The 144,179-nt window shown below is 35.0% G+C and overlaps 3 protein-coding genes across 4 annotated transcripts; 2 read left to right on the top strand and 1 right to left on the bottom strand.

Annotated features, from left to right (window-relative positions):
* Positions 1 to 86,824: 86,824 nt before the first annotated feature.
* LOC149424836 (major facilitator superfamily domain-containing protein 12-like) lies at positions 86,825 to 103,976 on the top strand. The gene is made up of 10 exons (XM_089650823.1): positions 86,825 to 87,084; positions 89,474 to 89,622; positions 91,221 to 91,304; positions 91,393 to 91,615; positions 91,963 to 92,077; positions 92,307 to 92,566; positions 92,898 to 93,087; positions 93,999 to 94,110; positions 100,264 to 100,414; positions 101,505 to 103,976. The coding sequence occupies exons 1-10, from the start codon at positions 86,960 to 86,962 to the stop codon at positions 101,656 to 101,658; spliced, it is 1,563 nt and encodes a 520-aa protein (XP_089506949.1). The 5' UTR covers positions 86,825 to 86,959; the 3' UTR covers positions 101,659 to 103,976.
* A 2,720-nt stretch (positions 103,977 to 106,696) lies between these two features.
* Positions 106,697 to 132,138, top strand: Chd1 (chromodomain-helicase-DNA-binding protein 1). Of its 2 annotated transcripts, none has more exons than XM_089647309.1 (21): positions 106,697 to 107,106; positions 108,821 to 108,909; positions 108,997 to 109,416; positions 109,529 to 109,717; positions 109,953 to 110,134; positions 110,463 to 110,792; positions 111,007 to 111,251; positions 111,645 to 111,923; positions 112,018 to 112,160; positions 112,244 to 112,381; positions 112,471 to 112,822; positions 112,938 to 113,312; positions 113,479 to 113,727; positions 113,953 to 114,114; positions 114,234 to 114,360; positions 121,152 to 121,345; positions 121,979 to 122,698; positions 122,815 to 123,351; positions 123,568 to 123,920; positions 124,227 to 124,562; positions 130,525 to 132,138. In XM_089647309.1, the coding sequence occupies exons 1-21, from the start codon at positions 107,098 to 107,100 to the stop codon at positions 130,751 to 130,753; spliced, it is 5,658 nt and encodes a 1,885-aa protein (XP_089503435.1). In that variant the 5' UTR covers positions 106,697 to 107,097; the 3' UTR covers positions 130,754 to 132,138. The 2 variants fall into 2 exon arrangements, with proteins under 2 accessions (XP_089503435.1, XP_089503427.1); XM_089647301.1 differs by having other exon boundaries at positions 123,547 to 123,920.
* Positions 128,555 to 129,838, bottom strand: LOC149424835 (uncharacterized). The gene has a single exon (XM_089646606.1). It carries the CDS (start codon positions 129,680 to 129,682, stop codon positions 128,555 to 128,557), a length of 1,128 nt encoding a protein of 375 aa, XP_089502732.1. The 5' UTR covers positions 129,683 to 129,838.
* Positions 132,139 to 144,179: the final 12,041 nt, after the last annotated feature.

The raw sequence follows: 144,179 nt of genomic DNA, 5'->3' as shown, positions 1-144,179 counted from the left end.
CTTGTCTTTCCGTGACAGTGCTCTACAACTGAGCTAATGGGACCCTATTCCTCTCGGTCACTTTAACTGTATCATACTTCGAATAAGAACTACTAACATTGTCTTCATTTTTTCACCGCACATTTTTATTATAGTTGCCAATATTATTTTTCTGTTTCAGATTTTCGTTTAGAAATCACTAATATTGTCTTCAATATTTAAATAAATATCATTTTCAACATAATATTCAGCCTCTCTGGTAAATTTTAATGTACACAAAATGGTACGTGTTCGTATTGTAGGAACAAAACGCTAAGAACCATTTTTAAATTCTGATGCATATACAAAGATCACTAAAGACCTAAAAACTCTCAAAGCTCTTTCTACTTGCAAAGCTTTAAAGAAATACAGGAAATTTCATCTTATTTTTGTATTTAAATCTCTCAAAGGGGATCTCTTGTTCTTTGTAAACACTTGTTTTATTTAATTTTTTCATCGCATCCTTTCATACGCAAATAAGAAGCCGTTTGCAGAACATCGTAGTTTCAGCGCGGACAGTGCTATGGACAATAATTAGCATAGGGTCTAATCGCGCTGCTACAACAAAAAACAAGATTCCTGGAGGCTTTTGTATGCAGATTCCTCAACTGTCCCTGTGTTCCAAGAGAGAGATAACACGGAACTAGCGGCACATCAAGACAAACACAATCAGCTTCAAAGCACAAGACGCAAACTAACAAAATACAGCCTCGGAGTAAACACCATCAGTGCATTAAATGCTGCATTTTGCAAGCAGATGAGAATGCATTGCATGTTTTTAAGGTAAACATTAAACTTGGGTAGTTTTTTGCATTGTAAGGTTTAAACTTAACGGCTTGCGATTACGCTATTTATTGTTAAGGAAGACTTTGACTTAATATGTTAATTTGAGATGAAGTGCATTCACACGAGGCTTAACGTAGCTGAAAGCGGCGCTTTTTCTTAATGCACGAATCAGTACTTTGTGAAATGAAGACTTAATCTGATTCGCAAGATGCAAAATGGGCATCTCTACAAGCTACAAGGCTCAACCGGCCTTTAAATCGCCATTTAAAGCGTCGTATTAATGCATTCATGCTGCATTTGTATCTTTAGTAAGTGCTTTTGCAAAGCTGCTTGGAATTAGCCATAAGTTTTACATAAGGTTTATGTTACCGTAGACTCTGTGGTGTAAGCTTGTGATAAATTAGTAACGTACGTACAAAATATTTTGTATACTGGGGAAATATGTACTCCTGATACCTAATCAAATCATATTTGCGATTCTATATTCATGGTAAGTATCACATTGATTTCTACAATTAGAGAGTTCTTACGTTTTTATTAAATAATCAAGATACCTATCAAGAATTTTTCGTGGTGAAAGCTTAGATTTTGCAAGAACATGCACAGATTATTAAATAAAATGCGATTATTACGGTATCCATCTATTCTCACCTACGGCATTAATAATAATAACATATCGTTTATATAGAGCGCGCTATAGCTATTTAAAGAAATTAGAAGGGCGTGATGATTATTTAGAAAATTAAAAGTAGGTATGACACGATTTTCCTTTAAAACGAAAATATGTTGAGTCTAAAAAGAGCAGACACCACAAAAAATAACTAAGTATGGATGATTCTGACGACGTTAAAATATAGTAAAATAAATTAAAACCACAATACAATTCCTTCACTTCCCTTGATTGTGGTTCTCCATTCCTATATTATCTCTAGGCATCAATGTATAAACTACCACGTTTTAGATTATTGTGCAATGTTTATAATAAGTAGAAATATATATATTGTATTCATAGAAAATGTAAAGTATCTGCCCCGCCATAATAATTGTTTTCAAAATCAATTCGACCATTATAAAATAAACAAGCCTGTAAAGATTAACGAAACATTAGAATAGGGCGAGATAACCTTTCCGAGCCCGTAGAGGTGACTCCATGGGTTACCCTCCCGAGCTTTTGCAGGTTGCAATGGCAAGTGGGCATTTGAGATAAGCATCTTCCTAACTGCACTAATCTAACTCTATTCCAAGTTACTGGAAACCTAATCAAAAGTGCAATCCTATCCGCTGATTACGAGATTGATAAAGCTATTAAATCGCAATATTCTACCTTTTGAAATAAACTTCATTGCCTACATACCAACAAGGCAAAATCAAATGCACATGTTTTTTAATGACAGCAGTAAAATACAATAAAATACAGTACAATAAAAAGTACGCGTTAAAAATAATTTGATTAAAATTTTATCATATTTATTTTATCATAACCAAAATTTCCTCTAAAATAATAAGATTTTCAAGTACATCCTTAAATAGCCACCTATTTAATTATAAACCATGTAATTTTTTTAAATTGTTTTTCAAATTCTTTCTTCAAAAAAGCGAATAAGAAATTTCAAAAAACACAACAATGTCACATTTGAAAAAATAATCTTTACTGAACTATTAAAATGGCCACCATCTTGAACTGGAAACGGAAAGTACAAATAAATTTACAGACAGATGAAATGCAAAACGGTCGTTTTGTTCGAATTTCATGCCATAAAGCGAATTTTGAAATAGCTTTTATATTACACGAGTTACGGTTCAACAATTCCAAAAATCGTTAAATGACCGTGAAAATACTTCTGCTGACTTCAAACATTAAAACTGTTCTGTGCACAAGAAATATTATCTAGCCTTTCTAATCGATAATCATTCCGTACAGATACATAAAACCTGTTTATGTATGAAATCATATGAAAAAGGCAATAATTTATCTGCGAAGCTCTTTCAGGATCAAAGGTGGTGTGTTGTAGATAAACAATAGACATCGGTGTTGCTTGTACATAAACAATACAGATAATGTAAGCATTGCATAATCCCCATGTACAAATTACCCCGTCACCATTATCAGTATTTCTATGAATTTCGGTTTTTGCACACTTTTTATTGTTTATTGTTTTTTGATGTCAAACCAGGATTGTTCATAAATTAAGTTTTTTAATCCTAATACTTACTTGGAAAATGATCGAAGTATGTGGAAAGATTGTTAAGTCAAAAATGAAAACGAACAATGTTATTTTGAAGACTGGATACAGGGTAAATGTTGTAATCAAAAAGTGTGATCAAATTCCCACTATAAAAGTCGAAACCTGGGAAAAATCTGCAGTGAGATCAGGAAGCATCAATATCAAAAACATACACCTCCACATTAATCGCTCACACTCTCCTTTATATCTTATAAAACAAGGGTCCCTTCTACTCCCAACCGTCTAGAGCCAGTGAGACTCCAGAGGCGAGGCCATCATCCCCTATTGGAGTATGTTGTGAGACTGAAGGTAGTAGGAAGGGGAAAGAGATGGGAAATATGAAGGTGGTGAAGTACCTGGCTAGTTAAATCTGTTCACCAAACACGGCCAAGGCTTTTTCAAGCAACATTTCGATTCTGAATGGTAGTCATTCACCGGGGCGATACTAAATCTACCACTCGGTAATATCTACACAAAGATTATAATAAGATCTACATAAAAGTAAAAAACAACAACTTTTCAGAAGAGCAATTTCAAATTGATAAACAATGAATACTTCTATTGGGTGATTGGGTAACATATATCAGGTTTTTTTTATTATTTTGATACGACGCGAAGATATTGTCCCCTAATTTTATTTTATTTTACTTTTATTCTTTATACCTAGCAAGATAAATATATTACGAGTATTTTAAACTAGTAAAAAAATCTATACGTTAGTAATTTCTGATTACTTCAAGTTCAGATCTAATAATCGAACCCTTTTAACTCAATGGTAGGTCGCTTTTGAATATCGTGCATAAATATTCGAAAATCGTTCATATCTCATTTAAAAAGCAGCACCATTCTGGTACCTGCTTATGAATTCGATATAACAAAAGCAAGATTAAGCTGCACATTGCAGCTTACGTTTGCCATAAGTTATAATGAGCTCTTCAGAGTCCATAGTACATACTGAGCACTGTGCATTGTGCACTGTGATCTGGAGGAGGCCCTCCACTTCCCCGCCCTGTTTTAGGTACTGATGGTACCCCTTCAGAGCTCTCGCAAGGACGCTAATTTTTTTTGATATAGCGAGTCTACATTTAAAATTTCAAAACAAGACCTCCAAAATGTCCATGCATACAATGTTATTCGCAGTATGCAAGTGCTGCGTATTAGTAACTTGTTAGTAAGATCTATTCTATTTTGTTAGTTTAAACAAATCATATGTACAAAGTATCAACAAATCAAATAATAATTCACAGCCACCTGCAACATTGGTAAAGTGTGCGCCTATTTGTGTGGTGGGGGGTGTCGTCGCCCGCTCACAGGCAGACCTAGGGAGAGAAAACAGGGCATTGGATAGGTTTCACGGGGACCAGGTTCCGCGCCCTTGAGCCAGGAAACCGGTTGTGCCTCGACGAAAAGTGTGAGTTGGGGTTGGGAAAAATCCCGAAGACCATGAGGAGAAAGCGTCGGAATACCTGGAAGCAGGGCGGAAGGTCACCAATCGACGTTCAGCCCATCCTCAGTCCAGTTCCTGTCCCCAGGGGAGGCGCAGCGAGCAGACGACGACACTAGTCCCTCATCGTGATTTGGTCATCCAAGATGTGTATACACGGACGAGGTCTTATGCCACCCCAGAGTTGGGGTAAACCGGGACAGAACAAAAAGAAAACAGTTCAGTACTGCTACCAGCAAGCACGTCACTCTGTGAAACATAGAAACAGAAAAAGAAAAGAAAGAAAATTGCAAAGAAATTTATAATAATCCGGTTTTGTACATGTCGACCTAGAAGAGAGATGGATCAATAAAGCATAGGAACAATAACTATATACATGAGAAAATTTACAACATCCAATAAAATACTACGCAAATATATACAGGAAGATTAAAACAATAACTATATACATGAAAAAGAAAGAAAAAAAATTACAGCCAGCGACATATAAAATGAGGTAATCTCGTCGTCCGTTAAGACCAGGAGCAACACCTGGCATTATAAAGCTATTGAGTTTAATCTAATTCTCGACTCTAAGATCAGACCATCTCTCAACCCAGATCTTTGTGTACTTCCTCAGACACTCGAAATTCACCTTATTCGAAACGAGATCCGAATTACAAACCGGTCTCGTTGGTACATTTAAACCAGCCAATAATTCATCTCTTGCATCCGTCATTATCTCACAGTGCCACAGAATGTGCTCGGCTGTTTGGTCAGAATTGCCACAAGCGCAGTTTGGATGTGGTGACAAGGAGAGTCTATGTAATCTCCCTCTGAACTCTCCGTGTCCTGAGAGTAGTTGTGTCATATGGTGATCCAAATTGATGTGAGCCCCTTCCATTCTGATCTTAACTGATGGGAAGAAGGAGAAAGTCCATCTTCCCATATTCGATCTATCCCACCGAGTTTGCCACTCCTTGAGTGATAACTCACGCATTTGTTTAAGTAGACCAGGTAGAGTCCCGGCTCCACCCGGCGTAAGAGTTACACCAAGATGGGTGGCAGGAAGTCCCCTGGTCATCTTCTTTTTAGTTAAAACCTCCCTGATCTCTAGATCGATTGGCAATATGCCGGCCAAAACAGGCAAAGCGTCCGAAGCTACGGTTCTATAAGCGCCGGAGAGCGCCAACAAGGGGGTTCGCTGACCCCTCTTGAGTGCCGAGAGTATGAGTGAATTCCCCAGACGGTGCTCCCACACAGAGGCAGCATATGAGACTTGAGCCACGTATACTCCCTTGTAAAGTAGTCGCAGCGCAGGGGAACGCAAACCCCACTCGACTGTTGAGATTCTTCTCAACTTCAAGAAAAGGGCCTGGGCCTTGTTGGAGACCTCTTTAACATGTGTTAAAAAAACTGGACGATCGATCTAGTGTTACACCAAGATATTTAACGGATTCAGCAAATCGAATGGTGGAGACTCCCATTTTGATGGATGGGTTTCTTGCTCTACTGAGGTAACCCTTCATTAAGAGTCCCACGGTCTTTTGGGGGGCGAAGTTCATCTTATTTCTCTCTCCCCAGCTGAGTATTACTCGTAAACCTTCTTCAGCCTTCCTTTCCACTTCCCTTCTGCTGTCCCCCGAGACCAAATACAATTTGTCATCAGCGTAGTCCACCGATGTGCATCCTTCAGGCAAGGGCAACCTGGAGGAAGTTAATGTTCCAATATTTAGGTGCCAAAATGGAGCCTTGTGGGCATCCCTTGTCCACCTTACGGATTATTTTTTGATCTCCAAAAGAGATTTCAATTGTCCTTTCATTTATCATTTATCATTCATCAAAAACTAATATTCGGGTGTACAAATATGTCTGAAAAAGTTTTTATTTTGATTACTTTGATAAATATATATGTATATAGACTACATTACAAGCGTAACTATTAATGTAAAGTATGGAAATATAATTCATAACAGCAGCGTGTACAAATGTTAACTAAACCAGGCAATTTGGCTGTCCTAAAACGGGAAAATTTCCTAGTTGGACAGCCAAAGCTTCCTTAATATGTATGTAATTATTTGTATCTAATAAATAAATAAATAAATAAATAAATTTAGATAGTCACAGTTAATTTTGAAAAGATTAGCTGGACATCCTCTATTTTTAACTTTGGTGAGCAACATCGGCCACCACGCATGATCGAAGGCACCAGTGATATCTAAAAAGATTCCAATGACATACCTCTTGGGACAGACCTTCACCCACTCAAGCGCATACATGATGGCGTGCTCCGTAGATTTCCCAGGGACGAAGCCAAATTGCCGCTCAGACGCCGGAGATAGAGTTTGCTGCAGTCTATTACTAATCAAAGCCTCTAAAATTTTGCTGAAAACAGGTAACAATGTTATTGGACGAAAAGCCTTTACATCCGTCTTTGGTTTGTCGTTTCCCTTTGGGATTATCTTGAGCACGCCTCTCTTCCATTCTGTGGGGAAAATTCCTCTACGCAAGCATGTCTCCATAACCTGGAACAACTCTTCCTTGGCATGGATCCAGACATTCTTCGCTATTATTCCATTAAGCCGATCGTGCCCTGGTGCCTTCTTTGGATCTAAACCCTTAATTATAACATCAATTTCAGCTTTGGTTACAGTTAATATGATATCCTCCTGGGCAAGAATTCTAGGTGGGAGCCGTGACAGAGCTCTTATCTGTTTATGGTGGTCGTTTTCCCCGGTGACTGAATCTAGCGGAACTAATTTACCCAGAAAAGTGTTAAGAGTGGTAGTCACATCAGTACTCTCAGAGTTCCCATTGGGATTATCCGATATAATACTAGTCAAATACCGGTCAGATCCTTTCCCCGTTTTTTCAATAGCGCTGTGGATTTCCCACGGGTTGGCGTTACCCACTTGGTTTACCCAATTATGCCATGCAGTTCGTTTTGCTGAGAGGATAGCATGCTTGAAGGCTCTCCTGGCTCCAGAGACACGACCCTTAAGAAGAGTGATCATATCTTGCGTACCACCACTCCTCTTAAGGGAGCCAAGTGCCCTGAAAGCCCTCTTATATTCACCCTTCAGCAAAGTCAACTCACTCGACCACCACGGCGTCCTAATAACAGTTTTCGGGTTTGTTCTTCCCAAAGACCGTTCAGCAGCTGACACAACGGCCGCGTTAAAGTAATTCCCCAAATTATCTGGATCATTTGCTGCTACGTTATAAAATCCCCTTAAGGTGTCACGTAGAGCCTCCCCAAAATTATCCCAATTCGCCCCTTTAGTTTTGAAGTTCCAGGAGGTTCTTGGAGCTTGGGTCTTCTGGACCCCTACAGTAAAGGTAATTAATCTATGATCCGATATTATAGCACTTTCATGGACCATCCAGTTCGACATCCTGGCTACAACAGATCCAGAGCAAAGAGTTAGATCAATGTTGCTCTCACCCATTGTGTTTGAAAAAGTAGTTAGACTACTTTGTTCATTTAATAGTAGTAGACCTTGCGCTGCAATAAGATCTTCAACGGCGTCTGAGCGTTCCGTTCTATGATTACTGTTATCAAACCACATAGGGGAGCGAGCGTTAAAGTCACCTCCTATAACTATGTTACGGCCTTTAAGCGCGTTGAGGGCGCGCGTCAAGCTCAGGATGTGTGGTCCAACAGGATTACTGTATTTAAAGTAGACTGATATTAAGATAATTTCAATCTTGCCAAAGTTAATAGAAACGCAGGTTTGGTGTTCGTTCGATAGTCCAACCAGGAGGAGGGGGCTGATCAACGAAGTGTTGATCAGGACACCCGCCTCCGGTGAACTACCTACTTCAAGCACCGCCCCTGGATGACTTACAGGTGTTTTTCCTCGCCAGGTGTATTGCTCCTGGATGAGCATGAGGTCAATTTTCCGGTCGGACATGACCTTCAGCGCCTCAAGAGTGGCTGCTCGAGATCTCTGGAGGTTTATTTGTCCTATGGAGAAAAGGGTATGATTAGTTACCATAGTCCGTCATTCGCACTTGTGCGTTTACAGCTGCTAACTGGGCCGGGCATTGTCTGTCAATTCAATTTCAGTGCCGGCAACCCGGGCGTTTATTTATTATTAGTTATGTACATACATGATTTTTCTCCTTACCCTCCTCACTAGACAAAGTCTGTTCTGAGGCTGGTAACTAACAATTTCTAATTACATAAAAACAAATAAGTGGTAAAGAAAAAAAAAAAAAAATATCTATATTATAGTAAAAATAATAATAATAAAATAAGAGGAAAATCAGAATTTAAAAACAGAGTACAAAAAAGAAAATATATAATTTTAGATATTAAGATTGTCGCCAGTCGCGTGGTTTGATGGCTTCTTGAAGCGGCTGCATGTAGCACAGACAGGTGCCTTAGCCTTGTTAGGGCAGGCGTCATACTCGTGTCCGGTAGCGGCACAGTGTCTGCAAATAATTATTTCTTGGGTGCATACCTTGGAAATATGTCCATATAAGTGGCATTTAAAACATCTGGTAGCACCTATGAAGTCTCTTACTCTACAGGCATTCCAGCCCAGGAAGCAGTGACCGTTGTCGATCAAGATTTTCCTAGCTTGCGGATGGCACGTGATTATCATGTTCATCGAGGAGCCTTCCCTCTTTCCGAAGAGCGATACCCTTCTCATGGTGCGCAGATGATCTTCTTTAGTAAGGATTTCCTTGTCTGCTAAGTTGTTCGTGTAAATCTCTTCAAATAGGGCTGCGTCCGAATTTGCATCTCCTCTAGGGACATCGTACAGAACTATTTTAGGTAATCTGCCTAATGGGGCAATCATTTTTATCCCCTGTGCTGTGAGTTTTTCCTCCGCCTTTTTAATGTTGTCTAGGCCTCCAGATGTTGTTGTCTGTAGAGCAAGGCCTGCTCCTTTAATTTTTCTGGTGCGGACCACCTGAAAACCATCCTTTTTTGGGTCAAGAATTTCAACCAGAGTCTTTTGTATCTGTTCAGATGTCTTTCCTTCGGCATTGGTTGGATAAAATAACACAGTTGGTTGTTTGAGGGGCGTGGGCCGTTCAAAACCGTTGAGTATGATATTATTGGACGCAGGAGCTCCCGCGGCTACGCTGACGTAGCTTCTCCTCTCTGGCGGAATGACTGTGTTATGAAAATAACATACGATTTTCACTCTAAGTAAGAACCTGTCAAATCTGTGATTTATCTTGTCTATTGTTTATGCTCTGGCAACTTAGAACTTGAACAGGAAGTGAAAAGAAATTCAAGATGGCTTCACTTCCCGGCCGGAGACAGGAGAGACAGGCTGTCCGGTCGGGGGGTCAATTATTTTTCTGTAGGTCGGAGGATCTAATCGAAAGTTATTTCATGGATTTGTGATTAATACCGAAATGTTCAGTTTGTGCTTCAAGCTTAGAAGTCTAGTAATATTTCCCGCGAGTGGAATTCGCCCCGAATGGCGTGAATAATGATAACGTTTTTCACCATGTGTGGCCTTGGGGGTAATCAGAGTTTATCCAAGCGATCGGTGATTATTTCTGCCGATAAACTGTTTTCGCCGAGTGCATTTTGATTCGGAGCATTTTTAAACCGGACCTCACATCTGATGCCGTCGTCTACTACCTACATGGCTGAACCTCACATCTGATGCCGTCGTCTACTACCTACATGGCTGAACCTCACATCTGATGCCGTCGTCTACTACCTACATGGCCGGACCTCACGAGGCCGTTGGCCAGCCACATCTTGATGCTGCCGTCTACTCCTCTTGGCTGGACCTCACTGGGCCGTTGGCCAGCCACATCTTGAAGCTGTCGTCCACTCCTCTTGGCTGGTACTCACTGGGCCGATACCAGTCACATCTGAAGCCGTCGTCCTCTAGCTACATGGCTGATTCATCTACTCCGCCATTCGCGGCACTCAGTGTTCGTTCCTCATAACTAAATACGTTCTTATTATTTTAGACAGGGTAGATAGATTCTACGTTCTGGTCGATGGGGGTAAGTTTTCACCTTTTTTTGTATTTCTCTGTGAAATTTATCAAATATAATTTGTTACGGCCAGTCCAAAGTTTATCCAGATTACTTTCATTCTACAACCTTGCAACTTCCTTTCAAACATCATGTAGATGGGATATATTTTTCCCCGCCCTGAATGGAGAATTATGCTCTACCGTCGGTAGGTCGGTTTGGCGAGCTCTTTTCCAGTTCAACCACTGGAAGGGACTCTGGCGCGTTGGCCTTCAAAGACCAACAAAGTCAAACTTGGCCACCCACTATTCAATCATATTAACAGTCAATAATGTACTTAGAAAAACCACACACAATAACAGCCTATTAACACATCTATGGGCTAAGTAAGTATCGTAACATAGTGTCAAATACATATTCATAACATGGCGCATCAACGTGGTTGGTTCGTATTTATTCTTATTATTTGGTTTTGAATCGAAGTTGCATGCGTTTTAATAATCATTTGTATTTGTTTTTGTTGTTTCGACGTATCTCATATAAAACATAACCTATAAATGTCATTAGGTGCCTAAATGTTAACAATGCGAGCTTATCAAAGTGCCATCAGTGCAACCAACATAAATAACGATTTGTACGCATTATTATAATTTATTTTTATTTTACGGGCAATATTATTTTATTTTACGGGCAACACAATACTATGTGTCAACTTGACAGCTAGGAATGTCAAGCGTAAACAAACATCGCGATTTTGACAACAACTGTCAAAATAATAATACACTTTGAAAGTTTCGATAATTATGTTATGCAACCAATACTATACAGTGCTTATAAGTGCATTTAATTATATATTTGCCTCGCGGGAGTACAATATATTCATAGCTATCGTCATTAGCTAATTTATAATCATTTTGTATTCAATACTTGCGGTTTTATAATTAAACTTTTCAAGATGTCGACCTTAATAGATAACATCAATGGTAAAACGAAGGAGGAATTGTCTTCGGACCTTTTATCCAGAAATATTACACCGGACAGTACATTAGAGGAAATGCGAACTCAGGCCAGAAGGCATAACAAAAATATTAAGATTTCAAGAGTTTTAGAGCATCACGAGGGGAATGTTAACCCAGACAATGACAACGAATTTGGGACAAATTACATAAAATATACTAAAGTAATATATAACGAATCACATCCTTCCTCTTCTTCATCCTTAAGTACTATTAATGATTGGAAGATTAAATTTGATGGAAATAGTTGCGTAAGGGACTTTATAATTCAAATAGAAGAAAAATGTAGAACTAGGAACGTCAGTCATGTTGACTTAGTAAGATGTTTTCCTGATATTTTAGAGGGTTTGGCCTTATTATGGTTTAGGTCCATCTATACTCCCGAATTAACTTGGATTGAATTATCTACATTACTTATAAAACAATTCGAAACAAATATTAAACAAATAGAATTAAAGTCACAACTTTTCTCTATGAAACAACCTGCCGGTATGTCTGCTTTCGAATTTACGTTGAGAATGCAGAAGCATAACAACATGCTTGATGCCAAATTACCTACCTCTGAACTATTACAATTATGTATGACGGCATTATTACCTACTTATATCAACCTTCTTGCGTCTCGGGACTTCAATTCTTTTTCAGAATTAACCGAAGCTACAAATAAGTTGGAGTCTTATTCAACGTCTAATTCAAGGGAAAATAAATCTTCTTCTTCTTTTTACAATACTCAACTTAAAGATAATACAAAAAATTATTATACCAATTCACGGGGTAATAATAATTTCAATTTTAATCATAACCCTTCTTATCGTGGTACCCACACTAATCGTTCAACGGATTATAATTATAAACAAAATAATAATAATAATAATAATAAACAACATAATGCCAATTATTCTAAAAACAATAATAATTCTCGGGTTTTTTATAACCATCATTCGAAAAAACCAACTTCCAATGACAATAGAGAAAAGGAGATGTGTCATACTGAATCAAATTCCTCAGGGAACAATATTTATTGTTCTTTTTGTAAATTAAGGGGGCATCTACTATCGGAATGTAGGAAGAAGAGTCACAACAACTCTAAACCTAGGGTTGCTTCTTTAAAATATAGAGAATCAAAAAACTAAATGTGAGTCGCTCTGTTCACGCGCCTTCCTTTGCGCAGAGGAAATGCGAGTGGCAGAGTTGGCTCCGTTTGGTTAGACAGTTTCTTTCGGGCTCGAGTTCTGAGGTGGAGGTACCGCCGCCGAAGGATTCCGAGCTTGAAAGAGATAATCGACCTTTTGCGGATATCTTTATTGGAAATAATTTTTATAAAGCACTACTTGACAGTGGTTCTTCAATCTCCTGTTTAGGAGGAGATATTCATTTAGTTTTCTTAAAATTAGGTTATAAATTAGTTAATATTGATTTCAATATTTCTACAGCTGATGGAACAAATCAGCGTGTTTTAGGTACAATGACATTGCCAGTTACGTACAAGTCTATAACACATAATGTACTTTTCTACGTCGTCCCTTCTTTATCTCCTAATTTTATTTTAGGAGTAAATTTTTGGAAAGTGTTTCAAGTCGCGCCGGAACTCTTTCCGAAAGAACCCAATCCTCAACGAACGGGTCATATCAATGAGTTGAGAGCTATTCAGCCAGCCTCTTCCTTATCCAAGGAGGAAAATAAAACTCTTACCAAAATTATTAAGAAATTTGAATCCATTTCTTTTGAAAAGAAAGGTTTAGGGTTAACACACTTAGTCAAACATAAAATTATTACTACGGGTCCTCCGGTTAAACAACGATATTACCCTCTTTCTCCTGCTAGACAGAAACAATTAGATAATGAAGTAGATGAAATGCTCAAATTAGGAGTCATCCGTCCTTCACGCTCACCTTGGTCTAGCCCAGTATTAATAGTCACAAAGAAAGATGGAACGGGTCGTTTTTGCCTCGATTCCAGAAGGATCAATAATCTTACAATTAGGGACAGTTATCCATTACCGTATATCTCTCGCATACTGGACAAGCTTGGTGGAGCCAGATATATCAGCTCAATAGATTTGTCAAAGGCTTTTTGGCAGATCGCCCTAGACAAAGATTCGTGTGAAAAGACAGCTTTTGTCGTGCCCGGTCGCGGTTTGTTCGAATTCACTCGGATGCCTTTCGGGTTAAAAAACGCTCCGAGTGAACTCCAAAGACTAGCAGACGCTCTGTTTGGACCAGAGTTCGATGAGAACGCATTTTGTTATTTGGATGACCTAATCTTAGTGTCTGAAGATTTAGAATCTCATTTTAAACTGTTAATTAAAGTTTTTGAACGGTTAAGAGATGCGGGTCTCACGATTAATTTAAAAAAATGTGAATTCTGTAAGTCAGAACTTAAATACTTGGGATATATGGTGGATTCCAAAGGTCTTCGCACCGACCCAATTAAGATAGAAAGTATAAAAAATTTTCCAATTCCTAAAAATGCTTAAGGAATAAGAGCTTTTCTCGGGCTATGTGGTTATTTTAGACGTTTCATAAAAGGATTCTCTAGTATAGCTGCTCCCCTGTCAAAACTTACTGGATCAAAAAAAGGAATAAGTTTATTTAAATGGTCGAAAGAAGCTGAAACAGCGTTTAATAAATTAAAGGAAGCACTTACGACTGCTCCTGTCCTTAGTTGTCCAGACTTTACTAAGCCTTTTGCTATTCATTGTGACGCAAGCTCTGTGGGTATAGGTGGCGTCCTTATACAATCAATTGAAGGGATAGAACACCCTATCGCTTATTATTCTAGGTGCCTTAATACACATGAACGTAATTACGGTATCACAGAGCGTGAACTGTTAGCAGTATTAGACTCGGTCACACATTTTAGACCATATATAGAAGGGGCACATTTTTCTGTTATCACTGACCACTCTAGTTTAAAATGGTTAGGATCTTTATCGAACCCTAGTGGACGTCTTGCACGTTGGAGTTCTCGCTTATCTCAATTCTCCTTCGATGTTATACATCGTAAAGGCACACAACACATCGTCCCGGACGTACTTTCGAGAATGGACCAAGCTACAATAGCAGTCATTGAATCTAATTTGTCCACCGATAAGTGGTACACAGATATCTGGAGAGGCTGCAAAGAATGTCCTCAGCGTTTTCAAAACTTTCAGATACGTGAAAATGAATTGTTTCGTCACACAAAAACCCGTTTACCTCTGTGTGAAGATACTTCTTGGAAAAAAGTAGTCCCTCTAGAAAACAGAAGGGAAATTTTGTCAGACTCACATGAATCCTCTCGTGCTTGTCACCCAGGAGTCTTTAAGACTTATAAAAAATTACAACTCCGTTATTTCTGGCCAAATATGTACAAAGAGGTGAAACAATTCGTAAATCAATGTGCCGTCTGTAAAGCACACAAAATTAGTACAGCCCCGCCTAATGGAATTTCTTCAAATTATAAAAAAGTTACGAGACCTATGCAGATGTTATCAGTGGATCTAGTAGGCCCTCTGCCTAGAAGTTATTCAGGTTTTACAGTTATATTATCATGCGTGGATGTTTTCTCTAAATATACCTGGTTATTCCCGCTACGCCAAGGAACCGCGAGAAGTATTATTAAAAATTTAGAGGAAAATATTTTCCTTGTACACGGAGTACCGCGTACCATTGTATGTGACAATGGGAGACAGTTCATTTCTAAAGAATTTAAAGAACTATTACAAAGTTACAATATAAGCCCTCCATTTTACAAATCACTGTACACACCTCAGAACAATGTTGTTGAAAGGTATAATCAAACTTTAGGCACGGCACTATCAATATTAGTGGAATCAGATCATCGAAATTGGTCCAAATTTCTCCCACAAATTCAATCGGCAATGAATAATACCGTAAATTGTACTACAGGATTTACTCCTTTCTTTGTTATGCACGGTAGAGAACAAATATTAGATGGGGATCTCCACCGTAATCCATTAGTAGATGAAGTATCCAGTCCGCAAGATTCCTCTCATCTCAAAATTTACACTGACAGATTAAATGGATTGTCCACAATTTATGAACAAGTCTCAAACGCTCTTTTTGCAGCATTTAAAAAAGGCGCTAATCACTACAATTTACGAAGAAGAAACGTTACCTTTCAGGTCGGAGACGTAGTCTGGAGAAGAAACTTTGTATTATCCAATGCTTTGAACTATTTTTCACAAAAATTGGCACCTCGTTTTGTTCAAAATATTGTTGTTAAAAAAAAATCAGACCTAGTCTATACACTGGCTGATTTAAATGGTAAGGAAACTGGTGACTTTCATGTCAAAGATATAGTAAAATCAGATAACATACCAGTTTAGTCTTCTACCATAAAGTATCGTGTGGAGACTGGCCATCTTTACAGGTGCTATCTTTAAATAAATCTTCTGAATACTGCTCATTTCAGTTCGGCCTGATCATCCGGATTGCTATGACCAGTATTTGTTAATAAATATACATATTTTTAAGTTCGTCCTTTACGGAAAATTAATTTTACTCCAGTTGATTACTCGAGTATAATTTCTCATTAAAATAATAAGTTAAAATTTGGTAGATTATAAAATATATAAACAAATGTGAGATGCTTCGAAACACAAATACATACATATTTCTGGTCACGATCAGTTCAACTTAGCTCATATTTATTTTTAAGTTTATTTTTATGTCAACTTGGATTATACGACGATATGAACCCGCATATCCTCTTGTATTCTAAGCTTAATATCATATGAACTGTGTTCATATACCTTTATATTGTATTACTTTAAGTAAAAACATATGGAGTTATTCGCCCAGTATTTCAAGATGTTCCGAGTTTAAATATATTGTGCTTACATAGGTCTCATTGCCCATTTGTCTATGTAAGTATCTTTACTATTACAAAAAATTCTTGTTAAGTTTCTATAAACAAGTTACTACTGAACTAATATTAATAAATTTATATAATATTAAAACTTCATCATTTGAAAAATGTAAATCAATCCTAAAAATAAATTAGTGATTGATTGGTTCCTGTGAGAACCTCGGTAATTAGTTACACTAATACTACAATTTACAAATTGAACCCTCGGGGACAAAAGACGAATACTTAATTGATTGGCACCATTTTTAACGATGGTTGTAGACTATTTATAGCACCATTTATTTACGATGGTCGCTAACAATTCTATTGGCACCATTTTTAACGATGGTTGTTTACTAAATAATGTGGCATCATTTTTGCGATGATTGTAAGACTATTCATAACACCATTCATTTACAATGGTTGGTTATATCCTGTATTTCATATACCAATGGTAAAATAAACTTATATGTTGTTTTCTATTGTATAACTGTCAGAAAAACTAAACCCACGAGACCAGTTTAGGGAGTTAGATAGGAATACTCTTCTATAGAGGAACTCTTCTTTTCCAAAATGGATTTAGAATCAGTGATAAAGTGCAGATGGTACACCATCTACGAGTGTAGCCTACTTTGGCTTATTTAAAAAAGTGAATCTGAACAGTGATGCTTTGTGCATATTTAATGTTTTGATGTATATTGATGTCATGCTTTAGTGATAATATTTGTATACTAATTTTAAGTTCTATTCTGTTATAGATGCTACGTCTACGGTAGTCCCAGACGAGAGTCAGAATACATCACCCAGCGTCGTACATGCTGCGGGTGATTACGGGCCCCGTCCACGTATCTTCTTACTGCTAATTGTGTACAATTTAAGGTCTTTATTTCTAAGTTCTGATTTTGTTATATCTAATACTCTGAACTTCAATTGGATGCGCCGCAGACTCATCCATCATGTCTTACGCATGATGGGCGCGACTGATTTTGTGACGCACCCATTTGCAAGCCTACTATTACTTTTAGTACATTTCTGCAAAATAACTCATTTTTTTAATGTTATTATATCATGTATGTTTTAGGAACCCATCAGACCAAGTTAGGGTATCTCTTAGCTCAGGCTTTTATTTTGTTCTCCTTGTGTTTGAGGGCAAACACGTTGGGGGCGACCGGGGTAATGTTATGAAAATAACATACGATTTTCACTCTAAGTAAGAACCTGTCAAATCTGTGATTTATCTTGTCTATTGTTTATGCTCTGGCAACTTAGAACTTGAACAGGAAGTGAAAAGAAATTCAAGATGGCTTCACTTCCCGGCCGGAGACAGGAGAGACAGGCTGTCCGGTCGGGGGGTCAATTATTTTTCTGTAGGTCGGAGGATCTAATCGAAAGTTATTTCATGGATTTGTGATTAATACCGAAATGTTCAGTTTGTGCTTCAAGCTTAGAAGTCTAGTAATATTTCCCGCGAGTGGAATTCGCCCCGAATGGCGTGAATAATGATAACGTTTTTCACCATGTGTGGCCTTGGGGGTAATCAGAGTTTATCCAAGCGATCGGTGATTATTTCTGCCGATAAACTGTTTTCGCCGAGTGCATTTTGATTCGGAGCATTTTTAAACCGGACCTCACATCTGATGCCGTCGTCTACTACCTACATGGCTGAACCTCACATCTGATGCCGTCGTCTACTACCTACATGGCTGAACCTCACATCTGATGCCGTCGTCTACTACCTACATGGCCGGACCTCACGAGGCCGTTGGCCAGCCACATCTTGATGCTGCCGTCTACTCCTCTTGGCTGGACCTCACTGGGCCGTTGGCCAGCCACATCTTGAAGCTGTCGTCCACTCCTCTTGGCTGGTACTCACTGGGCCGATACCAGTCACATCTGAAGCCGTCGTCCTCTAGCTACATGGCTGATTCATCTACTCCGCCATTCGCGGCACTCAGTGTTCGTTCCTCATAACTAAATACGTTCTTATTATTTTAGACAGGGTAGATAGATTCTACGTTCTGGTCGATGGGGGTAAGTTTTCACCTTTTTTTGTATTTCTCTGTGAAATTTATCAAATATAATTTGTTACGGCCAGTCCAAAGTTTATCCAGATTACTTTCATTCTACAACCTTGCAACTTCCTTTCAAACATCATGTAGATGGGATATATTTTTCCCCGCCCTGAATGGAGAATTATGCTCTACCGTCGGTAGGTCGGTTTGGCGAGCTCTTTTCCAGTTCAACCACTGGAAGGGACTCTGGCGCGTTGGCCTTCAAAGACCAACAAAGTCAAACTTGGCCACCCACTATTCAATCATATTAACAGTCAATAATGTACTTAGAAAAACCACACACAATAACAGCCTATTAACACATCTATGGGCTAAGTAAGTATCGTAACATAGTGTCAAATACTTATTCATAACAACTGTTGGCTGTGCTACGAGTTTATCCATTTTCTCACTCATTTGTTGTTGAGCTGCTAGAAGTTCTTCGATCGTCGCGCCTCTTGTTTTTACTTTTGTTAGCTCAATAGTCATGGTCGTGAGATCAGTCATAAGAGTGTCTACTAGGGTGGTTATTTCATTCTTTTCAGTTTTTTTCAGCTTGTTGTTGCCATCATTGATTATTTTCAAGATCCTCATTAGCCTTTCCATGGAAGGAATTATCCTTTCTTGATCACTATTAGGTGAATCATTTATGCGTGGTCTTTTTCGGTTCTCTTGATTAGGCGAGTGATCACTGCACTGTGATCTGTGCAGCTGCCGTTTGAAGGAAGGTTATAAATCTGATGGTCCTGGTCTCGAGACGGTGGATACGCACCGGACACGGACTCGGAGGGCCGAAGGAAGAAACGAAGAATGAGAAGAAGCTTTGAAGAGTGACCAGCACACGAGCTTTGCATAGTATTCATTTAGTACTAAGCAGTTCTATAAAATAACTAGCAGTTACCACTTACTGTCCAAACAGTTTGACGTACAAGTAGTTGTGAACATTAGACCTCGCGTACAAAAAAGTATGTTTTTAATTTTCTCTTATTTGATAAATAAAAACCAAAAGTTCATCTAAAATCATAAGTTTTGCAAGCTCAGTCAAAGTTAGCCATCTAGTCAAAAGTATTGCTTGAATAATAAAGCGGATGAAGCAGATTTTATAATCCGGAAACGGAACGTACAAACAAATTTATAGACTGATGAAATGCCAAACGGTCGAATCAAAACAGGATTTCGCTTAACTATGTCAACTATAAAATAATGGACAATGGATAAATAAATTAAACAAAATTTTGGGGAGATCACCTAAACACCCCCCTTCCCCACCCTCGCCGACCCAATTATGCTTGTATTGTAAGTAAACTTTGTAGGCAAGCTTAAATAAACAGGCGAAAAAAAATATTGTATCGCAGTTGTGCTTCAATATTTCTTCTGCCTTACATGGAGATTATTGTGCTTGGAATGTAACGATGTTTATGAAATAAGTTAAACGTACGTCTTTCTATTAACAAAAATACAAGAAGGCAAATAACAAACCTACAGAACCTTCTACGCCTCTTTCACTTAATCACCTGCGTTTTTTGATTGCCGGCAGAATCTGAAACACTTTACTTTTTAATAAACCTGATCAAACTAAAAATTGTATCAAAAGCTCAAAGGCTTTCATAAATACCTGAGTTGGGTTCATATTTCGTTTGCGAGCTTTCTCTAATGTTCCCTTACTTAAGATTAATATAAATTAGTAAGGGTTATTTTGTACTACATAGGCCCGAGGCTTCAGTTCACAACAGTGGTTATATTTGAGGTGGGTTGTTGGTTCTTAGCACAAACTGTATCTTTAGAACAAAGCCTTCAAAGCACGTGTAATATTAAAAAGTAATAACTTAGATCTGTGTGTAATATTTGATATAGACAAATGAGGCGAGAGAAGATACATTTTGATTTAAAAGGTATGACATTGGAATATAACATTATTACTTTTCAAGTAAAAAAAAAGTAACTATAAATGATTAAGTGCCTCCTAAATAACTCAATTTTGCTCTTTTAATTTTATAAATTTAATTTATATTGTAAATTTTACGAATAACTCACCTTTTTAACGTCATTTTGTGGGGAAAATTGAAAGGAAACTTACACGTTTCCATGGGCCGAAGTCCAAATTTCCTTTGAAATACATTTTAAAATTGACGCCTTTTGGTTCCGACAACGTTTATTGTACAATTAAATAGAAAAATCACTAAAGTAGTATTTACCAAAAATATTATAAAACAGTCATATTTTTTTTAAATTTTATTTTCGTGGTGTAAGCTTTGATTTTAAAGATTGTTGGTTCATTCCCCGCCAAAGCGCAAAATCACATTTCATAGAATATTATGTACTAGACTATACTGGGTTTTGCAGTTTCGATCGTAACGGTATTTTATACATTAGGTACAAAATATAAAATAATTCACCAAAAATCACTGAAAGTTACTAAAGTCCATGATAACATTAAATTCAGAAAATTGTCAAGATTTTCGTATAAAGGTACATAGTAAAACCTCATAAATAAGATATCCTTAACACAGCTTCCAATCGACATCTTCGGAGATATCCACACTGTTAAAGCGTCGGTACATCTCAGAATCGTGATTGGTTGCTTTCATATAGGTCGCACAACCCACGTGAGCCGCTCCCAACTAGAAAATATATAATTAAGCAGTCAAAAGGGCAAAATAAAGTGTATGAAATGAGTTCTGACTATAATTGAGTATTCGGGCCTTTTCATCAATGTTTAAGTATTTATTATCTTACTTGCTAGTTGGGAGCGGCTCACGTGCGTTGTGCGACTCTTCTGGAGGAAACTATTGACATTCAAGATCTCCCGCGTAATTCGTTTTTTGTATTATATATTAGTAACCCTTCGGGAACTGCCATGTCGGATAATGTTTTGTGGGATGCTTCGGAGATTTCATTTATTATTTGTAAAAAATGATGTGAAGTTAATGGAAAACAGATTACGCCATCAATGGAGACTAGCCCTTGAAGGGCAGTTCTAAATAATGGAGTAAAAACTAACCTAATTTAGGAAATATTCGCAGGGCAATTTGGGCCTGGTGTATTGTGATTTGTGATAATTATATATTATAATTACAAATTATATAATCTGCCAATATCCTTCAAATCAACGATGAAAATTAATAAAATGGTTGTTAACAAACATTTTTACTAGGTAGAAATAGTTTGCACATACGGCGTTTGAAGTTTGCCAAGTTTAAATTTGTTGGATAAGAATAATGGTTACTCTGGTAATACTGAAAATACAGTATATAATGAAGTAGTTCAGTCTCTCTCACTTACCAACTGTCTACTTGTAAAGACTCTGTATTTATTAAAATATATGTAAGCATTTATAACGGAGCATAATTGAAGCTACATAATCATCCATACTAAACATATTTATCAACATTATTGTCAAATACATCAATTTTATCATTTAAATATTTTTTACCAAACTTTGTATTGTGGAATGCAAACTAAATTTGCAATGGGATGTTCATATATAAAATGTTTGCCTCGTTGTTCGAATAGAGTATGGTTGCTAAATAAAGATAGAGTGATATAAACACAATAGTTCCTATTGAAAAATATCACTGGGACAAGTTTTTAGAAGTTAAATGTTAGAAACATCAAATTGACTGAGTAAAATTATGTTCATTAAAAGCAATTGTTTTTTCAAGAAAAATCACTCTTTGTCATGAAAAGGTTGCAATTTAATTCACTTATAATATCTGGCAATTAGTTTAATGATCTTCGTGCAATACTTTTATTTGTGCGACACGATTAGATCGACTATTTCTGATTAAATCGTTGTAGAACCATATATAACTTGATAATATTTGACTCAAGGTAAAGAGAACAATGGATTTATTTGTAGAGATTACGTCCTCATTTGCATGATATGCAATACCTAAGGCAAGACGAATGGGTAGCTAATAATTGTCTTCTAGGCGTAATCTTCATTAGCAGCGCCGCTAAATCATGAACGCGGTAAATATTAATTTGCCTTAATATGCACGTGACAGCCCGAGGATTGGTCATATTAGCTGCACACGTAGTGTAGGTATTTGCTACCTGCATATTGCAGTATGTCGGGAGATGTGCAAGGCATTTAGCGATTCAACACCAGCGATAATCCGCGGATCTTATCGCTATTAAGTTACGCAAAAGAATGTGCGGGGAATTTTGGTAATTTGTAATGCAAGTGAGAAGCAAAAGACACTTTATGAATGAAAGATAAATACGTGAAGAAATCGGAAGACAATATGTATTTAGTCATTCTCTATACTGGTCATAAAGGCATTTGATTTTTTAAATATATTTTACGTAGTATTTTTGAAATCATGATATCAGTAAATGTAAATAAGTTTTAAAAATGAATAAATTCATTACTTCACCTAACTGTCTAAGCATAAATGAGCAAACTTTAAAATTTCGGTTCAAATATATAACTGAAATTTCTCAAATTCAAAAGTTGAAAACTTCCGTGCGTCCCTGTATAACTTTATTTAACATTAGCTCCAAACGGGAGGGTCCGAGGAAAATAATTTTCCTCGTGGCCTATATCATCTTTGTAAATACTGTGCGAAGGGTCTTTTTAAGGAAATAAATGAAAGGACGTTCAGGTATGGTATGGGGTGTAGGTAGGAATCGGGGGTCAGTGTGTCCAAGAGTGACGGACGTGCGATTCCATTTCTCCCTCTGCGGTGCAGGGTGATGGGTAAATAGAGTATTGGAGAAGTCAAAGGGTTTACCTCAACCAGTGTCTCCCGATCAGGACTGACGGAAAGTGGGCAGACGCATCAGCCAAGACCTAGACAACTTCATCCCATGAACCCGGGAAACTCTGCTAAGTCACCAATCTTAGCGAACCACATGGAGTGATATATGGCAGAGGTGTTGGTTATCCTATAAATGGTTAGCCTGGGTACCTATACCTACCTCCCAAATTGCTACTGCACACAACTAAACTAGGTATGTTTAAATTATTGTAATGAATAAAATTTTACGCTTATCATATAAGATCATTGTTATATAAACGTCCTCACGATATAAAATGTCTTCCTTACGTGTCTCATCGTCTAGGTAGTGGCAGTCCCGCAGAATACACTTTACGAATGTTTTCTAATCAAAAATACTAATTTCGATTGTCTGTGAGTCCCACGTTACTCTGGTTCAGAGAACTCGAATTTGGTTTGAATTTTAGTGTCATCTTGTAAACTTTCAAGGGTCTGCGCTATTTCCATTTTCACATAGGAAACTAACTAAACTGAATATATATGTTCATTCGAAACGTAAATTTCTGATTGTCTCTTTAATTTTTTAACAAAAATTATAACTGTAACATAAAGAAAATATTTTTGAAATTGACCCCGAGACAAATACGGCGGTATTTAAGCTCGCTTCCTAGATTTTAAAATTGTGTAAATGCTAACGCTTGGCTAAACCTATGACAATTTTTTTATTTTTTACTATAGCTGCTATTAAAACATTGTACATACAAAATGTGATATTAAATATATAATATTAGTTTTATTTCTTAGTTCTCCACACTTGGGTGACTTGTGTCGAGGCGGACTAAAGTTATTCATTTATGTTTTATTAGTTTTATATGTCGTATATACATCAAAATAATGTATTACAGAATTGTATATCTTAAAAAGGCATACGAAAAGGCCATTCTGATATGTGTCTATCACCTAAGGATAACCCTTAATAATATTTTATAAAGTCTTTCATTTTCAAGAATCCTATAACAATTATAATTTCCCGTGATTTCAATGGTTAAATATGAAATCTGAGAGCTCTCCCGACACTTAAGAACAACTGTACATTTATATTTAATTATTGTAAAATCATTCATTTTCCCTTTCTCGTTTCCTGTAAATTTTGTGGAAACTGTGTAACAAGGACCTTTGTTATCAACTCCTTGAGTTTGTACATATAATCATATGATATTCATAAAGCTTGATGTGCTTGATTTGTTTACAAATAAAGAGGTTCAAACCTTCTTCAACCACCAGCAGCCTCAAGATAATCCTACAACTCCTCCCACCACTTCATCATTAATAAAATTATGGCAGAATTTAAATATTTTATGTGTTATTCATCCAACCTATATCTTTATTAAGAGAAGAAGATAATATTAAAAAAACTAAACGAAACATTAAAAACAACACGAGATCGACAAATAATAAATAATAATTATATATTTATAATAATTTTGTCCCACGGAGAAAAATGAATACGGATTTTTTTATCGAGATGCTGTTAAAGTGTAACGGCACGATTATTTACCAATAAAATATTAGTCGAGACGAGATACGAAACCATTATTATTTTGAAGAACAGGTCTTCCGAATTCCTCATAAAATATTTGGGTATTACTGATAGTTTGTCTGAAAATGTCAAACCATTCGTTAGAGGCCTCCAGTCCCATTTTTAATAGGAAAACAAATAATTTGAACAGTTTTTTAATAAATTTACAATATCAGTAAGTTTTCTCCGTCTAAAGCTCGAATGGTTAAAGACAAAAATCTTCTCAAAAGACTGGGTTCGATTCCCAGTTGACACAGTTATCTTTTTATTTCTCTGTGTCCTTTTCTTTGTTATGTTTCGTTCACATTTAGTTGTAGTATCTTCTCCTTCAATGATATATTACATTGGTATATATAACCTTTAAAAGTTATTAAAGAAAAGTTGTTCCAGTAAAAATTATATATCTTTAGATCGTTTATGCATAATGAAGTTATAAGAGAAAAGTGAATTGAAGTATCGACACATGTAAATGGTCAATAAAATATATCTCGGTATTCGTATTTAATCCTATTGTGATTGGAATATTCTATAAGCTGATGTTTTTATAATGATGTCATCGTATAAAACGGTTTCTCTATCCTACAAATTAACATGAATAATCTGATTGACAATTCAATCATTATTATTTATTGAAACGGAAAAATCGCTCCGATTGATTTCACATGAGATTGACAAGATCATAAAAAAAGTTATTTTGATTTCGGGTCGGTTACAAATTTCTCCTATGATTGATGAAGAACTTGTCAAAACCATTAATTTATTACATTTAAATTGACTATTTACAGAACACATATTACACAAAAGGTCAGCTCTGAACACATGTTATGAAATTTGAAAAAAATCACATTAACGAGAAATTTCACTGGGGAACCATTGATTAATGTTCCTGGCATATCGTCATTATGAAACCTATTCTCATTACATACTTTGACAGGTTGCATTATACGGAAGAATACATTCGTACTGTTTTTATATAACAGTGAAAAATATAAAAATTATAAATCGAATCATTCATTAGATGACGTAACCAAAAGAGAAAACTTTGCAAATTTTATTTGAATTTCTCGTATTTCAAAAAATGCCACAATAATTCATACGATCGATTTGTTGGGGACGTGTGGTAAGCATTGAAATAAACCTATTCGTTTTAACGTTCGGAATATTTTGAACAATGTTTGACCAATTTACAGATCCCAAAAGAATTGATATATTACTATGTTGAATGTGACAGTGTCAGACAATAATCAGCTGTTTGAAAAATAAGAATTAAAAAATACTAATTTCGGTTGTAACTCTGTCTGTAACTCCGGTTCAACTAACTTTATAACTTTCGCTTTGAATTTTAGATTAGTTTGAAGTGTTTGTTTGGGGAATTGAGGCAAGCGATAATGTACCTACCAATAATATATTTAGCGAACAAAAATTTAATTGCTATTTTCAAAATTGGAACTCATTTGCTAAATGTCATTTTCAATCCCGGACAACGCCGGAGACAACAGCTTGCATAAATATAAAATCGACAATATTCTTGAATGAACTATTAGTTTATTGTTATTAAGTTTAATTTGTAGAACTCCATTTTATTTTTTTATTTTTTATATATACAATAATTGACAGTTTGATAATGCCTTCAGAGGGCGAAACAGCTGTCACGCGTAATAATAATTACACAGCAGAACTTGTTTAAAAATAAACTGTTTTTATGAACTATTAGTATTTCAATTAATACAGACACATTATGCGTTTTGTATCGAGGAAATCTCATATAGGAAGGAAACAAGTAAAGATCTTATTTTTAAAGAATCTAAAGCGAACTAAATAAATAGTACTATAAATCGTCGCGATTCATCATAGAAATTGAGTGAATATTTTTTCGGTATTTTAACTTCAGATAATCTAAATATCAGTTCAATATTCAGGTATTCCGTAAAGAAAAGGATCTTAAAAAAACATCAATTTAAAAGATATCGAGATAATCGCATAATCTTTATATTTCGTCTCCATGGAATCCTTCAATTCTATGGTCACATCGCACAGTGGTCCCAAATCCCGATCTAGCTAGACAAAAATATTTTTTCTTGGCATTTGATACAAAAGGGTCACAATGTAATAAAAAAAATACTTAAAAAAATATACATTTATTTTACCTATTGTTGCAGATTTTTTAAAACAAAATTAATTACTAATAAAATGTCTATAGTATAATGGTTCGGTTAAGTCATAACGAAGCACTTATTTTAAGTTATTAGTTAAAAATATTTTTTTAACATAATATAAGAACAAAACCGAATGACATTTTTTGTTTATGAATTACTAGCCGAGTCGCTATCGTCACTATTATTAAATGCTAATGTTCCAACATTGGCTTTGTTAACAGACTTCTGTATTTTCTTCGCTAGAACTTCTGGAATCCATAATAATTTTAAGACACCAGTAGGTAAGACATTGCAATGTATTGTTGATATTTTGGCAGCATCCCGTTTTCCATGTGACCTCAAGTTGATTTGAGTAGTATGAGAGAGTTCTTGTGGACTTCGAGATTTTCTTGTTTTGCTTTTTGACGAGCATAAACCAATTTTTTTTTCTGGTCTACCATGTATTCTCTCATCACGCGTCTCTACAGGAAGAATAAATACTGTGTTAAGCCATTTTGCGTGTTTAAACTTCAATTTTTAAGTACTTCTTCCGACTTCAAACCATTTTCAAAATATTAATATAAACGAAGGGATTTTTTTCTTAAGTAAACTATCCTCGAGACTTTAAAAACTATTTTTCTTCAATAAATATTTTAAATGTTCATAAACACACTGCCGTATTGCAGCACAATTCAACTTTGACGTGCCCTTTACTTCTAGAATGTCCAAAATATCTAAACGATAGATTGTAGGTAGAGGCTCTGTAAAAGACAAAAGAGCAAGTTTGATCAAACAAATTTTATAAGATATTATACATAAAGAATGGTTTTATATGAAACTAGTTTTGTTTGGTGGTACAAATCGGTACACGATTTTGAAAGTTTAATTAAACTTTGGCAAATAATTTTAAATATTGATACTTTTTTCACGATTTTTAATTAATAATTAAGTAATGTTGAATAGGCAAATTATAAAATAATTAAATTAAGTTGAAAGAACATATCATAGACTTCAATTTTTGGATTTACATAATTTCTCTCCGATTTCAAATAACAACACTAACGATCGAACAGCGTGCACACCCGAAAGCGTCCGACCGCTGGGCGAACGATTGGCACATCCGAAGTGTCGTGTTTACAACGTCGCCACGTATCGCGCGTATTGTTTTAATTTTTTTATCGATGTGAACATAATACTATGGACATTTTTCAATGTTGTGACAACATTTTTGTACATAAATAAAAACATCGTTGAAATCTTTTTGTCTAGCTAGTTTCCTCAAATGGGACCATAGTGCATCGCAAGGAGAGCACAAAAAAATTCTGCTGCAGCTCGTCGTAGAAGGAAGGGTTGTGACAGAAATTGTAGAGACGCGGGGACCATCGGACCCATCCTGCAGGAGGCTGTATCCATTTTATCCAGACCGAGAGAGGCCAGCTCTGGTTTGAGAGATTTACGAATCGCCTAATTGTTTCAGACGCGCAGAACGAATGACAGAGAAATAATATATAATAATAAATAATAATAAGCAGAACGAAACGACAGAGAAATAATAATGTAAAGGGAGATAATTGATACGAAAGGTTCAAAAGCAGCAACAAGTACACCTGATATTACAGGTTGTCCAGATTAAGAACCTTTCCACCCGACAAAGGTGTATGGGCAAAGTGGTACCATGATTTCATAAATACATAATTTGAAAAGCTCCGTGATAAAACAACAATTAATTTTACCCATAAATTACAAGATCAAAACCCGAACGAATTGCATCTATTTATTTCAATAAAAGCGCGTAGATATTAAAAATAAAATATCAATTGAATATTTGCACTTTATGCAACTGAATAAATGTCCGTCAATCAGAGTTGATTTGTTGCTAGAAATCGCATAAAATTTAATTGTTCAGAAAAATAAATCTGATGATTTTTTTAAAACTCGATTTTTTTCTCTTTAAATTTCTTTACCGTTTTCGTCAGCATCACAATATTTTCCAATCAAGGTCTCCTTATCTCCATAAGCTACGGGGAGTGGAATTATGGTGTCTAGTAAAAAGCTAATTAAAATATATCAATGACAATACCAAGTTAAAAAAAATGTATCAAGTCTGAATAATTTTTGTTTTTTGCACGATCTGACAATCGCGAAGTATGGAAAATGAAAATGCCACGAGTGGTGCATTCTGAACATTCAATTTAATAACAACAATAAAAAAATACATTGCCGCACATGAAAGGTAGTTATGAAATAATTTTATAATGGTATATAGGTACTTTTGCTTAAGTCACATTGGAAAACTTCCTTGATCATGCGACTTGGTTAGATACCGAAGCATTAAGACTTGCATAAGATGACAATAATAATAATTCCATGTAATTTACAGTCATATGTACACTGTACAAAGAAGTGAAACTATGGAGGAAATTGGCCATGGAAGATGAGCCGTACAATGAGCAAGTCAATTATAATTCAATTTGTAACAAGACTTGAATTGAGCAAGTCCAATATATCATACCATAATCACACATCAAAAGACTCAAACGTCTTATGTAAGTATTAAGAAACAATCATTCTAGTTCAGAGTCGGGTTGGTCCGGTATTTATTTGAAAGGTATCGTCGCGTCAGGGAGAAAAGATATTTATATTTACTGTGTCATCGCACAACATATTTTTTTTAGAATATCGTCTTCTACGGAAAATATTTATAAACCAATTAAAACATCGGACAAATAAAAAATAGGGTAGGGGTTGATAAAATCATTTAGATAAGTCGTCTCAAAGTGCAATACACCCGGTTTGATCATGGTCTTGAAAGACGAAACAGCTTTAACAATAATAAACACTAAAATACTTGTAAAATTTTACATACTTCATTTTTTTTTGTAAAGTACTGGATTGTTTATGATAGTAAATGAATAATAATAAATATTTTTATGATAAACATTAAGACAATGTTTTTTTATGCATTGCACAAAGGATAACAAATTATTATAAGCAATAATTAGTCGCCTGAAATATCCATACAAATTGAAAATATCTCCAGAGTAAAAATTTAAAATATATATACAGTGGGTTGCCATATTAATAGGGACAGTTTCAATATTTCCTGATTTTTATGTTTACGTTGTCTCTACTTCTAAATAACTTGGATATGATGGCCATTCCTTCGTTATTTTGGTTGCTGGTATCACCACTGACATTTTTAAGAAGTGGCAACACTTGCAAAGTGCCACATCCCTCGAAAATTTAAGGTTTTTTCTACGTGGCCAGCATTTTTGTGAAAATGCGTGATTGAAGTTCTGGTAAATAAATATGCATAATAATTATATTTACGAGTTTTAACAGTTTAGCTGTACAAAAATGTAAGTAATTATTAATTATCTATTAATTTTGTAATTTTTTTTTTCATATCTTATTTCAGTGAATAGTTTTTCCATATTGAGTCCAATGTTTTGTTTTTTCAGTATGGCTAGGTCTTCAGACACGTCCCTAGAAAATTTCCGGAAGTGAAGACACTATTGTTAAACACTCAACATTCCAAAAGGGAAATAGCAGCTATTACATGTATTTTAAAGTCTGTGGTTAACAGGATAAATTAGAAAATCAATCAAAACCTGCCCCTTGAATTGGATTACATTGGGAAATGTGGCAGAAAACGAATCACTACACCTCTTACTGGCCGCGAAATCAAAGACGTCTGTCTCCAAAACCACAAAAAGAGTGGGGCTCGTCTGACCTTGATGATCAACGAAGAAGATATCGAAGTCTCCCAAAGGAGAGTCCAGAGGATATTGGCTGAGGAGAACCTCATTGGTCATCGGCCAGCTAAAATACCTCGCCTCACAGTAGATATGAGGAAAAAACTACTGGAATGGGCCAACGCGCACCAAAACATGACTATAGAGAACTGGAATATGGTAATTAACATTTTTGTAGTTTTCAAGCTTTCGAAAAATTCCATTAGTTTGATTATGGCCCTTTTGTTAGGTGTGCTTCTCTGACGAGTCCATATTCCAAATTTTGTTGAATTAATCATCGTTCGTCCGACGACGCCCAGGAGAGAAATTTCATCCGGACTGCCTTGTAGAGACTATCAAACACCCTACCAGTATCATGATGTGGTCAGTCATCTCTTCCAAAGGGATGGGGCGCCTCCACATCGTGCAAGGGACTATGAGGCAGGATCAGTACAGACAAATACTGGAAAATCGATTACTGCCTCAAGTCTGAGAATGGTTCCCTGGTGGCCAGGAATACGTCTTTATGCACAACTCCGCACCCTGTCATAAAAGCAGGACTGTCACTGCATTCCTGGCTGAAAAAATGTGCAGGTTTTACCTTGGCCGGGGACTTCCCCTAACATGAACCCTATTAAAAACCTGTAGGAGCTCACCAAGAGGGAGATTGCCAAGGAGGTGATCACAACGAAGCAGCAGCTCATCGAAACCCTCATCCGGGTGTGGCATCATTCTCCTGACCTAAAGATTACTGCAAAATTGTACATTGAGAGTATACCACGGCGTGTACAAGCTGTTATTGCGGCTAAAGGCGAAATTACGAAATATTGATTTTTTGTTCGATATTGTTTAAAAATAATAAAAAAATAAAATAATGGTATATTAAGGACAAATACGGTGTTTAATTTTTCAAAATTAAATGTCCTTGTAAATAAATAATAATAACCGCACCTAAAATCATAAACATCTGTGTTTTATGAACACAAAGTGTAAAAAACACATTTTCCATAGGTGTCCCTATTAATATGGCAACCCACTGTATACATAATAAGCAGTAATTTTTGATTGAAGTACTAGTACAAATTGAAATATTTGGCGAGTTGGAAATAAGCCTACATAGCTCAGTGGTTCAGAGCACCTGACCGGACATCAGGAGGTGCGGGTTCAATTCCCGTAATAAATCAGTCGCCAATGATGGTCCAAAATTTGTCAGCGAAATAACGTATTATTTTTCCCGTCCTATATTTTGCTAGTCAGTCCGCCGCTGTTCTATTTTCCATGTAGATTACTGTAGATGATTTCAGTGCTTAAGTCTGCAGAGTCACCGCCTGTGAATGGAAAAGTGAACGAGAACAGACACGGACAAGATAATTCGTCGTTTGTTGGTCAATTATATAACAAGAAGTGGGTCATTTAGGTGTCACTTCTAACGTTTCTTACTCTTACCCAACCGCATGCGCCACAATCTACAATGGTGGCCGGCAATTGTTCATATTTTGCAATACTTAAAATACAATACAATTATACGTAATCATAAAATGTATACTTTGATGAATAAATGTGTGTGTACACGCGAATACGCTTCAGATAGGTCAGAAGTTGTTTTGTGATTCCTTAATGACTTGTTCAATTATCTCCCATTCATCTCTGCTCGATTGCAAATAAGTTATACCTATTTAATCAGACACTAAAAATTGATTTTACTTGTAATAGAGTTTTTTTTTAAATTTAATTATTTGCTATGTCTGCGTCTGAATCTGAAGATTTAATAGCGTATTTTCACTCATTTATGTAAATCCTGATACTTTACAAGTATTTATTATGAGTAAAACTCAGTTATTGTACAAAATACAATTAATATGATTCGTAATAGGCATTAATAATATTGGGTTTTTGATTTACTTATTTGATTTTGCACGGTACCTTTACTTAACTTCCAACTTCGAAATCAAAGATAACATTTTTAAAATAACAAAAATAAGTGAGAAAAGTAGGTCGAGTAGTAAAACACGAAAAACATATTCGTATGGTACAAATAAATACTTATATTACTAAAAAACAAACAAGAAATATCTCGAAAAACCAGCTTATGCCTTGACTTGATAGCCCATTACATCGAAACCAATTTCATTAAGTATTGTTGTGACAAAAGCGGACAAGAATTTACGGAGAATCGTGCGATTGGTGGATGATAATAAAATTTGTAAATTAAATAATAAATGCAAAACAACAGTAGATCACCATCCTTAGAAGATAACGATTTTTTATGGAGGCAAATTTTCCAAGTTGAGCATGAAAGAAAGTATCCTGAATATTAAATAAAGTTTTATTTTATATTAAATAATTCATTTTGTCAAAACATAAGCTTTGATTTTTTTAAATTAATATTTACATACATATGCATAAGGCATTTATGTTATTAAAAAACATTATTTTCATGGAAGTTTTATTAAATGCACTCGGTAAAAGTCATTTAAAAGATATTGTGTTGTAAATACCCTTTTTTCCGGTATCATGAAACTATGTTCTCAATGAGACATTGTCAATTTATTAATCTGACGAAAAATAACACAAATAAGAGTAATACATATTGAATTATATTAATATATTCTAGAATTGGTCATTAGAATAAAATTTATTAAGGAAAACATGTTTTAAAGTACACATTACAAATCAGAAATAAAAGCTGTTAATTTCATTTCGTGAAAAACATGCTCATGGCGGATTTGTCTCATGCGTGAGTATGCTGAAGGTCTATGTTGTCAGATCTTACGCAGATGGTTATAGACATTTTTATTAGTAATAATTTGAATTAGAAATTTTACAGGATTTGTATAGTATCTAAAAAACCGTTGAACGGTTGTGAAGTGATTTTTATTAGTTAGGTTGTAAAAGTTAAAGGCCCGCTGTCCCGTTTTTTTAACAGGATTAAGAATACTTATAACAGATTTTTAATAAATTAAAAATATTATCAGCAAGTTTTCTCCGTGTGAAATTTGTCTAGGTCCAAATGATTTTCCTCGGGGCTTCCTGTGTGGAGTTAATGTTAAAAAATGTAACAAAAAATATCTTTGGCATATCTTCGTCAGTAGACTTAGAAAGGGTATGTTTTAAATGTTTCGAAGAAAGTAAGAAACTGAATTTTTATCAGTGAAAGATACTAACTAATCTGTTGAATGGTAATTAGTAATTACTAATCCGAATTCCGAAAATTTATCAACGCGATTAGCGACCTCAAATAAAAATGGATGAATGTACGTTCTAATGTAAAACAAGAATTTAAGACGCGCCTTGCGGGTGGGTATGATATATGACTGCGGGGTCCTAACCAAATGATAACCGCATTCGCCAATAATATTGACTTTTCTTTATTGAATATTCATATCAATATATTACATTCAACATCCCTACTTCATTATATCACGTGATCTCCTATCCGCCAAACCATGAGGTAGATTTGCTGCTAACCAAAATGTTGCCCTTGAACTTTAGCAGCCATTCATTGTTAACACGTTACCATTCAAATGAAGCAGAGGAATACAACACAATGGCGGAGATAAAACATCACGATTAGATGGGACACAGGACGGAGCATCCACAATCAACAGTCGACAATCGAGAGAATCGCGGTAATGAACAATAGGATCGCTTTTGTACTTGGCGAGCGGTAGTTAGTATTAGTAGGTAGGCACTGAGTACTAAACTGCCGTGGAGTGTTCGACTTCGTATAGTTTGTGGAGAGGAGAGTGGGATAGATAGTTAGATGACTCAAAACACTTCCAACTCCCGAGGCAATGCATCGCTACGGCTAATACTATTGGAGGCACTTAGAACTGTGCCACTGCATGAGAAATCCACGGCGCTATCATCCTTCAATATTAGACTGCCAGGTGTTTTTCAGTTTTTTTATTTTTATATATTCGATATTACATATTAATTATGCAGACCCGTGAATTCTGTCTGAATTCTTTTCAAATCAGTTCTAAATTCTAAAATCACAGTTGAAATACTTTTTCGTTTAAATATTATAGGTATTAAGGGATGGGAACATAATCGCTTATCTGAATTCTTCAACATATTCTGATCCAATTTTGAAATTACACTTAAACTCAAAACAAACCCGAGTTCCAGAGATCATTGAACAAGAGTTATGCAAAACTTAATTTAGTATTTTTTAATGATAATTTTGAACTATTAATAATTTTGAAAGTATCTTTAACTTTGTGGTTATCCATTAAATTTAAATGAAAGAATATTACTTTGTTAGAACCACTAATATATTTTATTAACGCTGACCAGTTTCGGAACAACCGTTCTTTACTCAAGGCAAACATATATTGAAATCGGAAAAAAATTATTATTATTTAAGACACCTTAAGTGTTCTTTGATTCTAATTTAGAAATCATGGGTTGTTTTCCTGATAAATTTTTTTTAACTTAGATAATGAAGTCACTTTTTTTTCAATCTCACAGTTAAAAACATTGCAAAATATATTATTTATTATGAAACAGACACTATTTAACCGACTTTCTTTGCAATTAAATATAAAAATAAAAAAAATTATTTTATCTTTCTAGACGAAAACAAACACGTTAGGTCAGGGCCACCATCCTCTTTGTTTTCCATGGACCACGGAAAACGAAAACATTGTGGCCCTACCCCAAAGTTTCATTTTTGCACAGACATTTGAGAAGCGGCCTTGTAAAGGCACGTTTGTTCCCCATCTCCCCACCAATAAGTAGATAGTAGGTACCAACCCACCATCTTACGCGATCAAGTCTCGTGTCACTGAACCTGACTAAATAAATATAGGTAGTCAAGCAACAGAATTATCTATCCGAGACGCACATGGCGTGGAGATAGTTTTTTGTGATGAACATATCACTTATGGGTACCTACGTAGATAAATAAAAAATATATACCTGCTATTACGGCACGAATAACGATAGGTAGGTTATTAAAATACGACTTACACCTACCATCTATTCAAATAAATCATAAAATTACGTAAGTAGGTACCTACATACTAGGTACGCACCAACACATACATATATTAAAAATAGCGTGTGCATATTATAACGCGTATTCAAAATGTAAATGTACATTACACAAACTTACTTACTTTACTTTAGTAAAACTCACAGTAACAGCTTCACACAGCATCCCCAAAGATGATCTTCCTGTGGTGCGTAAATGAAAAAAGGAGATATTTGCGAAGTTGAACTTATTTATTAAATATTTGTTTCACGATCATTTCCTTTCAAAAAGAAATATATTCCATTTCTTTATAAAATAATTACAATATTTTGTAAAGAAATAAGAGAGAGTAAATCCAGTTAATTAGATTAGTTACCTAATAAATGACGCTTTCTTGAAAATGTAAAAAGCAAAGACCCTTGAAAAATCGCAAAATTTGACATTACGGCGATGCCAAACGTAGTAATGCAAAATCATGTGTTTTTGGTTTGAAAATTTGGTCGTCTAGATATGTTTAGATGCTTTAATTAAATACTGCGAGTAGAATACATCTTGACCTTTAAAACAATCGAGTATTTTTTAGATAAATCTTTTTATAAGCCCAGAAAAAAATAATGTATAAGGCCTATGAAAACTGCTTTAATGTTCAAAATCTCCTACTTACGAACGCATTTTCGGTTATGATTTTATTATTGGCGGATGGTGTTAAGCGGGAATTTAAACCTTATCGCCATCTACGTAAGGGTTGTTATTGATAGCGGCTCAATTTAAAATATTACACGACGTAGTGCATCGCCTTAAACAAAATAAATACACATTTCAATTACAGAATAGAAAATTTAATTAATTTTCTTCTAATAAAATTGTACAATAAGTGTAGGTATAATATATTGTGTGAAATTAATTCAACAAAATCAATCAACAACAATTCAAAGCAAATTTGAGTTCGTTGAACCAGATTCAAGCAGGACCAGATTTTTCAATTTGGAAGGCGGGTTTTGGGTACCGCTGCCCCGGAAACCATTTATTGGATAGTCAACACCTCTGCCATAAGTCACCCCAAGTGGTTCGCTAAATTTGGTTAATTTGCAGGGGTGTCTGGGTTTATCGGGTGAGGTGTGTTAAGAATACGCTTGCCCACCAGCTGTATGGCGTGCTAGATCGAGAGAGCATGGTTTGAAGGGTCTCTTTGACCTCTACAACTGATATCTTGACCTATATTGTAAACACTGATCCCTTGATTCCTACCTAACCGTATTACCTTTTACCTTCCCAGAACTTCCTCTCTTTCATTTCCTTAAAAAAAAACTCCACACAGCATCTCAAAAGATTACATCTTTTACAACTTATTTACAACACAATGTTTTTTTTTTTTTTGTAATTATTTTTTATTTTTAATAATATGTTTACATGGTACATAATTCATTTTACATCTTGGGTCTTTTTACTACTCTTCCATTGAAAGCATTTGCTTGTGTATGGAAGGGGAGTGTACATAAATGTTGTTGTTAGTTAGTACTTAAATAATTCATTGTACATAAATGTATGTTTGCTGTAGTATTTTTTTTTTGATAGTAGTGAAGGATAATATATTAATATAATAAATTTTTAAAAAGAAAGGAAGTTATGGAAAACTAAGGATATTTGTGAGATTAATTAAGTGACAGTAGTTAATAATAACCAATAATAAGTTAATAATAATGTGTTTAATAATAACCTTTCTTTCGATGAATAAAGTGTTATACTTATACTAGTGGTTTTCAAGGGTTGTAAATATTTAACTTAAGGTAAGGCATAAGGTTACATTCTTAGGTATGCTAGGTTTTACGAAGTTGAACTCTGATATTTGAAACCGGTCTCGGGGGACACGGGTACAAAGCTAACGCATCTTACGTAGATTTCTCAGTCGGATAAGCGGGACTTGTTTATAATATCATCTTTATATTAAAGATGGTAGACAATAGACACTAAAGCCGTCCTTTGATTGCGTTCAAGCCAATGAAATAGAAGACACAAGATTGTTTTGTAAAATGAGCCCAGATGAATAAAACGTCGGTTAACTGGAACAGTTTTAAATCATAAAATGAAAATGAAAAATAAATAATTCCAATTTTGAAAATTACAATACTTAAACTAATTTTCTGTTAAAGTATTACATTATAGGTAGGTACCTACTTTACTGCCGGTCTGTATTCTTCACACTGATTTCAATTATGAAAATAGTATTCAAATTCAAAGCAAATTTGAGTTCATTGAGCGCGAATAATTTCACGCACGAATATTTCACGCTATCTTATATCATCATCACAGACAACCGAAATTAGGATGTTTGATAGGTAGGAACTTAAATTTAAAGCAAATTTATAATAATTTCACGCACAAATATTTCACGCTGACGTACATCATCACAGACAACCAAAAATTCGTATGTTTAATATATACCTATGAACAGGGTTAAAAAAATGCCGCTCCTGAATATAAATGGTAATATGGTTCTGCTACTGAAAGCTCCGTTTTAACCATTCTTTCCGATGCGTCTTTCATGAGAAAGAGTTAAGAATTACAATGGAGCTATTAGCGGTTTTATAATATGACTGAATTAGAAGTGTCGTAACAGTAAAGAGTTTATTATCACTCGGTTACTGCAAAAAAGTAAAAGTTTCTAAAAAGTATCTAAATCTTTTAATTCTACAACATGGACGACCGACTATATTCTGTTGTGCAAATAGTTGCATAATGTTTAGTTTGAATAAATTGCAGACACAGTGGCGAGTGTAGGTCAAATAGTTTATCTAAAATCAATTTCACCACTTGGACCGAAGATTGATAGATTGGCCTCCGATCGGCTCAATTTTTTTACTGGTTTTATTTGAGAGACCGACAGTTTACAAATTATATTACTATTATTATTTTTGCGGTGGTTCAGTCCTAGACTCCAATAATATTGTAGGGTATCTTCCCTGTGCTAATAAGCTTTTCTATCATGAGAAATAAGAAAAACCCATGACCTATTTACATAATTGTAAGCAATCAAGTATGTTAATATTAATCGTTGAGAATTATTTTTTAAATAAATAACTCCTTCACAACAAAACACAGTCTTTTTAAATATTTCTATTGAATTTCGAATTTGTTTCCTTGATTGAATGAAAAGAATATTGATAGTGAAAATTAACCCACTTCCCGAAATCCCATCAAGCTAACCCAAACTCGGCAGTTAGACTCGTTGACAATTATTATTATTATTTATTGGATACTTTGTATAGCGCCGCTTTTGTGAGATATCACCTCAGGGATGCTTTACAGTTGATGCAGGTATTACGAAAAATATAAATATTACAAAAATAAAGTGAAGTTAAGTTAAGTAAAATGAAGTATAGGAACAGGTGACACGAAGATCGAATATGGAGACTCGGCAGCAAGAATCCTAGGTGGGAAAGAAACTGGACCAGCTGCTGCAGCGAAAGAGTCCACCGTGCCCACCAACAGTGCCAGCACGAGTTTCGTCATCCGTCCTCTCAAAGATACCAGACCTTGACAGCACCGCTGTGACGTTCGACTAAGATAGAAGATGCGGACTCTGCAGCAAGAATCCTAGGTGGTGAAGAAACTGGACCAGCTGCTGCAGCGAGAGAGTCCACCGCGTCCACTAACAGCCCCAGGTATGTGTCTGCTGCTAATAAAGCGCTGACACCTCACATAGATAAGAGACCCTGACAGCACTGCTGTGACGTTCGGCAAGTCCGTCATACATCTCCTTGTATTCCTGTTCCTGGTGATTGTTGAAGTGGTGCATTCTGCCCGCAATAAAAAGCGACGGTCGGGATAATAAATTACCCTGGGCTTAGCAAAAATTTAAGTTGAAATGTTGATTGATTATGAAAATACAAAAAAAACACAAAGCGGTTGGAGGACGCGTTAGGACGCGTCCTGCTGCCACGAAGGGCGGTATACAACTCATTCGCAGACATTGCATTCAATCAACTTTTTGTAGCCCTCATGCACACACGCATTTTTCTGAAATAGGATGACATTATATTTAAAAATTTACATCAATTTACAAACGAAATAGGTGTTGGTACTATCCAATTAGGATTTGGCTTAGGTGTTAGCGGTGTTGATTCCAGGCCCTGGAAGTTTCAATCATGAGTCAAACAAACAAAAATCTTTGAATTTGGCCACTAGCACAAGGGATGGTGTAACTAAGTCGAAAATTGCAAATAGATGTATTATGGTAAAAAAAAATTGTTTTTAACAAGTTAATTTTTACAAGACTTAAATATCTAATATTGGGGAAGGAGCGTGTAGGACAGTCAAAAGACTAATATCGGTTCTTGCTTTAACCTAACTGCTAGCTTTCTTCGCTTATGAATTGGAGGGGCGATCCTATATACTAGAGACATCTGTTGAATGACTCCTTAACTTCATGGGCTACTAGCACTAGAGCCATCTATGCTTCGTAGCTCGAACGATCACACACTGGGACTTTGTTGAAAATGTTTTATTTGTTTATTTGGTATATTACGTAAATATAGTCACAGTAAATTAAATTTCATCGGTTGTGGATAACACTCCAATTGTGTTGTTTCTACATTATGCATCTGAGATCTCTGCATATTATTTCAATGATAGCTAACTGAGGGATCATCTAGCGTCTTTTAAATGAGCATGAACTTGAAGTGCACACCTTCCTACGGATTTGAACCCGGAACCAATGAGTCCAAGCGGCGTTGTACCATTGCCCTCGAAAGCTGACACGCTCTGCCATTGTTAGGGACCAAATGTTATATTCAAATGATATTATTTAATCCATAACCAAGGGCTAGCGCAGATCGCGCGATAAAGGACAAAGGTAAACCATTAAAGCCATCTTTGGCGCTAATATCACCATTTTATAAATACCGCCAAAGATGGGGCGCCGTTTTAAATAGTTCTTGCTTAAGGTGTGTTTTGAATACACGGAGAGATAAAACGGTGCTTCTTAGAGGTCAGAAATAGTATAATAATGCAATTGAATCTAATGGGCTATAAATAACTTGTCCGTACTTACACTCGAATGCAAAATAGAAACAAAAAATCTTTTTTTTCTTAGAAGATAAAAATCGTGGTTTGAATAAACCAATAATTTATTGATATCTCACCTGTCGATAGTGCTTAAACTCAAGATTTACTATCGTCCATCACAAAAAATATGATGTATTCAAGGCGATAATTATGTAAAAGCCTTCGTCGACAAACTTATTTATACGGTAGAGCGAATACCAGTAGGCATATTTGTATATGTATTGTTTAGTAGTTTCTAGTAAGGACTAAGGATGAGTTGTTTGAACAATTCATTAAATTTAAAAGTTCATTTGCTAGTTCTGTGAATGTCATATTCAAGTTCTGTTATTGTATCATTATAGGCCAGTTACTTGACAGGGCTGAAATGATAACTGAACTTGAATAAAACGTTTACAAAAATTAAAAATAAACATTGAAATTTGAAAAATTATTCTAATTCTCTGAAACAACCCGTCCTAAGTCCTTTTTTTTATATAAAACTAATCATTAAGGTAAACCAAACTTTAAAATGAGAGATCGGTACCTACCGCAAATATTGAAAATCCTCGTTTATGCGTATACTATTTCATATTATTGGGAGGTGATTGCTGAATTGAAAGAGACCTTTTCGATTAAAATAATAACTTAAATTAAGACTGATATTCACCGTGTGTGTAACTCTTTCTTTCTAACCCCCTGTTTCTCCCCTCTCCCCCCTACCGTTGGCAACAACTGTTAAAAAACATCTTATAATGTTTTTAATGAACAAAAACTATGTATTTTTATCAATTTCGTAGTAACATCAAAAATGTACGTTTTCCCATTTACATAGAATTTTCTTAGAAATAAAAGAACGAACCTTTTATAATTATTTTTTTTTAATGTGAATAATAGAGATATTATTTAAAGAGTAACAACTCCCACGGTACGTGCGACCATGGCAAAACCTATTGTCGACTTAATTAATATAACACTTACTGGGGTGGCAGAATTTTGGACATATTTAACGATAATCCCCAGAACTACAAAATTTATCGTATGTATTTATAATCTATTTTTTTCACTTTATGTCAATTGACCCAATCTTTATTTTCTCTGGTTTTTTAACGTAACTACGTGTGTACAATGATAATTTTAGATAATGTTATTGTATACACCATTATCGGACGGTGGGTATTTATTATTTGTTTTTTTTTCATATACATCTCTTTGAATATGGATTTTGGTTTCCTGAATGAATGCAAATCTTGGAAGAAAAAATTAACCCATTGCCCGACTTCCGATGGAGCTGAAACTCGACTGTCGGCAACAATGTATTCTATTTTTGGTGGCAATCACGCACACACACGTGGACTCATAAACATTTCTCTGAAATCGGTTGACATTATGGCAGTTAATGTACGAAATAAATATCGGTCATACCCAATCGGGATTTGGGGCAAAAGGTTCAATCCTCAGTCAAAAAAAAGTATTTTTAAATCATAACTTTAAATATCTACTTTCTTCCTAACCTTTAACATTAAAAAGATGGTAAATAGAACTTAACTGGTTGATTTTATACTCAACATCTTAAATGCTAAATTAATTCTCATGTACGAGTATAACTGCATGTTTCCTGAATATACTCGAATAAAAAATAGTTTTTCTGCTTCTGCTTTTTTTAACGTTAAAATGACGTTTGTAACTATGTATTTTAAATTCTTACATTTATTCTTTTGACATTTCTGACATTGAAAAAGGGCACAAGGATAGTCGCTTGATGTGACAGATTGCTATATTCATGGTCATTTTTATGGAGCAATGCAACAAGCGAAGCATTCGAAACACCTGTATCATAGTGTAACATGTATGCGCCGGCAAGTAACCGAAATCGGCGAAACGTCGCCTAGAGGCAAGTAGTTCCGAATACAAAAGTTAGTAAATATATACCTAACAATGGTTCATGTTTTTTATTAAAATACTTGGCATGTAGACTTGCACTACAGATCATGAAAGCACCAACAACCATTCATTCTTGCATGGCATAACACTGAGTATTATTGTTTTAAAAAAATACGTTCAAGGAAGTACAGCGTTTTGTCTTCTTAGGTGCGCAATGGCGTTCTGCAAAGTACCTGTGTATGTCCACCGCGATAACAATAAGTCGTGATTTGAATACGCTAAACAATGGCCGGATATTAAATAGAACAAAGGTACCAGGGGTGGAGGAATCAGAATCGGTTGTTGGTCGGGTTTTAGAGTGTCAAGGGGCGGTTCTGGCCTCAAGCTACAAGTAACAAAGTGACCTTAACTTTGACTTCTATTGGCGATTTAATTGGGTGAGTAGGTTTTGCCTGAGGTATGGACCCTGTAGACCACCAGTCTTGAAGGTTATTGCTCTAAACAAGGACTGACAGTAATAGACTTCTGGGTTAAGCAATGCAAGACGTACCAAACAAGCGTTAATGAGTGAGATAATTTGATTTAATACACCATTATTTCATATGACACCGCACAAGAATTTTCCCAATCTTAATCTACTAATAGAACCATAGCACCCACATTTTAAAGAATGTAGTGAGATGGAAAAATATAGAATAATGGATGATGATGAGGAAAATCCAGGGTTTCAGATCAGTGAGTGAACGATGTCCATTTAGAAAGTGTCTTCCACTCTGACGGTAACCGGATAACTCATCAAAATGACAGTTCAACACACCCATTAAGAGTGTTATAAAGTCATTAAAAGTGATGAAACAGTTTTTGTTTCATCACTTTTCACACTTTTTATGGGTGTGTTGAATTGTCATTTTAATGAGTTATCATGGAACCCACTCTGACACCTAGCAAAATTAATAAAACACACTAATTTCGGTTGTCGGTGGATGACAACGTGCGTTTCACTAAACTAGGTCCAGTGGGCATACTTTAGCGGGCCGCTCATATAGCTGTTTCATTCGTACACACATCATTTTGGCTATCATTTTCATAAGCGGTGCAATAAGTGTTATGAAAATAACGTGTCATTAGATAGAAGTCGTAATTTTTCTAAATTAGGCTTGTTTCACAGAATTTTAACAATTCATCAAAATTCTAAGTTCTGTTATGGTTCAATTCAAGTACTGTTGTTAAATCGTGATTGGCCAGTTGATTCACAGATCTGAAATAATAACAGAACGTGAAACTTAACTGAGAAATTTGATGAGTTGTTCAAATTCTGAAAAAAACTACCCGTCCTGGAAAAGTAGATTTCTTCCTTTGAAAGGCAAATACTTTTTTTATAAATAATTTTAAATCACAGATATATTTTGACTAAAATTGACGCATTATTTCTAATATTATTCTGGAAAAATCCTAACTATAAAGTAGAAATCTATTTTCTGACTCGGAAAACAAACCCAACGGTAAAATCGCACTCTTTAAATTTGCACATAGCTTTTATTGTCTTGAATTTACACAATACAATAATTTTCCAGTAATTTTTGCAGAGAAAAATAGAAATTTGAAACTAGTGGACAATAAAAAATGAGACTTGTCAAATTATTTGTCCTACTTAAAAAAACATCTATGAGATTATATGATTCGAGGTTGAAAAGTATTACATTCTGCCTGATTGAAATAATTTTTACCTACCTCTTGTTGGGCTAGTCGTAAAGCGTTAGTAATAAAATGCCAGCCACGGGTGCAAGTGGATACTATTGAATGTGCAGTGTGATAATTATGGTAATGTGATCGACGTACACAGACAATAATTGTTTACAGATGGAGTCACCGAATATTATTCACTAATGCATACCGCATCATCGTAATATTAAACGTGCATCATCGTGGCTTACGGTGACGTGGAAAATGTATCCTTGACATATTCATATTATATATGTATAAATTATTTCCCTCGTGAATTTCATTTCGGGGGATGCTGTGTGGAGGGTCTTTTTGAGGAGAGGAAAGAGTGTTGAAGACACCAATGTTGAATGAGAGCAGCCGAGCTGTTGAACTCGATAAAAAGTGTTTCCCGATTATGTACCGGCGGCGAAGGGATCAATGACACTCGACTACCATAATACGGACATGTGTCTAGTGTGGTATTCAAAAAGCGTGTAAAAAAACTGTACACAAATATATTTTACGAATAAAGGAAAGAAAAAAAAAGAATAAAAGTTCCTCGGAGAATTTTCCGAGGAACCGCGTTTTGTAATCCGCTTGTTGTGAATGGAATCTATCAAACGGACCGCACGATTCTGCACAGAGTCAAGGGTTTTTTCAGGTATTTTGGGGATCTGGACCAGAGGTGGCTGCCAAATTAAACAGTGGGGCGTACTTGCTATTTATACAGGGTCAGCAGTTGTATACTAATAAAGTATATACGGGCCCTGTACAGTACATCTATCATCTGTAAAGCTAACTTGACTCTGGCTTCGATAAAGCATGAGCTGGTCACTTTGAGTTACACCATGCATATCGATGGAACACATGTTATGTAGATTGCTTCCATTAAAGGAGGCTATTTTGCCATTTCGATCCCTTTTAGACATAATCGAATACGAGTGGGTCTTTGAAACATTCGACTAGGTTATTCTTACCCCAAGAAGAAACTTTCTCGAGTTAACCGTCCAATCTCTGCTTCAAAGTCCTCTGAACTGTTGGAGTTTGTGTATCCTTTGGGGGTTTGTCAAACAAAAAGCTATCATTGACTGTACTGTCATCAGCGTAACAATGAATTGGTTCTCACGACAAAATATCATTGATGTGCAACAAAAATAAAGTCGGGGACATGTAAGGAAGATGTGAAACCATCGGCAACCGTTTGAATCGGCCTTTCTCTCAAAAAGTCGGCAATCCACGTTCACAAGGATGATAAGAGCTGTGTTTTCCAGACCTCAAATTAAATAATTTCTTAAATGGTCATTCTTAATTGATTTAAAATCTACGTAACTTCTACAAGAACAGATTTTTCTGATGTTTATTGTTTCTTAATGTGGTATCATTGTTTACATTTCAAGTTTTAACCTCACTAAGACTAGCCTGTGTTGAGGTTAATAATTTTATAAAATAACACAAAAACAATATACTGAAAGAACAATATTAATTCATTAATGTTTAAGAAAACTTTTAACTAAGCTGAAGGAAGATAATTCATTATAATACACGTAAGCTGACCATGTGTTGCAGATATTCGTATTTGTTTCTAGTTGCAGTCTACTGGATGAAGATTACCCGGATGATATGTAACCTCCCATAGGAGAGGCCACCAGAAGAAGAAAAACGTACATCTAATAATTTTAGCAGTAAAATATTTCTACTCTCAATTTGACACTGTATGAATCAATTTGATCATTGTTTTCCTTTTGCTAGTCTTTCGTGGAAAACTACAATAATCCTATTTATACTTTACATTCAGTACAATGTTAGTCTGTGTGTAAATGTTAAACGAAAATAACTCAATTTCAGGAGAGAAAGACCACAATTCGAGCGTTGGGTTCGGCCAAACCTCGCTATTAGCGTATAAAATCTGGAACAAGGTAAACCACGAATGATTGTTTGGAAATCATAAAAATGCAGTGATAAATAATACATGTGGTTTTTCTGGGAAAAGTGCGGTTTTCTGAAAATTGTTTTTTTTTTATATGAAAAATATTAAATATGCCCTTCTTTGGATGAATTTCATACATACTTCCGCGTAAACTGTTTGCGATATAAATAAACTGATGAAAAACAAATAATACCGATGGTCGATGCTCTTTAGGGAACCCACTTGTACAACGAGGGTGTAAACTGTGCACCCTAAAGTTTAAGTTTAGACAGCAAACATACTAAACGTATTCGTTTTCTTTTAACAGAATAAATAATACAAAAATGATGTTATAAAAATATTCATAAATATCCATAAATTTAATAACAATACATATCTATTGGTACTAACGCGTCGGAATAACATGTAATAAAGGTAAATAGTATTACCAAAAACATACAAGTTGCAAACATATTAATTTAACGCAGAATGTACACGATTTATTTGATGATGTTTTTTGTAAATACATTTTGTAAATAGGTCATGTGACTCGTATTGTACTTGATGAAAAAAAGCATGTCAGTTTTTCGCTGTATTAAGAACATAAGAAGTGAAGCTATTATAATTGTATTAAGTATCGTGTCACGGTCAAGTAACAAAAAACACAGACAACAGGTCGATTGTCCATTATTGTATTTCAGAATAATGTCTTTAGAAAATGATATTAAGTTACAAAGAAAATACTTTTCAATTTGTCCGAAATCTCCAGAAAAGTCACACGTATTGACATTTCAGTAACGATGTAAGTTATTTAAAGAAATGTAGGTCGTCGCGGATTATCATAACGTAGATAATAAGGAAATGCCTGTCATTACAGATCTTTTATAAATCCTATTAACTTTACTGATTTCTACGGAAAAAAGAAAAAACCACATTAAAATTACAAGTTCGAAGGCTGATTGTGCACGTATTTATATATATAAATAAAATTATTCAAAATCTTAAATCTCCGAAAGTTTTTCACCAATTGCTTGGAAATTTTGACACAATGTTGAATTCAAATACGCGTGTGTTTTTATATACCTATATCATATAGATGTCACCTGTGGCAGGAAAAAACTTATGTTTTTGAAAAGCAGCCCCATCTTTTGGACGTAAAAGCAACACGCGCTATTATTTCTCTATCTGCACAGATACGCTGTGCCACAGTAATGCATAGCGGGGTACAGCTAGTTATTAATGTCAATCGTAAGATTTGTCAGATTGCGTGCTACTCCCAGTAACGCCCTGGTAGAGGTTCATAAATGAAAATCGAAAAATTTGTTTGAAATGGTTTTGTACTGGTTTGTGACAATATCTGAAGAGCCAGGTGCGTGCAAACCTTACTACTTTCTTCTCTTTCTTCACCCTTACTTTCTTTCTCAAAACATTACTCAAATAAGAATGTTGTAGTTCCTCAGTTCTAAAAGTTCAGGCTCTTATGACGTTTCAAATAAAAATGAAATGCTTTATTTTCGCACATTTTAAATTTTATTGAAAAACTAGGAAACTGAAAAAATCGAGCTTAAATTGTGAATGCTTGAATTGCTTAGGTGTATTTATTACTGCGCAAAATTTCGGAATGAACACAGCGCACTGCTTTACGGGTGCTTTTAAAATATCTCAATAAGCCTCGCGCTGTCAATCAACGTCACTTCGCCAAGGCGGGGATCAAATAATAGTTAATAATCTCCCAACGCGGCCGGTAAAGCTCCAGATTAGCAGTCTGCAGTCTGCATGGCTTAACTGCGAGTTACAATCTTACTATGGGAACTGCATTCAACTCGGAACTCAATGGAGACATTTACATTGACTAGAAATGGGGCCACCACTGTGGTAAACTTAAAAAGTTATAGCAGTTTATCATGATCTCATTCTTTAAAGAACATTTTCAGCAAGAATCAAATCCCGTTGATATGCTATTAAATAGATGGCATCTACATTAGTAAGCTATGACTAAAGACTAAGGACTGATACTTTAGAACCTGGGGGTGTCGATCGCGCTCGGTAGAAGATAGATCTTGCTTCAGCAAACTCCGCCGATTGTGATTGAAATTGAAAAATTGTGGTTTTAAATGAAAAACAACATTTTAAATTGTGTCGCTCTATAGTATAAGAGGTCGCTCACACAAAAGGTTTGCAAATGCCCAGAGCCAATGGAACAGTGAAATTTTCAATTTGGGGAAACCGTGAGGTTCAAGAGATCGGAGATAGGCTTTGTTTGATTAAGATAAGTACCTTAAAATAAGTGGAGAAGAAGATAATACTAATTAATCTAAACGAAACATGAAACAGAACAAGATAACTAAGCACATCACATTCACTAAAAAAAACTACTAGACTTTCTTACGTATTGTCGTAATTTACATTATTCATCGAAGGCCAATCTTTACTTTTGTATATTATTGAAGCATTCTAATTAAACAGTATGGATATGCATTTGTCTTTAAATCGTGATTTGCACAATAAAAGGGAGATTGACATTTTCGCAAGCAAATTCAAAGACACGAATAACATCGTAAATAAGTCGTTAGTAGGTAGAAGTAGCTACTTTTCAATTGAATGGATATTTTGCAATAGTTACTACTTTCTAAAGGAGAGGTTGGGTTACCCCGAAAACTGCCACAACCAAGTAGAGTAAAGGTAGAATTTTTTTTTCGGGAGAGCTGATACGGTTGGAGCAGTTTGTAACTATGTCAGAAAATTGTACTAATTAGCTGCAAATCAGCAAAAGCTGGACCGGGTTTCAAATTGCTATGTTGTTTATAATAGCTTTTTGGAAATTTATTTAATAATAAGCAAGAAGTAAAGTTAATGATTTAAAGAGGTTAGGTTATAATAATTTAAGCAAGAAAGGATCACTACTAAGGTCAGCCTGATTAAACACAATCCAATCACAACGTAAATATCACATTCACATATTAGTGTTTTTCTTTCTTTCGTAAACCTATAAGTAAAAATTAATCAATATGAACCAAGTTTGTCAATTTGACTGTCCTGAAACTTGATTTTTCTAGATAGGTGTGCAAAATTCGTGACGTCAAAGGTTAGCGAGGGTTTTCGTTGCTTCAATTTCTAATTAATTTTGTGTTGTATTTTTAAGATGAATTCAGCTTGATATCAATAGCTTTTGCATTCCGTAGCGTCGCTAGTGAAAATTTTATAAAAATCATCTTTTTTCTTTTTTTAAAGTTCTTTCGTTAGTTCTCAATTTCGTCGCCTGTAAAGTCATCCATGTCATGTAGGATTTACAGTAGGCCCCAAATTCTCTAAAAAGGTTCCAAACCGCACACGAGGGACTTGATATTCAAGTGGCAATTTTCACATAATAATAAAATTAAAATGGATTTATTCTGTCCGTCGATGAACAGATTGAACGGTGAACAGTGAAGAGTGGTTAGTGGAAGTCCGGCCCCGGCTGATTTGCATTCGGCCGCCCAAAGCGCGATTTGATGGCAGTAATTAGATCATAGTGGATTGGTAATTATTCTGACCGTATGAGTACCTATTCCAAATTCACACAGATTGAATGATAATACGTCAAATTTTATTCAAAAGCTAGGTAAATATTAAGCGTTTCACACGCACGTTTTTGAAGAAAAAATACATTTTACGCGCCGTTGACAAAAACTGCATAATCTTTTTGATTGGAATTTAAGATCAACTGTCTTCCAATACCATTACACCAAAACATCATGAATTACCACTTAAGCTCTAGATAAAGCTGCTATAGATCTCAATATCGCAGGACACTACTGTGCAGACAAAATCCTGTTGCCGTAGTAATTGACGAATTGTTCAATCAGAACTGAAAACCATTTTTTTAGTACATACATGTTTGTTTTGTTTTCTTATCCGATCGAGCTGAAACTCGGCAGATAGATTCGTTGTCGATGAAAATATATTCCACCAACTTGTGGTGGCACTCATGAACACACACGCATTTTTCTGATATTTTTATAATTATTTTAACAAAAAAAATTACAACAGTTAACAAAACAAAATAAATGTCGGCACTATCCATTCAGGATTTGGCTTAGGTGTTAGCGGTGTTGTTGACTCCAATCCCTAGGGAGGTGGGTTCAAATTCTCAGTCAAACCAATTTTTTTAAGTTTTAATAAAATTTTAAAAGTTCACAGAATTTCCCTGGGGGGAAAGTTCAATCCTCATTCAAACCAAAAACAACTAAATTGGCTACTAGCCGGCCCAAGAGATGGCACAACTAGGTCGAAAATACAAAATAGATGCACTGTAGTTAAAAATTCCGTCCATTCTGTGTGATTATCCCTCTGACTATTGCCTTGTCCGATAGGTTTGATTTATGTCCTTTAATTATTAATTTAGGTCTTTTCTTTTTGATTTCTTTAACTCTAAGTCATAGTTAAGTTTCTTTTTTTCTTTTTCAGTAAGAATGCTCGCATATTTTTTTTTTGAGCATGATATGATATTTTGTTCTTTATAAGTTTTTCGTAAACCATTAGTTCGTTTAATATGTCTTTCTGGATCTTGTTACAAATTTTTTCAGCAATGGTTTTTTTGTTGATGAGATTGATATAGAGAACATATCTTTTTGTGAACTTTCGTTTTTGTTTCTGTTAAAACTTGCGCGTAAGATGGTTTTTATATTTTTTTACAAAAATATTATTTATATTCTTGGTGAGTTACATGCTTTCTCTTCTGCCCTACCTACCACCCATCACGCATGCCCATTTCAAAAATCTTCGTACCGAGAATGGAATTAGGTCGCAAATCGTACGACCTCAAGGAGAAGAAGACACTGATGAACCAATTTATGAATATAATCACCATTGTACCTGCTTGCTAATATTGTACCACCACTATTTGACATTTTATTTTACAATAAAACCAATCGATTCTTATTGTTACTTCTTTTAATCAATTTTGCATCTGAAATAATTCGAATCAAAGGGAAAGTTTAATTTTGTAGTGAAAAGTAATATACAAGAGGCAATTTGTTAATATGTTCCTGCTAAGAACTTTAGCTCAGTGTTATGTTTTATGGACATGATCTTAGGTTAGATTCCGAACACCCCATATAGCTGACGAGTAAAAAAACTGCAGTGTCTAGCAACACTGAACAGGCGGTTCGGAACTACTCGGGAAGGCCGAGCCCTTCCGAACCGGTCGCGTAAACGGGCGAGCGTGCGCGGCGCTCGCCAGACGGAAAACCACCCCAATAGCGAGCACACGTTATCAAACCACGATTGTACAGCTCGGTTGTAAATAGCATTTATCGTAATAAATCTGTAAAACAACCATCAGAGTTTCAATCATCTAACGAGCCTAGAGCTTCAATATAAAGTGTAGTAAACAACGGAAACACTACAAAAACATTCACATTTTCGTATTATCATACAAACTATATGTACCTTCGCGTAATTTTCTCTGTTCCATCTTGTATTCTTCCATTCCCCGAGCCTTTGTTTGTAGTTTCTTTAAGTATAAAGGAGGCGCCTTCAGTCTGTCCATTGAGTAAGCGCAGTGCTTTGAGAGTTTTATTCGCGGTTTTTAAAAAAAAATTGGCTATCGTGACTTATTGTAGAATCTTGAATATAAAGACGCTGGTTTGTAGTCATGCTAATGGACTTATTTTATATCCGTATTATCCCAGTACAAGAGCAAAGAAAAGACGAATCATTGCGAACACAACTTCTTTAAAAAAATAATGCTTAGGTTATAAACATTTTAGCAAAAACACAATTTATAATATATTCATAAAATGTTACTGCAATGCAAACATCACAGAAAACAGCTACTTCTTAGGCTACATACCTACGCATATATAATATTCATTGCAAGTGGAAATTTATTTAGAAACAAACTTGACAGAACTATCCAAACCATAGCAATGATGTTAATGTTCATAATTGTATATGGTAGAATAGACTAGACATATACGGTATATATATATTTTGTGGATATTAAATAAAAACTTCCCTTATATTCCTTATTACAACAATTTGTAATAACTCTGTATTAAGAATTACTTACGTGGCAGAACTGCAGGATCCTTGACTCTGGAATCAGCTGGTTCGAAAAATGGAGGAATACATAGTATCTAGATTAAAAAACAATAATTATCACTTGTACTGTTGTCCAACTAGAGCAATCACAACTTTTTTACAAGCTTTATAAGCCGTGATGCCATAAATCCATTTGCTGTGCAAAATTATTGACGGCAGATTTATGGCTGCGTGGCTTGTCCCGTTATTTGTGCTCACGGACCTGCGAACACGCTCCTACATTATGATGCAATATTATGTTCAGCGCGATACTGAGTACTGAGTAGTGAGTACAGTACCCCTCTCCCCGGCATTCAACATTCTAACTGCGTATCAATCAAACATCACGAGTATGATAGCCCTGCCCGGATAACTGCTTGCCGTACGCAAATCTGTTGAACGCTCTGAGAATTTCTGAGGAACGATCAATTTAATGAAAAATCAATAATAAGCGTTGAGCGTGACGGTGTATTGTGCGGCTGTACTCAAATCATTATACGTGCAATACTAAGATTGTTGATTACACGCACATAGACTGGTACCGGTGCGTACAGTATCCTTACGTTTCTTCTGCTGGAAGACAGTTTCACTATGGTCAGTAGATACGTTTTCTCCGTATGGAAGATCACCATTCTTGCGTAATGTTAAGTAAAAAAATAAATAATAACCTGGTAGGTAAGAGGGCCTCCGTTGTCGAGGGGTAAGACACTCGCTTAGAAATCCGAAGGTCGCGGGTTCATTCATTTAAAATAATATATAGGATACTTGCGGCACGTTCCAGAGTGGAATATACTCTAAGTATCGCCTTAGTGTAAGACTACATGGAGAAAACTAAGTTCGCCTTTTTTTATCAAGATACGGTTAAAAATGTGACTGCATGATCATTTCCTAGTAAAATATTAGTCATTCAGAATATACCTGAACACGTGTTAACGCGTGTGGGCTTGTCCGAATAAATATAATGGACGAGATGCGAAAATATTAATAATTTTTAGAACACGTGTTCCGACTTCCTCATAACATATTCGTGCTTTACTGATAGTTAGTTATGAATTTGCGAATTCATTCGTTATAGGCCTCCAGTCTAATTTTTAACAGGAAAACGAAAAATTTGACCAGATTTTTAATAAATTAACAGTTTTCTCCGTGCACCATTCAGAATAGACACTTTGGTAGAAATGGTTTTAACCGTGTTTGGTGACCAGATCTAAATAGCCAGGTTCTCTTTCTTCTTCCCCTTCTCCTTCTCCTCCCCACTAGCTTCAGCCTCACAACATAACCCAATTGGTTAAGCCATAGTTTGACTGACTTTAAACGTTTGGGAGCAGTTGTGACTCTTGTGAGATATTCACATTAAAAAGGGTACTTCCTAAGCACCCTCTTCCCCCTTCTCTTCCTCCCTAATTCTCTCGCATCATTCCGCATTATCGGATTACACAGGCCTGCGACCAAATTGCTTTCTTTAAAATAATGGGTGATTCTTATGTATTTTAGTGCGCTGAGTTCAGAAATGCCCCCAGTTTTTTTCCAGCACGTAAGCATTTTCCGCAAAATGCATTTTTCTTTTGCCTATCTTAAGGCCTACCTTAAGGCCTACCTTAAGGCGTATATTTATGAATATCCCGAAAAAAGTTGTTTTTCCTATTCAGCTTTTTATAGTTTTATATCAGAAACTATGAAATATGATAAAAATTAGTATATTTAACAGTATTAGTTAAGATTTGGAACTTCACTCTCTTGGTACAGAAGCAGAGAAAAACAATTTGAGCCAAATTTTTCCCAAGATGACGAACTTGTATATTGTTCTGATTTTCCCAAGTTGATGTCAATGTTTAACATTCAACATGTGTCAGATGATTAGAGGCTTTTTATTGACTCATCAAAAAGAATTTTAAAGGCAGTTTTGCTACACAACGGCAATAAATACGCTTCTGTACCAGTGGGGCACTCTGTGCATCTAAAAGAAAAGTATGACAACATGGCTTTTATACTTGATAAATTGAAATATAAGGAGTTTGGATGGCCTATCTGTGGTGATCTTAAAGTCATCTCTATGGTGCTTGGACAACAAGGTGGCTATACGAAATTCCCCTGTTTCCTATGTGAGTGGGATAGCCGGGCAAAAGCACAGCACTGGAGCCAAAAAGTGTGGCCAACGAGAACTTTGAAGGTTGGAGAAAAAAATTTTCACTTTGAGTCTTTGGTTGATCCCAAAAAAGTGCTTTTACCCCCACTTCACATCAAGCTTGGACTGATGAAGCAGTTTGTCAAGGCATTGCCAAAAGATGGCGAAACGTTCGAGTACCTTGAAAAGAAATTCCCGGGACTGTCTGAGGCAAAGTTAAAGGAGGGTGTTTTTGTTGGTCCGGACATTCGGAAACTAATGAAAGACAATCAGTTGTGATGGTGATGAAAGCTGAGAAAAAGACGTGGATATTATTTAAAGAAGTTGTGTGTGAAGTTTTTGGGGAACAATAAGGACCCGGATTATGAAGAAATTGTAAATAAAATGTTGAAATGTTTTAAAACCTTAGCGTGCTCCATGAGCTTGAAACTTCACTTTTTGAACTCCCATTTGAATTATTTCCCAGAAAACCTTAGTGCCGAAAGTGAAGAACAGGGCGAGAGGTTCTACCAAGACATCAAAGAAATGGAACGGAGGTACCAAGGACGATGGGATGTGATGTGATAGGAGACTACTGTTGGATGCTCCATAGAGAACTTCCAGACATCCCACACAAACGGAATAGCTCAAAACGGAGTTTTGAGGGAAAAAAATTTAGATATTATAAAGAATTATAAATCCTTATTGTATATACATATTATTTTTATCAAATTGTATTTAAAAAATTAAATAAACCACTAGTAATATATATTTATTTTTCATTTCAAAATGCATTTTTACCTATATGTACTGCGGGTTTTGCATAACTTTCATTTTCATTTTGCGGAAAATCCCTACGTGCTGGAAAAAAACTGAGGGCATATTTGGACTCAGCGCACCAAAATACATACGATTCACCCATTACGGTGAAAAAAACTATCAAAAAGTGTCAATTTGCAGGCCTGTGTTATTTATGATAGTTGCACTTGATTGCACTGGCTTCGGGCATTGGGACTTGTGGTGTTCTTCCAATAAACAAGCAATGTTTCTGTCAGTAATGAAGATATTGTTGTAATACAAACCACAATTGTCTTAACACCTCGTGTGCTATGTTTCAGAATAGTGCAGACAGAACTGTCCGTGTCCATTGCTTGTGAGAATATATTCCAAAGCTCTGCAATAAAGTACTAAGTACTTACTCGTATCTCACGATAATTAGCGGCTTTACAATATACCCGTTATGTCTTGGGTCAAATAAAGTGTTTGTCCGTTTCACAGTAACTTATACAAACACAATGCGTAAGGAAGAATACTAAATTGCACAACGCGTTGAATGGAATAGAGCTATACCCCGATTACCGAGAAGGAATCATTTCCAAGTGAAAACATTTAATGTAATCAGCTAACAAAATGTCGTATTCCCGCACACAATTTGTTTATAAACAGTAATATATTTCTTCAATAGTTTGGGGTATCATTGTGGTTATTATTTGAATCAAATTAATTTACACCACCTGTTAATTTTCATTATCCAGATGAAGAAGGCTTTAAAATATGTTATTTTTTATTGAAAAGTGGTGTAAACAAAGTATTTCATTTATATAAAAGTAATATATTTAATTACAATTACGAAAATGTATAAAATACAAAAGAGGTGCAACTCGATAACATTGTATTGTGCGTGCATATTAAAGGTATGTAAACAATGACGTGGTTTTAAAGGAATTTGAAGAAAAATCTACTGTCCGGCGTGCTTTATGTACCCACTTCAAATGATGTTTCCATCATCCTTCTATTCCACAAAATCCCTCTCAGTCCTTCTGGTCAATCTTTAAAGCTCTTCCTCAACTTTAACATCGGTCCATTGACTAAAATTCATGACCATCGATGGAGAGCTATGAAAATTTCTTCCATTTCACGCTTCTCGTGCGTCTACTTTATGTTCCATTATGACCAAAATGGGTCTAATATCACACTTGTTGCTACGTAGCAAGCGTCAGAGGTCGGAGGTCGTCGTTTTTCTCTTCTTTAATGTAATATCTCCTACATAATGTAAGCGCCCTTGGCACACGTCGGTTATGATTTGCTTTTTTCATTCAAAGTTCCTACTTACTATCCGGAGCCAATGGAACTATAGCATTCCCAATTGAGTGATAATGCGGGATGGAAGGAAATTAGGGAAATGAAGGAGAACGGGAAAATATAGAGGATGGTTGGGAAAGATGGGAAGTACCTTACTATACCTGTAGAGATAATAGGTCGCTAAACATATCTAAAGCCATATCAAGTAATGAAAATCATGATGTGCGTTAATTATTAATGCGTGAAATCAGGTTTAATAAACTTGTACTTTGCTTTGTGGGTACCTATCAGTAATAATAAAATTATTTTATTTTAATTAATTAATAAATCTTTTGTATAATTTATATGTAAACAGATATCGTGATTTTTTAAGTTTACTAACGGTGTTCATTCAAACGGTTAATTTCTGTTCGTTTCTCTGATTTGTTAACAATAACAATATTATAAATAAAATTGACAACACATACTTGTTTTCGACAGGCAGTTGTTCTGAGGAAAGTATTTTAAAAATAATTTTAACATTACAAATCCTACAATGTTTTATTTAATATCCTGTGACTTTATCGGGTCTGCAATAGTATAAAATAAAATTAAAATTAATTTAATTATTGATTAAATTCATAATTTTTTGGTAATGTACACTACACCTCCCTTGTCCGGCATTAGTAAATTTGCAAAACCCACGCGACGACAATTGACAAAGCCAACGCATAACATTTTCTCATGTGAAATGTAAACAGATTTTGTATCTTCATTACTATTGCTTTACCGAACCTCGTTCACAAATATTTTCCATCCAACTGCCAAAAATAACACGGCCGTTGTAAAAAATGTACAAATATCAACATTGTTATTATCACGAGTTTTGGGAGTGCCGAAATGTTTTGCTTTTCTCTCAAATGTCGGCAGGAAAAAAGTTTAAAAGCATTCCTTTTTTCTATACGAATTTACGAGCATATTATGAACCTGTTTAGTATAAGAGGAATATCATGTCAAACGAAAGACTACCTCATTTTTTAAACAGAATGTCATAAATGTATTTATACACGGAAAATACTTCCTGATAAAAAATATCGCTAATTTATTAAAAATCTCTACAAATTATTCGTATTCCAGTTAAAATAGGATTTTAGGTCATTTTCGAATGAATTGATAGGTATCCTAAAAAAACTTTCAGCAAAATATTAATGTTTTTGTCACAATGTCCAAACACGTGTTCAGTCCTCACATTTTTGCATTTCGTCCGGATATATTATTAAGAATAACGCAGGTGGATAAACACGTGTTCCGATATTGTTACGAACTTACCAATACTTTATCAGGAAGCGGCTTACAGTCCCGTTTTTAAGAGAATGATTAATAATTTGAAGAGATTTTCAATAAATCATCATTTAACATTTTTCTCCTTGTAATCTATTATAAATTGATAATTTTAGTATTTTTCTAATTTTCAACCGCGAATTGTAATTTAAACCATTTACCTCAAAAATAAGAAACAAAAACACTCGAATGGTGAACTATAGTGTCATGAAAATTCAACTTTTATTTGATGATTTTTGATTAAGAAAAAAAATGGAAGAGTATTGAAATCTCTGGTGAAGTCGGGCGGAAAGACTTAAGTCTAAATTCTGAATAAAATACTAGTTGTAAATCTGTCTGTGCAGAGAGAGAAACAAAAGCGCGTTTTACTTTTACAATAAGCATGTTTTTACCTGTCACAGGCGACACCTATATATTATAGATATGTAAAAACACACACGTATTAGAATGCAATATTGTATTAAGATTTCAAAGCAATCGGTGATGAACTTTCTGAAATTTAAGGTTTTGAACAAATGTACATTTACATTTTTATGTATATAAATACATAGAAGATTGTAGTTCAAAGAATAGCGTTTCTGATTGGTGGGCTTAGCAAAGCTCTGATAGCCTGGTATGGAAAGTATATTTATTTCTGTCTACCCGATCGATCAGCGGCCATACTAAACTTGCAGTCTGCTATAATAATTGCAGTCATCACTGCGCGCGTTCGGCTAATCGCCCGCGCTGAATTCATTCCCTTCGCTTCGGACGTGTGTCGAACCCGGGGGCCTTATTGATTGCTCCGTGGTCAATTCCCGTTTGCTCTCACTCCATTGATATTGAATTTACTCGGTGAGACCACCTAAGAAAACTATCGACTGAATTCGGGCATAACTGGTAGTTCTGTGAACAGCAGACCGGACGTCCATAGAAGTATAGAAGTATCACCAAAATTTCCACTGAAATCATAATATTTTTAAGCAGATACTAAGGATTTGTTGTTTCATAGAATTTGAACAATTCATCAAATTTCAAAGTTTTTTGTGAGTTCTGTGAACGTCCTATTCAAATTCTGTTATTATATAATTCTACTATAGGCCAGTTACTTGACAGTACTAAAATAATAACAGAACTTGAATAGGACATTCACGTTGAAATTTGAAGAATTGTTCAAATTCTCTGAATCAACCCGTCCTTAAATATCTACTTTTGAATGTAGCTATAACTTTGTAGTTATTCATTACAAATAATTGAAATAATATTACTTTGCTTGAACCACTATAGTTTTTATATCAAAGCCGACCGGTTTCGGAACAACCGCTCCTTCCACAGGGCAAAATATGTTCTAACGTAACACAACGTAATACAAAATAATATTCTCTATTTGTGTCTGTTTTGTCTCTTGCCTTTCTTTTTTTCTATTTGTCATTTGTGTGAGCTTTTAAGTAATTTTATATTTTTATTTGTTTTATTTTTCAATCTTTTACAAATATACAAATGAATGTATGTGTTCCTATTTGTATATTAACTGAGTTTTTTACCTACTTCGTTGTACATTTTACGTAAGTAACATTTTTATTTAAAACTAGCTGACGTGTACCCAGCGTTGCTCGGGGTGATGAATACTAGCTGACGTGTACCCATCGTTGCTCGGGGTGATGAATACTAGCTGACGTGTACCCATCGTTGCTCGGGGTGATGAATACTAGCTGACGTGTACCCAGCGTTGCTCGGGGTGATGGATAGTAGCTGACGTGTACCCAGCGTTGCTCGGGTGATGAATACTAGCTGACGTGTACCCAGCGTTGCTCGGGGTGATGGATAGTAGCTGACGTGTACCCAGCGTTGCTCGGGTGATGAATACTAGCTGACGTGTACCCAGCGTTGCTCGGGGTGATGGATAGTAGCTGACGTGTACCCAGCGTTGCTCGGGTGATGAATACTAGCTGACGTGTACCCAGCGTTGCTCGGGGTGATGGATAGTAGCTGACGTGTACCCAGCGTTGCTCGGGTGATGAATACTAGCTGACGTGTACCCAGCGTTGCTCGGGGTGATGGATAGTAGCTGACGTGTACCCAGCGTTGCTCGGGTGATGAATACTAGCTGACGTGTACCCAGCGTTGCTCGGGGTGATGGATAGTAGCTGACGTGTACCCAGCGTTGCTCGGGTGATGAATACTAGCTGACGTGTACCCAGCGTTGCTCGGGGTGATGGATAGTAGCTGACGTGTACCCAGCGTTGCTCGGGTGATGAATACTAGCTGACGTGTACCCAGCGTTGCTCGGGGTGATGGATAGTAGCTGACGTGTACCCATCGTTGCTCGGGGTGATGAATACTAGCTGACGTGTACCCAGCGTTGCTCGGGGTGATGGATAGTAGCTGACGTGTACCCAGCGTTGCTCGGGTGATGAATACTAGCTGACGTGTACCCAGCGTTGCTCGGGGTGATGGATAGTAGCTGACGTGTACCCAGCGTTGCTCGGGTGATGAATACTAGCTGACGTGTACCCAGCGTTGCTCGGGGTGATGGATAGTAGCTGACGTGTACCCATCGTTGCTCGGGGTGATGAATACTAGCTGACGTGTACCCAGCGTTGCTCGGGGTGATGGATAGTAGCTGACGTGTACCCAGCGTTGCTCGGGTGATGAATACTAGCTGACGTGTACCCAGCGTTGCTCGGGGTGATGGATAGTAGCTGACGTGTACCCAGCGTTGCTCGGGTGATGAATACTAGCTGACGTGTACCCAGCGTTGCTCGGGGTGATGGATAGTAGCTGACGTGTACCCATCGTTGCTCGGGGTGATGAATACTAGCTGACGTGTACCCAGCGTTGCTCGGGGTGATGAATACTAGCTGACGTGTACCCAGCGTTGCTCGGGGTGATGAATACTAGCTGACGTGTACCCATCGTTGCTCGGGGTGATGAATACTAGCTGACGTGTACCCAGCGTTGCTCGGGGTGATGGATAGTAGCTGACGTGTACCCAGCGTTGCTCGGGTGATGAATACTAGCTGACGTGTACCCAGCGTTGCTCGGGGTGATGGATACTAGCTGACGCGTACCCGGCATTGCTCGGGGTGATGAATTGACGTGTACCCAGCGTTGTTTCAATGTTAAAAGTATTTGTTTCACTTGGTCGTGCCAAGTGAAACAAATACTTAAAAAATTAACTCCGGCGTCTCCGACTTCATCTACCATTTACTTCATGTAGTATCATGAAATCCACATTGTTACTGTTAAAAAATACATTGAATTGATTTTCATTTGACTCCATTCCAGTGCAGAGATGTGTTAAGTCTTCTTCGGGCGTCTCCGACTTTTTCTTCCATATTGTTGGAAAATCTACATTATATCGACTACGTATCTCATTTCAATGCAGAGATAAGTCTTCCTCGGTCGTCCCCGACATTCGCTGTTGTGTATCATATTGTTACTATAAAAAAACTACATCATATCGAATTTAATTCGCCTTCGTATCTCATTCCAATGCAGATATAATGGGTTAATTCTTCCACGGGCGTCCCCGACTTCCTCTACCATTCAAACAATACACTCTTTCTAATCACTCCCGACACTAATAAGAACTAATTTTAAATTCTCAGGGAAATCAGTCCTGAAGTTTTTAAGTCTAGATGGGATAAACAAACATTAATTTTTATGTATATAGATGAGGTATTATACAATTTTCCAAAAGAAAAATCCCCATCTCAATGACAATAAGTTCTTTTTCAATTTTTTCTTCAGGCAGTAAGGTATTATGACATCGAAAAAAATGCCAATAAGAAAGTCCAAATTAACACAATAATGTTTGCAAAATCATTAAAACAAATTTACAGACAGCAAAACGGTTGAGTTAAAAAAGGAATTCACTACACACAGTCACATTATCGACTGAATTCAGATAAAATAGTATCTGCATGATATTCAAAGTATTAAATATAAATTTGGCTTTTAAAAAAATACGATAACAGAAATTTAATATAAATAGAATAAAGCACTGTTATCCTTAATCCTTATGCCTCAAAGTAAAAAAATGATGAAACTTGCCGATTCATACAATTCAGGCATAACTTTATTATAGCAGAAAAAAAATATGTCGCTGCGATCTTTTAAAATATTTCAAGACCACAATGACTCATAAGAAAACAAATGTAAGTTTTAAAAAGCACAGTGGCCCGAAAACATAATTTTAAATTTTTTGAAATTGTGGTATTTCCGAAAGAGATGATTCTAAATCATGTTCTAAGAAAAATTTGTATTCAACTTTTTTATTGAAGATGATTACATGGAAAGAGGTTTTTTGTGTTTCTGAAATTAATGATTCAAAATAGATGAAACAAAATCTAGTTCACGGTTCAAAATTGTAAGTTTTAAAAACGTTAAAAAATCGATTTACATGCATTGTTTTGCCTTGTTTGTTAAAACGAATTGTCGAACTCGAAAGCATGCTCAAATGTGAAGAATATAAATAAACCACTCACTTGAAGAATAAATTTCAAAACGCGGTGAGTAGTAGTATTGCCATAATAATGGGAAAAAATGTAAGTATTCAATTGTATTATGATAATGATTTTCAAAATACTCGTTAACAAAACAACCATATATCTAAATTATTGATTCGATCACATAAATTTAAATACATCGGTTTCGGTCTCTCGTCTTTCTCAAACACCATATATTTTCTTCATCATCTGGATGCCATAGTCCCAATTGCTCCAGGCTTGAGATTCTTGGGCAGTATTCAAATGAACTCACTGAAAATCGAATATAATGAATTCTCCAGACGTGATTACGTGATCAATAATAAACATTTGCAAGAGAAGCGACGGGTGTTTCGGAAAGTCTTATTTTTATTCCAATACGCCTATTTGATTTTTGGTTTCGTTTTCTTCATTGAATTAATAAATTAATTAATAAATATGTAATCTTTTTAGTGGAAATCAAGCTGAAATTCGGCAGACAGACTGGTTGTGGATGACAATGCATTCAATCAACTTTTGGTGGTACTCATGCACACACACGCGCGCAAGCTTGCATTTTTCTGAAATTGTATATTATTATATTTTATAAATAAAAAATTAAAGCAGTTAACATATGAAATATTACGAAATAAATATCAGTAATTTCCAATTAGAATTTGGCTTAGGTGTAAGCGTTGTTGAATCTAAAACATGGGGAGGAAGGTTCTATCATCAGTCAAAAAAAATTAATATATTTTCAAATACTAAATAAATACTTAATAAATTATAATAGAATATATGTAGAAGACGTATTATAGTAAAAAAAACTTTGTCTTTTACGGGTTGATTTTTATTACAATACTAATTATATTTTGCGTATATGTGCATGTCTGTACTTTGAAAATGGCAATCTTGGGTATTCTCTACCAATGGGTGGCATCTCATCATTGCGGACTCAAGTGAAATTGAGCGGAAGACCGATCTCAGGAGCCCGGAGGCTGTGCTTCGGATCTGATTGCTTTTGAAAGCGGGATGAGAAGGCGGCTCTGAATTGGACTAACTAAAAATACACCTACCACCGTACTCTATTTACATTTTCACGTTTGTAATTAACTTTACTTATGACTAAGGCTATGTATATGTATAGTTCCATTATAACGGCATGTAGCAATCTTGATTCGTATGACAATCACAACGTACCTGCAAAAAACATGTTTTTACCAACATAATCTTTATTTCAAAACAAATACGTAGGAATGTAGATGTAAGAAACAAATTGGTTGTACTCAAAAATAAAAAAAAGGCTTCACGAAGAAAAATATCATTTGAGATAACTGTCTTCGGAACAACGACAAAGATACAGGACTTACTAAGGTCTGCAAAGACTAAGTTTCCTCTGGAAACAGATGGAGTGTATAAACTCAGCTGTTACGGATGTGATAAGGTCTATGTAGGCCAGACAGAGCGGACTATCTCCAAAAGGATTTCAGAACACTTTAGAGCTTGTAAACTCGGCCACCCTGACAAATCGGCAATTGCCGAGCATTTGATTGACACCGGGCATTGCTTTGGATTTGTTCCTGAAGTCCTGGGGAGACCCAAAACTTATAGAGCACGGCAGATTACGGAGGCCATTGAAATTCATAAAAATCCCGTAAACATTGATAGAGACGATGGAGCTAAGCTCAATAGTTCTTGGTATCCGGTAATTGACGGTTACACCAGAGCTAAACGAAGAAAACCACTTTAAATAAAAAATGATACGTTAATGTTAGCTCAGAGGGTTGGAGCTGGCAACACGGTATCACAATCTCATACATAAGCTCACACTCCACGAAGAAATTATATTTCTAAATCTGATGTAATGTGTAGAACCTTTGGGGTTAGTTAAAGAAATGTCGTTTAAGCGCCCTGGAGGTGATTTTGCACAAAAACAGCGCTATACAAATCATCTAAATATTATTATTATTTAAATACAGCAATGGAGCCATTCTTATGTAGGTCAAAGGTCACTCAAAGGCTTTATGAAATTTTGTTTTTATTTCTAATGTTATTCATATATTAACATATTGGCCTACGGAAGTACTCGCACTTATCTTTTTACTATAAATTGCTACGCCAAAATATACAATTTTCTCTGTAAAAAAACAACTTATAAATTTCATTATATTAAGTAGATATATTATATCAGTCTTATCCGCCAGAGACAATTTCGTGATGAAATAATATTTCATACTTTCAATTTCCAATAACGCAATAAAAAGGGAACTTCAGTCGATACACGGTTGTTATTTTTTGAGAGAATGATATAAGGATTGTTTTCTTTTCAATTTTCTATCTAGACAATCGATTCAATTACGGTGTGGAAGAAATCATCCATTATTTGTGGTTTTCTTACAAATTATCGATCGATTTTTCGAACATTATTCGAGTGTAATCGATTCGCAATAGTCGAATGGCTATTACGCCGTGCATAACGCAAGGAAATCGAAAGTTTAAAAATAATTCGTTCATGAAGCTGTCAATCAATTGCACCATATTTAATTTTGTTCCAACAGATTATCCAGTGGAAACGTGATGAAATTTATTATTAATATTGTTGAATCATTTCAAATCAAGTAATACAAAAGACTCAATATCGCAAAACAAAAACGTTTACAATTACAGATTATTTTGATGAAGTAAATAAATATTGGTCGTTATTATAATACATTACTGTAAAAATACTCCGCCAGAAAGAGAAGGGGCGATAATTGCAAATGAAAACAGCAGCCCCTGAATTAAAATGCAATTGAGAATTCATCTCAAAGAGGATTGAACGAGATATTATATAACATACCGTTATTATGCTTAGAACGACCACGGCTCAGCACCACTATTCGTATTTAGGTGTGAGATGGTACAATATATTATTGTCCAAAAATAAAATTAGTGTAACCGAAACTGTGAATTATGAACAATTTAAAAAGTTAATTAAGTCCCTAAAATTGGATACTGATATATTGTACCCCTAATTTTCTTACACTTACTCAATTTGTAAAAAATATATATATATATATATATCAATTTAATTGTCTTTAAAAAAACAATTTTTCTAATTTGTTTACCTAATATATTGTACCCTTAATTTCTTCACGCTTACTTAATCTGAAAGAAGATATATTATTTTAATTATCTTTATAAAACACACTTTTCTAATTTGTGTACCTATGTTAATTATTATGTTTGTATTTATATCAAAAGTCTTTGATTATTGTTTAAAAAATCATTAGAACTAAAGGTAAATACTCCTCCCATAAACACGAGCTCCTGGAGCTCAACTTATGGAGTAGTAGAATAAAAAACGAAAAAATTATATATATAAGTCTGCATATTGTTATCATTTTAAATGTTAAATAATTGACAAGTAATAAATAAATAAAAAAAAATTTAAAAAAAATATTTAAATATCTACACTTTGCACAATCTAAACGTAAGATTAGGGTAGATCAGAAAGCGCAACACAACTTAAGTCCAAAAAACACGGCTAAACAAGTATGTACCTAACTGCTCCCAACCCTCTGGAGCCAGTTAGACTAAGACATCCCCAATAGGGTATGTTATGAGGCTGAAGGTAGTGGGGAGAAAAGGGACAAGGAGATGAGAAAAGGAAGGTGGGGAAGTTCCCATTCAGATCTGGTCGCCAAACACGGCCAAAGCCATTACAAGCAACGTTTAAATTCTGAATCGTATTCTTACACCAGGGCGACACTGAGAGTATCTTCTACTACGGAACGTGCCGCTTGTATACTATATATTATTTTAATTGTGAAATAACACAAATTAATCATATACAATTTACTAGCGCAGGTCATGATTTGAACCCGCAATCTCCGGCTTACTAGTAAAGAGCCTAATCCCTCGACCACGGAGGCCGTCAATTTAATAAATAAAAAACAGTACCATCCACTACATAATACCTGCTAAACAAACACACATGCACTCACAAATCAGATAAATTTTAAAAATCTCTCAAATCATTTCCTAGAATGTACTCACCCCGCCCGATAAATTGTATATAATCAAACCACAGATATTGCATAAAGACGTATCATTTGAATCGATTCTTGTAATAATTTCTCAATTAAAACCTCGTTTTATCCATATACTGTTTGCTTCTAAAATAATCATAAAAAAATTTAAAATGTTCAAATGAGAATAAAAGATTTTTCCATTCCAAAAGATCAAATTCAGAGGGGTGGCAATCATTGTGGTAACAAAATACATAAATGTAGGCATTTGCGAGATAAAATAATAACCTTTACAGAGTTTGAGAACGCGACCACAAAATGTTACCGGGAAGTAGTCATCGCTGAACTTTAATAATAGGGGTTGGTATTTAAGTTGGACGATTATGAAGGTCTTTGCGACGCTTAGCGAAGATTGGTGGCTTCATTATGTTGCCGTGAGGTGTAGTTAACAAGTGTTTCATTTAAGTCGGCATTTAATATCATATTATAACGCCGACGTAATCATGATAACGCGTGATGGCGCAAGTCCCATTCCTAATGCTCTTATTTAAACTCTCAAACTTTGATCCTAGATTGCCGAAACTTGGAATGATGGAGATGCATCGGTTTTAGAGTTGCATCTTAGAAGTCTTATATTTATTTCTTCTGAGATTTTAAAAGCATTGCGGGCTTAAAACCCAACATGCATATTACTAATAGTCCCTAAATAAATCTAAAAAAATATTTTAATACCTTTTTTTTATTAAAAAGTGTCTTTTTAACATCACCTCCAGAGCTTTACATGGGAGGAAAATATGTTTTACCTTTAAAGTTATCCTATGACATTAGAGTTAAAAATTTATTCTTTTTCTGTGTGAAAACGTATTACATGTGGCTCTAAATTGAATTAAGATGTTTTTCGTCTAAGTTTGCGTGGGGAGGTTTTTTTTCTTTTCAGAACCGAATAGTAAAAATCTTTCCACTAATTGTATTTTTATTTCTTCTTCAATTTTTTCCTTCCGCCAAAGAACATTTAAAAATAAATTGGTTATGCCATATCTAGTCACTCCTGTGTAGTGTACATTTCCAACCATGTCTCTACGACTTGTTCAAGATACCGCACGGCAGAACTGATGTTCTAGCACGGTGTATCATGACAAGAAGAATATTGATTAAAATTCAGTGAAATGAGGGGATTATTTAATTATATTTGTGTAACCTTAAAATTTTTTTGTATACCTACACATCTTCCGTAATGTTAAGAATGTTAAAACAACAAATCTTGATCTGTAATTGGATTATTTTGTTGTTAAATATTTCAAATTAAAAAAAATGCGATTGGATTAGGAAAGCACGGTGAATGAAGTCTTGTGGTTGCCAAGTGACTGAATGAGTATCAGAATGAGAAAATAATATTTTATTACTTATGCAAGACATATATGTGTCGTATTTGTTTGCCTAAATTTGTTGGACTTGAGGTCACTATTGACGTGCTTTTACCTTTAATTTACACATTATTCTTGTATACTATGGATGGCGTTTGAAATGATCATGACTTGTTACTTAAAGCTTACATGCTTCACGAGCATGAAACAAATATTCAAACTAGTTTCACCGTGAATAATCGATCGGGTAATTTGAATGAGATACTCGTGTTGGTTTCTGCAAATACAAGGAAACGCAAATATGTACAGGTAATGAATTGGGCCAACCAACTGCATCTACTCAGGTACAATAATATAACTGTATTCCCTCCAGGTTTCTAGGCAAGAACCCTTTGCTAACGATTGTCTTCAGAAGTCGTGAGACATACACACGACGTGTTTGCCTATGATTTATTGACTTTAAGATAGTATTATTAGGGATTGTTGCAATAGCGCGCGTACATGTTTAAATTAGAATATTCATGAGTTTTGGAATGGATTTGGACGATTTTAACGGTTTAAAGTTTAAACGACGACCGTTGAGAAATATTATATCACCAATATGAAAATGGGTTACGACTGGTAATAAATAACCGTTAAGGCGATGTACTACGTCGTGTAATATTTTAAATTGAGAAGTTATCAATAACAACCCTTACGTAGATGGCGATAAGGTTTAAACTCCCGCTTAACACCATCCGCTTGTTTTGATTTATGCAAGAAAAAAACATGGCCAAAAAGTGCCTTTTATTTTATTTTCTGGATGTTCAGGCATAAATATTTAAAAATTTTTCGATCATTTTATAAATAACATAATTTGCCACTTTGAACAATAAAATCATAACCGAAAATGGGTTCGTAAGTAGGAGATTTTGAACTTTAAAGAAGTTTTCTTAGGCCTTTACACTATTTTTTTCTAGGCTCATAAAAAGACGTATCTAAAAAATAGTCGATTATTTCAAAGGCCAAGATGTATTCTACTCGCAGTATTTAATTAAAGCATCTGAAATATTTCTAGGCGACCAAATTTTCAAACCAAAAACACACGATTTTGCATTACTACGTATGGCATCGCCTTAAACTTAAATCACTCCCTCCATAAAATAATGGTCAAAAGATTGGATATTGACAATAGAAATTCTGAAAAAGATTTATCATTGAGCGTTATTATTGGCATGGAACTGGCAAAGAAAGGATGAAAGTAGATTGAATGCTGTTGAAATGAGATCCCTGAGGCGTATATGCGGTAAAACCATGTTTGATCGTGTGAGGAATGGGGATATCCGCAAAGAGTGCAAGGCTGATAAGCGTAATGAGTAAGATTAAGAAAGGGACGCTTAGATGATTTGGGCATGTAGAGCGAATGAGCGAAGATAGGAGTGTAAGGAGGATATATGATGCAAATGCGAATGGTAGCAGAAGTCGGGGACGCCCGTGGAAGACATGGCACGATCAAGTGAATTAGATTCTCGAGTCGGGCCATTTCAAGAGTCAGAATAATAGAAGAGTATGTATGAGACGATGTATGAATGTGAATGAGGCATGAAGTGTGTGCCAAGACCGAGTTATTTGGCGGTCCGTCCTCTCTGCCTAAAAGGCGTGATAGTTATTATTGGGTGGTTACTGTGGGTAACCATTGATGTGGTATTTTTTTATTTATTTATTATTCATTAACACACCATCGGGCAAAGGAAATTGACAATTTATGTATGTAAGTGTAACATAATACATAAATTGTTTTACATAACTATATAAAAAAAATAAAAAATTTAATACTAAGATTAACATCAAATCCTTATAATTACACCTGATATTGTAAAATTTCAAATATTAAGAAAGTATGTACATTATACATTCATATATGGATACAATTATTCACGTTTGTTGCAAACCAGTTATACTGGAAACAGGAAAATAATTTACTCCTAAGGTATATAAAAAATAAATATACACTGATGTACTATTAATATACTGATATGTATTATAAAACAGAAGTTTAAAAAAAAGAAAAATAATGTCTGCAGAAAAAAAAACTAATAGGTATTAATATAATATCAAAGTGGTAAACCAACGCAAAACTCGATTAGTGGTGAATATTTATATCAACACATATAAATAAACTGTGCAAAGGTAGAACTCATGATTGAATTCTATACTACTGCAGTTTATGTATTAATAGTATTATAATAGTACTCGTGAAGAATAATGGAATACAATTGTACGATTTTTTAAGCCGAAATTTTATGTAAAGAAAATCAGAACAAGGACAATTATATTACTGCAGAATGATAAAAAATAGACATTCACAAAAAATAATTTACTGCAGCAAATCTTTAATAACAACTTTTTTCTTGATCGGTTACGTAAGTTATCAAATTATGTCTTAATTTTGACAAATTAGTTCAAATTTTGAAGATGATAGTTAAAATAATTTTCTGTTAAAATATTATATTATAGTTAGGTACTTTATCGCTTATATGAATTCTTGACCAAATCAGCTCCAATTTTTAAAATTCCACAAATTCAAATCAAATACGAGTTCGTTGAATCAGGGTTGCAATCACAAAGGAATCCACAATCAAAATTAGTATTTTTGATTAAGCTTCAAAATAAACTGCCATAAAAATAATGTTATGTTTACTGAGAGATTAGGAAATACTTTCACACAGATTCACTTTAACTTGTGGCCCTACGCCAATAACATAATAGTGGTGTCATCAGTTCGCTGAAACTATTTTAGGTCAATGAGCGTGACAGTTATCATAACTTTCGTTTTCGCTGAATTATTCTGTTTAATGACAACGTTTTGTTGTCTTTAGCCATTTTATGTATTATTTTAATGGCGAGTAATTGTAAATCTGTCTGTCAAGGTGATGTAACAATTGCCATGCTTTGGTCTATTTCCCCATAAAACTGTTTTCCGTAAAAGCGATACTTTTAATTGAGCCAACACGATCGGGACTCACGATGGTGGATTTTCTTTCGGTAATTCTGTTAGCGATGTCATTATCGGTAGAGTAAAGCTGTACGCTGTACCTATCGATTTTTCAGCAATTTCCCCTTTATTTCGCAAAATCCACAAAACGAACGAGCGTCACCTCTTTTATACTTGCAAATAGAGTACTTCGACAGTATGGCAGTAACCCACTTAGCTTTAGATAAACTTCCATTAAATGTCTTTATACTACTAGGATAAACTACAATAAGTAGGTACGCCTGCTATCAGTGGAATGAACGGAATGGCACTGAACAAAATTTTAATACAACACGAGCTATTTATTCTGTTTTTAATTTCGACGTAATTTTGTAGTACTTACCTAGATACTAGTCGTTATATTATTCTTATGTAATCATTATTGTGTTAAATATAATGAACGTGAAAAATTAGGGATTACGGGAAATTATAATTGGGGGATTTGTGAAGCTGAAAGTATTCATCAAAATTTGCCTCGAGGATTATTAACTTACAAAAAAAAATGTCCATTTTAAAGACGATCATAAATTTACCTTTTGAATGAACACCGATAGTAAACTTATAAAATTACGACATCTGTAAAAAAATTGAACAATACAAATATCTACACATCAAACATAGAATTATTAATGATAAGAATGATTTATTATTTTTTTATTGTACATATTATTCTTATTTGTATTATTTTACCACCACTATGCGGACATTTGCCTATTTTGGGATTTTTAAAATAATAATAACAATAAATTACAATAAATTTACATTAAATATTTTTTAATCAACTTTATTGCTCGTCTGAATTGTTCTCACAATCAGTTCCAATTTTGAAAATCAAGGCAAATTCGAATCCTAGAATTCCATTAAATCTGAATTACATACAGAGTCACAACGGAAATTAGTATTTTTGATCAAATTATAAAAGCCGAAATCTGAACTGACAATATCCAATAACACAATATATCTAATTCCACAGTGACACCTCAAGGTAATTATCGCCGAACGAACGTATTATATATGTACACCAAAAACCTATTATTCCGCGATCGTTCGAATTCTTCTTTCTGGTCCAAAAAACCACAGCCGTCGAACTTGCACCACTTTCTCGCAATTCGTTCCAAATTGTTAGGGAAATGTAGGAACCGGATAAATGACATTCCGGTAGGAATCAACCATATTCTCATTTCAAGAGCAAACAGTCGCGTTTACCCTGGGATATACAGAATAGATGTTAATCAGTTCAAATAATATTTCGATACGTAAATTCGTTTTTGGTTTCCAATATTTTTGAAAGAATGCGCTTTAAAAAATATCTTCGTCTTGAAACTCTAATGCTTATAAAATTGATAAACAAATCATTTCGATTGATTTCAGGAGAGGAGTTCAGGTCTCTGAGGATTGTGCCATTTTGTTGGAAGAACTCCACCGGACTGCTAACATTACTACATCGGATATTCAAGAGGTATGTCGGAAAGTTGCTCCACATTCGCCTTATTCTCATATCTTACATTGTCAGATATCCAACTTTTCTACTTTTTCCAACCATCTCCGAGATATCTTCTTCTTACCGATGTTCTTTAAAATTAAAAAAAAAAATAACATACCAAACCATCCTAAAAACATTGGCGCTTGATCGAAAAACTTACTGAAAGTTCGAAAACAATTCTTAACCCTTTCACACCGCATTATTGTTTCCACATTTATAAAATATGTAATGCTTGATAATACCTCAGAAAATAATTTGAAAATTTTTGGTATTTAATTTTTTTTTCTAGAAATTATTCTTTGTTAATTTGGATTAACATTGGGAGTCAGAGGGTAATTTTTAAATAGTAACGTAAAATAAACATAACACAAAAGTGATACAAATAACTGTTTCATATCAAAAATGCACCTTTACAATGTAGTGATAATCTCTAAGGTACAAACAAATAACATTTTAACTAAAATTCACTAAGAAATAAAGAAATAATCTAGGATAATAAATCTTTAAAAATTCGTCATACTAGTCGAAAACATGTCCGTCACTACCAGTGTTAATTTGAATGAACATTGAAATTCAATTACAATATTCTGGCAAATGACTGTGAACAGTGAATTGAACTGATGTTATTATTATGGAACACATCTTAATGCGTTAAAATATTTTTAATTCAAGTAGAAAATATTGAAATCTCACCTTGTATTAAGTAATCAATTACGGCAGAAATTCGATGAAACTTACAATCAGCAGATGTCAAAATATTTATCGTTGTTATGGCGGGAATAAGGATTTCAACAAAGCGGAAAAAAATAAACGCCACAGAAAAGACAACAAGCTATAAGAAAAAAAAACATGGCTTTCCTAAATTGCTACCGTTACGGTAAAAAATTTCGCAAAGTTCATGTTAATTTGAATTAACACTGGGGATGAAAGGGTTAAGGGTGAAGGAGAATGAAATTATTGATTTAACTTCTTAGGGCTAACGTTTTATTATGATTTTAAATTATTTAAAAAATGTTAATACTAGTAATTATGCATTTTGATAATATAAAATGAACCTTTGCGTCAATCCTATATAATACGAAACATAATAATGATTTCTTAAGTCAGATAAGCTTGTACTATGATTGTATCTTTATTCGATCTCAGAAACAACAAATGTTTGCTTAATGATTTGAACCATACTAGCGCACAATAAATCTAGAATGTATTTGATAAGATATAGTCCTTAATTGAAACGATAATAATTGTAATCGTACTTATTCATTGTCATGACGTTACCTACAGCAAATGTCGTTTAATTCAGATTAGGTACCCACGGGCGGCCGCCAGTTGCATGCCTTCCCTTAGTTTTAATTGAAATCATTCCGCGACAGGAGACTGGACCTAGATAATAGATCACAGCAGCCCGAGGGCGATCGCGGCGGACTTCAGAAGATACCTGGACATGGACAGCGGTATCGAGAAATACAATACAGTGAGCAGAAACTACTGATGAGGTACAATGCAGAGCTGGCTAAATTTATTTGACTCACGGTGCACTTTACAAATATATATTTTCCTTAGCCATTCTTACAGAAAAACTTTTTCGCTTTTCCGATCCGAAATACTTAAATATCTAAAATACTGATATAAGATGTGGTAATGAGCAAAACGTCGCTGCAAGAAACAAACCTAATGCCACCTACCCATCATTTAATACATTTCCTCTAGAAACAAAGCTTGTTGAAAACTACAGAAACCATTGCGCATTGGTAAGATTCTTGCTACAATGAGGTTGTCCTCTACAACAAAATATCATGTTATTTATAAATTTATCATAATGATGCTTATATATAATTAACACACTGAAAACAGTACTTTTTACATTTTCGGAAAGTACGGAAAATATAACTCTATAACATAAAATTTGGTAATTGCGGCTGGTTGAAAAGCTTGTGACATCACTGTCATTCTAATTGTGGATTGTGTGACGTCACAAGACAATATTGCAAATATTTTACCCAGGTTCACTTTGAAAGCTCATAAAAACCTAATTTTACTATCATTGTACTAATTGTACTCTAATATAATATTTAAATCATAGGAATAAATAGGGTTACAGTCTCGTTCTAATTTTAATTAGTCAAATGGAAAAATTTTAAAAATATTTATGTATTAGTCCCACAAATGATGCTTTCTTATTGCCTTATCCTCCCCTCAGTGCCTTACAATGCCAACGTCCAGGGGGTCTAGCACAGTGAAATCAACGACTTTACAATATACGGGTAAACGATTTCTTTCAGTTCTAACAGCTTAGTTAGTTCACCCCCATTATATAATAAGACATATATTAATAAAGCAGTTATTTTGTATTACAACGAGACTATCCAAACAGTTATACATATTGACAGCTTATCCGATACCGTGGATGCCGCGCTGAAAGTAGAGGCTTTTGTCAACTGTCGGAATCATGATCTGACCGTGCTTGCAAATATCGGTAACTAACATAGATGACGCATTTTGTCAATATCGAATTGACATAGGGCTTTATCGTTTGTCCGTTCTAGACCTCCAGAAGTGGCCAACCCCACCCTCCGGAACCTCTACCAGAGTCTTTCATCTGCTTTCAAAGACCGTATTTCATTTTGTGTTACGTTCTAAAACACCAAATCTATTTAAAAATTAATTTCAACCTGGAATACTTCAAAATAAATCATAAATTTGACAAATCTTTAGTAAGTTGACGACAAAATCTCAAAAGACCCCAGGGGTTAATATAAGATGTAAATAGGTAGGTATGTATGATAATAAGCCCAATTATTTTATATACCCACGAACGAAGTTTCTTAAAGCAAAATTGTATCTGACAAGTCAAAAATTTAGGTCAGTAATAAAATTTACATGATACAAAAGTATGACGTGGTAGAATTTTCAGTTTCTTTGAGGGAGTATGAATTAAATTTGCAATTTTCCAGTCTGTAAGACACTGAATATTTTTCGCCTCGAACTAAAGTTACAAATAGAAATAAAACTCCAACCTTACTCCACAGTAATTAAAATTCAGCATTTATGAAATCTTTTTCTTGAAATGAAGTCTCCGGGGCACCTTTTATCTGCGCAGTAAGAAATGAAATCCGAGACTGTATATTAAGTTCGTTATAAAGATAATCGGCCGGTTTAAAAGGATCCAAGAAAAGTGTACAATTTTTAAGACACTCCTGGTTTTACAGAAGTAAAATTATATTACCTTATTTAGTTTCATGATTTGATTAATGCTATTACAATATGTTTTGATTTCTTTGTAAATATTTCTACTTAATTGAAATAATGGAGAGACCTAGAACAGAAAATGATGTTTGGTTGTGTACAAAAAATTGCAACCCATCTGATTCCCCTCTATGAACGGACTGCTTGCAATCTTTGGAAAACAGATGCCACGAAAAACGGAAAATCTGTAATGGTGCTAATGGACATTTTTTCATCCAGTTTCCATATGGAATTTCTTTTCCTATAGATTCGGTATGAAAAAGGTTCTGTTCTATTTTGGTACCGATTTTCGTACATTTTAAAATGGCATACATCATTTAACACCTGTCACTTGTCATTGTTTTGGATAACCGTATTATGTAGAAATGTTGATTTTTTTAATGAAATACTTCAACGTGTTCAGGAACAACTTTTTGTTTTCAACATAATTTGAAGGTCATACCCATCAATGTAATATAACGTTGAAGAAGAAGATAATACTAATAAATCTAATCGAAACTTGAAACAGAACAAGACACAAAAAAAATATTGTTCTCTTTCATCTTTCGTTTAGATTTCAGTTCAGTTTCAGTGTCAGTGCCGGCAACCCGGGCGTTTATTTAAGGTTGGTTCTGTACAGATGTTTTTTTTTCATTACCCTCCTCACTAGACAAAGTCTGTTCTGAGGCTCTATTTATTAGTAGTATCTTCTTTTTCAACTATAACGTGTGTTTATCACTGATTGCGAACGTGTATTACTGTACAGTATTTAGAAATTCGCATATATTTTTGGTGATTTGTTGACGGCAACGGCAAAGGCCAAAAGTATAGATAGATTTTTTTATTGTAATACCGCAATATATCAAGTCCCAACCGCTCCGTCCAATACTTTCTGGAACCAGTCTACGGTGTCTCTTGTAAGACTGAAAGGAATGGGGAAGTACCTACCTGACTATTGAGATCTGGTTACCAAACATATTTTACAAAAAATTACATTTAAGGGTCATTCTTGGTCACGTGTATCTTATCAGAAAAGAGGACCTCATGAGCCTGATGATGGAGCCACGATTCTTACATTGTTTGGTACAAACGTTTTATTTTACTTTTATTGTTTAAAATATTTACATATTATGAACCTAAGTTTTTTTTAAATTATCTAATTTTATTCATTTGTTCTGCTGTAAAATAAAAAATATAGCGCAGTTCAGCAGGGAAATTGTGGTTATTTTTTATGGCTTTGTAAACATAGTGGTTTTGTGTTTGGTTTTGTTATAAATTGGCTTCCAGTTATCATAAGTTTGTAGCATTCCTGATTTTCTCAGAGGTTTTGTTTTACACCTTTAAAAATAGAAACTTGCTTAAATATATCTTCGATATTTGATAGTGGAAACAGTTTAAAATGTGATTTTGTTGTGAAGTTAGAATATTTTTAAGGTATTACTCGTATGATGACTCTTTGTTACGCAACGTTTTTTATTATTTTTGAATGGTGAACATTCTCCAGGGATATACTGAGAGTATCTAACACTCAACAAATTAATTAAATGAGCCCGTGACTTCTGGATTCGTAATAGAGAATCTTAATCGAAGACGCTTGCAGCCGTAGAAATTATTCAAAAGTCTAGACTGGCAACGTACGAGTAGGTACTATCAACCCGAAGTATGTTTTGAAAAAGCGGGATATAAGATTAGTTATTTTATTTTCAAGCTGTTGGCCAAGAACTTTAGAAAATACGCGTATGTTCACTATGAAGAAGCTCTCAAAATAAAAGTATAAAGCACCTTGCAGCCAGCCGCCTGTTGTTTGTGTGCTTGTCCCGCCTGTCCCGCCTGCCGAGTGCCCGGGGAGCAGAAGGGAGCAGAGGGCAACGGGGCGGTAGCACCGCGGCGGGCAGCTGCTACAGCGGGAAGGAATAACACGAGAAGGGCTCAAGGTACAAACACCGGGTGGAATGCTGAATCCTGTATTTAAAATTATGTTATTTTTACTAATAAATGCGAAAAATAAAAATGACAGGAGTCCGAAAACGTAAATTTCAGTTGAAATTTCTTGTAAGCAAGAACCTTAATTTAAACAAACAAAAAATTGTACAGGTAAATCATTTTATATAAAGAGAATCCTTACTTTTAAAGTGATGCTTTTTAATTTTTACGTGAAAACGCACAAGAGTGCCAACTGTTTCAAACCGTCTGGAGCCAGTGAGACTATGGCATCCCCACTTGGGGTATGTTGTGAGGCTTAAGGTAATGGGAGCGAAAGGAGATGGGTAAGAGGAAGGTGGTGAAGTATCCGGCTATTCAGATCTGGTCACCAAACGATTCAAGTCTGATTAGTGGTCTTACACCAGGGCGATACTAAGAGTATCTTCCACTCTGGAACGTGGCGCAAATATACTATACATTATTTTAAATGAATAATTTGTGAAATAACACAAATTAATCAAATAAAATTTAGTTGCGCACGCCGGGGTTTGAACCCGTGACCTCCGGAGCCTTACCCCTTGACCACGGAGGTCATCGGTGGATAATTTTAATGGATTTAAAAATAGCAATAAATTTCCTTTCGTTGATGGAACAAAAAAGTTAAAAGAAAATTATTGAATTGATAAACTTCGCTCCCAGTATCTTTGGGTATTTGCGGGAATGAGGGGACTGCGGGCGGGTTTTCTACTAGTTCGACCCCCTTTTCTTTTTTTTATGGAAAAAGCTGTCTTATATACATATTATTATGTACCGACTTAGGATGTTCTCGGGTTACCAGGTTTCTCCACAAATAACCGCCTCAGGTCAGTTTTGCAAAAAATTGCGCCACTTTTCTGCGGATATAAGGTTACCGTATCGCATTTCGAAATTACTGGAAGCCCTAATCAATTAAGAGCATAAAATGTTGTTGCAGATATGAAGGGTTATTTTTTTATAATCCAAGCAAGTTCTCAAGTTCCCTCTTGTAGCCGGTTATATAACCTTTGTATGCTTGTCGAATTTATAGCTTTTGTAGATATCAAATGTCTGTATAAACTTTAAACGGATACTCAATAAACATTTGTAAAATTTTCATTTCGCACAGACTTCTTCTGCATTTGATTTCCGTAGAAGGCATTTCACGGAGGTTTACTGTAATAAGATGAAATTAAATAAATTGTGTGGTTAGGTTTGGTTAACTATGTGATATACTGAACAGATGCTTGACTTGATTTGAGTACTGAGAATCTGACGGCCGACTTCTTCAAATAAAACTAAGCGTTCGCTAAGTTTAAAAAATGTATCGCACACGCATAATATCATTGTTACCAACCTAACTGGGGGAAACATTCAATCTAGTGATGGTATCAGGCCTCTGTTGTCGAGGAGTAAGGCTCTCGACTAGCAATCCGAAGGTCGCGGGTTCAAATCCCGGCGTGCGCAAGTAAATTTTTTTTGATGAATTTATGTTATTTCACAATTTATTAATTTAAAACAAGTATAGTATACTTACGGCACTTTCCAGAGTGGAAGATACATTCATTATCGCCCTAGTGTAAGACCACCATTCGGAATTGAAGCGTTGCTTGAAATTGCTTTAGCCATGTTTGGTGACCAGATCTGAGTAGCTAGGTACTACCCTAACTTTCTCTTCGCCATCTCCTCCCTCTCTGTACTACCTTCATAGGCTTTTGATAGAGTTTTCTCTGTCATTTAGAGAATTTCTTCCGGAAGGTTTATATATAATAATACAGGCATATTATTATATTATATTTATAGAAAGTAGAGAAAATTCAGTATTAAAAACATATTTTCGGGGGCTTACATTTGCTAAAACTTGTTAAACCTTATAAGATAATTAATGAGAATTGAATATCTTAAAAAAGCCTACACAAATCCACGGTGTTATATGTATATCTCCTAAGGATAACTTATGATAGTTTACAATAAAAAAAAGAATTATTGCTCAACTCTATTTTTTTTTCCTTTATGTAATTATTATTATTTATTACTAACGATTTTTTTATTCTACTAGTAATTATTTACGTATGACATCTGTTTCGCTTTCCGAAGACATTGTCTAACGATTGTAAGATTATTGTAAACATTTCCACGCTGAACTTCACAATACCGCCCCCTATGAACTAAACGTAACAGCTTTTACTTACGTATGAAGGCAGTTAACTGAAAACTATCTAATTTCCAATTCTGCTTTTTTGGTTCAAAAATGCCCCTACAGAATATTTTTTAAACTAATGAGGTCAAATTCAAAGCTATTGTCATAATATTTATATTGGTACAGAAAATGATATTAATTTTACAATAAATTACATATATCTTTTAGGTTGCATACTTTTTTAATGCGTTGGTTGAAGTGACTATAACGGATCGCAGTTTTAAGGATTCAGAAATTATTTTTTTTTATTAATATTTTTTCTGGTACATACATTGGTATAATTTTACAATAAAGGAAACACTTTTTTATATAAACAGTTAAAAAGTTAAAAATAATACATTTGGCAGATTAACCAAAAAAATTCCACATAGGCATCGCCAGTTCGTGGGTATACTTGTGTAATTTAACAGTTAAAATTTTACTCAAAACCAACCATTTGTTGAAGTGAAAAATTTTACTCACATACATACATTAAGAAGATTACAAATTAATTAATTATTAAATTACATTGACTGAGAATGTCCGTTGTCCAAAAGAAGCAAAGCGTGAGGAATAATAGTTAGTCCTTCCTTTTCTGTTTATTTGAGATGGAGGTTTTGCTATTAGATTTTACTACCCTATTCCAATGTACCTTAACCTGTCAATGTTTAGACTATCAGATGAAACCTTTTTGTAATGTGATATTTTTACGAACATCGTTTCTACCCGATAGATTTTATTGGGATTAGATGTATATAGTGTACAGTAGATATCAACATCTAACCGATATCCAACGCCTATAAAAATGAATAACCGAGAGAATTTACATAATATAAGAAAGTCTAGTGAAAGTAAGGAATGAGGAGTGAAACTTTTTTCAAACGTAAAATATACATACTATATAAAAAATATACATATAAAAAACAATGAGCATATCAATTTATCAAACTAATATATCCCAAGCCATGTTCAGCTTCAGAAGTGTCAGCTAATTTTAATCATTAAAAAACGTAATATTTTTAAAGCTATATAGTATATGAAATTAAATGAACCAGTGAGAGTTATTTAGGTATTTATAAACAGCTATCACAGTGTAATTTTGAACTTACCTACGTAAGGATTTTTTTTCTTTATTTAGTCTCCAATCACCGAAGCAGGGTTGTCTCTTTGTCTTTTAGTACATAATAAAATTATAATCGTTTTGTTCTGCAAACCATTTTAATGAATTGCGGGAAACAAGCATTACAATGCGACATGTTTACTTATGCGATTGCGTTTGGTTATGAAAGATATTTTCTGTTGAGATATCATCATTTTTATCAATATATATAATTTATCATGTATCAATGTATATCATTTATATGCCATTTTAATTAATTGCGTTACTTTGTATTCTGTATCCACAAAATGCAACAGTATATTCCTTTTTGTGAAAAAAGAACAAATTATAGACATTGAACAAACCAACACTATTATTTCATATTTTTTGAGACAAGAATTGAGTTTTGCTTTGTTTTTCATCCAAAATGTTTTAGGCGAACGGATCAATGCCATTGGTCAAAACGTATGTGAAACAAATCAATACGAAAGAAAACAGGAATTGCCGAATTTTCGGCGAATTATTAGTAGGTATTGTTTTGTTCTGTACGTGGATATTGAAGAAACTATAAAAATATTTTTTGTAGATTGTAACAAAAATACTCTTAATACTAAACATCAGTTTTAGGTGAAGAAGTCTATTCGCTAAAATGGTCTGTAGAACAAACCAATATTCCACAACCGAAGTCACAAAGATTACAATACAGGCTACAATTCTGTTATAAATAGATTACACACCGTTGATAACGCTTATGCTAATGTTGCTGATGTTTTTAATACGCCTCTATTGAAGTAATTGGACATTGTACTTTATTAAAAAATAAATAACATTGCTGTCATTAACTTTGTAATGATGTATATTCTTTTTCCTTTTATTTACTTATACAAAATCATAATTTGTCTTTTCTTTCTTCTTTCTATATTGTTCTATAACTATCATACCTAAATTTAAATGTTAAAAAAAATTGCCGTTAATTCTAAAAAAAAAAAAATTATAAATAAAATCCAAATGGTAACCCTTAGCGTTTTTCCTTTTCAATATCTCACTATTTATGTTATTTTTAAATCCCATTTTTCAGTAATTCAGTACATTTTAGTCAGTGTCTACTTAGCTAGTACCATCATCATCATCAAACATACTAATTTCGGTTGAGTTGCGTGAAAGCTGGCTCAATGAACTCAAATTCGTTTGAATTTAAGTGTCACCTTCAAAATGGGAACTGATTACATGAATAATTCAGACAAGAGATAAACTAGCTCTAAAATAATGTTTTACTGTTTCGAAAATTGGAACTGATTTGTTTGCCGAGAATCATGAATTTAGAATCTCCGATAATTTTTCACGGGTCTGTGCTAGTAAAATTAATAACGATGTTGCATATTTTTCACAATTTTTCAAGTCGCAGTTGTGTATAAAAATTGTAGTACACTGAACAAATAATCCATAAACGTATGAAAAAAATGTCGCCATTTTAAATACGCCCTTCTAAACGGGCCAATGAAAAAGACTCTTTGTCCAAGAAGGAAATACTAAAGCGGTTAAAAACAAAATTCGTTTTTTTTACTATAATTATGGCAAGCCACAAAGTAATTTTAATATTTTTTACTTAAATAAATTATTTTCTGTCTTTGAAATATTGTTTGATCAGCTTCACAAGAAGTGAGGAAAAATTGAGCTTACTTCGGGATCAACAAACATTTATCATTTGATGTGGAAACGCCTCGGAGTGGTTTCAAACTTCAATAACTCGGCTAATAATACACATAGCGCCTTAGTCTCATTTTAAAGAGGAAGGACAAATATGTCTACGCTAATATTACTTCAACATTCGTGGCGAAGAGCCGGAAGAGCGCACAGGCGAAGAAAACACACAATTTTCAATTTTCCAGATTAGACACGTTTCCATAAGCGGTATCATATCTCAGCTCAACTAATTATCCGATCCGAGTGAACGAAGTACTCTTTTGAAGAGAGGTGTACGAGTATTTGTTACTACTCAATCCAGGCTTCAATTGTATATAAAAACGCATATCAAAAATAGCTTCAAGTGCATGTTTAAATTATGTAAAGGGTTTATTTTTTAGGGGTTTGGTTTTCTGTATATAATTTGAATTTTATAATGAAACTTTACTGGTTCATGCAACCATTTAACATGTAATTATTTAAATAAAATGTGTACAACTGTTTGTCTCCATAATAATCTAAAATTAAATTAAATTTCAAAAACTCAAAAAAATACGTGGCTGTGCCATTGATGTATTAGTTTATGGGTTGTGCATTTAAAAAAGTTTAAAAACATTCATTTAGATTTTCTTAAAATCGCGATATATTATGACGACAAATTACAACCTAAATTACAAAACTCGGGCACGAAAACGTAGAGCGTAAAATTCCGAAGAGGATGAACCCAAAACCAGCACGTACTCTTACGAGCATACGTTCGGAATTTTTAAACTTAAATTAATACATGATTTGGGAGGCGTTAATGGGTACCGCCGCTCCGGGAACCATTTATTGGATAACTAACACCTCTGTCAACCCAAGTGAACCCGGATTCATGTGGTGAGGTTTGTCCGGGTCTTGGTGGTGAATGCGTCAGCCCAACAACTGCGTGACAGGCCAGATCGGGAGATACTGGTTGAGGGAGATCCTTTGAACTCTCCAGTCTGACTCTCTAGGAACATCGCCTTGCACCACAATGGGGGGGATAGTTTCATAGGTTCATCACTCTTGGACACATTGACCCCAAGATTCCTACCACCCCTCATGCCTTTGTCCTTCCCAGAACTTAATCTCCTTCGTTCCCTAAGAAGTCCATCCACACACTAACCCCAAAGAACACATAGGCCCTGAGAGGAATTATTTTCCTCAGGGCCTTCTGTATGGAGTTAATGTAAAAAATGCATAAACCAACCGACTAAAGGCAAACTTATGCTTACAGATTTGATATTTGAGAGAGGTATTAAAATAATTTCAAACCCATTTGTATCTTACTTCTCGTACAGTGGGTTGTGATCCTGTATTCAATAAATTAATATAAGTTGCAAATGTTGATAATATATTTCTCCAAAATGCAAAACATCAACAACACTATATTTCTTGATCTCAAAAACAGTAAAAATGCAAAAACGAAGCTTTAAACAGCTCTACTGAAAAACTACAATTTTGCACATTTGTTCTTCGGGACCATCGAATTGTTTTTTTTTTATGTATTTTCATTATACTGCACACATCGATTTAGAGTCTAGAGTAGACCACTCAGTGATTGCACTATTAACATTTATTGCTTTAATTGAATTTTTCGGTATCGAAAATGACCACAACCCTGTTTTATGTAATTACATTACAGTTTAGTGATCGCGGGACACCCGATACCTTACGCACCTCGGCTTACCCCTCGCGGGGGGTAATATCATGTTACCAAGGGAAAGAACCACCCAATACTCCATACTTGTATGGTCACTTCCCAACAACTTGCCATTCGTCGAGCCTTCAATATAATACTGTTCTTAAAATCAAACGTTTTTTTAAAGAAAGGTGTTAACCAGATTCTCCAGAAAAAAATAACTACTTACTTCCAGTATTATTGTAATCGAAAGTGCCGGTGATAAAGTCAAGTGTATTGCTCATCTCAGATCAGTGTTTATACGTGTATAGTGAAAATTTGATTGCCTAATAGGTAAAGTTGACTAACAAATGCGAAAAACTCGGATTATTAATTAATATTTTAGAAATAGTAATTCAAAGGTTCCATGATAACTCAACAGTGACAATTCAAAACACCTTTAAAAAGTGAAAAAACGAGTAACCTATAAACCTAAACTATTTAATATAATTTTTGTTTCATTACTTTTCATGACTTGATATCGCTTTTTAAAGGTGTGTTGAATTGCCATTGTGTTGAGTTGTTCGGTTACCCTTTTAATTCAGTAGATACCTGTCAATAATAAATAAGTTTTTCTGCTTTGGAATACGTGCGATTAATCCAATAATTTCAATATATATTTTGTCGATAACTTCTTCATTAGGTAACCGTTGTCTTATTATCCATCTCTTATCAAGTTCCACCTACTAACAAATTTCACGTTTGTGCCGCGTCATGTTGTATAACAGGAATGTGCATATTTTTACTATAAAATCCCTTATTTCGCAGAATTAAATGGTGTTTTCATCAAGTCTACTTACTGATATTTTTCTTGTATTTGCACTTTGGTAAGTGCAATTACAAAAAAATATCATGAAGATATCATGTGCGAAGATAGATAAGATAAAAAATGCTCATCTGTGAAAGGGGGCTACCTATACAATATTTTACGTAACACGGTTATTGTTTTATTTTTTTATTGAATAAATAGTTAATACATATCAATAAACAAGTCCTGCTAAGCCAATTGAATTGGTTTGTCAACAGGTGCTTAAAGTTTAGTTACGCATACATTTTTATAAGTTATAATTTACATCTTATATCTACAGAATCAACAATTTTTTCATACATATTAAAGTAGATATTTTTTCCGATAGCCAATTTTTCACCATATATTTAACCTTATTCATAGACTTACATTGCTTTATAGTGTCAGGTAATAAATTAAATATCTTTGGTATGTTATATTCAAACGTTCTCTGTCCGTATTTGTTATTAAATTTCGGAACTATTAACCCGTCATTGCGCGTGAATCTAGTACTGTATTTATGTTCTAATTTTTCTTTATACTGCGGGGTAAATATATACTGAATTATTTGGGTTATTACTTAGCTTAGATTATAATAAAACTGTTTCTTTATTGATATTCTTGCTCGAACTATTTTTTTTATTATTCATTTTGCTTTCACCCATTAAGAACTTACTACCTGCTTATTGCAATTTGCGGAGATGCATAATGTCGTTTTCACTGTAAACTATTTATACGTAAAGTTTCTAAATAACAAACTGACTCATCGGGGGCGTCGCCAGCCTCCAAGCTAGGGGAGGAGGGGGGGGCAGCTTACATTTTTTAAAGAGCTTAACAAAGAAGTAGTCTGAATAAACTAGAAATATTTATATTCAAGCTGACGTATGCCCAGCGTTGCTCGAATACCGTACATTAGTCCCAATTAGGTATGTGGTGTGGGTGAAGGAGTGAAATATGAATGACAACATTCACAAAGATAAGGAAAAAGCGCCGCAAGCGAACATTTTTTTAAGTCGAATCGCTAATCAATTTTTACCGAAGAAGGCAAGAAGTAAAAACAATATTCCAGCCTTGATTTTAAAGATTTCAATAGAAAATTAAAAAAATATCCAAAAACATTTTATTTTCAAATACATACAATAAAATTTTAAAAATTATGTCATTGAAGAAGAAAATGTAATTAAATATTTTAGAATAGTTCTAAAATAATTGATTTAATCTTTCAGAATAATTTATCAAAAAATATGGCCTTCCATATATATACAGATAAAACTTATTTAAACTATGTTATAATCATCATAAACATATTCAAAATATCTCGGCATAATTTTACTATATCACCACCAACGTATTTTTAACAATTGGAATACAACGTATACTAAATGGTATCGTTCCTTCGCAAGAACTGGCCACTTGCAAAATTCATACTAATCCCGTAGAACAAATTTTCCAATAAAGTCCAAAAATAGGTCTCTTTAAGTGTCGTGTGTTTTCTAATGCACGGCTTAGAAAACACACTGACTGAGAATTTAAGATGGAGGTGAATTACAAAAAAACAACATGTACTTCATTTCAACCAAATTACTATAGGCAAAGAAAAATATTAAAATTTACGGAAATGGAAAATAATTGGAATCCTTGAAATTAGAATAATATATTAATAATATATATATAATAATATCATTGATGTCGCTATTCCAAATTATTGTAATATTCAAAAATCTGTTTCTGAAAAAATAAGAAAATACACAGATCTAGGAAATGAGATTAAAAGAATTTGTTATTTCGGCTACTGGCATTATACCTAGCTCTCTCATTCAAAATTTAGGCGTATTAGATCTGTCAAAGAATGTATGTATAAAAATGCAAAAATCAGTCATTTTAAATACATGTAGGTATGATTACGAAACATTTTTTAAATATTTATATTAAAGGATCAGTAGGATTTATAGGTCCAGTTAGATTAGAGTCCAGAATTCTACCGAGCCGAACCCTCCGATATGAAAAAATATCTGGAGTCGGTGAATTATTTTCCCATTTGATTGTGAGTTGACGTGTTGTTGTTCTTGTATTGTTTTGTATTTATTATGCTTATATAATGCACTTACATAGTGTGGATTGACTAGATGATCATTTGTGGAAAAGTTTGTGGAAGGGTTTAGTTTTTCCTGTGGGGAAGATTTAACCTGGACATAAAGTCAGAAAAATTAAAAATATATTTTTTTGTAAAGAACCACCTCAGGTGTAAGACTACATTATAAAAATAAGAGATGCTGCGTATAAAGAGTGTGTAGTAATGCTGAAGCTAACGGCATAATATAAAACTTGTTTGACTTGACAAAACAAGTTTTACGTAATGAAAGACTTAAGATGATTTCTAGCAAGATAATATTATTTTCAGATGCCAGCTGTTGACTTTGTGATTGTCAGTAAAATATTTTCTTGTCGGAAAGATGAGCCAAGATGAAAAGCAGAAATTGATCAAGAATAGCGAAGTTGTACATAGAGATGTCAATGGAATTTCATCAATTCCTTATCAACAATACGGTGGGCCAAGAGATGCACAAGTGGAGAGTACGTAAGTTGATTGAAATATATTCTTCTGCCAAATTCTGATAATTTGATAATACTGATTGCCGCACACCAAACAAGGACGTATTTATGGACAGGCTACCAAGGCTGCAGCCCATGGGCCCGAACCACAAATAAGGAAATCTAGTCAATTCTTTTATTATGAATTTCCTTCTAACGTAAATAACAGTATTTTTTAATATATGAATATATCGTCTAACTGAAATAACAGTATTTTGTTACAAATTTTAGTTCCATATTTAATTTTTTTTTTCAATTTGCATTTTAAAAATGACGTGGTACGGGTGACGTCATTCATACGTCAGTATTGTGAGGTCAACAGTAAGGTCAATGCCACTCGGGTTGGTATGAAAAAAAAACGCAATTGAAATATGTTGCAAGATTTCCAAAAAACATGAATTCTTTTAAAATAATTTGTCCTGATAATTGATTGAAAATAATTGATTGTAATCGTAATTGTAGTTAAAAAATATATACTTATCTCCGTTTTGGCTGTTTCATAGGTTCATGATAGGTTCATCTACTTATGAGTTTATGAACAGCATTAAAAAAAAAATATATTAAATTACTTATTAGTTTTCTACTTTGATTAATGGAAAAATGATTAGGGTATTTCACCATCTTCTTGATAGCTTATCCATAACATAGCTTATAGGAACAAATAAACATAAATACTCACAATAGGTAGAAAACTCGGCCAACTTATCCGATATATGGCCATTATTCATATGTTCGAGTACAGAATAGTAAACTTGGACTTAAATATAATAAATAAATATAAATAAATATAAGATAATAATATAAAATATATACAAAAAAGTAAATACAGTGGAAGCTCTCATAACGAGCACCTCCTATAACGAGTAATTTGCATAATGAGCAAAACAGATGATGAAAAAAATGCTCCATTAACAAGCGACATTTCGCATAACGAGTGACGCAGAAAGGGCAAGTCCCATCTCTCAGACCAAAAAAAGACAGCGATAAGAGAATAAAAGTAACGCGAGCAAGTAAAAGCGAGAACAAGGTGTTAGCGTGTCTGATCTAGCGAGCACATTCAATCGGTCTACATCCACGAGTTATACTATCAAAAACAAGGATAAAATTAAGAAGATAGATGCAACACCACTACGTTACTCGAGCTTATGGTTCAGCAGGTTATTTCTAACTTTGAAACTCTCCACTAAAACACCCTTCCAGCGTTGTTTTGAGGTGACTGAAGGGACAAGTCTCACTCTCAAAGAGTTTTAGAAAGATCACTTTCACAGATGAGGGGTTTGAAAGAATACCCGTGGAGTCTGCAGTCGACGAGATTGTGTCTTTGGCCAATACCATGGAACTGGAGGTGGATAACAACGATATTGATGAGCTTGAGGAAGAACACAGTCAAGTACTGACTACCGAAGAGCTTATGGAGTTGCATTGTATTTCACGGCAAGAAGTTATGGAGGAGAGTTTTACGACTTTCTGGTTTGAAATAATCAATAAACATCTAGACTTAGAAGTTGGAGTAGAATAGGGGGGTATTTCACCATCCCCTTGTTGGCTTATCTATAAGCTGGAGTAACTAATAGTAAATGGATGGCTGGAGTAATGAATAGTAAACTTGGATTGTATAAATAAATAAATAGTTAATCGAAAATATACGTTATCCTATGGATAAGCTATGAAGAGAATAGTGAAACACCCCCTAAAAATATTAAATCCCTTTGCAATATATTTTTTTATTATATGTATCTACCAATATGTTACTTTAGGTTTTAAGTTATGGTAGGTTTAGTAAGGTTAATTTTATGTAATATGACTAGAAAAACCTAATACCTGCAAAGCGTAAAGCCATTGAAGCTCTTATTTGCAATTTATTGATAGAAATATTTTTTTGTTTTCTTTAAATATTTAAAACTTCTAAATAAAACCTTGCAGTTTTGTATTTTCCTAGGTACGTACAAATACAAAGCAACTGCCTCTATTCAAATTCAAATGCATCAGCTATTTGTACAACTGAAAACTTCATGGTCCTGATATTTGAATGTTCTCTGTAGTTGTCTTAGCCCGTTGTCCCGTTGGCTCGGTAACGGTAAGGAATCGACAAAAACCAGAGATCCAGCGCAGGAAAGTCCCAAAATGGCTGCGCTGCAAACCATATCGAACTTAACTTTTCTGGGCAGGATCTTCGGTTTTTGTCGATTCCTTACCGTTACCAAGCCAGTGAGACGACGGTCTTAAATTAAATTTCTAGAATGTCATCCTGCTACTAAATTACCTCTCCCATGTTCTCATAAATAATGCATCTAACAGAATATGACAGCGGTATTATTCTACTATCATAATAATTGGTACTTGCTAATAACTTCATTTTTCATGATAACATCCAGTCCGTTGACATGGCTGCAGAAGGCTGCTTTTGGCGTAGGTCACATCTACAATGACCTCTGCGCTGCTATGTGGTTCTCCTATACCCTGCTCTTCCTTCAGGTCATTCTGGACATGGAGTCTACAACTGCTGGGTCCATGCTGTTACTAGGTAATAAAATTATCAAAGTTAATAAGTTATCAGGTTGCCGAGTCAAGACAATGAGATTAAAATAGACTAAGTAAAGGTCAAATCCGGCATCGCATGCAGATGTTATAGGTTAAACAGTGGAAATACTTCAAAGCGTCGCATAGGGATCGTTTCTGTCTCCGAATTTGTTTATTTACCCATAAATGACCTTTTGTAGGGTGCACCAATTCATTTTTTCATGTGGATGACAGTACAGTCCATGATAGCTTTTTGTTTGACAAGCACCCAAAGAACACAAATTCCAAAAGCGTGGAGGGCTTTGAAGCAGAGAATGGACGGCCACCTCGAGAGGGTTCTTCTCTTAGGGTAAGAATAACCTAGTCGAATTTAATGTTTCAAGGATCCAATGATGTCTGATTACATCTAAAAAGGATTGAAATCCGAATATGCCTTCTATTGATATTCTTTGTGTAACTCTAAGTGACCAACTTAGGCATGGAAGCTTCATTGAAGTCAGAGTTCATTGAAGCCTATTGAAGTTAACCTTTCAGAAGCTGGGTGTACTGTACAGTACCGTAGATACTTTAGTAGTACTGCTGACCTAGTACAAATTGCAAGTGCAATCGCAAATACAAATCTCTACTTTTGAGTTTGGCAGCCACCTCTGGTCTGGAGCCCCAAGGAGCTTGAAAACAACCCTTGACTCTGTGCAGAAAAGGGCATTCTGTTTGATAAATGTCCCTATCTTAACGAACGTATTGCAATCTTTAGAGCACAATGTCAGGTAGGAATGATGTCCTTATTCCACCAGTACTTCAATGAAAGATGCTCTGAATAACTAGCATCATTGATCCCTTCGGCACCGGTGCATAGTTGGGAAACACACCAAACGCGCGCCCATCATTTGTGCACGGTTGACATTTGTCACATGAGAACTGGTTGTTTCTACAACTCATTCTAGAGTTCAATAGCTCGGCTGTGCTACGATTTACCGACCTCCATGTTTCCTCCCTCCTACAACATGGGTCTCTTCAAGACCAATGGTCACTCCTTCATCTTCTCACAGCATCCAGACCTTCCTCCCAGTATCCCCAAAGATGACATAAGCCTGAGGCAAATTATTTTCCTTAAGGCCTCCTGTTAAATAAATTTAAAAAACGGTTGTAATAAAATGGTAAGCTTTGCGAGAAAGCGAAATAAAAATGTCCATTCGCACATACTCGAAAGTGAGTTGTGGGTTATTTTTCTGGGTTAATTTGAATAACTACCAGATCTGGTGCTTGGAGTGACATAAATAAGAATGTCGAGTTTTGCTGCAAAATACCTCCCCCATTTTGAAGATAATCTGCAAAACGGATTACATAAGTAAGATTGTAATACAGGTAGTACAATTTTTTTGTACGTATGTATAAGAGCACTACATTAGAATCTTTATCATTTCATCCTGTATCAAATGATCCACCAAATGAGAAAAAGTAAGAATAAAGGGTAGTAAATGAATGGAATAATAATGGATAATATAGGATAGTAGGGAAATTCCTGGCTAATGATAGAGGGACCTAGGCATAACTTTAGCCAATTGTTGTTGTTTGTTCAATAATGACAATTTTATATTTCAGGTCAAGTAATGGATGCATTAGCGACTCCGGTTGTCGGAGTCTTTGCAGATAAGTGGGGCAGTAAGCGCATATGGCATTTAGCAGGTAATATAGCAAGTGAAGAGAAATTAAATGCTTATCAAAAGGTATGTCATACAATGTTAAAACTACACAAATGTATTTCTGTTGATAGGGACGGCATTAGTGTTGTGCAGTTTCCCGCTTATATTCTCTAGGTGCCTGGGATGCTGGATGAGCTCTGAGGGCTCCTACCTGATTTGGTGGCAGCCATTCTATTACGGCATTGTGATTGTTGTATTCCAATGTGGATGGGCGATAGTACAAATATCTCACCTTGCTATGATTCCTGCGCTGACACAAAATCTTAACGAGAGATCAGAACTCACGGCAATACGGTAAAAACAACTCATATTATTAATACATAATAAATTCAGAAATAATCATAGTGTAAATTAAATCCTAGGTGTGTACTCTATAAATGTATATTTATTTGTACATTTTCCTGATTGGAAGTACAGTATCGTCCCGGAGAGGCACCCTTTAGAATCAAAACATTGCTTAAAATAGTTTTAGCTATAGTTATCTGAGAAGCCAGATTTACTATTTCCCTTCCTCTCCCTTACTTCCTTTAGCCTCATAACATTACCGAAATCGGGGATGCCGTAGTTCCCCCAGCTTTGGGCAATTTAGTTTTTCCTGCGGTACCACATTCTAAACCTAAAACTAAATAATTATTTTCTAGATATACTGCTTCCGTGTGTTCTGGCGTTACAGTCTACCTGATTACTTGGGGAGTTCTACGGATAGAAGACAATACACTGTCCTCCTTGGGACCCACGGATGATTACAAATTCAGGGTAGGTTATAAAATTTACCATATTATGTAAAATACAACAGTAGGTTAAGTTATTTTATCAGAGATGAAAGTAAAAGGTGACAAAGAAAAGCTATCTGTGTTTCAAATAAGTGACCCAGCTGTTAATTTGTTTGTTATTGAGTGGAAGATCCTCTCACAATTACAACATTATGTTGTTCTAGATAAAAATGCGTATCATCACAAATTCCATAAGTGTCTTGTAATTGCAGGATGTCGCCCTGATTCTGACAGCTATTGGAGGTTTCCTGACTATAACATTTCATATCGGTCTTCAACACCAAAAAAACATTGACAGACGCAATTCAATTGAACGTGAGAAGGAATGTTTAAAAAATAATGAAGTTGTCATTAAAGAATCTCTTGGCTCCATGTTGTATGGTACCAAAAACATTAATCAAGAAATCTCCGGACCAAAAGTGGAAAAGAAGAATTTCTTTTTATCACCATTGTTATATCAGTCAGCTTTATTGTAAGTAAAACCCTTACAATCATCTCAGTAAGGTCAGTTGTTGGTTACATTCCATTGTTTTGAAAATTTTGTGCAAGCGTTTTAATAAATTTTATTGACAACTATTACAGACACAAACAAACAATATGGCTTCTTGAATTATTTTTTAATATAATGAAAATGATATTTCAAGGTGATGTAGCTCATGATGGTATTAACGTTCAGAGCTGAAAATAGTTGTGACCTATACATTATTCCAAATAATATCAAGAGTTTTTCCTGCTTCACACACATATTATATTTTTTACTTTATGTTTTAGATATCCACAATTAAAACAAGTTTTCATTTCAGGTATGTGGCGTCACGGATTTTTAGCGCATTGAGTTTGGTTTACATGCCCCTATTTTTAGATGAGAGACTCAATTCCCCAGAAACAACGGAGACCGTGGAAGCCATTGCCAGCGTACCATTGGTTTCATACATTACCTCATTCTTCACTTCCATATTGTTGAAATACAGAACTCGATTTATAAGTAATAAGGTACAATTGTCGTTTTCCAGTTGAGATGTTGGAGTATATATTATTAACTACACATTACTTTTAGAATAATGAAAACTAAACAAACAATATCCAAACAAATTGCAAACTGGATGAATAAGAAAATCCCATATTCTGCAGAAAAAAATTGATATGTAATACCCAAAACACTATTGTGTGTATGAATTGTTTTCTGTTCCACACACATCTGTAAACAAGAAAAAAAACTAAACATAAAAAAATATCACAATCCCAAATTGGTTCGTCTATTTATGAACATTTAAAAATTAATGAATTTTCTAATGGAAAAACAATTAACCTTCCCGAATATTTTGAAATGCTGCTTAGTAGGTAGATAACAACCTACATGTTAGTATTTCCTACAAGCATCTACCTATCAAATCATCAATTTTTTTTTAATTTATTCTCTAATGGGTTCCTGTACCTCTAAAATTAATTTAAAAAAAAATTATATTGCATCGACAAAAAGCATTTACATGTACAAACTAAAACTAGTACACTAAGGATGGGTTGTTTAACAGAATTTGAAAAAATTCAAGTTCTGTGAAAGTTCTATTCACTTCTGTTATTATTTAATCATGGACCGATTGTTCACAGTACCAAAAATATTTGGATGATTTATGTAGCGCCGTTTTTGTGCAAAATCACCTCAAGGGCGCTGTGGCTTTACTAGGATAGTAAATGAACTTAATTAGGACTTTCACAGAACTTGGATATTAACTTTGAAATTTATTGAATTGTTAAAATTCTGACACAATCTGCCCAAATTAAATGTTACTATTGTTAGGAATTTATTAGTGTCAATAAGCCAATTTGAAATGATAAGCACTATGATTTGCAGGACGGGTAGATTGAACAAGATAAATTCACATTAAACTGAGTCTAATTTGCAGTTGCTGTACATGCTAGGATCTCTAGTGAGCATGAGTGGCTGCGTGTGGGTGGCCATATCATTGAACCCCACTTCTGGACCATTCCAACTTTATGCAGTAGCTGCTCTTTTAGGTACTTCACTAAATTATTACTTATTCTTCTTTTTCTCTAATGGAGAAAAGATTGAGAGACACAAGCAGGATTCATAACCCGGAACCCTACATCTCCATCAATCCATATGTGGCATGTTTTCTCCGTAGACGATTATAACTCTACTAGTTACTTTGAGTGAATAGAAGAACTCTTCTAAATTTCTCTTATTTAATAAAATTAAAACCAAAGTTTCCTCAAAGTAGGTACTTAAATAACTACGAATAAACCATATTATTTATGACTTTTTTTGAACTTCAAATAAAGAATTATACGATTGGACGTAGTTCTGCAAACTGGATCCAACCCACACAAACATAGTTTTGAGATAATCAGTTTTAAGGAAAAGTTGGATTTAAAAATATTGTGTAATTATTTAACTGTCCTTTTTTCTGTTACTTGCTCGTGTGTAATATGTAGGATTTACTAAGATGAAGAGATAATCATTAAAATTGGCATGGATCTCTTTAACAAAATGCTATTTGTGGGTAACAAATAGGTACAGATATACATGATAAAAGATATATGACTGAAAGCGATTACATTTTATGTCTTTTTAATTAGAAATATCAGAAAGGAAGATTTAAATGTTATAAAAACAACAAAAGTTTTCAAATAATTATCGAGTTCACATCTTCATCCATCAACATTACGCTTCACGTTCGATATCAAAATCTGAACTGCCCGAAAATCCATCAGCATCACCTTTGTTTTTGTTTTTGAATCTTTATTTAGATGTACGCTAATTTTTTCACACATCTAGTAGGAAAATATAAAAAATACAAAAAATACAATGTACAAAAAATAACATTTTAAGAGAAAATGATAAATACACAAAATTACATTATATAAGATATCTAGGTGACTAAAATAATATTGGTGAGCATGTTCAACAATAAAAAATTATTTTTTACATACAAAGAACATGTCCTACGAAAAGTTCTAAAGCTTGGGGCTTCTTTTACGACATTTGGTAGGTTATTATAAAGTTTTTGCCCTTTATAAAACGCGCTGTTTTGTGTGCATGAAAGTTTAGTTTTAGGAAGCCTAACATCTCTGCGTCTTCTCGTAGGATAATTGTGAACATTTTCATGGTATAATATAATATTTCTTTGCAGATAGTTTGGGAGCATATTATTTTAAAGCTTATACATCATTGTTAACGTATTATATATTATATGTTGTTTGGTTGTCATCATATTTAAATTTTGTAACATAATTTTAACTCTAGCAAAAATGTTGCATTTTAAAATCATCCTCATCCCCCTATTTTGTATAACCTGTAGTTTATTATTTTGGGCTTCGTTACATAAGAATAAAACACTGGAACAATAATTTAAATGCGGAGTTACAATAGAATTGTAAAAAAAGGCGCGTTGTCTTGAAATCCAAGTTATTTCTGATCCTTTTTATGAATCCAACTTTTTTAGCAATTTTCTTTGTTATGTATTCTAAGTGTTCATCGAATTTTAATTTTTCATCTAATATTACACCCAGATATTTAATACTACTCACCCTTTCTATGTTTACATTATCAATTTTTAGTATTGCCTGCTCGTTTCCACCTACACTATCCACAATTAAAAATAACATTTCATAACATTCAATTTTAGTTTGTTTTGGTTTAACCAAAGTGTTACATAATTTAAGTCAATTTGTAATTTTTCAATGGTGTCCTGTAAATTTTTCTTTAATAGAGTTTTTTTTCTAATAAGTTTTATATGTAGATCCTGTGCATGTCAGGATGTTAGCATGGCGGGACGAAGACCCCTTTTATGTCCACTTCAACAAAAGCTTCCTCAAATGAAGATCTCATCAAAATGGAAAAAGGGTTTATCTTTCTGCAAGAGAATTTTTTTAGTTTTCAAACATGAAACTTTTTTCCACACGTTGTTTTTTTTCTATACAAAATATTCTTTCCCACATGCGACAGAGCAGAAAACATACGAAGGGTCCTTTTTAATGACCGTTCAGGGATTTTTGCATTTGCATGTCTGCATTATATGAATATGGTCTTCTGGAGTGTATATTCTAGTATGTATCTTGAGTGCTGTATCTATTTGGCTAAAGTATGTAAACTATCGGCAGGAAACTATCTTTATGTTTCGGTTTTTGCGAGAGTTGTGACAGCCGCAACTCTCGCTCCAGAAAATAGGTTTCTCAGCATTTATTTTTTTTCATGTATCTAATAAGGCAAGACGCCACCTCCTGAGTACCCCTTCTAACTTGACCTTCTACCCATTCATTTCTAAAAATTTTGTCATCTGAACCAACATGAATGCTCAGATTTTACACCTACAGCGGTCTTTTACAAAAAAAAACAGTACTTGTAAGTTAAACGTTATGGTTTCAGCCTCAGGATCAGTTTCAGCCATCATCAAGTCACCGTTATGGTTTCAGCCTCAGGATCAGTTTTAGCCATCATCAAGTCACTTCTCATTTTATTTTGAAAACACTTCCACAAGTTGTTGTGATGTTTAATTCGCTCATTAACCAGATGGTGCATTCAGCCTCTGAATTGTTTTCTTGAACAGCAAAAGCATCACACTTGTTGCATGTATGTTTTGTTCAGACGCTTGATTCACTATTGATTGAACCTATGAAAATGTTTTTGTATTTTAATAGGGATATTTTTTTAAATCCAGTCTTACATACATCCATAATAACATACATAATAAAAAGGAAATTCTTCAACAAGTGTATAATTCCAGTCATCACCTATGGATGCGAAACTTGGGCACTCACCAAACGCCACAGAGAAAAGTTGGAACGCTGCCAGAGAGCCATGGAGAGAAGTTTGACAGGAATAAGAAAACAGGACAGAGTGAGATGTAGCAAAATAAGGGAGATAACTAATGTTGCCGATATAGTTACCCAAATAGACCAACAAAAATGGAGATGGACAGGTCATATGATCCGAGACCCACGAGAGAAATGGTGTAAAAATGTCACTGACTGGTATCCCAGAGATGGCAAGAGAAGTAGAGGACGTCAAAACATGAGATGGAGGCAAACTGAGGCAAACTGAGCTTCGGGATATATTATAATAAACAAAATATTTCTAATATTAATGTACCTAACAGAAGTTCAGAATAAAAGGCTTATTATTATTATTATTATATACATACATCCACTTAATATAAGTCATATTTTTTTTGATTTTCATCTAGGGCATTAGAAATTTTGCATTACAATTTTCACGTCTGTAGTTTTTTTGAAATAGTATTGTACATATTTTTGTTTGTTTCTTTTGTTTCTGGTAAACTCAAATTTCTTTTTTTTTGCCTTTTGACGGCCTACCCTAAATAATTGTCACTGACAATTATGAAGATCCATTTCATAAAAAACATAACAAAAGCACATCCTGCTGTTCATTTTATTCGTTATTAAAAGCGTTAACAGATCCATTGCATTTTACCGCGAATACGTGGATCTTTTATGTTGAAATAAGTAGAGAAAAAAAAGACTATTTGAGATTTGCAACAAAGAACCATGCTGATTGGTTTTCGTTGGAAAAATTAATGAAATAAAAATCATTTGATACATCCCAGTGTTAAAAGGATCCACGCGAATTGGATCTATTTTGAAAATCAATTAAGGTGATGCCATACGTAGTAATTCAAAATCATGTGTTTTCATTTGAAAATTTGGTCGCCTAGAAATGTTTCAGATGCTTTAATTAAATACTGCGAGTAGAATACATCTTGGCCTTTGAAATAATCGAGTATTTTTTAGATAAGTCTTTTTATAAGCCCTGAAAAAAATAATGTAAAGGCCTATGAAAACTGCTTTAAAGTTCAAAATCTCCTACTTACGAACCCATTTTCGGTTATGATTTTATTGTGTAATGTGGAAAATTAAGTTATTTATAAAATGATCGAAAAAAAATTAAATATTTATCCCTGAACATCCACAAAATAAAATAAAAGGCACTTTTAGCCATGTTTTTTCTTGCATAAATCAAAACAGGCGGATGGTTTTAAGCGGGAATTGAAACCTTATCGCCATCTACGTAAGGGTTGTTATTGATAACGGTTCAATTTAAAATATTACACGACGTAGTGCATCGCCTTAAGTTAAAAAATCCATTTGCTTTGGACCCCACATGAAATTTTTAGTTACTATTGCAAACTAGATTCATTCTTCTTGAATCTTTTTTGTAAATATTAAAAACCCACTAACAGACCTTGGTAATATTTTACACAAGCATAAGTTTGTACTGAGATACTAAATAGCATGGATCTTATTTGTAGAATATGAAGAAAAAAAATCTCTTTGCAGTGGTATAGTTAACTCATTTTCAGACTTTTGTGGGTTGGATCCAGTTTGCATAACTACATTCAATTTTTCCAAAGAAATCTCATTGACTACGTCAACTCCAATTCTTTTTTCGAACTTTCTTCAGGTACCAAAATATTGAAAAAATGGGAATAAGACAGCTTTGTTTAAATACATCGATGTCACATTTGAAACAAGAATCTTTACTGAACCATTAATACGACCACCGTCTTGAAACAGAAATGGAACCTACAAACAAATTTATAGACAGACGAAATGCAAAATTGTTGAATTAAAACAGAACTTTGCTGCGCTCATTTAACTAGATAGTATTTAGTCACTTTTCACAAGCGTGACGCATGTGATTAAGATTATAAGACAAAAAGAATAATACATGAACGTAGTCAGTCGTATATCCGACCTTCAAGAAGTAAATAAACTATACAATGCAAATAAAATTACAAAATAGAGAGAACATTTTTCCAATTGCAACTGTTGCAGAATTTTAAAAGGATTGGTGCCATATTGGGGCCATATACCTTGAACTACAAAACAGACAACCCCGTTTGTAAAAGAATGCAGATTATTGCATTGAAGGAAATTGCGTAATTTCATTATAAACTGAATTCAAAATTCGAAAATAACAATATCTTATTGTTTACTTTTTTAAATGATTGATTACTGGGCAAATACTGTACCTAACACAATCTCAAGGTTATTTAGCAGTAATTTAGGTTATTTTTATATTGTATTGAAATTTAATTCTTACATAATTATGGAATTGGCTTCATTCAGCTTCTGTAAAAAGTTATAAAATTCATTTTTATTAAAACACAAATAACTTTGTTTACATCACTTCATCAGGAGTAAGTATACACAGTGTAACGAAGTTCACCTCATCAAGAGTAAGTTTACACGGTGTACACTTAGGACGGGTTGTTTCGGAGAATTTGAACAATTCGTCAAATTTCAACGTTCATTTTCAAGTTCTGTGAAAAAAAATTTCAAGTTCTGTTTTTATTTCAGTTTTCTCAAGCAACTAGCCTACAATGATATAATAACAGAACTTGAATAGGACTTTCACAGAACCCGAAAATGAGCGTTGAAATTTGATGAATTGTTCAAATTCTCCGAAACAACCCGTCCTTAAGTGTACAAAGTGATGTAAACAAAGTTATTTGTGTTTTAATAAAAATAAATAATGCCATCACAAAGTGATGAGCTTTCAGAAGAAATTTTCTTCTAAAATTCATAATATTCATCGGCCGTGTTGAAAATTTTCAAAGGCCATGTTTAATCGGCGTCGTGAACTTCTGTAGCTAATATTTATTAGGATGAAATCTGGTATTTCACACATCATGGTGTTTTTAATATTATATAAAAATAAAATATTTTTGCATTTGGCAGTTTTCAAATTTTCTTCGGCCTAATTCTACTTCATATAATCCGGGCCTCTTCAAGACCCACAATAATAAACCCCTACCTTTACCCGCCTCACAACTTTGCCCAAAAGCATGGCGATATAGTTCCTGTGTCTTTGAACTGTACCGACAGGGGTGCTCTCGTGAGGTATCACGTGATAAAACAGTATTATGAAACTGACTTACAAGTATGTACTTATTTTATTTAAGAGATTTTTTTTGAAGACAATAAAAAGTTTGATGTTAAGGGTCATATTTTCTGAAATGTAATTATCTTACATCCCGTGTGCAGCTGTGGATTTAAAAAATATATATTTTAGTTACATACTCATCAAAAATAATTAAAATGTGGGCCTCAGACAAATTTCCATTATTGGAGGTGTTTTACATTAATCCCTAATAATGAAGTTGTTTGGTGTTAATTGTAATGTTTAAGGTGCTGGAAGTTCAATAACCATGGTGTCCAGTTTGTGCATAACAGCAGACTTAATTGGTCCACATTCAGACCAGGGGGCTGTGGTCTATTCCGTGGTCACATTCGCTGACAAACTCATCACTGGCCTGGCTGTGATCATTATTGAGAATTAGTAAGTTGAAGCTCCTTACAATAAGTTTAAATTAATAAACTTGAGTGAGAAGAAAAAAAAACTCTTTTAACCTATGCTGTCGAGGTAAGTAACACACAGTGCCTTCCTTGTGACACTCAAAGAAGACACTGTGTTTTTACAACGTGAACAAGTCTATTGTTAGATAGATCCAATGTTGTCTTTGTTTATTCCTGATAGCCTTAGTTAGCGGTACATTTTTTCACGTTTTAAAAGTATCTTGTTCCGTTGGCCCCAGAAAAACAAACTTGGTTAACTTCTGTAACCTGCTCAGGAATTACCAATGGGCGATTGGGCTAATTGAGAGATTGGGAGATAGTAGAAATCCCTGAAATATTAAACAGGCAGTCCTTTACCTACTCCCTACCTACATCAAACAGAAGTACCCGATCAAAGATCAGGTGATGGGTACTCGGGTCATAGGTACAACGGGTACTTTCGACTTACGATCATCTCTCTTCTCTACTCTGAAATTTTTTCTATGAGTAAAAGTACCCAATCAAAGAGCAGATACTCTCGACCCGCTTCATCAATACCTTCACTGCTTTTAAAATGATTGGTCGACCCAGCTCTAGTCGGTCTTAGATACCAGACACTCTTCTTTATTTATAACTATTTGATGTGTACCCGGCGTTGCTAGGGCTTATCCTCAGAAGAAAGACATACACCATCATACACCTGGGATTTTTCTGTAGGCATTGTTAAGATATACAATTCCGTAGTGCATTATTTCGATGTATCTCACAAGGTTTATCCAGAGTTAGCAATGTAGTGTTTGAAAAAACAATTTTACGACTTGATTATAAAACATCGACTTTTCTCTGCTTTCTATAAATACAAATATGAATGTATTGTATATGTAAACCTTTCGGAAGAAATTCTCTAAGTGATAGTTAAATGCCTAATAATATCGGTTGCGTAGTTTAAAAGAACTAAGCGCACAAACAGACAGATGCGGATAGCGAATTTATTTTATACTATTTAGAGATCAAAGATATATAGATGTAAAAGCCCAGCTGGGCGTGAAATCAAATAAAATAAAAAATTGTATGTATTTTATTTTGTGTTACAGTAAGTGTGAAAATCAAGTAGACTGCCCCCAGTACTACAGGCAGATATTGGCGTACGTGTGTGGAGGAAGCGCATTCCTTGGTTTTATCACTATAGTAATCAGCTGCATCCTTACCTCCAGATGTTGCCAGCGGAAAGTTTGCATTGTGGCGTAGAGATGACATAGAAAACCATTGGATTTTACAAAAGAAGTGAAATGAACTGCGGGTAGTGGGAGAGTATTATTATTTGATCATAAAAATGGTAGAATTCAACTAGCAGATGGATTGAATCTAAACCTAAAGGTGACAAACCCAGTGACATTATAATAAATAAAAATGTCATTCTTAAAATATAAACATAAAAAATGAGAACGACTAGAATTCTCATATTACAAATTCTCACACAAATTATTTAAATAAAACTTCACTTCAACTCAATTACTATAAAATACAAGTATGTATTTGCATATTTGGCAAAAAAAAAAACTTTTTTTGAAAGCGTAGTTTGTCATTTAGAGTTGACAACATGTTCGAACTTGTAAGTATAATGCAGGTATAATGTGACATTTTTTGCCGGAATTGGTATTCGTGATACAAAACTTAGCATGAACTCGGCACGGGAAATATTGTTTAGGGGTATTAATTTGAACTAAATTGGAACTCTAATGTTTTTTTAGCTTCTCCCCCCACGTAAATAGTTGTTTCGTGTATTAATTAAGTTGAAACGCAGGTTATTTCAATCATTTGTGCATATGAAGATTGAAGCGGAATATGAGAAATTTACCAAAATAGGGATGAATAGAAAAATAATATTTCACCAGCGTATAACTAGCTCTTTTGGGGAAACTGCTTAGGTTAGATTATATTTTATTTTTATTAACACATTATCGGGTAAGAAAGTATAATTTACAAAAACATTATTTTACAAGTTATTACGAAAATAGAATCAGCTGGCGCATGGTAAAAATGCGTCGGCGATCAAGAAGTTAAAGGCAATTCTGAATTCAATTTTTTTTTCTAGAACAATCGAAACACATACACACACAGCCTCAGTTGTCGAGGAGAAAGGCTCTCAACTAGCAAGCTGAAGGCCGCGGGTTCAAATCCCAGCGTGCGCAAGTATATTTAAAAATAATATATAGTACATTTGTGGCACGTTCCAGAGTGAAAGATACTATCCGTATCACCCTGGTGTAAGACCACCATTCAGAATTGAATCATAGTCTGCTTGAAATGGCTTTGGCCATGTTTGGTGATCTGAATAGTTAGGTACTTCCCCACCCTCCTCTTCCCCATCTCCTTCCCCTCCCGGTTATCTTCAGCCTCACAACATACCCCAATTGGGGATGCCATAGTCTCACTGGCTTCAGACTGTTGGGAGCAGTTGGAACTCTTATGCGGTTTCACATTAAAAACATGCATATTAATTAAGTAATGTATATCATCACTATCTCACTTTCTTTTCCGACATTTACAATTTTGTGAGTAATAAAAAATAACATTTTGTTTATATCAATGTCATTTGCATATAATATTGATTTGGATTTTAATTGTGCGATTCAAACACTTGCTCGTTATACATTTGTGCATTCTAACACCTAATTGGGCAGTTTTCGCAACTTTTCAGGCACTCAGTGCACGCCAGCAACTTTAGTTGCGGGCAACAGTTTCATGGGTAAATATTTCCCTAATCTTTCCGTACCTTTTTATAGGTACAAATTATGGAAATTACACTTCATTTCAACTTAATTACTACAATAAACATAATTTATCTCGGGATAGATGGTAAAAGATCCATTATAATTTAAAAAAATTTAAAACAGAGATCAAAGTTTTCCTCATAAAACAATCCCTTTGCTGCCATTTTGGACTTTTTATGGAGTGACACTTGCGATAGTTTCGTTTCAATTACTAAATTAGACCTACTATTACTAAACTAAGATAATAACCTATTTTGTGCATGTAAATAGTTGTTTCTTGTAGTAATTGCTCAAACAAAGTGATATTGCCATAATATGTGCCTAAAAGATCGGTGGTTAGGGAAATAATTCTATTTGCGTGCATAAAAATTCTTTACAGCAAAGAATAACTCTTTATTCTATGATTACGGTGTACGGAGGTGTGAACACAAGGAAGACTTTTTGAATTTGATTGAATTTTATTGTCATAGCAACTAAAGTTGCTCTTGTGCAGGGGTCCTGATTGCGGACCATAACATAGCTTATGTATTTTATCTAGACATTGATTATCATAGTCTTAGACATCTTTATTAATTAACTGTACATTATGTCATGGGTAAACCTGCTTGTGTATTAATTATATTCTTGTTTACAGAATACCTGAGTTCAATCATGTTCTCTGAATGACAACAATATATGTTCGTATTGCCATTTAATTCAGGTATAACATAAGAAAAGGCTAATACCGTCAACAAGAAAATCAGGCTTTCGGGGAATAAAATTACTATGTAACCATTGACAAAATATAGTTAAGACACATTAAAGTAATCATTTAAGCAGATCGACTTTCATTCATAAACTATTTACCTTAAATTAAACATTAACTCGAAACGACATAAACTGTCAAACGTTTGACACATAAATAAACCAATCACATGGTTTGACAGTCAAACTGACAACGTGACAACAGAAAAAAGCAAACGAGACAAACTAGAAATAAAAATATCCATAGAAAAAATATACTTCTTCGGCAGGTAGTGATGTTTGTCCTTGGAAAATCGATATATTTTATTACGAAATTCAAATAGATAAAATAAAATAAAATTATAGTGTTTCCAAATGACATATCCCAGGCATTTAAATGGTTATTACTTAACTTCAACAATAAATTCTAGAGTAAAGAGTAAAGAAATTTGAGCTTCTCTTCTTAGTTTCTTCAAAACATTAAATTACTATAGAAAGATGAACATCATTTTTAGATGGTTAATTTCATTACACATCACACGAGCACTTTTACTTGTGAGTGATTCACAATGCGTACTTCTATTTAAAAGAAATTAATAATTTCATGTTAAGCTTAGTGAGTATAAGTCAAAAACATTAACTTTTCAGGAGAGCAATTTCAAATTTATAAAATATAATTGCTTTAGAGTATAAGTTTAAAAAATGTAATTTTATATTATTTCATATTTTCAATCTCTGGGACAAAGTTTTCACGTGGTATCAAAATGAAAAATTCTAAAATTAAAAACAGAATTTTGTTACTTAATCACCCAATGAAAGCAATTATATATATATATATATATAATTGCAATGAAAGCAATTATATATATATATATAATTGCTTTCATATATATAAGTATATAATATATAAGTGAGTACAGTGATTTTATAGTATAAATTACAAATGGTTAAAAAATATATTTACAATCGCAATCTCACTAAATAAGAAACTGGTTCTTGTGCTTGGTGAGCGAGTTACACTAATTATGAGGAAAATAGAATAACATTTATATGGAATAGGTAAGTATATACAGGGTGTCCGGGGTGAATGTGCAGTAATTTCGGGAGGTGATTCTACATGATGGTAGAAGTAAAAAGGAAACATAACTTTTTAAACCCTTAGATTTACCTTTCAGCTACAAACGAATAACTGCGCCGGCATGTGCACACTGCATTATTATTGCTTTTGGATCATTTTAAATTGATCCTAGAACTAACACCCGCTACCCCACCTTCCCGCGCTTTACAGCTGGTAACAGAACAGCTGTGATTTGTTAATTTTAAAGAAATATTATAAACAAATACCTCACATGTACTCACTATACATGTGGGTTACATAACTCGATAATAGGTTAGAGGCAGAGGCGGATTTGCCCTTAGGCCTATGTAGGCCCGGGCCTAGGGCGGCCAGATATTAGGGGCGGCCAATCGTGACAAAAAAGTTACAGATGATAACAAGAAATTACTTCCTAAGTACCTACCGCCCGCCAAGACCTGGACAAATCTCACCCCATGAACCATGAATGATAATGGCAGGAAAATTAAAACGGTTTTGACCCTAGGAACTTACTGAAAAGTTTGGAAACTCCTGGTCAATATGATGGGTACTGAGAAAGGGGCGGCTACATGGTCTGGGGCCTAGGGCGGCCAAGACTGCAAATCCGCCTCTGGTTAGAGGGCATGAAGGGTGCCCGTTACGTAACAGGAGATTCATTCATTAATTCTTCTGAAAGCTGATTACTTCAATGATCGTTTCATGCCGTGAAAAAAATAAGGATATTTAACCCACATTTACGAAAACATACCTCTCAACGACGGAAAATTCAAAGAATACCTACAGTTCGAAGACACCAACACACTTTCTGTGTAAATTCGTATTATTATTTTAGTGCAGTTCTCTTTGTTCTTCGAATTTGGTTAAAAATAGATGATTTTGAAGCATATTGTTATAACTTCAAACTCTCGGTTTCCGAGTCACTGGCAAATAATAAACAACGTCACCAGTCTCGCGATCGACAAGCACCACAAGCACTCAGCGAATTTATCGGGTAAGTGTGTACTCCAATAAGGCTTTTTAGTAGGTATTTCTTTTTGTATGGAAAAAAAGTTGCTATTTCGGAAAAAGTAATTAATCTTTTTTGCTCCTACCATCATGTAGAATGTAAAATCACCTCCCTTTGACCTCGGACATCAGGGTATATTGGAACTTGAGGATTATCTATATGTGAAGGAGTACATGTATAGGATTCTGTTACTTACTAAATATTGAGCAATTAATAAAGTAATTAGAAACATCTAAATACAGAGATTAATAAAGACTGATAATAAATATAAATAAAAGGAAAAACAAGTAATTATTTTTTACTTTAGTATCAATTTAAGTTTGTTGATATCCTTTAATTTCTTTATTTCAATCGGAAGGTTGTAGAAATACTTTATTCCTAAATAGGTATAATTGTTTTGCATTAGTTTGGTATTACATTTTGGAATTTTGATGTAATGTAATGATAGAATGATTTGATATGATAGAATGTTTTGTTTATAACTCGACTTCGCTTAATTAAATTTCCAGAATCTGGAAAAAACGTATTTGAATTATTTTGGATTGTAATGTGAACAATATTATTTGTGAATACATACTACCCCGAATTAATTTATTTGTTTAAACTTCCTACTTATAAAATTGAACTTACTGGCAATAATTCAAGGAAACGGATATCGTTGAACATTCGCAGCAGCCGAGGAAAGTCAATATGGCTGACATCGCTGGTCATTCGGTCTACTTGCGCTGTGTTCCAACGAGTATTCGAGTGCATTAACCTACATTACGCGTGTTTATATAGTAGTAACTTTAAAAAAATCGTTGTTGTTTATTATTAATGTATTTTTTAAATGGAAATTACTGCATTTATGTGGTTAAGAAATAGTCGTCATCAATCCAAATTTTAACACTTCACAAAATGGCGTCAGTCAGCGTTCGTGAAGTGAAAAATATTTGTAACACTTTTAATGGTTCATTTAGTAAAATAGGTTTTTATTAATTTATTTTAATGAATCCGTTGATATCTGTTTATCGATTGAGTAATATTTTATCAGAATCTACCCGCACAGTTATATAATAATTGTAAATCTTCATTCCTCTTGACACAAAATGCATCAGGTAGGTTGTACAGTTAAATGCATTGATATGTTTATTTCTAAATATTGCGTGTGCTTTTTGTGTTGTTTTTTTCTATTGTGGTAATGTAGTTTTTGGCTTTTCAACAGGGTGTGGCCCTAGGCATATGTTAGAAGTTTTCATGCATTTTGCCTTTTCTTAGGCTTGTTTACATTACAAAATTATTAATTTATCAATGAAAACATCGTTGTTCCACCGCTTTTTGCATTGGAAAATGTTGAATAATCTTTTGACTTTCATATGACCCCCAATTCATGAATTTCCAAAGTGGACCCTTTTCCACAATTTTGAGTTGAAATAAGCTCTCACTAGGCATATAACCTCGATATTATTGTGTTCTGTAGTGCATTTCAGCTTTTAGATATTATTTTAACCATCCATCTGCTCATGACTCCCTTCAAATCAACTCAAAAATGATTTTAGGGAACTTGTGGTGAATATGTTTAAAATACCCTGTTTTACAGGTATTTTTGTATATTTTTCAAAATAGGTTATTCACGTGCAATGCCCCGTGTGAGGGTTTTGTTCATTAGTCTTTAAGAAAATATTTTACTAGCTAAAGTCAGTGGATTTAGCAAGGGCAGTGTTTCAGCCAGGCGTTCTATTTTCCACCTCTTTTTGTGAATTTTAAATATTAGACATATTTTTTGTTTATTTCCTGTATCTGTGGCCTGACGAAATGTAATGTTTCAGCTTATTTCTTATTGAATAAAAGGATTTACACTTTACTTTGTTTTCTCAATTACATTTATGATATTCCATGTTTTGAACCCTTTTATGGAGAACTCAACCTTTTCCATAAACGTTAATTTACGGAAAAGGTTTAATTATTTTAGAATTTGCACTATAATTAGGTTTAGCAAACCATCAGTGTATTTCTTTCAACATTTCTCAAATTATATGTCAAGCAAATGTGTTTCTGTTATTTATATATTTACATACATACATATCTACTTATGTATTTCATTTTTTCAAAATTTGGACTCTCATTGCGAGATCATGATGTCAGCGATAATAGACTTTTTAACTATTATTTCATAGCTATAACTGATTTGGAAAACTTATAATAATTGATGCTCATGTCAAAATGCACGACGCAGATGTTTATTTTTAAATTTTGTAACCTGAATTATTTATCATCATTAACAAATAATCAAAATTATTGTTGATTATGCAACAAATGGCCTATAGTTTTTAAATTAGCTTCAACGTTAATAATTAATTTACTTCCATAAAACTTTTCTTATATTTTCATGGTAATAAAAAAATGTTTTAAATAGTAATCAGTTAAAATTATGAATCTTCATGAAATTAAAAAAAAATTCAAAACAATTCAGTGCGTCCAGGTGATTAACATTACTATATTTATTTTTAACCATCTGTTAAAATGACCTACTTTCACATAAGGTATTCATATATTGAAACAGTTTAATGCTTATTGGTAATAATAATGATTGGATCATTTCTATATAGCCGATCACTATATTCCGTTTTCGTGAGAAAATCACCTCAAGGGGCGCTTAACAACTTAATTTATACATTCATTCTATTCCCTATCACTTATAACTTCGATTTAATATTACTAATATGCTTTCAGCCAAATGAATATTTCCAAATATGTTTCTTCAATATACGCATTGAATCATGGATACGTTTTCTAAAAAAGAATCCTACTTATTAAAGTGAAATATTTCAGAAAGGATGCATGTCAGAATCCGGAAGTGAGTCTGGCAGCAACAATGATAGCAAAAGCAATTCTTCCGGCTCGGGTTCAGGATCAGAAAGGTAAGATAAAAACAAGCTCCAACAGAAATGATCAAAAGCATTCAATAAACATATAATTTGGTTATATTTACATAATTTATTTTATAGTGATTCTGGGTCGAGTTCATCTAGTTCTGGGTCTGGATCAAGATCAGAATCCAAATCCAAGTCCAAATCAAGGTCACGATCGAGATCAAGGTCGAGATCAAGGTCTAGATCTGGGTCGGGATCCGATAGAGAAAATGGTTCAATTAGAATCAATTCTTCTCCACAAAGAGATGCATCACCAAAGACGGAGAATTCCCTCATAGGAGACCTCTCGGAGAGCGCATCATCCCCGGAGAAGCGGTCTTCCAAATCCATCCGGAGATCCAAGTCTGGCTCTGAACCCTGGGATGAGAACCCAGACATTTATGGCATCAGAAGATCAGCAAGATCTCGCAGAGAACCCGAAAGGTTGAAGTTGATCGACAGTGATTCTAGTGATAAGGCAAAGCCCATTGTACAAAGGAGTTTTAAAAAGAAAAGGTTTGTACTTATAATTTTTTTAATTTTATATTATTAGCGTAGTAATGAATTTATTCTTGGCAATTTTACTTTAAACTTGAGATGCATAAGAATTATTTATTGACATTTGCAGTGGATCTGATAACTGGAATTCAGCAAGTTCTGGCAGTGACACGGAGGGGAACCGCCGGCCACCCCCACCCCCGCCCAGCAAGAGGCCGGGACAGAAGAAGATCCCCCTCAAGAAGAAGCCGCCCCGGAGAAGAAATAGATACTCCAGCGATGATGAAACTAACGAGTCAAGCGATGATGAGAACAAGAGGTAATTTTTTGTTGTTGTTTTAATTTTGCTTGCTTCTTTTTGCTAAGATACTTACGAAAACATCATTGTGATCTTCACACAAGCTGCAGCAGCTCTAAAAATGAGTGTTAACTAATTTTGCCGGAAGTTGGTGAAATGGTTAAGCTCTAAGAAGATTATGTCTACTCATGTATTCTGATAACCCATTTCCAATAATATTTCAAATAGACTTATTTTAAGCTTTATATTTAAAAAGGGCGGTCTCCCGTCGCATGGCCACCACTTCCAAGGTGAGCTACAAGGAGGCCAGTGAGGATGAGAAGACTGACTCGTCGGACCTCCTGGAAGTGGAGGGAGCTGAACCAGAGCCACTTCCGGAGGAGGATAAGAGCGAGACCATCGAGAGGGTGCTCTCCCACCGACGGGGCAAGAAAGGAGGTGGGTGGATCATAGTTCATGTCTTTTCTTAGAAATTATATAATTGAAATAATTTTCATTTTTGAGATTAACCTTTGAAATGCCAAGCTCCCGTGACCTCATACATCTGTAGTGTGTGGATTACCAATTGGATTTATATTTATGGTCGGATATGCTGGCCCTCAATGGATTCAAAATTTTCGAATCCGATGGGTACTTTTGGCGCTAGAGAAGTTATGGAACTTAAAATTTTTCTAATAAATAGTCAGATTCTGATGTTTGAACATTATTTATGCTTATTTATATAATTTATGTTTTGACTCATTATGGCTTCTCTTGTGTATTTCAGTTACGGGGAATGTAACAACCTGTTACTACGTGGAAGAAAAGGGCGATCCAAATGCCGATGTAGATTCAAATGATGCCGACAGTACGGAAACCCAATACCTCATTAAGTGGAAGGACTGGTCCCACATCCACAACACCTGGGAATCGGAGCAGAGCCTCAAGGACCAGAAAGTCAAGGGGATGAAGAAGCTGGAGAATTTTGTGAAGAAGGAAGCTGACCTGGCTTGGTGGAGGAGGCATGCTGGACCGGAGGATATAGATTATTATGAGTGCCAGCTAGAGCTGCAGCAAGAACTCCTCAAGAGTTATTACAATGTAGAAAGGATTATAGGTGAGCTAAAGTTCATGCCGAGTTCAGATAGGACAAATAAAATGTGGTGTAAATCTTTTAAAAAATCCACAAAATTATTATTATAATTTTATCCAAGGATAGCGGTAGTAAAAAAGCGAGTGCCTAAAATTGTACAAATATTTCCAAGAGGTTATCATAGAATAATACAACAAAGGAAATACCCAAAGGTAATTTTTATCTCCTTTTCTTGCAGCCCAACACATTCGTGAGGACGAGAGCGGAACTGACTACTATTGCAAATGGGAGTCACTTCCGTACTCCGATGCTACTTGGGAAGATTCAGTCCTCATCCAGCGCAAGTGGCCGAAGAAGATTGAGGAGTTCAGAATGAGGGAAGACTCTAGAACCACCCCGTCAAGACATTGCAAAGCTCTGAAGTACCGTCCCAAGTTCCACCAGTGCCGAGAGCAGCCCGAGTACATGGGAGGAGACAATAAGGTTTTATTTTTAATTCCTTCAACATTTAAAGAAATACGATACCTATCTTAATCTTCACTCCTTTGTGCCTGGTTATGGTACCTGAGCTAGTAATAAACTTTTGGAGGCCAGCCAATACACATTATTGTGGATATTTGCCAGCTCTTCCAAAAAAGTTTTCAATGTCAGGATTAGACTTTGGAGATCCCTCAATTATACTAGTCCCAGCCAGAGATCGTACATGATTTCAATGTTCTAGTATCTTCTGTCTTTTCCCTTTAGACGTGTGAGAAAAGAGAGTACGAACGTCGATGACGTCCGTACGAGTTCTTCCTGGGACTAGTTTACAAACATTAGACCCACCTTAAATCATGATGCTTTTCTTTACATTATTGTATTTTACCTTTATTTTAGTCGCTGATTCTCCGAGATTATCAAATGGACGGGTTAAATTGGATGGTACATGCTTGGTGCAAGGAGAATTCTTGCATATTAGCCGATGAAATGGGCCTGGGAAAGACTATTCAAACCATTTGCTTCTTGAGCCAACTCTTCCATTCCCAATCCCTCCACGGGCCCTACCTCTGTGTGGTGCCCCTCAGCACCATGACCGCCTGGCAGAGGGAGTTCCAGCTCTGGGCTCCTGAAATCAATGTCGTCACTTACCTAGGAGATGTTTCATCCCGAGAAATTGTAATTACGTGAACCATATTCCTTTTGCTAAATCAAATGCACAGACAATACTTGCCCATTATTCATTATACTAATTTCTTTGTTTATTTTGCAGATAAGACAATACGAATGGGATTTCGCCAGCTCCAAAAGATTAAAATTCAACTGTATTCTGACCACATATGAAATTGTTTTGAAAGATCGAATATTTTTGGGGTCTTTTAGTTGGGCGGCTCTACTGGTAGATGAGGCTCATAGGTAAGGATATTCTACATAATTGCCAATTCAAACTTATTTTGTAAGTTAAAAGTCATGGACTATTAATATATTTATTGTTTCAGATTGAAGAATGACGATTCTCTCCTATACAAAGCATTGAAAGAATTCAATACCAATCACAGATTGCTTATTACCGGAACACCACTTCAAAATTCTTTGAAAGAACTTTGGGCGTTGTTGCATTTCATCATGCCGGGAAGGTTTGTTACGAATTTATTGAATAATTAATACATTTGATTTATATGAATGTAGATTGTTATCTCGATTGTTTTGCTTTGATTTATTGTAGGTTTACAACGTGGGAAGAGTTTGAAAAAGATCACGAAAACTCTGCACAAAAGGGATATGATAAATTACATAAACAATTAGAACCATTTATTTTGAGAAGGCAGAAGAAGGATGTTGAGAAATCATTGCCAGCTAAAGTAGAGCAAATATTGAGGGTAGAAATGACATCAATACAAAAGCAATACTATAAATGGATATTGACAAAAAATTATAGCGCCCTACGGAAGGGAGTTAAGGGATCTACAAATACTTTCCTCAACATCGTAGTGGAGTTGAAGAAGTGTTGTAATCACGCTCTCTTGACCAAGCCCGTTGAATACGAAGCCATCACCTCACATCAAGATGTAGTACAGGTAAATTATTAATTTACTAACTAACAAGTAGTCATATTTGAGCAACTGCTGAAATTTTTCAACTAGGTATTTTTGTACTGCATTTTCAAATCTTATTTTATTTTGTTTATTATAGCAACTCCTAAGAGGTTCCGGTAAACTGGTGCTCCTGGACAAGCTGCTGTGCCGGCTTCGTGAGACGGGCCACCGTGTACTTATATTCTCTCAAATGGTCCGGATGCTGGACATCTTAGCCGAATACCTCACCAAGAGGCACTTCCCCTTCCAACGTCTGGACGGCAGCATCAAGGGAGAGCTCAGGAGACAGGCTTTGGACCACTTCAATGCTGATGGCTCAGTAGACTTTTGCTTCCTGCTTTCGACCCGAGCAGGTGGTTTAGGAATTAATTTAGCAACTGCTGATACTGTGATAATATTTGATTCTGACTGGAACCCCCAGAATGATCTTCAAGCTCAGGCGAGAGCACATAGGATAGGACAAAAAAATCAAGTATGGACACTTTATTAATTAAGTAATTTAGTTTTTAAAAATCGACTGTTGATTTTGACTATCGCAAACCAACCTGGCAATTATTCTTCAGATAATTTTAATCAATTGAAAGACTGATTATCAGTACAGTGATAACTCCGTACTAATTGAATCAACATCTCCATAGGTAAACATTTACCGATTTGTGACGGCAAGATCTGTAGAAGAGGATATCGTGGAAAGGGCGAAACGGAAAATGGTTCTGGATCATTTGGTCATTCAGCGCATGGACACCACAGGGCGCACCGTGCTGGACAAAAAGGGCGCTGGGCCCTCCAACACCACGCCTTTCAACAAGGAGGACCTTAACGCCATCCTCAAGTTTGGGGCCGAGGAACTCTTCAAGGATGACGAGGACGGTGATGAAGAGCCTGTCGTATGTATTCACTCAAAATTATAAATAAACACAGCTAAAAACCAACCAAGTATTTTCTTAATCTACACACCTATTTACATTTACAACTTGTCTTGAGAAATTTCTGATCTGTCTGATGAATTTTGAATTATTTTCAAGTACCGGTTTCATGGAAATTGTTGCAAAAACGCTTTATTTTTGTAGTTTTCTCAGTGGTTGGGTAATGGACTAACTTGTTTCTTTTAGTGTGATATTGATGAAATCTTGCGGAGAGCTGAGACACGTGATGAAGCCCCCACCATGGTTGGAGATGAGTTGCTCTCTGCTTTCAAAGTTGCGAGCTTTGCCTTCGACGAGGACAAGACCAACGACCTCAAAGAAGAGGCAGATGATGAAACCAGAGATTGGGTTAGTTTATAATACAATGACCAACTTTCTCATTAATTTTATTACATATTGACACACTTGTATAAGTAATTGTGTTTTTGTACTGGGATGTTTTAATAATGTGAACATTTATTTCTCAGGATGACATTATACCTGAAGATTTTAGAAAAGCTATTCAAGAAGAAGAGAAAACTAAAGAAATGGAAGATTTGTACTTGCCTCCTAGAGCAAGAAAAACATTACAACAAATCCAGTCAGGGGAAGATGGTGAGAATTATTATTATTCTGCCTTTTAAATTTTTATTTGTGCTGATGGGTTGCGAATTGTTTTTCTAAAACTTAAGGGTATTCTTATAGATACTTCACACCGATAGATAACATTATTTTCAATATTGTCATGTTATGCTTTTGAATATTGAGATGCATTATTGGTTTGCGCTCGTACTTAAGATATATTAATCTGTATAAATTGTTTTTTCTACCTATAAAGCTCAGTTTTTAGAGTTCTAGAGAACGGCACGGAAACACACAATTTGATGGCAATACTAACACTTAAAAAATACATTTGTTCTAACGATATAATTCGTAAGTTGAAAAGAGACGGACGCCAGGAGGAGTGTTGAATTCAGTAATTTAAATCAACGCCCGGGGATATTGAATGATTAATAAAAAGGGCCGCCGGATAACAAAAGCCTATAGTTCCCCTGCTGGCTTTAACTAGACCCTTTATATCCTGCTTGCACAACATACAATGCTATATTAAGAATCTGTATTACATGGTTCCCTGATATGTTATATATTTTTTACAAATGATTGACATTTTTTCTAAGGAAAAAGTTTTATGAGAGGTTTCCGTAAATATTCTCTGCTGTTGTTTAAAATTTAGTAACCCTTCAACACCACCTGGAGTATTCCTTTTTCGATGTTTAAAATTAGTGAATTTTTTGTAGTACCTATCGCTTCTTTCCAAAAATCATCACCAATATTTTTCTTACTTGTAAGTTGTTTCTCTTTCAAAATAATGCACCACCTCTCAAGATGCTGATAACTGACCACTCACTTGCTGAATGAAGAACGCTGTAGTCCAAATTTTATTATTTTTTAGTGCTCACAAGTAATTTAAAAACCTTTAGTAATCAAGCGCTTATCCAGAATAGCCAAGACTAACCAGACATGGTTGATTTGCCAATGAATTTGAACACAAAATGTCATATTATGTTAACCTATCAAACGGGCTTTACGCATTCACCGGGTACCAATCGATGTAGGTAAACAAAAATAAAGTCAAAAAGATTGTGTATTTCTATGCACTCGGAACATGACCGAGGAAGACATGGCACAAAGACACAAGTGAATAGAATATTTTAGTCATATTTTAGGTCACCTCAAGAGTTGGACATACAAGATGATGTATGAATGTGAATAAAGCAAGATGTGTGTGCTCCAACTGAGTCGAGTGGTGATCTGTCCTCTCTGCCTACTCCTGCACGACGGTTAGTTGGTTACTAATGAATACCACACAAGAGTCCCAACTGCTCCCAACTATCTGAAGCCAGTAATACTATGGCATCCCCAATTGGTGTACGGTGTTTTGATCACCGCCGCCCCGGTAAACATAAATTGGATAATCAACCCCTCTGCCATAGGTCACTCCAAGTGGTTCGTTACGTTTGATGACTTAGCAGGGGTGCCTGGGAAACAGCATGCGGCGTGATGGTTAGATCCTTAGGACGGGTTGTTTCTGAGTATTTGAACAATTCTTCAAATTTCAAAGTTAATTTTCAAATTCTGAGAAATATTTTTTCAAGTTCTGTTATTATTTCAGTTCTGTCAAGCAACTAGCCTATAATGATATAGTAACAAAACTTGAATAGGACTTTCACAGAACCCGAAAATGAATGTTGAAATTTGATGAATTGTTCAAATTCTCCTGAACAACCCGTCCTTAGTAAATAAATAAATAAGACAATTATTTTAGTACCAAGCACATATTTGTTAAAAAGTACCTAAGTGCATGCCTCTGTTTTCTGTTTCTACCTAAGTGAGACATCTGTCTTTTCTCCTTCATGTAATCCGGGCCTCTTCAAGATTAATAAATTCTTCCCTACAACCCCTACCTTGACCGGGTGGCGACATAGCTTCCCTGCCTTTATACTCTACACTCTCTACAGTACAGTCAGGGGTCATCTTGCGAGGTGTTACATCATTGTGATAAATGCCTCATTGTTTTAGAATAACACCAAACAGAATAATTGGTTGCAAAATTATTATCGATTTCTTGTAGTCACTTCTGTTTGAGATGTCTCTTCCTTTCACCCTTTGAATTTAATTTTTTCTAATACCTAAGTGATCTTAGACCACTGGCATTAAAATCTCCTTAGAACTCTTTCTCCCTTTGGTAGCTACGAAGGCTACTCAAGATTCTCAAGTAATATATATACATTTCTATAAAGACAAATGTACTTGGTTAATTAATACGCCGGTTACGACCTTCAACGTAACTCCCTCGTATTTAGTTGTAATTAAATCCCACCAAACGTTGTGTGATTTTTTTGCTTTATGGTATCGGGTTTTTAATTACTTTGTTTGGTAACCCCTAGTTCTCTTTAGGATAGGGATGGAGTCAGAGATGTTAATTTCAAAGTTAACGAATCGAAGTTGGATCAATATACCTAAAACTCCCGATTTCTCCATACTGTCTATCTCTCTCAATTTGATCTCCTTAGAAGTTCACCTAAGACGCCCTCCCGGCCTGTCGTAAAACCTTAATACACAAAACGGTAAAGTAAAGTCAAACATAATTTGTTAGTACATTGCAATCATAATTTGTTCTCCGGGGCCCTCTGGATTGCCGTCCTCTCCTACTAGATGGGATAAACATGAGACTAATTTCAAGCGTGTTAGTACGATTCAGTTGTTGCATATATGACGAACTCGGAATATTACTTTGCTTAGCAAAATCTGGCCCCTACCTCCTGCAAGACGTGAAAATACTAGATGGGATAAACATGAGACTAATTTCAAGCGTGTTAGTACGATTCAGTTGTTGCATATATGACGAACTCGGAATATTACTTTGCTTAGCAAAATCTGGCCCCTACCTCCTGCAAGACGTGAAAATGATCCGTATCGATCCGGGTTTGGCATGATCATTCGACCCAATCTCCTAGTTGGTGCCTCAGTCACCGTGTCCTAGTCAACCATTCCTGTGGCCGTCACATACTACGTCCAGATCTCAACAGAGTCCTCACGCTCCCAGATTCCAACTCCTCCGAGAATTACGTCTACTTAGAACGAACCGGTTTCGTTCTATATGCAAAAATATACTTGCGGTTTTTTGTGGAAAGCAGTTTCCTAGGCTGGTTCCCATCCTCTGAGAGGACGTGTATGTAGCCGTAGTGTATCATCCCGATAGTTACCAGACCACATACATTTCCCCTGCAGACAGTACATATAAAGAAATATATATAAATTTACTTTGTTTTGTTTTTATAATCTGCAATGTACTATTTATACAGTACATCCCAGACCAAACATCGCCGAGAAGGAGTTGTGAATTCCAACCAGTTCGCTTGATATATAAATACTAATATACACGTTAATAATTACAATGCACATAATAAATTACGATTTTTTTGTTTGGTGATTTTATTTATAGAGATCACCAACTCAGATATGACCTTTAGCCATGCCCGCGGACTCCACCTCTCTCCTGCCTGCCGCCCCATTTATTCAAATTATCCCTCAGGCACCGCCTGATATTGGGATCCTCCCGTTAAGTGGATTGCTGCTCAAAATTTACTTCGATTATCTCTCAGACATCGTCTGATTTTGGGATCCTCCCTTTGAATGACTTTAGCTATGGTCGTAGACCTTCAATTGCTGCTCAAAATTTACTTCGTAAACACCCCTCCGCATTCCGGACTCAGCTGTCTCAAGCGCCCTAGTTAATCTTCAAGGCCGCTTGCCCTTTCAGTCCCGTAAGACCCTAATAAATCAACCTACCCTCAATACAACTCGAGTCAATGCCCTGTCTATTTTAAAGCCGGTTTGAAATGAATATTTTTTTTCTTCCTTTTGTATTATCGTGTTACAAGTGTCCGCTCGGCCGACCCACTTATTCGAATTATCTCCACGATAAATAGGTACTTTACCTACAATGAACTCTAATGACAAATTCCGGTTACGATCCTAGTCCATAGAATAATTGATAATTGTTTTGTCATGGAATAAATGATATTTATTTTTTTATCAACTCATGCATTTATTCATGTATACACATACATATGTTATTTGATAATACGTAACATAATTACGGTCCCAACTGGCGCCTTCCAAATAACTGCAGGATTAGTAGTCTCCATCCTGGACCTGCAAACCTCTTATAGTGCAAATTACTTACCTGAGCCCCCCTCCTCTAATCCACCGGGATAATCGACGGCAAAACAACCTGTTCTTATGCATTCATCCACCTATCAATAATTCCCCTATCAGACTGTAAATGCCCTGACTATCTCCCTGAATTTATTTCTTTATTCTCAGCTATTTTTGGGTTCTTACTATTTTATTATAACGAGGTATGGTTATTATTTATCGCACGTTAATCGAGTAAGCGATTTAATTTTTTCTTTTCATACCAGTGTTAAATGTATTATTATTATTTTTATGATTTTTCTGGTTTAAATTCGTAATCGTCATGAACACTGAATCTAAATAATCCTCCGAAGTTCGAAATTCTCTGGATCCGATATTAATATTATTTTATCTTTAATTATTATTATTATCATATTTCTAGTTTAAATTCCTTACAACGAAGGATCGCGTTAATCTCGGATTATGACCGTTTCCCTCCTTCCAACACTTCGTATTAACAACTCGGTTTATAACGCGACACCGTAGTGTCGTTTCCTAATTTTTTTTTTCCACTGAATTTAAACTAATTAAATTTTCCAACCTTAATTTATTATCACGCCAAAATACTGTGTTTAACTAATTCTTTGAAGTTCTAAAATTCTCTAAGGTCCGATATTAATATTATTTTTTTCAAACACTGAATCTAACTGTACGTTTTTGACTAGAGAATTTTCCTAAGTCCACAAATAATTACCAAGTGACGTTAGGGCGCAGCGCGACGTGTTTGAACGGTTCCCGGCGGTTTTCAAACTCTCTCAAAATTCACGAAAAGACTCCCCTTTTTTTCTAAGGTCAGCCCTTTTATAGTCCCGTTTCTTCATTAATCACGTCAAATACATGCTATTCTAACCTTTATCGACTCGTATGTTCCTTTCTATTTAGTCCATAGTCGCATCATGCTAATTAGGCCATTCTGATCATTTCAAGAAGGTTAACACCCTGGCGTTCGTTTCATGTGACAAAATGATCAGGCGTGGACTGGGAAGCGGTTCCGAATTCCCATACGGCGTTTTCTATATAACGCTCTAGTGAGAGCTGTCCTTTTGAAGTGTGAATTCCGGACCTTTTATTTTAAAATGCTCTTGTGTTCGCACAATTTATTTAATGGCCGTCGTTTATGATGTGATACGCTTTGTTTTTAACGCTTTCACGAGCTTAGCTTTGATCTTCTTCACTTTGCCTCCGACAATTTAAACGGTGTACACGTCCGTTGCCCCCTCTACCTTCCAAACCAATTACTTCCGACAATTTAAACGGTGTACACGTCCGTTCCCCCCTCTACCTTCCAAACCAATTACTTCCGACAATTTTTCCCATCCCAGTGTATGTTAAATCTCTTGCGTACGATCGTCTTCTACCTCTAACATTTAGTTCTCTTCCCTTACAAACGGTTTAATATAACCATTCCATTTTTTTCCACCGATTATTTCTATCTAAGGCTTCCATCGGTACTTGCTTTAGTTGAGACGCCCCAGTACACATCATGTCGTTTATATTTTTGCTCTCCGTCCTAGACCGCATTAGTCTGATAACCTGTTTATTTCTCCGGCCAGTTTTATTCCAAGAATTATTACTGGATTTCCACAACCCCTCTCTGTAATTTTGGGTGTTACCTCGGGTGGTACCTCCACACGCCCATCTTCTGTCTTTATCTCCCAACTCATTTCACATTAATCAGAGGCTCCAAGTCCCTGTCAAAACAAACCCGAATGTACTCTCCCATAATTCCCCCGCTAATCGTTTATACATTAATATTAATGTGTTTTCGTTTTCCATAAGACGCGGGTTAATTTTATTACCCCCCTTGAATTGTTATTAGTGCATTGATGACCCAAAACCATGTCCGTATTTTTTTCTCAAAATCAACGCTTTCAAGTGTCTGAAAACGCCAACCTTTTTTCCCTTGGTATCCCTTTTGCAACTACCTTCGCGCCATCAATCTCCTTTAAACTCAACGCTGTTTCTTCGCAGTCCCACGTCATGCTTACGATAGAAGTTCAATGTTTGCTTTTTTTTTTCACTTTTCTTACGTAATTTGTCGGTTTTTTTCCTTATTTCTGTTGTTTTCTTTTAAGTGACGCGTATAACTGCCCTCTCCCCTAACGATTTCCACTTCCAGTATGTCTTAACGTAGGATTCTACCAATTTCTCTCAGTCCTCTGTTTGTTCGCGTTATGTTTCTTACCTTTCTTGAAACACGTCCCTCTCGTTTGTCAATGGTTTACGATCCCGTTCGTCACATCCTGCGCATTCCATTCCCATGACGTCATCGCACTACCCTACTAACAGGTTCCTGTTTTTTTCTGTAATAAATCGAGATAGCCCCGCCTGGTCCAAAGTCCATTTCTTTGTCTGTTTAGGTAAACCACTCCCACTTGCCATCTCGCATCTTTTGGACCCCTTTGATTTGTGGGAGATTAAATCGAGGCCTACGATTGGTCCACCTCTCGTCCACCTCTTTACCTCACAGAGACATCTGCCTTCAATCCTGTAAAGCTTTATCCACACATCCATTTGATTGTAATTACTTATTTCTCGACTCTAACGCTAGAGGCCTCCGTCTGTATTATCTCAGTAAAAGTGCATTATATCACATGTTTCACCTTGAGAGATATCTTAACACTAGTTGTATTTGTTTTATTTAGGTAGAAAAAAGCGCTCAAAAACAGGAACTGGCGAAGAAGAGAGTGAAGGAGAAGGAACTGGGTCGGAGGAGGGCGGTTGGGGCGAGGGAGGGGATGGTGAGGGCGAAGGGGGCTGGGAGGGGGGCCGCCCTCGCAAGAGAGGTCGCCCACCGGCATCCACCAGGGAGCGGATTAAAGGATTCACAGATATTGAGGTAAATATAAATAATAATTGTTTCAAATTAGTACAAAGTGCAAATCCTCTGAATTCACCCCGACAAACTCTGTCCGTGTTACTCATAATATATAATATGGAGAGATAATAATAGGTTAGTAGATGTTATAATCTCGCGTAAGCGTACCGCGTATACCGGCCGTAATACCGCAGTACTAGTGGCTGACAGATTTTTAAACCACTTGGATTAGGGACATATTTCTAGGGTATTAAGACTGGGATCGCTGACGTTAAAAATCTTGGTTGCACAAAGAAAATGTAAAAAAGCAGTAATACCCATTGGCAGCACTGTCAGAGGAATATTTTAAATAGAAATATCGATTTAACATAACAAATAGGAAATGCATAATCAAATTTACCAAATTTCGAAGCAATTCTAAGCAGACTGTGTCAATGACATGGCAAATGTCATCTGAAGAAACATGAAGTTGGGAACAAAATGCGAAATGCAAAAATGACCGTGTTTCTTGCATAAATATTATTTGCTAAATATTTTAACCCAAGCAGTATAAGGCCCTCCTCACCGTATAGCTATACCAGCGCATTAGGGAATCTTTATAAGACTGCATAAGTATCTATGACGAAATTTATTAATGTTTATATAAATTTTCAGATTAGACGCTTCGTCAAGAGCTATAAAAAATATTCTGCACCCCTCAAGCGGTTAGAAGACATTGCTTGTGATGCTGAGCTGCAGGAGAAGCCCCTGGCTGACCTAAAGAAGCTGGGTGAGATGCTGCGTGACCGCTGCCAGGCGCAGCTGGCCTCGATGGCCAGCCAAGCCAACGTCAAGAACACGGCCCAGGACGGCGCCCAGCCCGGGGGGGCTGCCGGCAAAAGGAAGGCCCGCATCACCTTTATGCTCGGGGGCATCACCGTAAACGCAAAGACCCTTAGCCAATGTGAAATCGAAATGGCCCCCCTAGATGAGATGCTACCTGCCGAAAGAGAAGATAGACTAAAATGGCAACTAGATTTTAGAACAAGACTTCCTAATTTCGATGTTGAATGGAGTGTTGTGGAAGATTCTAAATTACTTTGTGGAATTTACCAATATGGAATGAGTGCCTGGGAAGCCATCAAGATGGACCAAAACCTGGGACTAGGAGATAAAATACTTTTCAATGATGAAAGGAAACCTCAGGGAAAACACCTCCAGTCAAGAGCCGAGTATTTATTAAAAGTTCTCAAGAAATTACAAGATCAAAAGGCTGGAAAGGTTAGAAAGAAAAATACCAGGAAACCTAAAGTCATATCGAAAGAAACCGTTGAAAATGAGGACCCAGGTTCGGGAGACGAAAACAAAAAGATGCCCAAGGTTAAAGCAGAAAAGGTAATTAATAGTTTTATTATAATATTTTTTTTGAAAATAATGCTGAAAAAGTTATTAATTTCAATTTATAAAACATAAAATTTGAATTAATGTTCTAATGTTTGTGATACTAACAGGTAATAGTCGGCGAGGAACCAAATCACACAGCAGAAGAAGTACAAAATGATAAAAAAGAAAAGAAAAAGGTGAAAAGGGAAAAGAAGGAACCTAAAAGTAAAAACACCGCAAAGAAGAAACCTGTTGGCCCCATGCACTTTACCGCTAACAATGAGCCGAGAGCTTTAGAAGTTCTCGGTGACCTGGATCCTTCTGTATTTGAAGAGTGCAAAGAAAAGATGAGGCCTGTAAAGAAGGCGTTAAGGGCGTTGGACAACCCCGACCAGACCCTGGCAGAGGTCGAGCAGATGAACCGGACCCGTGCCTGCCTCCGCCAGATCGGCAACCAGATAGACCTCTGTCTGGAGAACTTCCGCGAGCTGGACTCCAAGGCCGAGTGGAGGAGTAACCTCTGGTACTTTGTGTCCAAATTCACCAACTTTGATGCTAAGAAACTATATAGATTGTATAAATACGATATGAGAAAGTCTGATAGTCCCAATGATAGCAAAAATAGCGACTTGAATGAGCCGAAGAGGGAATCCAAACAGGAAGCAGTAAGTTATTGTTGTTTTTTAAATTAAGGTACACTTTTTTATTGTAGTATCTTCCTACAACACATGTTTAAAAAAAGTTTAGATTTTTTAATTGTTTTTCTCTTTTATGTTTATTTTTATTATAATTACTGTGCTTTTAATATTATGATTTTAATGATACTGATATTTTTTTATGTATTGGCTGTTTTAACCCAGTCTTTTACTAAACTTTTCCAGGAGAAAGCGAGCAAAAACTCCAATAACTCAGGGCATAAGCATCATGATAAACACAATCACAATAACCATGCCAATAATGAAAAGAATTCCAGAGGAGAAGTAGGAAACAACCATAAAAAGGAAAGAAGAGACCGGGAACGGGACAAGGACAGAGATCGGGAGAGGGACCGAGACAGAGATAAGGATAGGGATAGGGATACCAAGGACAACCGAGATAGAGACAGGCGAGACAAGAGGGAAAGAGATAGAGATTCCACAACAGCAGCTTCAAATAATAATTTCACGGCCCTGACCAACAACAAGAGGAAACTGGAGGAGGGTGAATGTGAACCTGAACCCACAGAGAATAAAAGGTAATGTGGATACAGTGACATTTTATAATAACTATGCATGTATATATTTTATATATCATTTCATCAAAACTTTAATTCATTCAGTTTAGGAAAATTATCGTTTATTGTTTTCCGGCCCCATTCCATTTGAGTAGAATTTAAACATAAACTATAAATTTGACTTTCCCATCTTTTACTTGCACCACTTATACAGATGTTGGCGATCAACTTGACAGTGTTTGTTGCATATGAGGCAGCTCTGAAAAGAAACATTACCACATTAGTTGATGTTATTTAACCATTACAATGTTATAACTTGTTATCTAGAACTAAGGACAAGGAGTTTGAGGAGAAGGAGCGCACTTCAACAAAGAAGTCTTCAGAGCACAGCGGCAGTGCGGGGCGTGAGCGCGACCGGGACCGGGACCGGGGAGGGGGAGAGCGAGGTGACCGGGAGCGAGACCGCGAGCGAGAGCGCCGCACCTCGGGGGGAAGCGGCGGGGCCACACGCTGGGGCGGGGCGGGTGCTGCCAGCACCGCCAGCGGAGGCCGCTTCGCCGACAAGCGCTCCCAGCCTGAACCGCGTGGCTTCGATGGAGCCCCTCCCCCATCGCACCGGGCCTACAGGCCTGACAGGGGGCCTCGCATTCATGATAAGAGAAGGTATTTATTATTTTATTACTTTTGTAACCTTAATTAAACAGCTGGATGTGAGGTCGAATTCGGGGCTATATGGTCAATATGGTCCTCTCAATACTTCAGGTATGGTCCTCTCAATACTACTTAAAAACTGTCTTCATGTTCTAGCCCTATTACTAAAATTTTCAATTTATCTTTATCTACCGGTTGCTTTCCTGAAAACTGGAAAAGTAGCTTTGTAACAATCATTTTCAAAAATACTTTCAACACTACCTAAACTTTTGGAAAAGATTAAATTGAGTAATATCGTACGCCAAATTAAACCACCTATCAACATGTTTTTATGCCAGGTATTTCTACAAAATCTAATTTATTCCTTAATGAAAATTTTATTTCTAACGCTCTAGTCAAAGGGTCGCCAAGTTGACTCGATTTATACTGATTTTTATAAAGCCTTTGATGGTGTTTCTCATCGCATTTTAATAGAAAATTTAGAAGGTTGAGGATTAAGCGGTAACTTTCTCGAATGGCTTAGAAATTATTTATGAATTTATCAAATGTAAAAATTACGTCCACATCTTACACTGTTTTGTTTGCCCTAAGTGGTGTCCCCCAAGGTTCCCTCCCTCCAAGGAATAATTATATTTCTACTATTTATTAATGACATTTCTTTAATTTTGAATTACATTCAATTTCTTCAATTCTCCAACGATCTGAAGATATTTAAATTGATAAAAAAAAAGATTTTTTGACTGCAAATGAACTAGAATGAAGTTTATAAATGGTGCCTTGTATATAAATTTGGACAAATGACAAACAATCCTTTAAAAACTTTATTCGACTACTCAATTAATAATATCAATCTTAAGAGTCTATGAATTCAATGACCTTGGTGTTATTTTTGACTCCAAATTACGTTTACAAATGCTTGGAATTATTCTCAGAATCGCTAAAGATTTTAACCAAAAAACCATAAAATTACACACATCTCTGATTAGAAAGTCAGGGAGAATATAATTCATGCGTTCGGTCTCCTTATTTTAATTCTCATTGCTTACAAATTGAAAATATAAAAATTTTACACTTTCAACACTCTGAAAGGTGAAAAATATTTGATCTCGTTTTATTGTATAAAATTGTTAATTCAAGATTTGAGTGCCTTAACGCTACAAACTTGTAGTCACTACATGAACCTCGAAAACATACATATGTAGATGGAATATATTATTTCACAACAATAACTTAGTGTGCAATGGGGTATTTTCACAAACTATGATTACCATTAAAAATGTGTGCAAGATTTAAAGTTTATTTTTCTGATTCTGATCATTATTAAAATAAAATAAAAAATACCTCAATTATTGTAATTTTTTATACTGGGCAATGAGTTTTAGATATCGCTGATATTTTCAGGGTAAATCTTGACACATTTAAAGCCAAATTAGATGTAAAAGCCCGGTAGGGCATTAATAAATAAATTACTTGATTGTTAAATAGCTGCGTGTGTGCAAAATGTTAATTTTGTGATAAGATTAAGTCTACATAATTATCAGAACACATACAGAATATCTGTACGTCTTTCATAACAAATAAAAGACTAAGGACGGGTTGTTCGGAGAATCTGAACAATTCATCAAATTTCAACGTTCATTTTCGGGTTCTGCGAAAGACTTATTCAAGTTCTGTTTTTATTTCAGTTTTTTCAAGCAACTAGCCTACAATGATATATGAACAGAACTTTAATAGGACTTTCACAGAACCCGAAAATGTACGTTGAAATTTGATGAATTGTTCAAATTCGCCAAAACAACCCGTCCTTAGGACGGGTTCATCAAATTTCATCAATTCAATTCATCAAATTTCAACGTTAATTTTCGGGTTCTGGAATTTCCTATTCAAGTTTTGTTACTATATCATTATAGGCTAGTTGCTTGACAGAACTGAAATTATAACAGAACTTGAAAATTAACTTCGAAATTTGAAGAATTGTTCAAGTTCTCCGAAACAACCCGTTCCAAGCAATCTACATATCGCCATTTCACATAAAACCTTTTGGTTTTAGACTGCAGTACACTTAACACTTTCGCATTTTAACTTGCACATCCACCCCTCTATGATTCGACTTCAAGGTTGTTCTTATGTAGGGTAAACCACCCAATTATTGGCACTTTAAGCAGCTACTTCACAAAACCGGTAAAATTTGCATGTAAAAATATGTTTTAACAAAGAGAAAAGCATTAATATTGGTCTTCTAATCTTTGCAGAATATTATAAAGTACTTATCATTAATAAATTATATCGTTTTCTTCAATATAGTGTACCTTTTAAAAAAAATACCTCAAATACCAGTTGCTGGCATAGCCAAACCTTTCATTGGCAGTGATTATTACCTATTATTGTCACTGTTCTCCCGAGACTGAAAAATAGCTGCTAGGTCTTATGTAGGGGTTTTAAAATGTATTATACCTACATCGTCTATGTTGGTACCTATTTTAAGATAATTCATAATAGAAATAAACAAAATAAAATCCTTTGTTAAGAAAAGTAACATTTATTTGTATAGGAACATACCTTATCAGTTGAAACGCTTATAGTTAAATAAACTTTCCATAAAGTATTAAAACAAAACCAAAAAAGCCTCCTACCTAGGCTTGAACAAAAAATAGAACAATTTTAGCTTAAGACTATTTAACTTCCTTAATTATATTTAATTAAATCACAATTTAATTGATTAAGATCATAAGTAATTCTTAAGTCACGTTAGTCATCTGAATCCTCAGTCAACATTTTTTCTATCTCAGCAGCACTGCAATTTTCGCTAGTACTTGCTTTTTGGTTTTTTTTGTTATTATTTTTAAGTACAGCTTCCAATTTGCTATTGTCAAGTTTATAGAAATCTTCCGAAAACAAAATTTTAGACACGTTGTCTTTGGCTTTAGTTTGTTTTTTGTTTTTCTTTACCATTTGTTTCTCTTTTTCCAATTTCTTTTGTTCTCTTTCTTCTTTTCTATTTTTAACACCTTCTGCTTTCTCTTCTTTAATTTTAATTTTTTCATTTTCCTGTGCTTTCCATTCGGCAGATGTTAGTACAAAAGGCGTCTTCTTGGTATTTTTTATCCCTTTTCTTTGTGGAGTTTTAGGAAGTACCAAAATATCTTGTAATTTTAATATATTATCTTCCTTAACCAGTGGTACTTTCAGTTGCATAAACTTATTTTGATCCGCACCTATTTTGACATCTCCAGTTACTCTGATAGACAGTTTTTTGGGGAGTTGAATATATTGATGATTGCTGCTGACTGCTAACGGACGCTTCGTAGATAGATGTTTGTTGAACAAATGTTTGTTGTGTGGATGGTTGTTTGTTGCTTGGTACGTAAGTGAATGATGGCTGTAAGATCGAAGCATGCTGTAAGGAAGTAGAGGCTTTTTGGGAGGATACTTGCTCTATGGATTCTGGCTGATTGAATGCTTGTTGAGTGGGTGAAAGATGATTGTGTGGTTGTTGGCTAACTGTTTCTGGAATAGGTTCTTGTAGGGTTGATGTATCTTCTATAAAATAATTTAATTCAGAGCATTGGACTATTTCCTCAACATCTTGTGAAACAAAATCGAAACTTTGCTCAGCAACATTTTTGTTTGGAGAGTTATTGATAATTATCTCCATATTTTCAATATCCAAATTCCCTATATTGTCATTCTGACGCTCTGTGTCTAATCTTGAGCTATTCTGCAAATCATTTTGAGACGTGGTAAAGAAATTCCAGATTTTCAATAAACACTCACTTGACTCCTCTGGCCTCAATTCTCTTTTAACAATTTTATGTATTGCACTTTCTCCCAACAACTTCATAAAGTCATATTTGGTGAGCACCCGATTGTCTGTTACATGCTTGAGTTGCGCTATGGTAATGTTATTTTTATTTGAAGTTCCTAGGCACTTGGAATAGTCCACTGCATCTTCATTAAAAGGAAAAAGTCCAGTTGCTCTAAAACCATTTATAATTGTTGACGGGTTAAGACTTTTTTTCTATAGTATCTTTAAGTAATGGCACAAATTGAGTTTTCGTTAACGCTTGAGATGGATTATTTCTTCGCCATTCTAGGACAGTTTTCTGCCATTGTGTTTTTAATGGTTTAAATGCGGCGACGTCTGCAGGTTGAAGGAGCCTAGTGCAGTTAGGGTATAACGCTATGAGAATTATACCTAAATTAGTACATAATTCACTGGTAGCATACGTCAAGTGCGATTTGTGGCCATCTACAAAAAGAACTACAGGGAATTGTGTGCCAGTTTTTACGAGGTGAGGATGTAAAACGTTTTTGATGTACTCAAAAAATACCTCAGAATTCATCCATCCGTTGTCACTTAAGCCCACGCCCCAATCTTCAGGAATCTTAGAAGTTATCTCTGCAGGTAATCTTTTATATGGAAAAATTACCATTGGCGGAGTAACTTGACCATCTGCACCAAAAGTAAACATGACGGTTAGTGAAGTTTTGGCTTGGGCGTGGTCAATTTCGTAAACGTTTTTTTCTCCCTTAGAGCTTAAAACAATACCTGTTTTTGGACATAGAACAAAATTCGTTTCATCGCCATTGAATACTCTTGATGGGTCTGCTAAGATGTTATAGTAGCTATTTTCAGTCATGTAAATCCTTATTTGTTCAAACCAGCCTCTTACATCAGATGCAGAGACTGTGGAGCTGGCAGCTGTTACGGCTTCTGGTGTTCGAAATGTAACTGTTGGATGTCTAGCTAAAAACAATTTAAACCACTTCTCACCATTCTTAAAACTGCTGGCTCTCCCCGATTTATTGATAAAGTCTGAAACACTCTTTATCAAATCTTCTTTCCTCTTTGGAAACCCTTTTTTGCTACTGATTTTTATCCAGTCAACAAAAAGCTGTTCTTCTCCGTCAGTTAAAATTGTGGACGGACCGGGCTTAGAGCGATGATCAGGATGTTTCAATCTGAATTGTATAGTAGACCGTGGTACGCTGAAGGTTTTTGCAGCAAGTTTTTTGCTCATGCCTTTTGATATTTCGTGGAGAGCTTTTTGTAGGTTCTCTTCTGTATAAATTTTTCGTTTAAAACATTTTTTACTATTTTTTTCTCTAGACTTCTTCTGACTAGTCTTCATTTTGAAAGTGGCTGAAAAGACAATATTTTTATTGGCACGTTTTTACCCAATGTTTGACACCCGTGCCAATAAATGGATTTTATATAATTGGCAGTGGGCCAACTTTTGGATTGGTGTGTCCAAAACGTTAGAAAATATTTTCAATGCAATTTAAACTCAATTTTGAGACAAACAAGGTATGATTTTTAATAAACTCAAATTATTTTAAATGCCCTTTTATTGGCATGTGTGCCAATAAAATGGATAAACCGATTTTACGCATACCAAATGTTGGCACCCCACAAATAACTAAAAGTTGGCGGTTAAATTATAAAATAATGTTTTAAAAAGGGAGTTAATATACTCAATAATAAAACAAAATGATTAGGTATAAGAAAAACAAAATAGATTTGCAATTTTTAAAAGATTACGATAGCTCTTACCTTAGTAAAAAACGAATATTTTGATTGTTTTTGTCGCACAGGTTCCGGCTTGTCAAACAGATGGTAAATGCGCCGCCATGTTTGAAAAAAATTAAAACGTGTGTTGCCAGTTGAGTAATAAATGCTACTACTGTTTAATTTCTACTAAAAAATATAAGATCTGGCTACAAAAAATCTTAATTTTCTTAAAAAACTAGAGCATGCCAATAAATTGGTGGAGTGCCAATGATAGGGTGGTTTACCCTATGTACTTTAATTTCTGTTTAATATAAAAGGAAAAAAATTTATATGTGTATGAATACACACAAAGTTAATCAATAACTCATTTTTTGTAGCCTTTTATATAATACTTAAATCACTGGCTGTAGGGCCTTGGAAATGAGTAAGGATTACCATTTTTATTATTACTTTATATTTCAGATTCCCCCACCAATCTTATATGGGCAGTCACTACGGGGGCTCGACCGCTTACTACTCCGGAGACCCTGCCCTCTATCCCCCGCACCGACCCTACCCCCCGGACTGGCGGGAATATCCCCACGAGACTTACCCCCAGACCCGTCCTACAGACTACCCCCAGGACTACCCTCCGGAGAGGGAGCGTGAGTTCAGGAGGGAATATGATAGAAGACCTCCTCCCACCTCATAGTGCCCCACAGTATTTCCTGATCCAAAGTGCAATTTAACTAAGCCAGTGACCCAAGAAATCTAAACCTACTCTTTCTCAAATGTTGCCATTTACTTGACATAAACAATTCTGAGAAAATTTGAAAACATAATTATACAAATACTTTAAAAGCTTAATAGAGATAATGTTATTAATAATTTAAACAAATTGGAAATTGAATTAATTCTGGTGATTCGGGAAAAAAATTTATTTATTTTATTCTCGAACACCGTTAATTTATTGTTACTTCACATTTTTTAAAATTTATTGATGCCGTATTTGCAAAACAGTTAGTTGAGTAATAATGGACATACGCAACATAGAAAGGACACTATGTAACAGCAGCAGTATTGCTGTGTTGGAACGCTCTAAGCGGAGAAGTGCAAGTGCAAAGTGGGAAGACACAGGACACTGGAGAATGTGACGGTGACTTTAGTTGACCAGTAGATTCTGTGATATGTATTGGTCTTGCTTGAACAGAATGATATTTCCTTGTGTACCTAACTATAAGAAAGTGATTCTATATGCTGTAGGCATAAGTGTGATAAGTGAAGTTCTGAATTAATTATAATGATGACTATTCTCTTGATTCGTGATCACCTACCTCTGGGTATGCAGATACACTACGACGTAGACATGTAGACGTGTCGGTGTACATTGCAAATGCTCGCGCGAAATAACTAACACATACTGTAATGACACCAAATATTACTTAGTACACTTAATCAGTAAGGTGCTAGAACTTTTATTCTCAGTGTTAATTTATCATTGGTATGTTTATCTTTCTATTTTTTTTTAACATTTTTTGAGTGATTTATTGTGAACAGATTTGTTTAATTTCATGAACTAGAATGGCACATGCCAGTATTTAATTGGTCGGTCTTGGATAATGACTTACTTTGGAGCTTTAAGAGAACTCTGGCTGAGTTGCCGATATCCTCGGTGGTGCAGAAAGTGTTACTGTGTTATTTTTGTGTAATATTTAAATCCATTTTATTTTTTTACTGCGGCCTTCACAACTGACTCTGATTAAATATAAAATATCCGCATTTATTTTTATTAAGTAGAGAAGTTGACGTATGATGACTCTTTTAGTTAACAATTTCACTAATTATTAATGTATTAAAGACAACACGACCGTAATAAACTAATTTAAGCGATATAATGAATGAGGCGCGCTCTTGTCTAGTGTGAAGTAAGAATATGCAATGTGTAAAAATTTACAGTAATCTTGTAAAATAATAATTTTAAATAATGTCCACCATGTAAAAATGTATTAGATTGTAAATTTGAAAGGAATCGATCATTTTAGAGCTGTAATATACTTTATATTTTATGCATATCTGTATGCCCAATACAGTGAAACATCCAACTATACAAATGTTTTTGTTTTTATTTTCCTGAATATTTTGAGAAGATGACAGTCCACTAAAATAATTTAAAGAATGTGGCAAGTTCCTGCTATTTTAAAAAAGTGTTTGCCACCTAGTCAGGGAGCTTCCATTATGCCACGGAGGTGGTCAACATGAATAATCACCTGAAGGAGGCTATATTGAGGTTTGTATTCAGGGCACTGCTGTAAAATAACACATATTGTGATAAGATTGGTTACAAAAGTCTCCATCAGGGACACATTTCACATAGGTGTAAGATTTGCAACAATGACCAAGTCCGGTCGGTGGCCGAGTTGACATCGCGCTTGGGTCTCACTCGGGCGTAGTGTGTTCAATTCCTCGGCTGGCTAAAAAAAAAAAAAGACTAAATAAAATAGTGTGCAAGACTAGGCAACAAATGAAGAAGAGGTTGTAAACTGTGCTGTGGGTTGCACGCTTTCATTGGTTTTATTGGTTCTGTACATTGATAATTTCATTTTAAAAATAACCCCACCTCGGAGTAATTTCACAGTACAACTCTCCATCGAATTCCGCTGCCTAGATTATATAAATACATGTTCCCTACAATATAAAACAGAACACAAAGTTATTCCTCAAATCCCATAATGTAGTTTGCTCATTTATCGGCCAATAAGAGAAGCCCAAACAGCATACTTCACAAATATGGAGATGAAGTTAACAATCCAACTCTGTTTAAACTTTTTCTGCATGCGTTCAAAGTCGTAAGCGAAACCACGGAGATTTTGTGTCAGAGGCGTTGTATTATGGACACAAAGCCCTAAAGAAACTAATACTTACGGCCACTTTTATATGCTGAATCAGGAAAAGAATTAATAACACAAAATGATTTTAATTTCTTTTATTTTTGTTTTGAATTCTGTTCAGGTTGTATTATTGTGCATGGTTTTTTTAAATTTACCAAAGTATTAATATAGAATGGTATATAATTAAAGAAAATAATCACTTTGTGACTTGACATTATCATTAAATGAAAAGTTATTTTGTTTTTAACCATTTTGTTAGATTAATACATTGTGTCAACTAGTTTTGGTTATACTCAACCTTCTTCAAGATAGCATTATTGACAACTAACCTAAGTACCAACCTATTTTACATTAAATATAATTAATGTAAGATTTACATAGAGAGAAAAATCATATAATATTGTATATACACACAAGATGAACTGCCGAGCTGAACCACGACTTATGGGAAAGGAACAAAGCAACCGCAAATAGCGCGAAAGGTCGCAAGAGATTGCTTCGTTCCTTTCCCATAATTCGTAGCTCGTCTCGAGTTTCGGTTTGCAAATGAATAAGCAGAAATGATGAGGACAGGGCTTCAAAGTAAGGGAGGGTGGAGGTTACATGGTTACAATATTTTTTTGTTAAATATGCGAACACATAACAATAATTTACAAATGTAGATATTTCAACGCTGATTGTGAATAAATTATATTTTTTTAACGAAACAAATAAACAATAGCGCGTGTTGCTTTTACGTCCAACAGATGGCGCTGTTTTTAAGAAAAGGCATGTTTGTCCAAGAAATGGCACTGTTATTTCAAAAATGCATGTTTTTACAACAGATGGCGCTGTTTTTTAAAAAATCATGTTTTTACCTGTCCCAGGTGACATCTACATATAAAACACGCGTATTAATGCAACTTCTTTTCAAAATTTCGGAGATTTAAGATTTCGAACAAAAATTTTTATACTATAATTTTTTGGAAAGTTAGGTGACATTTCGAATTTCCATAAAATCTGTTATTTGGTTCCGTCCATAAATAAACCACTCTCTCGTGACAGTTGATGACGTCGTGATAGTGCAATATGACCAATAGATGGCAGGGCTGCTCGTCAAAGAAGTTATCTTAGGTTAAATAAATTTATGCAATGGTCGATAGATGGCAATGCTCTCTTAGCTGCCGTGAGTGGTTTATTTGTGATACTGCCTAAAAACGCTAAAAACACTTCTACGAATCCTGCTAAAAACGTAACGTATCGCGCGTATTGATTGTTTTTTATAAAAGGAGGCTAATTAATTGAAGAAAACAAGTAAATGTTATGAGGATCTACCTTACCCAATATTTATAGAATAAATATTACTTCTCACCTATTTGTATGGAGGCAGTGACAGACTTGGAAACAAGATGCAAAACAACCACGGTTCTTCAACGGGATTTTTTTGGGATCTCCACATAACATGTCAATGTTTTGTATCTTCACTACTGGTTTCAGATTAAAAAATGTTTTGTTTGAATGTAAAATTACATTCATACAGGTTTATTCATCCATGCATGGAATGAATGGCTGATAATATTAGTAGTTAATATGATTCGTAATTCTTGAAACTGTATTTTTGGTGTAATTACTTGTATTAATAATATTGATTACTGTCATAATAATAGATTGGAGAATTAACTTGGCCTTGTAAATAATTATATTTTATTTCCTTATTTTAATCATGTTGCGCGTTGGAAATTTTCTAAGAACATCGGCGTTTTTTTGTAGCTGAGATCTCTGTTGGAATCTTTCCTCCAGCACCGTGTGTCGTTTATGAGAAATAGGTTTTTTTTTACATTTTGATTGTCAAGTCATTGTAAGTCCGGTGTTCTCAATGTGTATCATTTTGACACCCTCTCCAAGGCTGGGGCCCTATGGAAAATTTAACAGATTCTTCTCCTAGTCCCGTATCCTCAGTGTGTACCATTTTCACCGCATCCCCAAAGATGACACATTCTCTAACTTGTTTCCTATCGGGGCCTCCTGTTTGAAGTTAATGTTTTTTTTAAACTAAAGTATATACAAATATAGACTTTATTATCATTGTATTATTTATATGTATAGTCTGTGATAACAAAACGATTCACATGTTATTTTTCAAGTAGATTTTTAATTTATTGTATGTATCTTAATAACTTATGATAATTGGATGATTTGTAGCTGTAAATCACCGTTTTCTTGAAAATATCATCTTAAGGGTGCTCTAAATATTAGTAAAATATTGCGAGTGTTACATTGTTAGGGCTCCGAGCGGTCCGAGCCGGATCCGATGTCTGTCTATGGACATCAGTTCCGGGGCCCCCATAGGCCGAGGGCCATGCTCGTGCTCCGCATGCCTATAGAGGAAAAATGGAACTTTAAGGGGGTTCATACGGGCCCAGCAGGAGAAGGGCCCAGTCAGAATTTGCTGAAACGCTGACCGCTAGGTCCGCCTCTGCACCTCTGGTCTAGAGCCACAAAATACCTGAAAAACCCTCGAAACGGGCGTTCCGTTTCATAGATTCCCCTATCAGCGGATTGGAAACTTTAGAGCACGAGCGTCAGGTAGGTATGCTGTCCTTGTTCTACCGGTACTATAATGGAAGATGCTCCGAGGAACTAGCGTCATTTATCCCTTCGGAACCAGTGCATACTCGGGAAAAACACGCCAAACGCGCGCCCAAATATGTACATGGTCGACATTCGTCACATGAGAACGGGTCGCTTCTACAAATCGTGCTTGATTTTAACAGCTTGGCTGTGGAAAGATTTGCCGGCCTTTGTGTTTCCTCCCTCCTACAACATGAGACTCTTCAAGACCCGGGTTCACTCCTTCCTCTCCTCAAAATATTCTCCACGCAGTATCCCCAGAGATGACATAGTGTAGAGTTAAATTTTTATATAAGCGGAAAATGTTGCTTGTGCAATATGGAGGACTAGTATTGAATTGAACTCGCGATGCCTGGGTGGGAATCCGAAGTATTTGTCCACTCGGCTACTAACCGATTAAGTTGATACGTTTTAACAGTACTAAAAGATTTCCATTTATAATTCTAAAAAGTTTCCATCTTAATGTTGTTGTGAAAATGACTTTCCGAAAAACAAAAATCGAATGCAAAAAGCGTTTGTCCTCCGACCTAGAATATTTTTGGTATGCTGTGATTTTTCCGTGTCCTTGTGAATGCAATAATTCATATTCTACTCCCTTCACCCGCACCACATAGGTACTCCAATCGAAAATACCATGTAATTTTTTTTTGCCTTCGGCGCTTTTCCGAGTCTTTCAATGAATTACAACAATTTTTTTCACTCTCGTCGCCCACACCATATAGGTATCTCAATTAGGGATACGATGTAAAAAATTTCGCCTGCGGCGCTTTTCCGTGTCTTGGTGAGAGTTATAACTATTTTTTCACTCTCTTCATCCATTTCATATAGGTACCCCAGTTAAGGATACCATATACAAAATTTTTCCTGCATTGAGAGTTATAACAAATTTTCCACTCACTGTGCATCACGCACCGCGCACAAAAAAGGGAAATCAACCAATGGATAATATGCTCTAAAATACCCAATATCGATGCATTACACAACAAAATGCGTGACGACTGCGTGCCTCAAGTCAACAGTAAGCACTAGATAATTCTTGTAACTTTTGATTTAAATAAAAACTGTTCTGTTCCAAGGTTTTGTTGGGTATTTTGGCCGCAAATCCAAAATTAATTTTTGTATGAAAAAGGCCAAGCAGCCGTTCCTCTTACATGACTAAAAAAAATCATATTTAAATCGATTTCCCCCCCCCCCCCCCCTCCCCCAAGGGCCCCTTGTATGCGTTTGCTGCCTTTTGAGTCTTAGATCCGCCCCTGCAGACGTGATTGCCAAATTCGCGCGGGTCAGCAGTTGTGTAGTATCTGCGGGCCCTGTACAGTACACCCAGCTTCTGAGGTTAACTCGACTCTGGCTTCAATGGAGCCTATAGAGCGGATTGAAGGATGTTACAACGGATCTATCAGCGGTACGCATTAAAGTTTTCCGCTTCAGAGAGGATGCTAAGTAATATTGGCGTGCGGATATTTGAAGGGGGCAAGGATCCCAAAAAATAAAACTAATCGCGCTGATGGGACCATAAATTCAGCTGGCACCAGCATCTGATTCGTTCAAGTGGCCAAATGGTCAGAGCCGCGGAAACTAAACACTATTTAGGGTCATGATTTGGGCTTAATTCTAAGCATTAAATCAGACCCAAAAGACTGACATTTGTTTTATGGAAAAATGGAGGGTGATTTAAGTGTATTTTACGTACAGTCGCTGAACAGAAAATCCATAGAAGTGTTATATAGGAATTCTTCTGGAATGAAATCTCGTGTCATCAATTTACATAAAAACCTTCTTGTCGCCTAGACTTAAGACAGGCAAATGAAATCATTAATTTATCTATTCAAGAAAAAAATTTCGTTTTTGAATATGTTCGATCAAATGTTTCACCCGCAGTAACAAGCACACCACATTTCGGATTATCTCTTCGGTGGGTACGGAAGTTTTAATTCATTTACGGATTATTGTATAAAATATAATGATAAAAATCAACTATTTCATTATAATTGTTTTTTGTGACAGATTTTCGTCGCTGCGCCAACGTTATGTAATGCATTTTATTAGTGATATTTTAAAAATCACTGGAGTTCATTAAAAAATTTACGTAACTCTTTCAATTTGAAAACTTTAAATATACATATTTTTCCAGTAAAAAGGAAAATTATATTAGTATACATACATGCCTACCAAATACACGTAAAATATACTTCCAATATCGCAATTTTTTTACATAATTTTTTCACAAAAAATTTTTGGATTTGATTTTACTTAAAAGAAGATATTTTGCCGGCGCAACATTCTCCCCCCTCCAGGTCCTGGGAAAAATGATAAAAGGAACTTTTTTTTTCAAAATATGTTTTATATAGCGCCGTTTTCGTGAGAAAATACCTCAAGGGCGCCAAAAATATCGCTGGCAACCCACCTCCCCCCAGGGAGATTCTAAAATTTTCGAAAGAACTGGTTTCCGGTAGACATATTTCTGTGTCGCATTGTTAGTGTATAATTTGTCATTGGTAGTGTATGCATAATAATCTATTCCGAATCTCATATTGCTCTAAATCCGAAGAACTAACTTTACCCTGGATGCTCGATTTGCAATACTATTACAGAAAGGTCTGGTTCCAGCTTCATGCTCTGGCGAAAAACTATTTCAGCTCAATATGTTGTGAGCTTACGGGAGTTTCATATTTGAATGTTTTATTGAAAACTTGTTGTTCTTTGGTGGTAAAGAGGTGACATTCTTATATACAAATTTCGAGGTGGGTATGTATGTACTACACATACGATTTTGGCATGAAAATAAATGTATGCGTGTTTGCATGTATGTTTCATTATTACACCTTATCTCAGCACCGGAATGAGATAGGGGGTTGTCTTAAATACAATATGGTGTACTTCAACTTGAACTCCGAGGTCACTAGAGTCTGAAATGGATTAAATTTATATTAAAAAAAATACCGGAATTAAACGTACCGAGAACAAAAATGGAACACTAGTTTCATTCGGCTTCAGTTCGCACACCTTCAAAGATCATGTATGTCACTCGTAATAACAATTATACAGTAACTTGTTTAAAAATAAACCGATTTTTAAATAAAAAATTTTCAACAGTTTTAAATAATGGTCAGAGATTTCTACCTTAGAGGGCAATGAATTTTGAAAATGAGTTCCAAATATACAACAAGGTGGCTTGGCGGTGCTCTGGGAATCACAGTTAGGTTAAAAACACGGAGAAACGAGGAAATATTCAGGAAAACAATGAAATTTTCTTATACACTACGTGATTATAATATGTTGTATCTTTCGAAACTTGTCAGATGATGTTTATCAATCCGGAACGCAGTTCCGGTTAGCTTCAATTGCTTCTGAATCACTGTCATCTAGCCAAACAGGTAGTTTCCACCCTTAGATTTGAGTGAGTGAAGGCATACCTACTGTACCTGAATACCCAGTGGCAGTAGAGGGAGGGTAGAGGCACTCAGTATCCAAACCACGCCACTTGTTCCACTCGAGTGTGAGGATCGAGCGCCGAGAACGCCGGCTATGTGGACTTGGCATGCAGTCGTGTGGTTCCCGTCTCCATGGCAACGCGGGTGTCTTCAAAGCAGTAATTAAGGTTGGGTCCTCCCGACGCCGCCCGACGCCCAAGCCAGGAAAGCTAAGACGCTGTTCCGAGCAGATTAAGGGTATTAAACCCGGCCGAGATTTCAGGTGCCTGGGATAACGTGGATCAGATGTCTGCAGGATAACACATGTTAAACAAGAGCACCCACATCTGCATACCTTTATTATTAATATAAGCGTATTCATAATTAATTATATTCAGCAGGCAACCGTAGGCATTCAAACTAATGGCAGGTTAATTAATTACTTTCAGTCAAAATTTGTGAGTCGGGTTTCGGAAAACCAAATGCACAAGAAGACTTGGCTTTCATTATCGTATTACCTACAATATGTAACGTTGTCGAAGACATATTTTAATATTTTCCGCAGCAGTAGCAAAATTATTATTAAAAATATGTAAAACTTTTCGTTGTGCGGTTTCATTATTATCACTTATTATGATCAAGCAACTTTATAATTTTGTTTCATTATTATATATCGGTTTCACCAATATCTGAAATCATTTTTTTCCGAAGTAGGTTGACAGCCGCGAAAAGATGTGGCCACTGGTGCTTAAGAAAATTGCCCAAGTATTGAAATACGCGTGTCCACGAGCTCAGGCGCCTATTAAGTAAATTTTCTTCAGAATAAAATCAGAAGCATTAGTGATAAAATACAAATATTAACTAAATGAAGATATATTTTATAGAAATCAAAATGAACTATAAAACTGCTTCCCCTATTTCCGCTTGAAAATCATACAAATAATACAAAATCATACAAATGTTCAATATTTCACAAAAATATGCATGTAGATAACACATATATTGTTAAACTGTTATTTTTTACAAATGTACACTCCTCTTCCATCCACGAGCAAATGCTTCAAATGTAGAAGTATAAATCCTAAGATACAAAATCACCCATCGAAAAACCTTAATTATTATACGTACAAAAGTTTTATTAATAAATAAAGTATTTTGTGATTCCTGTGCTCATGTGAATTCTCGCCAACTCAATGTTCTAGTCTTAAAGTTGCGCCACCAAATTTGTTGATACAATTAACACGCACCTAACATAAAATAAGTACCCGTCGTAGCATTAAAAAATACCGCATTTTTTCGCGATAAGCCAAAATACAATAAAAAACATTGTTTATTCTAGATGTAGAGGGTGTGGGAAAAATAATCTAACTATAAACCAACGCCACAGGAAAAAAAAACTTCTTTACGTAAATGTTGATTTTCATTTAGGACATGACATTGCTTCCGATCTGACTTGGTTAAAAAATCGTGAATTGATGTTTCCATTTATGAAAGCGTATTTAAAGCGCATACCTACATTACTATTTTAAATGACATTGCTTCCAATCTGACTTCGAATACTAGTTAAAAATAATGAATTGATGTTTCCGTTTATGAAAGCACATACCTACATTAAGCGCCCTTAAGGAGATTTTCTCACGAAAACGGCGCTACAGAAATATGATCGAATGATAATAATTATTATTATTTTGTTTTCTTCGTTTTATTTTCAAAATTTTTCAATGGAAAATTGTTAAAATAACATCCCAATGATAGGAAGTATGTAAGTAGGCTTTATTTTTTGGAGATTATAAGCAGTGCTATTTATAAAATATCTGATCAAATTCATTAATTATATTATCAGTTTGATGGTTCGGGCTGATTTTCACTGCTGTAATGTGTACCTAACCTAATTCCACTACGGTATACGGAATTCCATTATGTGTAATATATATTCCCAGGCTTTGTTTTACTTCCTCGATTGATTGTTTGACGTCACATAAAAATACCAACGCCATGTTTAGGTCAAGGATAGTGAGGGTGTTTTGAAATCGTATCCTATTTCCCTCGGTCACTTTTAACTGTATCATACTTTGAATAAGAAGAATTAAAAGTGACCAAGGGAAATAGGGTCCCATTAGCTCAGTTGGTAGAGCACTGTCCCGGAAAGACAAGGGTCCTGGGTTCGAGTCCCAGATGTGACCGTTTCCTTTTCTGATTTTTCTGTTTCAGATTTTCGTTTAGAAATCACTAATATTGTCTTCAATATTTAAATATTACAATTTGAGGTTTTACTCAATAAAGTTATTCCGAAAAATAAATATTCATTCTAGACTTGCAGAAAAGTCAACAGATGTCGCACATTAAAAATAAAAAATAAGATAGGTTTATCTAAAAAGACGCTGTCTGGATTGCATTTAGTTCGGGTTGAATCTTGCGATCATACATAAAGATAGTTGCCAGTAAAAATGTGCGGTGAAAAAATGAAGACAATGTTAGAGGTTCTTATTCAAAGTATGATACAGTTAAAAGTGACCGAGGGAAATAGGGTCCCATTAGCTCAGTTGGTAGAGCACTGTCCCGGAAAGACAAGGGTCCTGGGTTCGAGTCCCAGATGTGACCGTTTCCTTTTCTGATTTTTCTGTTTCAGATTTTCGTTTAGAAATCACTAATATTGTCTTCAATATTTTAATACACATTAGCTTAAGTTTAAATATTAATACCAAATATAATGTTTAGGATAGATAAACGTTTTGTTCATTTATTAACCACTTTTTTGTCAGTTTAGGGCAAGGTTCCTCATTATTTTTCAAGTTAAAGTTTTCGTTAAATTTGTTATAAATCACAGGAATCAAATAGTCAAGTGTTCTGCTACCATACTTATTTGATATAAGTGGAATTTTTAGTCCTTTTTTTTCAGTAAATCTTGTTTTATGACTATGCACCAATGGCTTTTTGTACGCATTTTCTCCCGCATTATCCATAATTATAATAAACCAGAGAAGCCCTTTAATTGGGAGTAGGCCCTCAGAGCCATACAGTAATTTTAAGTTGTTTCTTTGTTTGTAAATGCTAGGTTTAACAATTTTTTAATTATAGCAGTTGGTAGATTTGAATGTATTTAATATTAATATTACTCGAGTGTCCCCAAGTTCAAATTCCATATCTAAGTATTGATTCGACCATAGAATGATATATAAGTTTGAGAGTACATCGAGGCAATACAAATATTAATTTATAAAAATTACTCGCCAAACATCGGAGCTGGTTACAAATTTTGATCACACTTTTGTCCCATTTAAAGTTATTGTCTACGATTATGCCAAGGTAAGTATATTCGTTTGCAAAATCAATTTTTTCACAGCAGCAAATATTATCCATTTTTTATGTATACAATCAAAATTATGTGCAGTTATTTTAGGTAAGTTCCACATTTTCTAGCTCGGTGATCTTATATACATGCATTTAGTTTTTTTGACATTAATAATTAATCCTACATCATGAGACCATTTAAGTAGCTCGTTAAAGTCAATTTGTAATTCTTGAATAGCTATTTCAGGGTTTTCATTAGAGACAACTAGTGCAGTATCATCAGCAAAAATAAATCTACGGGCTATTTAAAAAAGTTTAGACATGGCAATTACATATATAATGTATAATTTTGGTCCTAAAATTGATCCTTGTGGCACCCCTGATTTAATAAATCTAAAATTACTCATTACATTCAAAATCTTAACATACATTTTTCGATTTGTTAAATAGTTTTTGAAAAATGATGATTCTATGATTTCGAGTACCTTGATTAATTGTGTATGGCTGGCTGAGTGTATCGAAAGCTTTTGAGAAATCAATAAATAATACTAGTACATGTTTTTTTGAGTTAAGTTCTGAATTTATATAATTGGAAAATTTTTCAAGCAGTTTATCACAGCTTTTTTGTTTTTGGAAGCCATACTGACATTCATCAATAATGCCCAAATTATTTAAATATTTATCCAAATTTATAGATATATATTTTTCTAATATTTTTTCTAATGCGGGTAATAAGGAAATAGGCCTATAATTATTTATTACGGTGTGATCTCCATTTTTAAAAATATGCCTTATGATGCTGCATTTTAGTTCAGCTGGAATGTGACTTGTGTCAATAATTCTGTTAATTAGGTGAGTAATTATAGGACTAAATAATTCAACATGTTTTTTTAGATCATACATGCGAATTAGATCCACGCCCGGTGTCTTTGAATTTTTCATTCTTCCGATAATGCATTCAGTTTGTTCTGCATTAGCTCTTGGTAGGTACATTGAATGTTGCAAATGTTCTTGCTTAAACTCAGACGCTCGAACATTGCATTCGTGCAATAACTGATTTACACCGTCGTCAAAGAATTTTGCAAAGTTTTCTGCCACCACATCCGCAGTTTGGGAATTTAAGAAATATTTAGATATTACTTCATCACAATCGGATTTATTTTTCCTACCCAATACTTGATTTACTTCATTCCATGTTTTTTTAATGTCCTTGAAACAATGTTTAAATTTGTTATTATAGTATATTTTTTTTGTGTTTAATATTTTTTTATTTAGTTTATTTCTGTATTTCTTGAATTCGATTTCATATATTTTATTGTTAGGCGTGTTTTTCCATTTCCTCCATAATGTGTCACGTAGTTGTATATTTTCAATGAGATTATAATTTATCCAGCCCTTTTGGTTATTACGCTGTTTATTTGTATTTGATTTTGTTTCAGTACTTTTTTCGTAAATATATTTGAATTTCGATTTAATTTCTTCATAAATTAAGTAAGGTTCCGTTATGTTTAGTATTTCATTCCAATCAGTGATTTCAATAAGTAGGTCGACTTTTTTTCCGATATTACAGTATATTTCGTATGGTACGATTTATTGGTGGTACCTGCCTCATAGGTAGAGAAACGCATCGTTGTTGCAATAAGGTAGTGATCCGCTATTATAGTTTCACATACACATGAGCTGATTTCATTTGTCTCTCTCTCTCTTACATAGATATGGTCTAGACGTGTAGCCATTACATAGTTAGTCAGTATGGCTTCACGGGTCACGTCATTAATACATTTAAAAAATCCAAATTTAGCCATAATGTTTTCATATTGCATTACAATTGGTTCCTGATAATTTAATAAGTTTATGTTCGTATCCCCAAGCACCATAACGGATTCTTTAATTTCAATATTTCCCAATATTACATCTAGCTCTTCGAGAAATATTT

The sequence above is a fragment of the Hesperophylax consimilis genome, chromosome 3, assembly GCF_061612785.1.
Source record: "Hesperophylax consimilis isolate HC1 chromosome 3, BYU_Hcon_1.0, whole genome shotgun sequence".
In the NCBI taxonomy this organism is placed as follows: Eukaryota; Metazoa; Arthropoda; class Insecta; order Trichoptera; family Limnephilidae; genus Hesperophylax; species Hesperophylax consimilis.
The sequence above is the reverse complement of the archived record's forward strand: the minus strand, read 5'-3'. Positions and strand labels throughout refer to the sequence as shown.

Excerpts from the sequence above, each read along its gene's own strand:
- Chd1 (XM_089647301.1), top strand. Across the intron at positions 113,313-113,478 it reads GGATAGGACAAAAAAATCAA|GTAAACATTTACCGATTTGT; the intron begins GTATGGACACTT and ends ACATCTCCATAG. Across the intron at positions 123,352-123,546 it reads GGGAATCCAAACAGGAAGCA|TCTTTTACTAAACTTTTCCA; the intron begins GTAAGTTATTGT and ends GTTTTAACCCAG.
- LOC149424835 (XM_089646606.1), bottom strand. The coding sequence starts at position 129,682 with ATGAAGACTAGTCAGAAGAAGTCTAGAGAAAAAAATAGTAAAAAATGT.
- LOC149424836 (XM_089650823.1), top strand. The coding sequence starts at position 86,960 with ATGAGCCAAGATGAAAAGCAGAAATTGATCAAGAATAGCGAAGTTGTA. Across the intron at positions 89,623-91,220 it reads TGGGTCCATGCTGTTACTAG|GTCAAGTAATGGATGCATTA; the intron begins GTAATAAAATTA and ends TTTATATTTCAG. Across the intron at positions 92,078-92,306 it reads CGGATGATTACAAATTCAGG|GATGTCGCCCTGATTCTGAC; the intron begins GTAGGTTATAAA and ends TTGTAATTGCAG.